This window comes from Lissotriton helveticus, chromosome 1_1 (genome assembly GCF_964261635.1).
Source record: "Lissotriton helveticus chromosome 1_1, aLisHel1.1, whole genome shotgun sequence".
Classification (NCBI taxonomy): domain Eukaryota; kingdom Metazoa; phylum Chordata; class Amphibia; order Caudata; family Salamandridae; genus Lissotriton; species Lissotriton helveticus.
The window spans coordinates 1703612974-1703757152 of record NC_136057.1 but is presented as its reverse complement, the minus strand read 5'-3'; the positions used below and the strand labels follow the sequence as shown (position 1 = coordinate 1703757152).

At 44.8% G+C, this 144179-nt stretch overlaps 1 protein-coding gene across 50 annotated transcripts; it reads left to right on the top strand.

Moving 5' to 3' along the window:
* The first annotated feature begins 44165 nt into the window (after positions 1 to 44165).
* Positions 44166 to 91927, top strand: NACA (nascent polypeptide associated complex subunit alpha). Of its 50 annotated transcripts, none has more exons than XM_078689018.1 (20): positions 44166 to 44293; positions 47341 to 47412; positions 52670 to 53086; positions 59528 to 59590; positions 60170 to 60253; positions 60746 to 60868; positions 61605 to 61688; positions 62158 to 62280; positions 63029 to 63112; positions 63606 to 63728; positions 64481 to 64564; positions 65065 to 65187; positions 68265 to 68372; positions 70834 to 73665; positions 78711 to 78793; positions 79194 to 79271; positions 80600 to 80746; positions 81478 to 81606; positions 82379 to 82501; positions 91810 to 91927. In XM_078689018.1, exons 2-20 carry the CDS (start codon positions 47343 to 47345, stop codon positions 91822 to 91824), a joined length of 4893 nt encoding a protein of 1630 aa, XP_078545144.1. In that variant the 5' UTR covers positions 44166 to 44293; positions 47341 to 47342; the 3' UTR covers positions 91825 to 91927. The 50 variants fall into 50 exon arrangements, with proteins under 50 accessions (XP_078545144.1, XP_078545151.1, XP_078545147.1 ...); XM_078689048.1 differs by having other exon boundaries at positions 44174 to 44293; positions 73273 to 73665; XM_078689019.1 differs by having other exon boundaries at positions 44268 to 44402.
* Positions 91928 to 144179: the final 52252 nt, after the last annotated feature.

Here is a 144179-nt window from a genome sequence, read left to right as displayed (position 1 = left end):
GATATCCTCCCTTTCTTCCCACGCATATTGAATTAAAATGCATAGCATGTTCTTAGAACTGGCCGCCGAATTCTTTGCCCAATCTTCTAACATTTTTGGTTTAGGAGACTCATGGGAAGGGGTAATATAAATTCTTAGACCGCGGGGTACCATCCCTTTTTCCACGTAATCTTGAAGCGACGTTGCTTCCCACCATCGGGAACTCTCCTGTTTTTTTAGTTTTTCGTATTTTCGCAGTTTAGCATTCAGTGGACTCGCTTCCACTTTATCCATGGGTGTGGTTTTAGTATTTTTTCCGGGTGCTCTCGCAAACAGTGTTGCTGCTTCCCTTTTTCTTTCCTCATCATTCTCCATGATTATAGGATTTCTCAAAACCTGATATTGTCCTCTATACCGGCATAGAATCACTGTATTTTCCAACTCGAAGTCTTTGGGAATACTTGCCAGTAAATGTATAACTGTCACTTAGGTGATTTCACAGCATCAGATCTGTCTCCCCGCCCTTTTGGGCAGTTCCCGATGCCACTCAAATAAGACCTCAACGGAATAGCACTAACAGGACGTGGTACAAATTGCAACCTGGTTCCTTAGATTTCGTTATCCCCGGTTGCACATTCTCCTGTTCTCACCCCCCCAGATACGGCTCCGCCCGGTCTCCAAATATCGGCGCTGTCTGTCCTGGTTCCACCCCCGCACTCCTGCACTGGTAGTCCCTTTCTCGACAAACGTCGGCACATGAAATCCCGGGCTTACCGACTGGGTCCGGCTCGCTGTGTGCTCCCAACTGTTAAGTACAATCCAATATTCTGGTGGCCGGCACCTGGTCTCTCTTTAATATCCAAGCAGATTGGGTTCTTCTGAGACCATTACTCCCATCGTCGGGTGGCGTACATCGGCGGCGAACCCCGACCGTTACTTCTTTATTACTTCAAAGTTGCTGGTCAGCAAGTACGCACTCAGAGACAGATACTGATGTAGAGTTTTATTCCCAAATTACGCTACGCGTTTCAACACTATGCAGTGTCTTGATCACACAATGCTTCGAAGTTTACTGGCATTTTTTATAACTAAAACAAACCACAATCAACATAAACAAGGGTGTCCCTTTGCATAAATCACGTGACTTGAACTGTAATGTTGTCGGCCATCATTGAGTGGTGGCATACTGTTACTAAACACAGCCTGCACCCTCCAAACTCAAGTATATATGCACATACAAATAGGCTGCTTCACAAGTCAATCTGTATAGAGATAATTTTTATACACAGGCTTCCAAATTCCAAATTCTTTCTTTGGAATGTACGCCTAGCAGTTTAATCGGTCTAGTGCCATAAAATATAACGTCCCAGGCTTAATGCAGTTGGCGGTTGGCGACTTAACGCCCACACTTATTCTCCGCCCAGATTACTGGTATTATCCTGAATTATTTACCTCATCAAGGCTAAAATATTCGGAATTCATACTAACTGATGCATACGGTCTAGTGCCCTTATTGCTTCCTGTTAATGCATACCAGTCCAGTGCATCTCACCAGATCGACTCACAGTTTATCAAACATTCTTCAGTTTCTATGTGGTATTGCCAATGCCAGCCATATAGCGCAGTCTAGTGCTCAAATAGTGCCACAAATTAAGTGCTTCCAAACTCATTTAAAAGGAGGAGAGAAACAAATTTCGAAACTCAGTATGGTGCCGAAGTAGTGAAGTGAAGTTTCTCTCGTGTCCTAAAAAAATTGTGATAAAAAGTGAAATTAAAATCTTATTGCACTAAAAAGACAAATATATACAGTGAACAAAAGCCGAAAAAGGTCAGTAATCAGGTTAGTTCGATAATTTACATTGCATTGGTTAGCAGTATCTCATGACTTATATTAGCACAATCACGTATATAAATGAGTTGCCAGTTCCTCATCCAGGTTATGGCCCCCAGGAAACCTGGTCTCGAGATCTAAAATCCACCTTGATTCTCGTTTTCTGAGTGCCAACAGCCGATTTCCCCCTCTTTTACCAATATTAACCTGTTCCACTATGTAATATTTCAATAGGTTATTATTGGATTGATGGTATTCAGAGAAATGTCTTGCTATGGGATATTTGCTGTCCTTGTGTGTAATTGCTCTAAGGTGTTCCTGCACTCTTTTTTTGGCCATACAGATTGTGCTCCCCACATATTTTTTGTTTGATCAAGACACTGCATAGTGTTGAAACGCGTAGCGTAATTTGGGAATAAAACTCTACATCAGTATCTGTCTCTGAGTGCGTACTTGCTGACCAGCAACTTTGAAGTAATATATATATATATATATATATATATATATATATATATATGCTCCTATTAAGTTTCTGGTCTGTCAAAAAGAAATCGATTCTAGAGGAGTGAGACTGCTTTTTGTTCTGAAAGGTATACACTCTATCATGTCCTGCTTTCAATCTCCAAATGTCTACCAATGCTAAATTCTTTATCAACTGGTGTACATAGTCCTTCATTTTAGGTGGGTTCACTGCTGGTCTGGTAGTAGATTTATCTAACATTGGGTCCAGCAGTGTATTAAAATCTCCACCCATAATAATGTGGCATTTTGTGTCGAGAAGCTGTTGGTATAATTCTCTAAATGGGGACAAGTCATCAACATTTGGACCGCAGTACCCCACAAATGCATATCCTACATTGTTGATTTTAGTATAACTTATTAGCCATCTACCCCATGAATCTACTGTGAAGCCCTCCACCCTGGTTTGGCCTGAGTTCTTAAATAAGACTGCCACTCCTTCACATTACAAGACTGATTAGTGCATATGAGGTGGGTGATCCATTTATTCAGCTGTAGAACTCCCTGCCATTCTTCCCATTGTAAATGAGTCTCCTGTAGTATTATGATATCGTTGTCAGAGAGTTTGGGACATTCTAGGATCCTTCTTCGTCTATTAACCCTTAGCCCATTTACATTCCAAGAAAGTACCCTCAAAGTACTTGCCATTTTTTCCTTTCACTATTGTGGCATGTGTATGTCCAGCCTCTCTTATCAGTTCTTATCCTTTGTATCAATGAGGACCATATATATATTTTTCCTTAATGCTCCCCACCCAGTGTTCAAATAAAATAAGGAAAAAAGTGTACCCTTCTGTGACTCATCCCTTCTTTCCACCCTTGGTAACCCTCCCTTTAGCCAAGCTAGGTATTTCCTCATACCCCTTTGAGCTTTGCATCTCCGACCTCCTGTTACAGCTTTTATGAGGCCTTATGAGTCTTAATCTGTAAAATAAGATTTTCGACCTCGGGTACCTCGCTTAAAAGTTGTACATTTTGTTTCTCCACCTTACTCTCAGCATTGCCGGAAATTTCAAATGAGCTGTTGCACCTAGAGCCTTCAATTCCTGGATATGTCGTCCTAGCACCCACTGACGGGTTTGAGTTACTTTAGAGATATCTGATCTTATAGTAAAAGACCAATCATGTTTTTGAAACTGCTTTGCCCTGAGGGCAGCTGTAAGGATTAATTCTTTAAATGAATAGGTGCAGAAGTTTATCTGTATCTTCCTTGATTTCCCTTTGTCCAGAATTCTTCTAAAGGGATTGCGATTAAGACTATGTATGTAATTTTCAATGTCTTGTTCTACCACTTCTGGAATGTGTTCCTTGAGTGGATTAACTTCAAAATTTGTTATACTTTCACCCTCTGTGCCCTCTGGAACATTCAGAATCCTTAAGTTGTTCCTCCTGGAATTGTTTTCCAAGACTTCCAGTTTGTCTCTGAGTTCCTTTTCTCCTGAATTTAGTGCTAGAATCTCCTTTTAGTGACTCTTTACTTCCTCTTGCAAGGACCCAAGGGAGCCTTCCATGTTGAAAAGCCTTTCCGTGATATCCACCAACTTTTCCTCGAAACACTCACAAGCGCCTTGAATTTTAGCCTGATTACGCTCTGATACTGCACATTTGTCCTTGATGTTGTTATATAGGGCGAGCAGCATCTGACTGATATCTGAATTCAGATTTTCTCTAAGCCCTGGACTTCCCCTGCACCATCCCATGTACTTTCAGTGTTATTGGAGCTGGCCCCCACTCCACTCTCTGTGGTCGTTGTCGAGTTCTCCTCAGGGGAGTTATTAGGGTGCTCATCATTTGCAATAGCGGAATAACGATTAGAGGTGTGGAGTTCATGCGACATATACAGCATAGGTGTTGACTCCATCTCCTGAGGAAAACGGGGTGTATTAAATGTCTGGGCGCTACCCTGATTGCTACTCTGATCCTCTGTGCCCCTTATTTTAAAGAAGGACCTCAATGAGGGGGTTATTTGAACTCTTCCTCCCACACCAGTAGCAGGCAGTTGTGGGGTTTTCATCCCCCTTTTGGATATCTTTTGGGTGACTGCTTGTAAGGGGGTTGATTATGGGGAGTGTTCAGACTAACCTCCGTGGGGGAGACAATTGTCCCAAGGAGTTTCTGCTTTTCTTACTACTTTGTGTAAAAAGTGCTTCCCCTGCCCCAAAATCTGCATTCCTTAGAGTGTATCTATTTTTACCTTTTTTCGTAGGATAGGCGGAGAGATCAACTGGTATCCCTTATGGAGAGCTGGTTGTCTTCTCCTTACTAGCTGCTGAACTGTTTTCTGCAGGGTCAGCTATTTTGTTGAAAGAAGAAGGCTTTGGCTTCCTGCAGGTACGGGCTTTAATTCTTTTTTGGGGGGGTCATAGATGATGTGGGGAGTTTCCCACTCCTCACGTCTAGCTCTGCTCTGTGCAAAGATACAGGAAACGTTGTGGGGAATGTGCTGCCTCTGCCCCCAGGGACCTGGAAGTGGATGCAGGCTGCTGTTCATAGAACGTGCTGGATCTCCGAGGTGGCGAGAAGGCATTGTAGACCTGTGTCTGCCGCAACTGGTTTCCCCCCTGCTGCTGCCAGAAGAGGCACCAGAATGTGGAAAGATTGTGGCCAAATGGAGCAAAGCGGACTTCGAGTTAAGCCAGGGGGTGAGCCCGAAGTCCTGAGTGGACGTGGTAGGTGCAAGAATAGAGGCAGAGGTGGAGATGAAAATGCTCGCGACTGGCACGCTAGCTAGCCGCCATGTTCCCTGTCCACATTTATTAAACTTAATATAATATTGCATCCAAATGTTTCCCATGGAACGGGAAACCTGCTATAGTAAAAATAGCTTTTAGGGTTATTTCACTGTAAGGACATGTTTAACAATAAACTTTTAAATGTCATATTTTAAAGTACCATGCACCCTATCTTATGGGCAATAAGGCCTACTTAGGGGTGACTTATTAATATTTAAAAGGAAAGTTTAGGCCTGTCAAAAGGGGTTATTTTTACATGACGAATTTGCAGTTAAGTCCTGCACAGCCAGGCTACTGGTGACAGGCATGGAGTCATGTTTACATTGTCATTGTATCTGATGGCACAATGGGAACTGCAGTCCAGTAAAGACATTTAACTTACAGATCCTTAGTACAGCTTGATACCATGTACTAGGGACCTATAGCTAAGTTAAACGTGCCAATGAGGTGTATACCAATGTCGTCTGGTTGAAAGGAGAAGCACTTTACAATTGCCTGGCAGAGATAAAGTGCACAGAGTTCTACAGCCCGCAAAAACAGAATTCAGCAAAAGGCAAAAAAAACTGGGGTGACCCTGCAAAAAGGGCAAAATGTTGAAGGCAAATTTTGTTTTTCTGAGCTCAAACCGAAAGGTAGTTATGGCACAGAGCAGCCAGGCTTAACTTAGGGCAATGTGTAAAGTATTTATGCACTACCAAAACAGTAATAAAGCTGAAAGGCAAAACAATAAAAATCCCAAACTAAATTTGAAAAATACAGTACAAGTTAACAAACAAAATGATATGAAATTCACAAAAAAGAGGGAACCCAGAGATATGAAGTTTTACATTTTAAAGTAAGAATAGTTGAGGGGGCGTGGCTTCGGCGCGTAGCGGAATGGCTGCCTGTTGAGGGAGCTCCGCTCGCTGGCACCTATATCCTACATTTACATCCTGCATCGGCGCCCCTATACGCCGTAAATTTCATGTCAGGTATGCCCAGAGGTATAAGGATGCTGGTGGAGGCGGCAGTGTTGGTGGGGTTACGATCCTCTGGCTGTATCAAGACCCGAAGTTTGCCACGGCGCTGGTGAGAAAAGGGCGGCTCGGAGGAGACAGCGGCTGGGTCCCTGAGGCGGTGTGCTGTGATTAGCCATATTTCTCGGCCATTCACCTGAGACCCGGCAGTTTGGATTTGCGGCAGGAGGCTTGCGGGTCGGCGACGTGAGAACAAGGTCGTTTGTGTTTTTATCGGAGCTGCGGGGCTGAGAGGTGCGATTGAGGCCTACGGTGTGGTGAGGCCTGGTCTGCTCCCGCGAGCGCCTGCCTGCCGACGGCTGTGTGGAGGCCCCGTACTGTTTGCGCCCGGAGCCTGAGACGGAGTGGACACCGGTGGGCGAGCTGGATTGAGTGCAACTCACACCTGGAAGCGACGCTGGAGGCATCTCCGGAGAGGTACGAGGTGCAGCTGGGCGGGCTGGGTCTAGGCCGCTGGGCGGTGCGGCCGACGCTGGGTGCTATTTTGGTGGCGTCTGTTGGGGGTCATGCTAATCTGGTGGTGAGAGGCTCCGGCCTGAGGTGTGCGGTGTTGCGTACTGGAGCAGGGTTGGAGCTGTCTCCCTGGGGCTAGTGGGCTCCCTCAGTGGTCCCTGCGATACCCTTGGGGCCGTTTTTAGCAGCCGTTGGGTCCTGGGGGGCTGCGGGGGGATATCTGGCCGGTGGGGGGGGGGGGCGCTGGCACTGCCCTGGAGTGTGATTTCACCTGCCACATCTGGCTGTACGTGGAGGTACCGAGACCGGCTTTGAGACCTGCAGGGCCCTGTGGTGCTCCTGTGGCTCACACTGGACATAACGCCTGTCTGGAGCCTGAGACAACGTGCGAAGGTGTTGCCTGTGCTTTGTTGTCGCGGACAGGCTACATGTGTGGCCGGGTGCATCAGAGCGCTCGATGTACTGCCGTTTCGCCCAGTGAGTCTCCTGTTCTGTGGCTGTGGTGGTGGCGAAGGAGGAGGACGCTGAGCTTAATTTGAACAGGCGCCCGGCCAGGTGTTTTATTTTTGTCTTCTGCGTCGCCTGTGGTTGCAATGGGGAAATCAGAACCTAAACAGGCAAAGCTGCAGTTTGATGGCAAGCGCACCACTCGCGCTGCGGAAGGACTGGGTAATCAGAGTGACCCGGCTGGTGCCACTGGACTGGATGAGAACGTGGCTGATGACCCTAGGTCTTTCTTGCTGGAACTCAGGGCTGGCATGAAGACGATAGATAGTAAAATCGACGCGCTGGCTACCGGGCTGGACATGGTAAAAAAGAAAGCGGAGAAACATGAGCATAGGCTGGATGTCCTGGAAAACAGGGTCTCGGACACGCATGATGCGCAGGCTGAGTCTAGAACGCAGATATTGCAAATGGAAAAAATCTTGGAGGTCATTAGTGCTAAAAAGGAGGATTTGGAAGCGCTATCAAGGCACAACAACCTGCGTATTTTAGGTCTTTCTGAAACAATGCCCATCTCCAAAATGGAAAACTTTGTGGAGGAGCTCCTGCGCGAACTATTTGGGCATGCACTTTCTGCCGTGCTGATAGTAGAACGCGGGCACCGCTCGCTGGGTCCCAGGCCCAAGCCGGGCGCGCCAGCACGCCCGATCATATCGCGTCTCTTGAACTATGCAGATAGAGATGCAGTGTTGCGAGAGGCAAGAGCTAAAGACCCAGTGGTCTACAAGGGAGATAAATTGTCCTTTTTCCCAGATTATACACCGGGATTTCAGGCAGCGAGGAAAAATTTGTGCCGGTTAAGAAATTATTGAGAGAAGCCTCTGTCCCGTATGCTATGTTTTACCCGGCCAAGTTGAAGATTACACATGAGGAGCAGGCACATTTCTTTACTGATGCGAAATCAGCGCTAAAATTCACCAGCCACATCTGCAAGGGGAGAACGGCGCAGCACATGCAGGCGGGATCGTCTGGTGACTCTGGACTGAACTAAACGGATTGAGTCCACGGGTCGACTATGATGGCGCGTCTCCCATGGTTGGGTTCCGAGGCGGTGGCCACGGCAGACTGAAAGGGGACTTATGGTTGTTTATATGATTGGGTGTGGGGTTGGTCATTACTGTGAATTGATTGCACTTGACGCTGCATGCCTTTGGGAATAGTACTTTTGCTTGTTTCTACACCTTAACACTGTCAGGCGTGTGGGGGACTGCTTGTTGGTGTCCGGCAGCCACATCAAGGTGTGGTTGTTCGCTGCTGGACCGCTCCCCCCAGCGGGTGTTCCCCGACTGTTGAGATTGTAGGATGTTTGGTGTGCCGATTCATGTGACACAATGTTGGTTTCTTGCGTTGCTTTGCGGGGTTGGGGTTGGGATGCTTTCTCTGCCTGATTGGGAGGTTGGAGTGGGAGGGGGGATGTGGGAGGAGTCAAGGGGTGGTATGTATTGTTTTCTTTCTTTTCTTTGTCACATTGGTCTTGGTGTAACCTCTGGAGGATGCCCCTTCTGTGTGCACTTGATATTGTGGTTTGTTGCTCCAGTGGAGCGGTGAGCATGCTGTGTATGTTCTTACTTTCTCTTGGCTGTGGTGGGTGACACTTTCCGAATGCTGACATGGAATGTGAGGGGGCTCAATTCACCTAAGAAGGTGCGGCATGTGTTGGCTTATTCGAACAGGCATTCTATCCACATTTCTTTGCTGCAAGAGACTCACCTCACCAGGCATACGGACCGGGGTGTAGCTGGTCGCTGGGCGGGATTTGTTTTGGCCTCCTCATTCTCCTCATATGCACGTAGTACACTGATTCTTGTTCGGAGAGGGGTGGCTTTCAAGGCGGTTCATACGTATTCAGATGACGAGGGTAGGTGTGTCATGGTTCATGGCAAGTTGGGGGGTTCAGCAGTAACCATAATTAACATGTATGGTCCTATCTAGGATGACCCTTTGTGTTTTCAGCGTATGTTTGGGATCCTGAGGTCTTGGCCTGTCTCCACAATCATATGGGGGGGTGATTTGAACACTTACTTAAATGCCGTGTTGGATAAAGCCGCGACAATGGCGCACCGTACCCCGAAAGTGGCTGACAGTGTTGTGGGGGCCATAGAGGAATTCAGACTGCGGGACGTGTGGAGGATCCGTCACCCCAATGTACGAGAGGGCACGCATGCTACACCCACACATGGGAGCTGGTCCAGACTGAACTATTGGTTGGTGCGGAGGATGTTATGGATTGGGTGCAAGACGTTGAGCACTTCTCGCGTACACTATCGGATCATAACCCAGTACTTTTACAGTTAACCATTCCCACGGCTCTGCGCCGCCCGTTCACCTGGCGATTACGGTCGCAGGCGCTTCTCGACCCGATATATGATGACACAATACGTAAGGCCATCGAGCAATATTTTTATATAAATAAGGGCACAGTCGCTGAGGTCGCCACACTGTGGGAGGCCTTTAAAGTTACGATTCGTGGGGTATGCATTGGGACAGCAGCGGGCATTCTGAGAGATATCAGGACACAGCTACATAATACTGAACTAGCGCTTAGGGAACTGGAGCGTAGTTATTCTACTGATCCCAAGCCCGACATCTTAGCTCGAATACACGACCTGATCCGCTAGTATGACCAACTGGCGGATACGGAACTTAAATATATCTCGAGGCGGTGCGTGGCTCGCCACTATGGAGAGGGTGGCCGCCCGGGGCGCATGCTGGCGGAGAGGATACGGGCTCGGCCCGAACACACGCAGGTAGATTTGATCACGGATGACCAGAGGCAGGTGAACACTCACTCAATGGCCATCACGGATCAATTTTGTGACTTTTATGCTGATCTGTATGCCACCAGGGGCAGTGCGTCTGAGGAAGAGATGCTGAGCTATTTTGATGAGATATCATGCGCCTGGTTATCGGACGTGCACAGAAAATATTTAAGTGAACCTATTGATGTGAGGGATATTAAGATAGCGATTCAAGCTCTATCAAATGGTAAGGCACCTGGGCCGGATGGTCTGACCGTGGAGTTTTATAAAAAATATGCGGACCTCCTTGCCCCTTATTTATTGGAGGTGTACGCTGAGGCGCATGAGAAGGGTAGACTTCCACCAACTATGAGTCAGGCGATGATTATAACTCTCCTCAAAAGAGACAAGCCCCCTGATCGCTGTGATTCATATCGTCCCCTCTCTTTGATTAATATTGATGCAAAAATATTAGCTAAGATCCTAGCGATCAGGTTACAACCTTTGATGACGCTCTTGGTGCTGCTGGATCAGTCTGGTTTTATCCCTGAGAGGTCCACTTCGCACAATTTGCGGACGGTTTTTTCTATGTATCATGTGCTGGAACCGAACTTGTCTGCTGCGGCAGTCCTGCTTGATGCTGTGAAAGCATTAGACTCTGTGGAATGGACATACATGTTTTTTGTGCTGCAACGGATGGGTTTTCCGGCAATATACTTACAGTGGATTGCAGTGCTCTATGCTGCTCCGTCGGCGCAAGCGCGCGTGGGTGGTGTGGCGTCTGAACCTTTTTCCATTGAGAGGGGGACACGTCAGGGATGCCCCTTATCTCCCTTGCTTTTCGCGATTATACTAAAGCCACTGGCGTGTGCTGTCCGACAGCGTCACCGTGAGGCGGCGCTGAATTTTAATTATAGGCCAGTGGCCATATCTTTATACGTGGACGACATGACGTTTTTTGTTCGTGAGCCGTCGCAATTTTTGGCACAGTTACTTAGGGAATATGTTCGCTTTGGGCGTTTGTCTGGTCTCCTTGTTAACTGGGAGAAGTCTGTTATAATTCCCTTGACTGAAACTACCCAGCGCCCGGAGGTGGAGTTTCCCCTGCAGTGGTCCACAGACCCGGTAAAATATTTGGGGGTTTGGATTCATCGAGACCCTGAGGTGGTTGTGCGAGAAAATTACGGGGCTGCATACGCCAAATTGACTCGTCAGGTGGACATCTGGGTTGCACTACCGTTGTATTTGGCGGATCGCATCGCACTGATTAAGATGGTGGTGCTGCCTCGTTTCTTGTATCTATTTAATAATATGCCGATACCTCTTACGCAGTCCTTTTTTCGTACTCTTCGCACGGCCCTGTTGTGCTGGGTGTGGGGTGGGAAGTCCGCGTGTGTGAAATGGTCAACCCTCACTGCGGGCTACGATCGGGGTGGGTTTGCTGCGCCGGATTTCTATGAATATTATCTTAGTGCGCAAGCTCAATACGTGTTTTACTGGATGCATCCCCATGCTTACACACCACACGTGGCGGTGGAGGAGGGAGATGTTGCTCCGGTTCCATTGCACAGTGTGATTACTCATAAGAATCGTGGCACCCCGAAAAATGAGATTAATGCTGTGGATACCACGGTAGCTGCCTTGCACGAGATCGGTTGGCTTGCGCAGAAGTTGCCTCTGTATGCCCCAGCCGTGCGCCTTGAGTGTCATGCTGCGCTCTTGGTTACTCATGAGGCGCCATTCATCCGTTTACTTAGGTAGGCAGGGTTTCAAAGTATGCAAGATTTGTATCATGATGGTTCCTTTCTGACTTCGGAGTCTCTTCAATATATAGATAATCAGTCCTTACTATTTTGGTTTGCCATCCATAGATTGACATGGTCTGGGACTACCGGCCACCCCCCTCCTTAACACACTGACATGGATTACCTAATTCAACCATTCAACACATGGGGTCTTTGGAATTCAGGGGGGTCAAGGGCCCCCCCCATGGCCGTATTTATTAAAATATGAAAACAAATTAAAAAAAATTATAAAATAAACATTTAGACAATTATTAAATGCACATTTCAGAACATTAGATTGACATCCGTTTTGACATGTTATGATGGGCTAACCTTAACAAATATCTAGTACAGCGTGTTTCCTAACCGAATCTAACATCCTGAAAATTAAAAATTGCATTCTAATAATTAAGTCGTACGGCAAGGTCGCTAACCGGTGTCAGATCCTTTTACAGCTGCGCTCTCACGTTCGAGATGCGCATGCGCAACCCAGGGCACGTTTCACCCACGTGCGCTCCCTGAACTCCATTTAACCATAACAGGAGGGCCCTGACACTCGCGCACCTTGATGACGTCATAGTGTCTGTGAGGGGTGGCTACCAGCCTGAGGAAAGCGTAGACTCCCTCCCCCGCACCCTTTTAAATAATGGATATCATATCCTGCCCCTGAAGTTCTGAGAGAGACCAATGGCCCCTCCCGACGGGCGGCCCCTTTCGTGAATGGGCCCGCCCACCCCTAAGGACCTTAAAAATGCTGCTCACCGATTATGACCTTACCGCCAGACCCACATAATAAATACGACATTGCTATACTAAGAGGGAAAAAAGGCCTAAGGAGAAAATTAGTTAAGACACCGCAAAGCACAACACATATACATATGTACATATTCCTGTAAACGGGAAAAAATGCCTAAGGAGAAAATTAGTTAAAGGACCACAGCAAAACACAACACGTCTATATCTGTTCATTCCTCCAGTACACGGGAAAAAAGGCCCAATGAATCAAGCATATTATTCCTATTAACCTGCACATCGTTAGACAGTATACCTACCATTGCCTGTCCCAAAACCGCTAATAAAGGGGATGGAGGGTGGGGAAAATTAAACAGCCCCACGGTGGGGCGAGGAGCGAGCCTGGGAGCGCGGGCACAAAGAGGGCGCTTCCCGCGCTCCCCAGGCTCTTAACCCCTTCGTCATCGCAGCCCCGCCCCCTCGCCCCGGAAGCGCACAACTACTTCCGGGGCGGGGGCGGGGGCAAGCGACCCCGAAGGGAAGCGGGGTATGGGAGGGGCCGGGCCCCGCCATGCCTGCGTGGGGGCCGATTGGCCCCCCCTTTCCTCATGGTCTGGGACTACCGGCCACCCCCCTCCTTAACACACTGACATGGATTACCTAATTCAACCATTCAACACATGGGGTCTTTGGAAGTCAGGGGGGTCAAGGGCCCCCCCCCTGGCCGTATTTATTAAAATATGAAAACAAATAAAAAAAAATAATAAAATAAACATTTAGACAATTATTAAATGCACATTTCAGAACATTAGATTGACATCCGTTTTGACATGTTATGATGGGCTAACCTTAACAGATATCTAGTACAGCGTGTTTCCTAACCGAATCTAACATCCTGAAAATTAAAAATTGCATTCTAATAATTAAGTCGTACGGCAAGGTCGCTAACCGGTGTCAGATCCTTTTACAGCTGCGCTCTCACGTTCGAGATGCGCATGCGCAACCCAGGGCACGTTTCACCCACGTGAGCTCCCTGAACTCCATTTAACCATAACCGGAGGGCCCTGACACTCGCGCACCTTGATGACGTCATAGTGTCTGTGAGGGGTGGCTACCAGCCTGAGGAAAGCGTAGACTCCCTCCCCCGCACCCTTTTAAATAATGGATATCATATCCTGCCCCTGAAGTTCTGAGAGAGACCAATGGCCCCTCCCGACGGGCGGCCCCTTTCGTGAATGGGCCCGCCCCCCCCTAAGGACCTTAAAAATGTTGCTCACCGATTATGACCTTACCGCCACAGGCCAGATAGTTGACCGACTATCTGGCCCCCCCCAAAAAACCCCCTGTAGAAAGGTCATACTCTCCCTGCAAAAACTTCAACCCATGCCAGGATATTTCTTATAAAAAGGGCATTCCCCGCCTCTGTTAAGTGGACCCCGTCCCGCAGGTAGAAGTGCTCACCCCAGATGCAACCGTGAGGAATGGTCTGTAAGACCGGAGTTCTAAATAACTTGTCTAGCTTGTTGTTGACCCTCTTTACCGAGTTATTCAACGCGCTGACTGAGTCCCCCCTTCTCCATTGCATTCTCGGTATCAGCTGTGACCATACAACCACACTCCCCGGTAACCGCTTCGCTAGCCACCCTGCTGCAGATATCATCTCTTCCAGGAGGACCCTTCTACCCAGACCTGTCAGATCATTCCCCCCCAGATGAAGAATCACCGCCGAGGGAGGTGCAGTATGTCTTTTTAATAAGTCCGACATATAGTCCCTGAACTGATTGAGGCGGAGCCCACCCTTGCCATGAAAGGAAACCGTGCACCCCCTGCTCTCCACCCTCTGTTTACCTGATCCTGCAAGAAAAATAGGATTAGCACGCTTAACATACGAGTGCCCGACCACCCAAACTACCACTGTCTTCTGTCTGTCCTCCTGGTTCTTCCGTGATGTTGATGAGTTGCTCTGATGATCCATGGGTAGTTTCCGTCCTGCGTTGCAGGCCCGAGAAACTGTAAATAACCAGAAAAACAGCAGATGTTAGCAATACTCCACATTGCGACAGCTCTCACAACATGTGCAACCGCACATAACGTTTATAGGCACTTGAGGACCATCTCCCAATTCTTTGCACACTAGTTGTGGTCAAACCCCTGGCCGTTGCTTCTGTGGCTGCCCCTATCCGGAAGGAGTGCGTTCCAAACTCCTTGTGGTTATAGCCAGCCCTAGCCATACTCATGGCTAGTACCCTCTGAAACTGAAATCTGGTCAAAGGAGTCCCATCCCCATGCATCAGCAGTGTCCCCCCACACTCCTGCGCCCGCTGTCTTATCAGTTCCTCCACATGTGTCACCGGGCAGCAGGGATTGTTCCTCGCCCGATGCAACGCCAGGCTTTTCCCCCTAGCTTCCTGATCAGTTTTTGATTTCCTTATTATAATCCACATAGTGTCGCCCTTTATGCTGACATCACGCAGCTGAAGGCCGCCTACCCTATCACCTTTGTTGGCCGCCACCAGTTTGCCCACCCTGAAGGCCCCATAAAAGGCTAAGGAAAATGCTGCTTTAAAGAGGCCCACCTCGGACGCAGAGCTACATGTGTCCGGCAGAGCGAGGAGAACTGCCGACAAGCGATCAAAACCTATTGGTTTCCTACAATCTGTGGTAGGTGGCTGCATGTGCCGCCATCCCTTCAACGCCTTCTGAGCTAAGAAACTGTTCGTAGGGTCCCTTACCCCTTTTGCACGTGCGAAAAAGGAGATAGCCACCTTGTGCCTATTGGCTGTCGCCGCCGTGTGCCCTTCTCTGTGTAAGGTGCTCATGTACCCATTGAAGCTAGTTTCCAGCGTCCATCTACTCTCCCAGCCCTGGCCCAGAAAGTGACAGTAAGACCTGAACGCCCCTTCATATGCGGTCCTTGTCTTGGGTGCTAGGCTGGCTGCCACGAGGTCATGTAGCTGGGGGCACCAATCTGCCAGAGAGTTGATGGGAAGTGGGCTGGTGTCGCCTCTGCCTCCGGCAAGTGATCCCTGAAAACCTGCATCTTAAAGCGAGAAAGGGCATCAGCTGCATTGTTTAACACCCCCGGGACATGCTTCGCCCTGAAAAGTATATTCATTGTCATGCAACACAGCACAATCTCCTTCATCAGGCGTAGTATGAATGGACACCTTGCAGCTTGTTGGTTGATGCATTCCACCACTGTCATATTATCTGACCAGAAGATCACAGATCGGTTGGCCAGATCTGCAGGCCACACTTTCAATGCCACCCAGATGGGGAAGAGCTCGAGGAAACCAATGTTCGCCGTCAGCCCACTCTCTTCCCACCAGACGGGCCATTTTTGTGACACCCATTTCCTACCAAGGATTGCACCAAAACCAATACTGCCCGCCGCATCAGTCCACAAACCCAGGTCCTCCGAGGACGACGTGGGTGCACCCCACAGCACTCTGCCATTGAAGTCCTCCAGGAATGCGATCCATATCCGCATGTCCTGACGAACCTCAGCAGATAGCCGTGTCCGGTGATGTTTCTCCTGGAGACCCCTCATGGCCTGTGCAATTGAGCGTGAAAAAGGGCGTGCCATGGGTATTACCCGCAATGCAAAATTTAACTGCCCTACTGTCTGCTGCAACATTTGTAGAGTCACTTTCTTAGCTTGTAGGCATAGTCCTAGGGTATTCTTGAATCTTTGTATCTTTTCCATTGGTAGTCGAAAACAGCCCTCCACTGAGTCCAGTTCAATTCCTAAAAATTCCAGGCATGTTACTGGCCCGACTGTCTTCCCCTGTGCCAGCGGGACCCCGAAAGAGCGCATGAGCACGCAAAATTCCTGCAATGCTGACGCACACTCCCGTGAACCCGCCGGACCTAGAAACAGAAAATCGTCCAGATAGTGCATGACCCACTGGTGACCCGTACCTTGTCTTAGTGCCCATTCCAGGAAAGAGCTGAACTGTTCAAAATATGCACATGAAATTGAACAACCCATGGGCATACACTTATCCATGTAGTACTTCCCTTCAAAGGAGAAACCTAAGAGGTGCTGGTCCTCCGGGTGAACAGGGAGCAATCTAAAGGCTGACTCAATATCCGACTTAGCCATCAGTGTTCCCGCGCCCAAACACCTCAACATGTCCGCTGCCTGATCGAAAGATGCATATTTAACGCTGCAAACTGATTCATCAATAGCATCATTCAAGGATAGTCCCCTAGGTGCAGACAAGTTGTGGATGAGCCTATACTCTCCCTTCTCCTTCTTTGGTACCACACCCAAAGGAGAGCATACAAAATTCTGAGTAGGAATGACATGAAAGGGACCCGCTACCCTACCTAAACGCACCTCCTTCCCTATTTTGGTCGCCACCAGCGAGGGATTGGAAAGAACTGACAGCTGATTTCTGCACTGTGGTGTCCCGACATAACCCCCAGCTGGAATTCGGAAACCATGGGTGAAACCCTCTTGCAACAATCTAGCAGAAGTGTGATTGGGGTACCTATTAAGCCAGGGGATCATAGCCGACAACAGAATGGGTGAATGTGCTATAATGGGATGGATCTTACTATTCAGGTTTCTTCCTCCCCCTATTACTGGACCCATTGCCTTTATTCCGGCATGTTGCCTCTGGATGGGAAGGGTGGCCGCATAGGTTGCACGCGTGCCTGAACTTACAAGTGCCCGGTGCCCTGCTGCATGTCCGTCTGTTAAAATCCCAGCATACCCCCTTCGCCCCTCCATTGCCTCTAGGTTTCTGGCCTGGCTCCCCACCCTGCGCTGATCGAAAGGGCTGCTGGAATGGCTGTTGTGGCCTGGGAGAATAACTTTTGCTCCCGGCAGCGCTAGTGCTTGCGCCCTGCCCCTTCTCAAATTGCGAATGCCAGGAAATCGAATCCACCATGTCCCATGCCAAAGACTTATTAAACTCCCTAGACTTTCTGAAAGCTATGTCATATTCTTTCCACACATCACCCACATGATTCTCATGGTACATTGTGATTCTACTCTGATAGCAGCTCATAACTGATTGCATTCCTGGAAAACGTTCACCAATTACTGCACTGTACACCGCAAAAGCCCTTACCCAATTAATGATGGTTTCTTCCACCCTAAATTTGTACAGTTTTGTTCTCCATTCACTAGGCAACAACATATCTTTCTGTGATTTTGCATATTCCCATTCCCTGTTATCTATTAGTAATGAAAAAATATTCACATATTTGTCCGCCCAAATCATTTCTTTCACGCTTTGTGACACATGTTGCGCTAGGCACTCTCCCCTGGAGGGCATCACGCCCTCGCCCAGCAGTGGCAATACAATTTCCTTACCAGTGCCGTTGAGAGACGTTGCTTCCACGGTCTTGGCTGCCCCTCCATTGTTCACTGGATCTGTTTGGGGAGAAACAGGTGCAAGCGGCGCGCTGCCCCGACCACTAGCTATCAATATCTGGGTGACCAATGTCTGCTGTTCTGCTGTAAGGTTCGTGTTGGCCGGCAGCGCCCCCCCCCCCCCTAACCAAGGCAGGACAGCTGCTATCTGGGCTGCCAGTTCTGTCGGCACGGAACCCGACGCGGGCAGAGGATTAGGGACCGCACTTGGTACCGGGCCCCCCACGGGAACCGGAGTGGGCGGTGGGACCACAGGCGCCACTGGTGCCGCTACTGGAATGGCCGGCACTACTGGCACTGCCACTGGCAGCTGAGGTGGCGGGACTGGTGTAGCTGGGGGTATATTGGGAGTTGGGCTCCGTGAACGACCCCCCACCCTCTTAGTTCTTGCCCGCTTACGTGGTGTCTCAAACACACCCCTCGGTTTGGGCGGTACTATCGTCCGCTTAGGTCTACCAGATGGACCGGCCTGAGCATCTACTTTAGCACCCAATTCCGCTACGGTCTTACCTAGTTTGTCCACCTTGCCCAGTCGTTTATCCATTGCAGACATTCTGCGCATCATCTTTTGAAACATTAAACTCACACTCGCATTCCCATGGCCCCGTCTTGCAGACATAATGCTCTTCCCTTAATGTTCCACAAACTTTTCACTTATGAGCACACCGTGCTCCGTACCTGACCAAATAGCAAGGCACCCGCGCTGAGATCCTCCACACAGAGATCCTTGACTTTGTCCCCCTGGAATAGAAAATACGTTAGATTTCCCAATGTGGCTGTTAATGCATGTGAGACTCTTCCCAGCTATAACTGGCTTATTTACTTGACTGTCCAATCACTATTGAAGTTCAAACAGCAATAATCATCTCCACTGTAATCCGCTATAACATCACCAAATGCCCAGGTATCTTTAAACACTCCCAGGTGTAGAGCCCATGCGTACCCTGGTAGCCTGCAAAGCGGAGCCTCCTATAACATTAAAACATTAGCCTTTTTTAGACAATAGAACCTCTGTTTGTGCAACCACCCATCAACTATACTCCTTGTAGGTATCAGAGCACTTACATAGCACCAATTGCCCTACGTGGAAACACATTCACCTTCTCAATTGCCCCCCACTACCTTGTTGGCGCTAAATCTATTGGACACGCAGAGACCTTCTCTGGTCTCTGCCCCAGTTGCTTTATATTCGACAAACAAAACGATAAAAAGGCTTTAAAACAATTGCGGAAGCCGGTGTAGATCAGGCCTCTATATCTCCTATATGCATTCGGCCACTCGACTTACTTGGGACGTCGTGAAAATTTAAAATTGCCCTCACAGAGGCCCGAACTCAGGACCTTCGTATTAAGAAACTGACGCGCTGCCCACAGCGCTACAACGGACCGCGCACAAGACTCACTTCATACCGCTCACAGCCGTTCGTTGTGGCCCGTTTGTCTGTGCCTCTGCCGAGCCCCCGCCCGCCCCGCAAAATACCTTGAGTCCTCAGCGGCCCGGTTGCGTCCTGACCCTCCGTTCGTTGGCGCGCTCTCCCCGGTCTCGCTGTGTTCACCGATCCGCTTGGCCCGCAACGACACTCGCGTGAAGCCGGCTCCCCCTCTACCACGCACTCGCGTCATCTCCTCAATCCTGCGCCCGATCCCCAGTCGCTGTTCGCCTTCCTAGAACCCGCGTCGTCTCCTCTGTCCTGCACCCGATCCCCGGTCGCTGTTCGCCTCCTAAAAAGAAAGAGAGAGAAAATTAAACAGCCCCACGGTGGGGCGAGGAGCGAGCCTGGGAGCGCGGGCACAAAGAGGGCGCTTCCCGCGCTCCCCAGGCTCTTAACCCCTTCGTCGTCGCGGCCCCGCCCCCTCGCCCCGGAAGCGCACAACTACTTCCGGGGCGGGGGCGGGGGCAAGCGACCCCGAAGGGAAGCGGGGTATGGGAGGGGCCGGGCCCCGCCATGCCTGCGTGGGGGCCGATTGGCCCCCCCTTTCCTGGGGCTCGGTTCGGGAACATTACCTCACGCATCCCCTGGAACCTCCGGCGTTGTTGTCGCTGCAACTTGCCCTCACTGCGCCTACCAACAAGAAACTGGTCTCCAGGCTGTATAAGGCTGTTAAAGAGGAGACTATGTGTCCGCAGGATAGAAGTTGGCAGCGCTGGAATGATTGCCTAGCCGAACCTATTTCAGAGGGGGACTGGAAGTATGTCTGCGGGCTCACAGGGACATTGAGCATGAACGGGAACCTACACATCATACACTTCAAATATTTACATCAGGTTTATTACACTCCTGTGAAGCTGCATGCTTTCGGTGTGCGTGAGACTGATTGCTGTGTGCGGTGCGGCCAAAGGGGTGCAGATTTCATGCATATGGCCTGGGGGTGTGGTGCAGTGAATGCATTCTGGGTGGCGGTGGTAAATTGGCTGCGCACTATGGTATCTGTGGACCTTCAGTGTACTCCCCTGGTGGGACTGCTATGTTGCGTGCCCCATGTACAGGGGGCGAGTGGTAAATTTCTAAGACTGGCTCTGTTGATGGCCGCAAGGAGAGTGTCGATTACATGGGGGGGAGGCGTAGCCTAAAGACGGATCACTGGCTCCAAGATCTCATTTATTGTAAAGAAAACATGGAAGTTTATGCAGAAGAGCTTCCAACGAGTTCGAAGCCGAGAGACATTTGGGCACCCCTGCGCCAGTTCTTATTAACCAGGGGCACAACCGGGGATTGATGAGTTTTGTTGGGTCGGGGGGGGTCTTGCAGTAGGTGCCTGGGAGTAGGGTTTGTCGCCCATTCATGGGTAGTGTCTCATGCTCGGATTGTGCTCAGCCTGTGGGTCTGCATTGGGTGGGTTGAGGAAGGGGGTACCTTCTCGGAAATGTGCTAATGGTATTTTTCATATTTTATGCTGTCTTTCAATGTGACGCTCTTTTTTGTTTCTTTTACTTTTTCTTTCCTTTCTTCTTGAGACTTGTACGATTAGTATTGTGGGGCTTTTGCTTGTTTCTCATGATTTTGTTTCAAAATTATAAAAAATAAAAATAAAAAAGTAAGAATAGTTCTAAGAAACATAAAGTGCCAATGATAGCCAATGGTCACAGTAGATGGAACCTAGGCTAATAGGCCATTGACCAAGATGGAGAGGGGGTCAGATACACCACACATGCCCGTCCTGGTCAAAGATTTTACCTTTTGACTTCAGTTCTTTAAGTATCAATCCAACACAGGAGTACAGTTCTAAAGCTCCCAGGACTTCAGGGGAAGCACTTACAGACTCACAGGGTGTCCGGGAGAGGATAAACTGCAGGGTTCAGTTGCCACTGATCTACTGGGCAGTTGTAGGAAATACCTCTTGTGGCTTGTTGTATCCCTGCAGCTTGTACAGGAAGCCACCCTTATGCCCTTGGATTTCACTGTTGGTCCTGGATACGAGAGATAGCAGGTCCAGTCCTTTAGGGCTCTTCTCAGATCACAGATATCAGGCTCAGTCCTCTTCTGAGCTTCCTCAGGTCCAGAAGTATTCTGGGGTGGGTGCCTGGAGGTGCCACATTTATGGTTGAAACTAGCTAGTAGGTGGGAATGACCCCTGGGCATATCTTAACCAATGGGGGTCAAAATTCTCGGGGAAAACTCATCGAATTGGGCATTTTCAAGATGTTGAATATATTCTGCCACACTAAACTTGGGCTCTGAGTGCTGTGGGTGTGGGGATAGTGTACCACTGTAATCTTAGTGTCCACCCACATCTAGCACTAAAATCCAGTAGGAGCAGCTACAGTAACCACAATAAACCCAGAGTCATATATCTGGTAGAACAAACTTTGGGTTTTCAGCAAACTGTTAGTGGATAGAAAATAACTGTTTTGGCATCCTCTTTACCTGCCTTTCAAGTGCGCCCCCAGTGTTACTTGTAAAATCAGCAGACCTGTCATACAGGGTTTGGCATTGTAATGCCAAAAAATGATGCTCACAGCTCTTTACTACATATTCTGTTAGGTTCAGAGGAGTCAACTCTACCCATTCAGGTCAGCCTATTGTTAAAAAATAGCTGTTTATTTTTCTAGCCAGCCCCATTCCCAAAATACACTGTTTAGATTTTAATCTGTTTTGTGGTCTTGTGCTTAGGGCACCTTGTTTATTTTTCTAGCTAGTCTCATTCCCAAAATACAGTACTAGGATATAGATCTGTACTCTGGTTTTCTACATAGGATAGCTAGGCGTATCACAGTGAAAAATAGCCTATGGTTTGAAGTCACAGTAAGGACATGTTAACATTGAATTTCTACATGCGCTACCTTTAAATACCACACACCCAGCCTTGTGGGCTAAAAGGCCTACATAGGGTCAATTCTTAATATTTGAAATGCAGGTTTTGACCTGTCAAAAGGATTTCTTTTGACAATGTTGAACTGCAATGTTTAAACTTCCACAGTCAAACTACACTGGTAGGCCTGAAGGCATGTTTTACACTTTCACTTCAGTAGGTGGCACTAGAGGTGTTGCATTCCACTGGTGAAATTTAACTTACAGGCCTTGGGCACCATTTGTACCATATACTAGGGACTTATATGCAGGGCCACTGGAATTTTGAAGCAGGGAGCACCAAATTACGCCGCCGGGTTGACTAAGTTATGGGGCAAGAAAAGGAAGATTGTGGGGCATAATGCGACACATATTTTGATAGTATTACTTCATTATTTTGCCATTTTTATACATAGTAATACTGTCTGGGCAAATATATTCCACTGCATTTGTACCCATTTAACAACGAAATGCAGAAATAAGCTGAAAGATGACCAGATAATCTTTGCAAAGGGCCTTTTACTGCACACAAACACGTACCAAAGTTTTTTTTAACTTTTGAGCTAGAAACGCGTTTTTTGCTAAAATCTGCAGATTATACAGCAGATGATGAATTATGTGTCATCATCCTCATCATCAATCATTTTTGGTTCATAAAAACCCATAAAAGGGGACAATATACAATTATACATGAATAAAATACATAAAATCGATTACATATGCATAAGTATAAAAATGATAAAAAGTCATAAAAACAAGCTGCGGCTGTCTCAACACTAATGTATAAAATTGATTTAAACAACACTGGGAGAGACAGTCATCCTTTCTTCGGCATGAATTTTCTCAGGCTCACATACCCTATTGCTGTTAAAAACGTACCAATTGAACAGACAACCAGGCCACTGGTGTATGTTCTACATACTCTCAGCGCTGTGAGGCGGTCCCTGAAACCCATCAATTTACACAGTGGTTTAATCTAACGGTCACGTTGCTTGGTGTAGGCTGTGCAGAAAATAGAACATGCTCAATTGTCTCTAGAGCATCACATTACATTAGGCACATATGTGATCTGTCTATCTCTTACTTCCAAAGGCAAGTAAGTAAAAATGGCTAAAGGTAATGTGCCCAATCGAAACCTGACACAAAATGCCCTTGCAAAAGGTTTTGTAACCATGTCTAAATATATATCAAACTCAAAAGCACATTTGAATGAAAGAAAAGCATCAGTCAAACTACCAGAAGTTGTCTTTGAGATTTAATCTCCCAGCACAAAATTCAAATTCTCCAATTTAAGCTTTTCAATAGTATTGCTGGGTAGATCTGGAGGGTTTGATCAGAAGTACCCTAAACCTAGCTGGTGTAACCAGGTCTTTATATAAGCGCATCAAGGGACCCTATCAGCACACAAACCCTCTAGTAAGCCTCAAAGCTATTCCCTATAGAGCTCTAGCTCTTCAGTTGCCCACACTCTTAGCAAATACTGGATCGGTCTCAAAGCAGCAATATTGGAAATGGATCTTACATTTAGATCCAAGCAGATGGGAAGTGTGGGGGTGCTCAGGGTCATTTTGAACAGTGATATGAGAAAGATATTCCCATTACTCTCCAGGATCTCCACATTGCAAAGACCCCAGATATCAGCCCTATAAAAAGCTGCCTCGCATGTTTGACTTCTGTAGATTTTCAAGGGGGGGAGAAATGGGAAAAGAATGTGCCCTATTTGCAAACATTATAATAGGCCCAGCACATTGTTTTAAGGACAAAGTGCTCTACCTTAGCTGTGCTGCCCACCTATGTAAGCCTTCCAATCGGACGCCCATGTAGTCAAACTCAGAGACCCTCTCAAGGGCCTTCCTATTTAGTAGTATAGTTCTTCTAACTTTGCCCTTGTGGTCTCCGAACACCACATGCTTTATTGTGTTGTTATCAATTTCTAGCCCATAACCTGTACAATATAGGGAGAACTTCTCAAGTAGTAAGGATAAGCCTGAGAGACTTTTGGACAGCAACAGGGTGTTATAAGTAAAAAACAGGCATGGTGTCATCATAGCTTTAATCTTGGGGGGGGAGACATTCTCGCAATTAAAAAGATACAGTAAGCCCCTGATGTATAACAGGAAGATCGTGGGAGTCAGTATGCACCCTTGGTGCATTCCACTTTGGATTGGTATTTCGTCTGTCAGTTCCCCTGCGGGTCCTCCCTTAACCCTGGTGTAATTATCTGTATAAAGTTTTTGGATTAGGGTTAACAGGCCTCTTGGGACCCCTATCCTGCACAAAGTCTCCCATAGTATGGGTCAAACGCAGATTTGTTTTTTTTTAATAACCAACTTTATTGCCATTTTTAAGAATAACAACAACGTAGACACAGCACCATGTTGACATATCAGATATTTCAATATAGTTACAAGTGATCTCCCCATTCTGTTTGCGTGAGGTATCAATCCACCCATGCAACGGACAGTCAAACCACCAGTCCCAACCATTTGCCCCATGTATTCATGATTAGCTGGGCACACCCTTGCTTGGTAGACAGCTTTTTCTTGGGTAGCGTACCAATCTACATCCCAGCGCAATTTAGTTAAGGAGGGAGATGCTGCGTCTTTCAAATGCAGATTTAAGATCCACAAAAGCCACAAATAATCTCCCATTCTCGAGGTCTACAGTCACTTGATGGCTAAAAAGTGTATATTTTAGTTCACTGTACAAATATTTTGCCTAAACCCCGCCTGTAATTGAGATATTACCTTGTTTTGTGCAATCCAGTCCCATAGGCTATTCAGCTAAAAACCTTCTGGATGCTATCAATTAAGCTTATGGGTCTGTAGTTGCTCGGGGTAGCTGTCTCCTTTTTTGTGGATCAGTACTATTATGGCACCTTTCCATGAATCTGAAACCTTGCCTCTTGTCCTCAGGGTGTTGGACTCAGAGTTTATACATGGGCCCAAATCTTCAATCTTGATAGAGGTCGACCAGAATTGTGTCTAAGCCTGGGATATTCCCAGGTTTCTGGGCTGGTATAGCTAGGGTGGTTTCTTTAAGAAAAAATTCCTCATGGTCTTTGTCCCCACAATCAACAGGAGATATTGGTATGTCGACTTCCCTTCCAACTGTTGGGGTAATTGCCTTGTAAAGGCCCACAAAGTGTGAAACCCATTCCTCAGGAAGGATATGACAGTCTGGCCCGTGCTTATCAGTGCACCCATTATGGGATACCAGCTGGCAAAAGTGCTTGCTGTCTTTGGCTCTAGTTGCCGTCAGTACATGTTCCCAAACTCCCTCTTCCCACAAAGTTTGGTACTAGCATACTGCCTCCTGGTCAAAGCAATCCGAGGTCTAGCCTTAATTTTTAAGGCATTAATAAGAGCACCATTGGTGGTCCTGCAGCTATGGTTGAACTACTCATTAGACCTTGCGGGTTTAGGGCCTTTTTTCTCCTTACAGGTTTTTCTTTACAAATAAAAGACCCAGTCTGTTCAAAAAATAGTTTTGGGCAGCCACTATCCGGCCACGGGTAGATTCTTTTTGCGGCAATGCAGTAAGTTCATTCAGTACGGGTTGGTACAAATTGGCTAATAAATCCTCATAGTTGAGGAAGGCCTACCCTTTAACCGCACGTCTGTTACTAGTGACCATCACCCGGGTTAGCCACATCTGGGTCCCCTAAAGCACCTTTTCCCTTGTATACCATCTTGTCTCCAAAGTAATAGGATGGGGAAGTGGTCGCTGTCACATCGATCAGTTACTGCAAGATCAGATATTTCATGCCATATTCTTAGGTCCAGCAAGATATAGTCTATCTGACTACTATAATTCCCTCTAGTGAAAGTGGGCTTTGCGTTACCATCTGAAGGGAATTGCCCCTTCCCCGGTCTTCACCCATTCATGACCATGATATCTATAATCTGTGTAATCCTGCTGTACTTATTTTGGATAATTTGCATGTGGGACTAAGGGATTAAATATCCCATAAGTGGTTGTCTCCCTTGATGAGGTGCAGGTATGGTGCATGGGGCTCAAGGCACGAGTTTAAGTCTCCCACAATAATTACTTGATGGGAGGGGGGCAAGTCTGTCAAAAATGGGTTGAGGGTTTTTAAAGTGTTAAATATTGGTAGTTCTATTATAGATATTTATCACCAAGTAAGTGGGCCTATTCTTAGGCATTAAGCTAAGAGCTACTATGTCAGGGGAGTCGATGTATAGTCTTTTTATGTCACAACCCAGTGAAATTTTTTGCCATATGATAAGCCCCCCCACAGTAGAGTGAATGGATGGTTACTATATGAAATAAATCCTTACCTAAACACATTTGAAGTGGTCCATGTCTCCTGAAATAGGCACAAGTCAAACTTATGTATATACAGCACTCAGTCCACATCCTCTAACTTAGTCCTTAACCCCGCAATGTTCCATGAAATAAGTATCGGGGAGCACGCAGCAGCGTTCCTTGGGATGGGGTCTCTTGAAATCGACAAATCAGGCTGGTGTGGGATTTCTAGTGTATCAAAACCATCTTAGTTGGAGCATACAGAATCCCCCACGTTCAATGTAGTGAGACTAGAAGAAGCATTCATGGGAACCTCTTCAGATAAACTAGTGATTGCAGACCTAAGGTTAACCGCATGCGCGCTAGCGGTTTTCCCGCTGCGCGCTGCGTTTTTAAAAAACCTGCGTTACGTGACGAGCTCAGCTCGTCATCAGCGTAGCGCAGGTTACGCCCATGGCGAGCTGAGCTCGTCATCAGCCCCGAAGGGGTTAATAGCAAAGGAACAGTAATTTAGAAGTTCAGGAAGGCCAAGCAGAAGTACATGAATAGTCGGTGTAGTGTCTTCTGCTGGATTTGGAGTAATATTAGTAGGAATTTTCTTTAGACGGAGAAGAAGGAATTGACTCTCCGCTGTCCTCACTAGTAAGAGCTCGATTTCTGCTAGATGGCAGTGACTGGGTCATCTGTCTATATACAATGGGTGCCTTCTTAAGTCAGTCAATATGTGTCAAATCCATAATTATGTGAAAAAAGCTGCGCCCACAGAATTGAATAATTTCATTGGCCCTGCTTATATGTAAGTTAAACATACCAATTATGAATATATCAATTTGACCATGTGTGAGAAGTTGGCCTGGTATATGATGTCCACTAATTAAAGTGGGCACCTTGCACCAGTCCAAACAACCCTTAAGATGTATGAGGTCAAAGATACCTTTAGAAAGCTATCCTAGGGGTAGCTGTGGAGAGCAGCCTTCGGGCTTAATCTTGAAGGAATGTAAAGCAAGTTGTTTTACCAGAATATCACCTCCTGAACTAATCAAATCAGAGGAGAACCTCACAGTAGTTATATAAAAATATGTATTTATTAATATAACACTCTCTACTATCCTCTACACGAGGATAGCACACAAAGCACACAATGCAAGATCGATCGAACAGTTGTAAGTAGCACAATACACAGTGGGCTCCAGGGGGAGACCAAACCATATACTAAAATAGTGGTATAACAACCACGACTCATGTCAAGACAAGGTCTAGAGCACGTAGAATCGCTGGGACCCCAAGAAACCACCCACAGTGAGTAGATGGGGACCCCAGGGAGGACGGGTGCAGTGTGCTAACACGACCGCAGGCTCCGTACATTTCTATGGGGAAGTCGTGGTTGCAATTTTACAGTTTAAGGACCCTTCTAGGAGGACCTCAAGCAAACCCTTTGGAAATTAAGAGGTTGGAGAGCCACCCCACCTGTGAATACCGTAGTACCCGAGTTACCTATCCCAGAGGAGCCAGGTGCCTAGGTCTGGAGTAGTGTCGGAAACCGCTGTCGTTCTCAAGGGCTGGGAAGAAGTACTGCTGTCGTGAAGGTGAAAAGGGTCCAGTGGAATCCAAGCCTGGATTCTGGAAGGTAGGAACCTGAAAGCGGAGGGACAGAGTCTGCGTCACTTCAGAGTGACCAGAGGCTCGGTAGACGAATGCTCACCGATGTCGGGTGCTTCAGGCGCGAAGAAGGGATGCTTCACTCTGCAGCCATGAGGACCAGGAAACGTCGACGACAACCAGGAGCCAGATGCCAGCTGTCCTAGGAAGGATGTCGGGTGCTGAGGGGTCGTTGTCCGGCCGGAGCACCAACAAGCCTTGGCAAAAGCAACCCACGCAGGAAGGTCAAGCAGGTTACGGTGTGGACCAGCAAGGTACAGGGGACTCACCAAGCAATGGGAAGTCAGGGCTTGTCTGGAGCAACCAGGAAAGCCCAACAGAAGTGAAGATGACCCACAGTAGGACCCACAGGCTGAATGACCAGGAGTCGCGAGGGGACCTCGAACAAGATTGCAAAGTACCAGCCCACGAAGCACTCGGTGCGAGGAGGCCGGAGTTCTTTGGTGCAAATATTCCTCAGAGTCAGAATTACAAGAAGTCCAATGCACAAGCTCTTGAATTGCCAACAAGCATATGCAACTGCAAATGGACGTGTTGCACAGAGGTTCGGGTTATGCAGTTCCCACGGGAGATACTGGCCTCAAACTTGATGAGAGGGCAGATCAACCTCGGGACCTTTGTAACCCACCTCCTGTGTTGCTGAAGTCTTCGGAGTCTGCAGGAGCTCAGGTGCAGCAGACCGGTCAGTTGTGTTGAGGTGCCTGCAAATGCAGGGAAGTGACTCCTTCACCCCAAGGGAGATTCTTCAGTTGCCCTTAGTGCATAACAGGTCCTGCTTGGAGCATGTATGGAGCAAGGGCACAGGCAAAGCTTTGGACTGAGAGGAAGACGAAGTATGGCCCAGTTGAAGTCCAGCGAAGTCCAGAGCATCCAGATGGTTGAAGGTCAGTGGTTTCTTCCTGTAGAATCTTGTCCACGTAAAATCTAAAGTCTTACAGCCAGGTAAGCCTTTTTGTACCCACAGGCGAGGGTTTGACAGATTCAGGGGACCTTCCTAGGGAAGGGGCAGGACAGAGGGGAGGTTACTCCCATGTCCTTTTTCCAGTTTCGCACCAGAGCAGGAGCCAGTGGCTCCCAGAACTTTTTGAGCTGGACTATGCACAGGGACACCAAATGTACCCCAGGTGCAAACTCTCAGGCACTCTCAGAGGGCACCCACCCAGCCCCAATACACTAAATCCTGTCTGGGAGGTGGTCACGCCTCCCCGTGACAGGATGCCTATTGTGCTGCCTTCCTCTGCTCGAGCTTGGCTCAGCAGCAGGAGGGTAGAAATGTGTCTCTGGTTGGCAGCATCCATTTTGTGCTGTCCGGGTCGAGAAGGCTGGCACCGTATAGACCAGTGGCCCCACATAGCTCGCTTCAGAAGAGTGGAATTATACCTCCCACACTAGTTACCGGCGGAGCGGTATGATTCCAAGGTGTTTGATAAAAAACACAATATGTTTTTATGCAGCCGTTTTAGAGATGGCATTTACCGCGAGGTTATAATGCACCTCTACTTATATACCCGGCTGAATCACAGACAACCCGGGAGAATGGTCTCCGAAGGCTGCAGAGAGGCTCTGTTCATGCAGAGGAATCCTCTCACCTAAAACCTGCAACCTGCCTTCAGATTTGATAAGGCCCGTGTTATATCTAAGGTTTTTACCTTACATCTTCCCTGTTTCTCTGCCTCTGCTGTTCAGCCAGTGTGAGTGGAATGTTAGTGTGAATGTGATGTCATTGGAATGTTTGGTATGCTGTGAGTGGACTGTCAGTTAGATCCTGGGCTGAGCAGCAGAGAGGATGCTCCTGGTGGGGCTTTGATTACTTATATACTGGAAAACCTATCTAACCATCTAAGAAGAATAAACTTATCATCTGTAACCTATCCAAGTCTTCTGGAATTCCTTACCAGGATGTAACATAAATTTGGCGACGAGGTGGATCAAAACATAATAAATTTGGCGACGAGGTGGATCAAAACTACGCGTGACGACCTTCCTCAAGCTTCTTAAAGGTACTTTTATTCAGGATTTTACTCAAAACGAACCTACTTAAGGATTTTACGCCCTCCCGCCTCACCAGTGTCCATATTTCACCGGACAGCCCATGGACAAGGCGTGGATTTCCTGTAACCTGCTTCTCTCTGCCTAAAAAAAAATTCTACTACCTGCTTCAAACAGGACATAAGTTTCCTGCTACCTGCTTCTCTCTGCCTAAAAAAAATTCTACTACCTGCTTCAAACAGGACATAAGTTTCCTGCTACCTGCTTCTTTCTGCCTGATTCCTACTGCCATTGACTGAGTATAAACTTTCTAATTTTTACAGCCTGCTTATGACTGGGCGTGTTACTGCTCACCATTTACTGCTACCATACTTCACTGCTGTTTCCTCCTACCTGACTTATTCTGCCTAAGACATATACTGCCTTTATATTGACACTATACTGCTTTTGAAGTGTAGCTTGGCGATATCAACAAAGACTGGCACCACATCTAAGGACCCATTTACTGAGCAAAATTTTTCATCTGAACTACAGTGTGCCAACTGCTTCATCACACAAGTGTTACTATGCAGTGTTCAATGACTGTTTGAATTTGCTGCGGACTCCTTCTGGTTTTCTACTATGTGTCAGGAGTCAAACTAGTAAGTGCATCTTCGTCTCTGCAGCTTTTCAGCATCTCATTATGTAACTGGCAGTAGTTGTCTTACGGTGTTTTCTAACAAACAGGCAGAGTGTTTGAGAGCGACTCTTCGTGCTACTTATGCCATGTCGTTTAGATTGAGACTTAAAACCTTTTCTGTTTTCACGTCTTGCGCATGAAACCTGCTTCTGCTTTTAAAACTGCCTTTAGCATATTGATGAACTCTCATGTTTTATGTGCAACATCACCGTGGATGCATTTTTGGTGTGCTGAGATACAGTGAACCTACCTTTAGTTTTCGTATCTGCGCCATGAATATTGAATAAACCGTCATCTACTTACAACGTCTGTTGGTAGCAGCACGACCTCTTTCAACATCCGTTGGTAGCTGCGCGAACACTGTCTTCTCCTCGCGCAGCGCCCTGCTGCCTCTTTGATGAACTGCCAAGGCGTGCCTGCAGCCACTCAGCATTGCGTCCCCTACGTGACGCCATCTTGCGACGGCTAGCTTACTCTTCAATATCTGTCATTGCCATCCACGCTGCGCATTTGTTAAAGTTCATTCTTATTTTGCATTGGTTTAATTACTTACGGAAAATTGTTAATCGGACAAACTATGGCAGCACAAGAGGTGAACCTTTACCGGCGGCATTTCAATTTTATTTCCTGTAAGTACTTTCAGCGCGGTGACGCGCACACCTTCTTCAAAAATGTAACTTTCAATTTTAATTTCCTTGGAACCAGGTTGTGAAATATTTCGAGGCATTATTATTATACATTTCTACAACCTTATTGCCCTTGGACTAGAGACACTTTTCACTTTTCCTGGTTACTTCACCTTGAGCGTTGATATTCAGGTCATACTGGGTACACTTGCAACCTGTTTATTTTCACTATTTGCATTTTCTTTCCAGTTACATTTGCTTTTTCATTCTTACATTTCTTTAATGTTACAAGTGTTAATGCTCAATTTTACGGTAATATTGCCATTTTTATTCTGATGCATTTATTAATGAATCTTTGCTGGGCATGCCGGTTTTCTACATCTCCTCTTTCCTCTGTTCTGTACATAATTTTATTAATAATGCCCTTATTATATTGTGAGCAAGTTTTGTATGTGGTCTAATTTGAGACGTGTCTGAATCTTCTTTACTGTGTAGTTCAGTTCACGCAGATCGCACTTTTCCTGTAGTAATTTTCTTGTACCTCTGATGTTTTCATGATGATATTTACAATGCATTTTCCATTTAGTGCGCAGGTTTTCATACATGGTCTAACTTGAGGCGTGACTGAATTTCTTTGCAGTGTAGTTCAGGTTACCCAGATCGTATTTTTCCTGCAGTTTCATATGTGGTCTAACTTGAGGCATGAATGAACTTCTTTGATGTGTAGTTCTGTTTACCCAGATCGCATTTTCCTGGAACAATTTTTGTTCCTCTGATTCCTGACTTGAATACTTGATATTTTTTATTATTATGGTGTACGCAGGTTTACTTATGTGGTCTAATTTAAGGTGTTACTGAATTTTCTTTGCTGTCTAGTTCAGTTTCCCAGACCGCACTTTCCCTGCAATTTTCACTTGTGGTCTAATTTGAGGTGTGACTGTACTCTTATCTTTGATGTGGTATAGTTTACGCAGATCGCAGACCTTTTCTACATGTCTTCCTTTTTGGTTGATGTGTTAGGTGTACGTCACCTGTTTTCTTTACTTTAATTTTTCTTTCTTTCCTTCTTCCTGTTTATGTGTTCAGTGGTTCCTTACTTCTCGCTAGCCTGGCCAGTTGGTGTAGTTGTGGTGGTTACACTCGTGCACTACTTCTTGTTAATCTTCGTGGTATTATTACTTTTACTTATGTATTTTCTCAGTTTGCTTTCCGTTCTTTTACTCTTTCCTTCCTTTTGAAACTTCTGTATCTCTGATGATTTGAAACTTCTTGCTTCAATTTTCTGCTGAGGAAGGAGATGTGTGTCTGTTCTATTTTTGTATTACTTTCATGATGTTTTAATTGTCATACTGTTCTCACTTTATACTTTATTACATGTTTTCCTTCATTGCTTACTTTTACGTCACATTTCACCTTGCTTATTTTTAGTATGTTTTTCATAATTATGTGCATTTGCAATCTTTCTACTGCAATTGTTATTGATTAAACTGTGATGTTATTGCAATGTTGCTATTTACATTTGCTTTCTCTTTGTTCATTTTATAAAGAGGGAAGGTGTGTTATATCTAAGGTTTTTACCTTACATCTTCCCTGTTTCTCTGCCTCTGCTGTTCAGCCAGTGTGAGTGGAATGTTAGTGTGAATGTGATGTCATTGGAATGTTTGGTATGCTGTGAGTGGACTGTCAGTTAGATCCTGGGCTGAGCAGCAGAGAGGATGCTCCTGGTGGGGCTTTGATTACTGATATACTGGAAAACCTATCTAACCATCTAGGAAGAACAAACTTATCATCTGTAACCTATCCAAGTCTTCTGGAATTCCTTACCAGGATGTAACAGCCTGCTATAGTGGTGACGTATAAGTTTTAAGTGTAGTGACCAATAGATATAGTGAACCTATATCTAAAGTAAGTGGTGCAAGCATCAGCTTACACAGGTTGCAGTAGCAGGCCTGTAGTTCCATTTTGCATGGCCTCTCTTGGGTGGCATAATACATGCTTCAGCCCATGGGAGGCCTCTGGGGTACCTATGCCCTGGGTAGATGGGTACCATATACTAGGGACTTATAAGGGTACCCCAGTATCCAATCTAGAGTGTACCAAAGTACATAAAATCTAATGGAGAAAGCAGATAAACGGGGGTCCTAATTAGCAGGATTCCAGTCAGACTAGTCAAAAACAGTGCAATATCAAGCAAAAAGTTGGGGTAACCATAAGAAGCAGATCCTACTTACCTACACCATGTTTAAAAGGGGAGCACAGGAATTTTACCTACCACTGATTACAGGGTTAAAGTGCACAGAGTTCTAAAGCCAGCACAAATATAGAGTCCAGAAAAAAGCAAAAAATAAGGGTGATCATGCAGAAAAGGCAGATTTCTTACCTACATTCTGGTGAATCTTAATGTTTTAACCAGCCAACAGTATGTCCAGCAATTATAGATAGTGATTGATAATGACTGGAGATAGATGTTATGGTATGCTGTAACTCACTGAGAAGCCTTCTGATTGTGAGGAAATCATGTGGGTGAGCTTATAATCTGTCAATGGAATGGTGGTTACTTAAAATTATTTGCCAAGGGGCTGAAGGGATCGCATCTCACTAAAGACAGATCCCAGCCCCATCCCTTTTCAAAAGCTAACCGTAAAAGGAAACGTGAGATCTTTATGTTATCTTGGTATCACCAAGAAAGATGACAATCTGTGCAAAACTCTGAGTTACATATCTGGCCTAGGCTGAGCACCACTTTGCTTTCTATTGCTCCACCATGACAGCTCTTAATTAACATCTCATTTCATATGTGACATTCTGCTAGCCCTGCAAAATTACATATCAGTATGTTAAATGTTGGGACTTAATGGTCCGTGTTATATATGTGTACTTCAAAGTAGCAAGTAAAGTGATATTGGCATAAATATCTGAGCGTGTCACATATGAGTCTATGTTTTATTGCATGTAGTTAATAAAAACCATTGCAAAATATGCTTCAGATCACCTTAAGATATAAGGTTAAAAATAAGAACAGAAGTGATATTAAAAACTATAAATGTGTTAGGGAAAATGGTTCTATGGCAATGAGAAACTAGATGTTAATAAACTGCTTATTACAGCACGTTCTTTAAAATAGTGTGTCTTTTAGCTGGAGGTATGTAACAAATTTGACTGGTTCATCTTAAACCTCGTTCATATGTTTGCAGTCTAATGGATTTTTTGCAAACAGATTAGTTAAATTAGCTAATATAGTGGTCAACTTAGATCCCATTCATAGATCAACCAGGAAGAAATCATAATAATCTTTGTAAAATCAGATTAGCACTACCTTATTACATATTCTAATGTTACTTATCCGAAGGATTATACCATTCTGGGTTACAGTAATGACAAGAAATTACAGTTAATCCAATAAATTGCAAAGTATTGGATAGCAGTTTATTGGAAATGTATATCTTAGATCCTGATCATATAACTAGCCAGTATCTATCAACAAGAATCTACAAAATGTCCTAAAAGTGCAAAGTGCTTGTAAGAAAATGCCTCTTTTTGCATGATAACCCCATTTTTGGGGGGACTGATACTGTGGTTTTTTTGGCCTCTGTACACTGGGACCCTGCTCACAAGGCCCCAGTGCATGTTTTCTGATCCCTAGAAATGTGTTAAATTAGCTAAAACCTCTCACTGGTGCATTTAACTTACCTATAAGTCACTAGTATAAGGTACCCTGTGTGCTAAGGGGCTGTAAATGAAATGGTACTGTAGTGAGGTACATCAGGGCCCACTCTGACTCTCCGTTTTTAGTTTCACGTTTAGCTTGGCTTCTTTTTTAGTATTGACTTTTTACATGCTTTACACATACACAATAATGTACTGAGAAGTTATTATACATGCAGTTCATTTGTTAGTAAGTATTATCATGGTATTGGTACACTCCAAGACTAGGCACAGAGCACATGATGCCCTTGCATTTAGATTGTTGAGTTGGAGACAGCTCTAGGCTTCCAGACAAATCATCGCACCAGCTCTGCACCTTTTAAACAGTGCGACTGGGGTCATGCTTTTATTACATAAACAACCTCTATGTATAAGGGGACACAGCAGCTTCATTCGAGCAGGCAGGCGCTGAGGATTGGGAAAGACTACATTTTCCAGCAGCCTCAGCACGACGCCTGACGTCAGACGCCACATCAGTCACCGCCTCACATGTGATGCGGATGCAATGAAATAGCGAGGCAGTGGGGAGAGGCACTGCCGATTATTGCGCTGATTCCTGGATCTTTGCTGGTCGTTACCTTGTTCTTCTGGGTTGGGTAAGGGTGCCGTTGGCACCGCTTGTTCCTTTTCTTCCTCGCTGAAGCCTTGGTTATATCTCTGAAGCCTTTCTCTTCCGCTTTAGATCGCTGAGATTGGAATGTACTGTAGTTTCCTTTTCCCTGCGTTGGAAGAGCTCTTTCCTTACCCTGCCAGAGCTCTTGCGAGGGAATAGGACTCTGCTCACCTTTTGTTTCCTAAGTTACTTTGATAAGGTTTACAGTACTTTTCTCACCTAGTTTCCTAATACTTTGAGGAGATTATTTGGGGACATTGTTGTATATTTCCCTACGTTGGCAAACTCTTCCCTGAATATTCATACAGAGTTCATGCGAGGGAAATACTTTCAAATGCATTACGAATTAGGGGTTGCCCTACCACCAGCTATCTAATGAGGTGCTTCCTCTCGTAAGAGTGACTCTTCATGTTCTAAATTTGTACCAGTTTCTACTGGACATCCTTGGTGCACTTATATTGTTTGACTCAGTGTTCATAGCTGTACTATTGGCCTCTCCTAGTGACTATTACAGCTACTCACACATTTTGCTTTCACTATTTTCTTTTGTGCTCCACAGGGGTGTCATTGACAAAGAGTCATATTGAGCTGCTGTGTTTACCTCGCAATCTCAGGTATAAACCTTGTGCATGAGATATGTATATATATATATCATATGGAAGGATAGGTTTTGCTCAAATGAACCTTTGTGTTTTCCAGCATACTGAATGATGAGGTTACAAGCTCAGCACCCCTGTTAGCTGGCCATCATTATTTTTCTTTACAGGTTAGTGGAAGTATGGGTACCAAGGGACAATAAGAGAGAGAGAGAAATGGTGAAAGATTCCCTTAGTAATTATTTCTCTTCTTTATGTCTTACAGGTCTCCCTCCCTGCTGTCCCCATCCTTCCCTTCCCCCACTTAACCACCCTTTAGTCTGTGTATTATTATTATCCAGACTTGGGGCTGTTGAGAGGAGGACCACTAAGAGCATCAGTTCGATCCTGATGATACGTTCAGGCCTGGGACACTGTGCCACATTCTGCAGAGGAGCACTTCTGTTGGCATTGTCATGGAATGCAATGCACTGTGACTAAGATGCAGACAGGCTTAATCGGATCTCTATCGTGCAAAGGACGGTAGCTCACTCTACATCAGACCGGCTTCCTGGCACATCATACCCAGGTTTGGTGGGCTTAGGCTATCCCAAAGGAACTGGCAGAGGGTAATACCACTATGCTCTCGATAGTATAGGAAGTGTTAGGTAGGAGTATAACCACATAGTAACGTTATCATGGTTGAATTATGTATCTTTTTCACCATTCTTGTAATGCTGGTTACAATGCTTTGTTTCATCTGCCTAATAATTTTGGAGCTCATGCTTTCTATACAAGAATACGATTGTTTCAATAAATGTTTGAAAAGCAATTTTTGTATCTTTTTCCTGTTCACCATGGCCATGCAAAAGTAACAACAAAAGGGTAGATCTGTTTCCACAATTTCCTAGGGGAAGAAGAATGTCCATGTTCGAGGTTGCTGATACCATCTGATACCCTGGTAAGGTTAGGGGATCTGATAGGGCATTGTGAGCGGACTAGGAATTAGGCCAACATTTATTGATGAGACGTGTAAACTGAGTGTTCATATTCTGAAGTTCTTGTTGTCCAGATACACAGTTGTACCTAATTCTTTGGAACTGTGTAACGTGATGCCACCAACATCCAGGGTCAGGTACTTATTTAATGGGTCTCCTGTGTAGTCTTGCATGTGCCCTAGGTCCACTTTTTGCCTTGTGTGGAGGTGACTGTGGTGTTAGATTAATCCCCCTCCAAGACCGACCCATGCAGGTAAGAGAGGTGGGCATGAGGTGGGGGGGTTAGGCAGACACCAAGATAAAATTAAGCAAATAATTCATTTTCCCTTCACCGTCGTCTGTTGAATCCCCCCTCGCCCCACCGCCCCATCGATCTTACCTGCACGGTACATCAAAATATGCATTTCACACATAGAACAAAAGTGCATACAGTTATAAGTGTTCTGTGAGTATTCTGTCAACCACCCAAATGTCATGCATACCTGCTCTAATTAAAACATATAAATAATGAGTTCGCTAATTGCTAAAATTTTAGACCCATCTTATGTATAAACCCATCTGCAAGTAAATATCTGCTTAGACTAAAAATTATATGAGATGATATTTCACATTTCAGTACTCTTAAGGCTTCCTCATATTTCCTAAATGCCAGGTTTTCACAGAGTGGGTGTATTAATTTATTTCTATTCTTCTCATAAGCCGTTCAAAAAAACAAGATATGTGCAATGTTTTCTGTTTGGCCTTAGGTGCACAAAGTGCAAATGTCTTAATCAGACTTGCTACCCAGCTTCCATTTAGAAGTGTATGCTCTAATTTGGAAAATTATCAAAATGATGTGTACAGTATTGTTGCCAGATGGGGTTGAATATTCCTCAGTAGCGGGGCTTGGCTTGATGGTGAGAAATTGTGCCGTCAGTCTGCCTAAGCTTGGGTTGCAGTGTTGGGTATTCATAACATATTCCTAATATATTAACTTTAGGTGTTTCTTGGAGCTATGTGATAGTGTAGGAAGTGACCAGCTCAAGGCCACCCGGGTCACTACAGACCACCTCTCTGCCTTCCATTCTGAATGAAGAGCCAAAGAAACAGTGGAGAATGTACACCAATAATCATTTATCAGTATACGCTAGGCCTGGGTGTAGTTTTGCCACGTGGAACTCTGCGAAGTTACGCAAGTGGTGGAGTACAGGGAGAACTGCCATTCGCACTGGTCTTCCTGCCACTCTGGTAGAAATTCTAACTGAGCAGCGGTTTTCATTCACAAACTTACCATTCGAGAGCACGAGCGTAGAAATAACTCTGCTGTACTATGCGTAGCTGAGTTTTCTGGACTCCGCGGAGCGCAGAAAACTCTGTGAATGAAGCGGAGCTCACCGCCCAGGCCTAGTATACGCTCAGAGCGGGGATCCATCTGCACAGTCTTGTAAGAGTACTACAGAGGGAACTGAGGAATAGTAAGCATAAAGATACATTATGTACATTGCATGGTTAGCTAAGAACACGCCCACAGTGGAATTTTCCAACAGATGTGGCCAGACAGCGTAAGGAAAAAAAAAAGTTTTCTTCTCTCATATCTTGCACAGTTCATGAGACTCTCAAGGCTGTTCCATCCTGCTGCGATCAAACTGCCAGACAGATGCGAGAGGTTCTTTATATAGGGAAAAATATGCACTGGCACAGGCAGTTCTTCATTACAGAAACAAAACTTAGCAAAGGGTATTTCTCGGAACAGAGAAGGATTACTTTCAAACCTCACACAAAATGGAGTCTGAAAAAGAAAACGGCGCTGCGAATCCTAACTTATAAATGGCATTACGAGAGCATCAACGAGCATAAACGAACAAGCCCTCCTTTTAGCATGAGCTAAAGACATTTTCTATTATGAAAAAACAGGGAAAACAGGCACATATTCGGGGTAACTGTAACATCATCAGAAGTGGACGGAGCCTAAAAATCGAAAATGCAATCAAGGTGAAGCTATGGGCACACTGTACAGTCAACATCAGAAATTGGGACAGCAAGGAGGGATGAGACCTCAAATATTCCCTCATCTCTATTCATAAGACCATCGATATCAACTTGGAGCATCATAGCGGCATTCGTAACATGGGCTGATATTTTCTGTTTGGGCATTAAAATAGTGGCACAATAGGAACAACAAAGGGGGAGGCATTGAATGAGAATACAACCGAATAATAATACTGCTCTTAAATAAATTATTTCCTTGAGAATCCAACCCCAATTACCCAAAAGTTACTAACTCCAATTTCCATTTTCCATCTCCTTGACGTTTTCGATGATGTCCATAATGAGTTGTGTTATATTTTTTCCAAATTCTCTATGCCAACAACACACTGGTCGCCAATTATTGAGCATACCCCATCACTCTTTGCCAAGATAAAATCCACTGCATATCTAGTCTGTTCCGAATATGCACGCATGCTTTCTAACTGAGTAGTAATGTCTATCAAGGCTGCCACTGTGTTGTTGGATAGAATCTGCAACTTACATCCAAAATATTCTCTAGCTTTTTCACCCCTGGCCATGGCAGTACCACCCATTGTAAAGATGGAGGAGAGAATGTACGCAAATGTGATACTATTACTATAGCTGTTAACTTCCAAGTCTGTTACCCCTTCACAAAATTATTTTGTTAGTGTTCTTTTTACCTATATTGTTCTAGGTTGAGCATATTTACATGGAACACCCAAAGGCAGTACCATTCCGAGAGCCACATCATCAGTACCATTATAGACATTGAAATAAATCCCACTGGACAGAAAGAAAAACCCCGGATGTGCATAAATCGGCCCTTCATAATTCACTGCAGCATATCTGGAATTCATTCCCGAAGTGCTTGAATATTTATTATTCACTAGAGAAAGGGTGTTTTTATACAGTATTGTCCCTGAGCAATTGATGTACAAAGTATCTGTACTGTTTACTACGGGGCAACAAGCAGGGTAATAACCAGCCTCTCTGGGTACTGTCAACTCCTTGTAATGCCAATCCACTAGTGTTAAATTATGTGCTTCCATATAAAAATGATCACAATATGTATTGTTATCACAACCCGGATAACCCTTACCCTGTGGTTTTTGATGATACAAATTCTTCTTCCTCTGAAAATTCTTAATCAGGACAAAGTCCCCAGGTTGGATGCTCTGGCCAGGTCCTTCTGGTTTAGGAGGTAAGATGTCTCGCACCTGTTGGTAAATAGAACTTAAACTTTCTGTTAATTGTCCAAGATAATCAAGCCCAGACATTTGCTGGGCGTCCAAAAATGACTTTGTAGGGTGATAAGCCAGTTCTAGAATGTTCTGTAGCCCTTTTTGACAAAAGAGCCAATGGAAGTGCATTTGGCCATCTCAACCCTGTCGTCTCTTGAATTTTTGCCAATTTCAGTTTTAATATTCCGTTATACTTCTAAAAAAGACAAGCTGACTGCGGGTGATTGACGGCATGGACCTTCTGCTCAATATGCAAACCTTTACAAATTAGCCTAATCACTTTCCCATTAAAATGAGATCTGTTATCACACCAGATAATTCTGGGCATTCCGAATCGTGGGAAGTACTCTTTAATGAGCACCTCTGCAGTTGTGGTGGCAGTATTATCTTTAGTGGGTTAAGCCTCAACTCATTTACTGAATGTGCATATAACCACTAGGGCATACTTGAGATTGTTACAACGTTCTAGCTCAATGAAGTCCACCTGGAGGACTTCAAGGGGAAATGTAGGTAGTGCAAAGTTACCGGATGGTGTGGGGGTACCTTTTCCTGGATTGTGCCTCAAGTATATCATGCAACTTTTCACTAAATGTGTAGAGATCTTGGAAATATTATCATTACACCAAACCGGGGCCAATAATTTACAAATACCTTTTGCACTGATATGAGCTGGACCATGAGCCATTGTAACCACAGGGAGTACATATGCATCGGGTAACATCCATTTCTGTTCTCCAGACAAATCAATCCAACACCCTTCATCATTTAAACATGCTGTAATCGCTTGCCACACCGCCACTTCTTCTATTGTGGCCTCACTTTGTATCTCATTCACACTCTCAACCGTGTTTTCAAACATGGCGTTCTCAGGAATCCATCTAGCTGGGCCTGCCACCAATATTCTCTTCATCTTACTCTGAGCCGTTTCTTTGGCAGTCTGATCTGTGCACACATTCCCTCTGCCTACGTCATCTGTCACTTTCTTGAGGGCACTACACTTCACAATAGCCATTTTCTTAGGAAGTGTTAGTGCAGATAACAATCATAATATCAGGTGTCCATGTTGCATCTTAGTACCATGGGAGGTAAGGAACCCTCTCCCTGCCCACAGGTGCCCAAAATTTTACGCAACCCCGAATGTATACTGACTGTCTGTGTAAATATTGACAACAAACCCCTCGCTCAATTCACTAGCTTGTATAAGGTCAAAGAGTTCTCCTGCCTGCACGGATTGAGAGGGGACCCGTGATGTGTCGACTACTGTACCCAATGTAGTGATAGCATAAGCTGCAGTGGTGGTGCCATCTGGTAATTTAAAACAAGAGCAATCAACATATAGTTCTCCTTGGAGATCAGACAAGGGAACATCAGTCAAGGCTACCCTTTCGTCTCTTCCTCTGTTCGAAAAATACAGTCATGTTTGTCGATTGCATCGTTCTCTGAAGGGAGGGGTGGTAACGTGGCTGGATGCAGAGTGGCCCATCTTTTAATTGTGGTATGCTTAGCAAACAATGTCAATTCATAGCTGGTAAGACATGCACTGGTGAGGTGCTGTGTCCTTGTTTTATTCAAAAGTATATCCACAGCATGGGGTCCCATAACTGTGAGGTCAGTATCAAGTATGAGTTCATCCGATTGTCTAATTGAAGTGTCCACGGCCGCGACCGCTCGCAGACTGCTCGGAAAGGCCCTTGCGACAGGATCGAGCACAGAAGAGAAATAAGCGCAAGTTCTCTGTCTAACCCCAAATGTTTGGGTCAAGACAGAAAGAGCACAACCAGCCATCTGGTGGACATACAACACAGTTTCCTATAAGCAGGTGTGCCTAGCACTGGAGCAGAGCAAAGTGCAGCTTTTAATTGTTCAAAAGATTGCTGACAATCTGTTGTCCTAAGCAAAGGCTCATGCACTGCTTTAGTTGTTAATGCAAGCAGAGGTTTGATTAGTAAGGAATAGTTAAGGATCCACTGCCGGTGGTGTCCCAGAGTGATGTGGTGGTGTCCCAGAGTGATGGTGGTGTCCCAGAGTGATGTGGTGGTGTCCTAGAGTGATGTGGCGCTGTCCTCGAGTGATGTGGTGGTGATGAGATGAGCGAACAAAAAGGCGGGACGGAAGTGCTGTTTGTGGAGAGAGTGGGTTTTTTTGCATACAAAATGTAAGAAGTAAAGGAAACAATGGACGTGTTCGGGCGCGTACAGTTAAATAAAAAAACATTAAGAAAATAAACATAATAGACGCATTAAAAACTCATAGGCACGAGGTCAAGTAGTCAGTCACACAAAGCTGAAAATCACAAAAAGATGACAGAAAGAAAAGGGGGGACGGAAGTGCTGTTTGTGTAGAGAGTGTTTTTTGTTGCATACTAAATGTAAGAAGGAAAGGAAATAATGAATGTGTTTGGGCGCGTAAAGTTAAATAAAAAAACATTGCAAGTAAAAACAAGAGCTGCGAGCTATCATAAACTGTGACATACAGCTGCGAAAGTGGTAATTGAAATACACGATATCGTAAACATGCAAGAAGGTGGAAAAAAGATGTTAGGTATAAGACTTACGATATCGTAAACATGCAAGACGGTGGAAAAAAGATATTAGGTATAACACTTTTCTAAATCCTTATTTCAAAAGTGCACCGTGAGCTGCGAAGTATACAGTGACACGCTCTAAGTAAAAATGCGAACAAGCTCTCGGCATTGCTGTGGCGGGGGGCGGGGGAGCGGGAGCGCATACCTTTGAAGTCTGATGCAGGGGGAGGGGGAGCGGCAGCCTTTGAAGTCTGATGCTGAAGCACAGACAAATCGTGGGCTGTTGCATAATGTTGAAAACATGTGGATGTGTATTTTGACAAAACATCCGATTCGTTAATCACGGATGCACTGCTCCCAAAAAAACCTGTCTTTTCATGTGTGTTCACAGGAGTGCCTAATAAGTAGCACAAAAGCTCCAGTTTAATTCAAGAATATATTTTTGGGGGTGAATGCATTTAAATAGATGTAAGCAAGTGTCCAAAAGTTTATTTCGAGTAACAGTGAGAAACACAGCGCTTTAGCATACATTTCTGTGATAATATGGACGTGAAAATATTGTTGCCCTATGGTTCCCGTGAGATTTGTTGTTTAGTAACAAAATGAACAGCATTTATAGTTGACAAATATTAATGGGGGACCAAAGTGAAAAGAAAAAAAATTGCATCCCATGTAAGTACAAGCTCTCGGCATTGCTGTGGGGGAGGGGGGAGGGGCGGGAGCAGGAGCGCATTCCTTTGAAGTCTGATGGGGTGGGCAGGAAGCGGAAGCCTTTGAAGTCTGCTGCCAAGGCACAGACAAATAGTGGTGTGTGACATGGCTGGCGTTGTGCACGTGCCTGTCTCACATGAACTGTGTCTAATCCGCCGCTTTGGTAGACTTTTCGGACCGCTTAGTACAAGCTCGCCGGAGCTATGCGCAAGCGCATTGGCTCAGGCGAGACCTAAAAACGACTCGTTGGGAAAATGAGCCTGTGAAAAAAGATGTTTTATATATGATTATTTACGTTAAACCCTTCCACTTAAAACTACATGACAGCACGGATGACTGAAAACATAGACTTAAAATATGTAGTAGCAAATACCTATACATTAAAACGTATATGTCAAGTAACTTGGAAGTGAATTTCTCTGCTCATCTTCCAAACCGTTTACGTCCATGTCGGCTTTGCCTGCCGTCTGATGAGTAAATTAACGCTTTCGTACTTAATTACTCTTTTACACACTCCTAAGCCGGTGGAATGCACGACCCTTCCAAGATGTCCGCTAGTAGTAGTTTCACGTGCGTCGGTTCACTTGTCCGCCCGTCAATTGGCACGTAGTTTGTCCCTTTTCTATTACCATAGGTAAGAAGCTGTCAGGCGGTGACCTGGAAGTAGAATCTTCCTGCCTGTTTCCATTTCCTGGCCGCAGTAGAGCGCAGGCTCCTCTTTCTTCAGCCATCTTGGATCTGAGGTCCTCACACAGTAAGTGTCTCTTGTCACCATCTGTGCCCATCTGCTCACCAGCTGCGTCTGCATCTTACCTGTGGGGTGCCTAGTGGCAGTGCGAGCCGTGGGGACCAGGTGGAGGCCGGTATGGAGCACGTCAGTGGTTCTTACGGGGTAGAAAGTCTTGCTGGAAAGTGGCAGAGGGAGAGGGGCAGCGGGAGATGGGGACCCGGTGAACTGCGAACCACAAGTGCTGTCAAAGGTTGGCTTAGTTTGCAGGCGCGGAGGGCACGTGGAGCGGCTACATTTTGGCGAAGGCACTGGTCTTTTTCTTTCTGGTGGAACTTGTACCAGTCCTTATAGATTTGGAGTACTTGATTCTTGGGGTGGGATTTCTCACACGCTCTGGATTCTGGTACTGGCCCAGTGGTTAGGCGATCTTGTCAACACTTGCCTTTTTTCTGTTAGAAGTTTAATTGCTATAGTGTCTTACGGAGAGATGGCAGTGTCATATATAGGTGTCTTGCCGAGCATTTTGGGTGTTCTGTTGTAGTTTTAATTTAGGTTATCGAGTTTGTGTGATGCTGACGCATTGGGTGTGGTGTGCTTGGCTTTTCACCAATGGGAGTGGTGTGTGTGTGTATAAGTGTTGTCACTGTCTCTTATTGTATTGATAGAAGTGATGGTGTAAGCCAAATGTCTTAATGCCGTGTGTTAGACGCCTGCTTGGGCAGACACATTGGGTGTGGTGTGCTTGGCTTTTCACCAATGGGAGTGGTGTGTGTGTGTATAAGTGTTGTCACTGTCTCTTATTGTATTGATAGAAGCGATGGTGTAAGCCAAATGTCTTAATGCTGTGTGTTAGACGCCTGCTTTGGCAGGCACTTTTTTTATAATTACATCTTTGCTTTGGTGTTGCCTTGGTAAGGGGGTTAGCTCTTCATGCTACTCCGTTACTAGTGGTTGTGTGCCAGAGTGTTGTGTAGCACAAAGCCTGGTGCTTAATCTGTGTCATTGTACATTCGGGGGGAGGGGGGGGTTGCTGGTGTTAAGGGTGTTTGATTTTAGTGAGGGTCTTTGTGTAGTGGTGGGTGTGAGGTTTTGGGAGAAAGTCTTGACAGTGCTTTTAAGCGCACAGTGGGGTCTTTGGGAGAGTGGGACCGGTAGTGTGCATTTGGGACGGTTTCAATCATACTGCCTTTGGAGGGGCACGCAGGGTTCTGCAGTTTCTATACTTATAGAAGGAAGATATGTAGCATGTTTTTCTTGTTCAGGCTATAAGACTGATTTCGCATGAAAAACTGGTAACCAAACAAAAGTTTATCTAGTTTTGTAGTTTGAAAACTGGTATCATGTAATTAAAGATGAGCCTTATTGGTTAGAGACTCTAATGCCCAGTATAAGGTAACCCTCATTTCTCAAGGATCATCTCATTTAACTGGACCCAAAGGGCTCCAAAGTCCTGGATTCAGTTTATCTGAGAAATTCAGGAGTTCAAGAAGACAAGTAAATCCAAGGTATGACATACTGTGATTACACTTTATTGTTTGGAACTCGCTTGTCTGGTAGTAATTGGTAACAAGTAATACTGTATTATGATTAGTTTGCGTCTGAGGTGCAGGTTGTCCTGAAAGCTAGTTGCCCCAGGAATTTGAGTAGCTGAAAATGTACAGACCACCCTGTTCACTCCCAAGCTTTTTTTCCAAACCATTACACAGCTGGTGCTTTATTCATAGATTTGTCCATAGAGGCAAGGTTTGGTTAGGAGCAACCTTCACTTACCCTTGCGGGCAGGCTTGGCGCACGATTTGAGACGTCCACACAACAGTGCATGTTGTTTTTGTGCTTGTATTAGACGTATGCCTGCGTGTTCTTGATCCCTGGCACTAAGGGGCGTATTTGCAAGCCCCTTGCGCTGCCGATGCGTCACTTTTTTCCCATTTTAAAAGTGACTCACCGGCGGTGCAAGTGGCATGTAAATAAGCCCCTAAATCCATATCCTAAATTATCTTAAATGGCTTGTCACTGTTCGCTATGCAAGAAAACATTTTCCTTTGTAAAAAGTTTGCATCTGATTGGATTACCAGTTTTAGTTGGCTTTTATTAATACGGTGTGTAAGCCTAGTTGATTTTGTTAGGCCAAAATGTTTTGTTTGATTTTTCTTTTAGATGAAGAGTATGGGGTTGCCTTTTGTCCTTGCAGCTCATGGTGAGATGTACATGGGCCAACTCGGGGGCCTGTACTTGTGTTAGCAGTGCAATTTTATGATGAACAGTGCGCCTCTGGACTTGGGAAGTAGTTGGATTGTAGTGCACTTCAAAACTCGTATTTCTAATTTTTACGTAGAACTGTATCCGCTCACTCGTTGCAATGAATCGTGCCTTCGATTATACTTTAGACGGCCACCCTTCGGGAAGTTAGTATTCATGCTTCTACCAATGGCTCATTGTTTAGTTATCAGTTACTTGAAGTAAGCAAACATATCTTTGCTTTGACAGTTGCAGCCTAGAACCAGACTCTGCTCGTCTTGATTTCAGAATACCTACTTTTAATGCCAACATATTTTGGTCTGGCGAAAGTGAGCGATTACCTAACCAATAAAACTATATTAAATAAGAATTGCACTCGCAGAAAGGCCACAGACTCATTTCATTACACGGGGCCCTGAAACACCTCATTTCATATAGCGGGAAGTTCTGGAATTTAGCACTTTTTGTTTGTCCGTTTGTGAATCCTGATTTACTGAGCATATGACATGTGAGGAACAGTTCTAAAATACGACAAATCACTATTTGCTGTCTGCCTTCTGTTAATCATATTGGAGATATCTTCTTTTAAAATTATCAGCCAACCCTCTCGGTTTTGTCAGTGGGTTCTTTTCTGTGGAAACAATCCATGATCTACATTTTGGATGCGTTACAATGTTGTCTTCTTTTCTGTGCCCCCTTTACTACCCTCCTTGTGTTGTACGAGAGAGATTCTGCAGTGTATGCTTTTTTTGATTCAACCTTGGATAAGTGTAAACCTGGAGGGGAATCACATTTGACTAATAACCGAGGCCCATTTTTTCTGTTATTCTCAGAAATGCCTGGTGAAGCCACGGAAACCGTACCTGCCACGGAGCAGGAACTGCATCAGCCGCAGGTTGAGACAGGTACACTTGCTATTGTTTCTTCAGGATCTTTTGTGAATCTGCGTTTTCAGAGCATGTGTTGTGGAGCGCTTTGCTGGATTCAAATCTTTCCATTTTTAGGGCGCAGGCTTGCCACCTTGAAACGTTTTACCACCGTCTGCTAAAGACATAGTGCATGTTGGCAGCTGAACATTTTGGGCCTTATTTACAAGGAACTGACGCATCTGCATACATGCGTAAGTTTCCTTGCGCCAGAGCCAAATAAAATGACGCAACTCCAGCACTGCGCTACAACAGATAGGTGAGTCCCTTTCAAAAAGCCCATTCCTTATGCCTGGTCTTAGCAGCCGTGGGGATTTTGACTCAGTGAAGGCGTAGTGACGCAGTGAAATGTTAATTTCACAACGTCAGTTCTATATGGCTTTTTGCGTGGGAACGCTCACCCTGCATACATTATACCTGAAGCAGGTATAATGTGGCGTAGGGCATTACAGCGTGACTTGGGTCCCTAGATGCGTCGCATTGTGGATGGGCTACAACGTGGCACATTGTTTACGTGTCCATTGCAACACAAAAGTGTTGCAAGGTGTTTGTAAATATGCCCCTTTGTTTTATAGCATTACAAATGATAAACAAAATGAAGTTAAACGCAAAAATGCTCGCAGCACTTAAACATCCCTTTTTACAGTCACCATTAGCTGTGGTCTAAGATCTCTTGTCTCGAATACATTAAATGTATACATATAATGGACTTTGAGTCAGCTCTTTGTTCTTGATTAGTTGACTTTCTTATTGTCCTGCTTCTTATTCAATCGCTTTCCTCCGTATTCTTCTTTTCTCTCCTCTGGAACAATTATTCCTTACTATAATCTGTTTGGGTAACTTGTGTCATTACACTGCACTCGGGAAATGACTTTTTTTCCATTTTCTTTTAGCACTGCATGGGTGTAAGTGCATGATTTTCCTTGCTTTCATGTTCCCTCCCCGAAGCTATTCCATTGCTTCCCCCTGCTCATCTTTTTTCTTATCTTTTTTAATGTTAATGTACCCAAGCCTGTAATATTGAAACAGTAAATAAAAATGACATCTGCTGTATGACATATGCGATACATGTGTGATGACTCGTGCACGCCCATGCACCATTGTACCCTTTTTACTCTTGAGCATTGGAAATAGCAAATTTTTTTTTGTCTGTTTTCTTGATGATGATTTTCATAGGGGGGGGTGGAAATGGCGAAGCCAATAGATAGGCATTGGCTAAACCAAAAGACAGGACTAGCTGACATTGCCAAGGCTTACATAAAATCATTTGTTACTTTTTGTCGTTGACATGTAAAAGTTATGTCGGTTCGTGTCCGCTTCTTAAACCGTGTTGCCAATACCTCTTCATTAACGTTCAATAGGCTACCAAACAACTTAAAAACACAAAAATGTCTGTATTCCTTAGTTTGGTTGTCTTCTAAGCGAGTGGAGGGTTTTTGTGATTTTAATGACGGTTGCTTGGTCTCTTTTGGTATCTTAGCTCGCACAATATAAATGACCACTTTGCACTGTTATAACTGCTTACTATTCATATTTCACGCAGCTCACTGCCATTTTTTGTGTAAGTAAATGTGCTGCTGACCAAACTATATTACTGAACTTGTCTGTGCAGTATGCCTTAGTGGTCAGGAGAGCTTTGGATTGGACATTCGGTGATTGTCCCTGGACAATCACCGATTGCCCTTGATGGGAACTGTAGCCATAAAGTTTGAAATGGTGTTGTCTGATTTAGTTCGGAAACAGGCATTCCAAATCACTCGCACATCATAAATCAACCTTGGAAGAATTCTCGCCAAGGACTAATGGTATATGTGACTTTGAATGTGGTTTTAAAAGTAACCAGTTAACTAACCCCAATGAGTGACAAATATGATTCTCAAAATGGGCTGTAAAAATGATTTGATGCTGGCGTATCAGCTGCGAGTGGTCCTTTGAATGCCAATTGAGGCTTCAAACTTTATTTGGCGTCAATCTGCCTTCAGTGTTACTTAGATACTCTCAACCGTATGTCTTTATTTTTTTTTTTTTTTGCAAAGCTTCACTTTTTATCTGTTTTAATACTCTTAGCTCAATGAAGTGTTAATGTGCTTGTTTGGTTAATGTCAGTTTGGCACATGCCTCTGAAATCTGTGCTGTTTGTAACATGAGTGTTATGTGGAAACGCGCAAGCGCTTAACAAATTCTTGGTTCACATGGCTCATCCGTCGTCTTTATTATCCTTGTATTTTTCTTTCCAAGTTGGTTGGAATTGACTTGGCCATATAGAAAGAGAAGTAGCCTATCCGTATAACATATTTTTTTTTAGACTTGGTGTATTTCATGTTGCTTTCCCAACCAGTTTATCTATTTTTCGTGGTTTAACCAGTGCAAATCTTTGGAAATATTTTGGTGCTCTTTCAAGTCCTAACTGCAAAAGAGACGTACTGGCGTGTTTATTTTTACACTGTGGGTAATTTTTGCAATTTCCAACTTTGTGTAGGATGTGATTTTTCTACGTGTCTAAAGCCCGTTTGCGCCCTTACATGGTTTTTAGTTTTGAGGTTTAAAAAAAAAATGTTGGGTTTGGTGGCGACGTGTGCTTTGTAAGTAGAACTGAGGTTGGTATTTTTGGAGATTCTATGGAGCAGCTGTCATGATTATGTTGCAGTAAGTTGTCAACCAGCACCAGGGGGAGGTAGACACGCCGTAGCTGAAGTGACAGTAGCAGTTGCATATTCCCAAGCATTTACAACGGAGAACTCAGTGGTGGCAGACGCAGCTTCCCAGGGTGAGGTTGGGCCATTTTATGACCATGTTGAACCTTTAGGTATGTCAACTGATTATGGTGAGAAGAGTGCGAATATGCTTCTGTGCATCTTTGTGGAAACAGCTTTCTGTATACTTGTCGCCTCCTCTGCCTCTTAGTCACAGGGACCTCCTCGCCAGTTTCCTGCTTACCCTTTCTTGGAAATGGGCAGCGCTTCTACAAGGATGGTACTTTTTCTAAATCATTTTTCTTATCTGTTATGCAATTTTCTTTATAGTGTGCCGGTATTCCTACCTGTCAATTATCTTGAGTGGTGAACAGCGTGTCAGATATTGTCATTGTTAAATTTTTACAAACTGCAAGTTCTTTTGCTAGCTTTGGTACATGGCTGGCTTGTTATACTTTCTGTTAAATGCTGATTTTGAGAAATAATTTTTTGCTCAGCATTGCTGTAAGCTGACTGGAGGAATGTACTAATATGTTTGTAACCTAGTCTACAGTGTTGGGACAAGACAGCATGTTTTTCTACATCTTAGTGGTACCAGATCATTTGTGATACCCGATAATTGCCCTTTCCTCACTTTCCAGCTATTGAATCCAGACCATGCCGGTTCCCAAATGTGGTGACTTGCATTTAAGGCGAATGGTGTGACCATCAATTTAGCACTTAAATTCTCATTCATACAATATTATTTCTCTAGTTTGCCTACTCTGCATGGTTACCACGTCCAGATTATCAAGCTCATGGAAGAATCGCTGTTAATTCAAGTATATAACCAGTTACACTTTCTTATGTGGCAGTAACCTCTGCCTATATATAAGTGCCTCCACTGGTTGCCTTTGAAAGCGAGGCTTAAGTATTTTGTGGTCTTCTTAGCCTAAAAATCGTATATGCTTGTGACACTTCTCACTACTGCTCAGAAAAGATTGACACTTTGCTACTTTTTCAGTTTCAAGTTGTTAGTTGTTTTGATTTTTGAGATCTATATTTTCTTTGTTTAATTCACATACAAAGGAACATAAATATATCCTTTTGTAGATGCAGCTCAGACCTCTTGGCATTTATCCTTAGAAGCAGCGGACTTTGCACGTCTCTGAAGCTGTCTGTTGAGAACCCGACTGAATTGATGGGCAATGCGGTGTATTTTGAACACAGATACACATTTTAGTTTTTTGAAGAAATATGCACAGAGCATTAGAACAGTATACAACATCAATAATTGCGATCACATGACGTTTGCTATATAAAGTAACAGCTAAAATGCAAAGTCATGGCAGAATGTCACTTGTTTCTGAAGTAAGCGGAGTCTGCAAGATGGAGGTTGAAACAAGCACGTGTCGGGCTTTCTGGGATGTTTTAAACATTGTTGCATATATTCTAGCCCGCGTTTGCTGTCTCCAGTACAAACTTCAGTATAATAAAAAGCACCCAGTCTTTCGCTTGCTTTGGTAGCCGTAAGGCCGTGTTAAGCAGAGCAGCGGTCCTTGTCTGTGGCGACTAGCTGCCATGTTTCCCGACGGGCTGCAATTTGAAGAGTTGGATAATAGTGCTACTGTCTGGTGGGTGCGGTCTTGGACCTCTGTAAAGCTATAGTGCGGGTCAGCACACAGTGAACAATAGAAGTGCACACTCTGCTTGGAGAGTCAAGTGACCTGTGCAAATCCTCCTTTGTTCCTGGGTGTCTGGTTTTGTCACTTGTTAAACGGGGACAGCACTACCTCAACTTTTTTAAAATTAAATGATTTTCATTTAGGCACTTGCAGTACTTCGCTTAATTGTGGGATGCATTGTGAAACATCCCTGTATGGTTTTATTTTTTAAGAAATTATGGGTTTTGTGTTGTAATACGTCTATAACGTATTACAACACTGCTTGCCTTTCTACTTGACTTATGCACAACTGGACTCATGTAATTGAATTTAGCTCCTTGTGGTTACCCAGCAGCAGTATAGTTCATAGTGAAAACTTTGCAAGGCATATAGAATTCTGGGTTATAAGAAAGTTCGGTATGTGACCGAACAGACTGCTTAGCTGTGCATGAAGTGACATATAGTTGAGTCCCAGCAGACTGATGAAGCTGTTGATTCTTCCTAATACAAATAAGCTTGTCCTAAACTGACAATAGTTTTTAAGAGGGAATTGAACATTTTTTGTCCACTTTGTTGCATTACATGTTTACTGCAATAACGCATTTGATTGGGAACGGTTTAATAAACTAGTGCACATGGGCTACAAAATCTAATGGAATGCAGATTTAGCAATGTTCCACCGGCAGCTCGGAGAACGGTGTACCTATTTTGAATAGACTAAAAAGACCATACTTGCTCCATGCCAACAATTGTTGGTGATAAAATGGTTACAGCCCCAGACGCTTTGCATTCATGGTCGGTGTCTATTAATTCTGTCCCTGCACTGGTGTTTCACAAGTGCCCATCTGTGTGTATGTGTCCAGTTGTTTTACAGGATGTCTTACTTTACTTTTCCTTTAGCATCTGCGACCGCTTCCTCACCAGCTGAGTTGCCTGCTGCTGAGCTCTCTGCTGCGGCACCTGTGGTGCCTGTGGCTGCCGCAGTGTCTCCGCTGTCTCCTGCAGCACTTGATGTGCCTGTGGCACCTGCTGCACCTGCACTCCAGGCTCCTGAACTTCCTGCTGCAGCCCCTGAACTTCCTGCTGCATCTCCTGAACTTCCTGCTGCAGCTTCCGAACTTCCTGCTGCAACTGCTGATGTTTCTAAACTCCCAATTTCTGCTCCCTTGGCATCTGCAAACTCTGACTCTGCACCTGAACCCTCTGCTTCTATGCAGCCTGACTCTGAAACAGCTACTCTCTCTGATACTTCAGCAGCCGCACTATCTTTTGCAGAATCTGCAGCCCCTGTGCCAGCTTCTCCAGTGAAAGTTCCAGGTACCTTCCTCGCACTAACCCTACTCTTGCAATTGTGCGTGGCACCACTTACGGAATAAAAAAACCTGTGATTCGTGGTCATGGGTCCCTGCTTGACAGCATGGGGTCTTTTCACTGGTAAGCTTTGGGGAGCCAAGAAGGATTTCCTCAAGATTGGTTAAATCAGGGTTCGAGGCATATGGGCTGCAGATGGTACATTTATGAATAGATCGCCATCTGGTGTTGGGCTCGGATGATTGCACTTTGTTTTTCTTCTGGAGAAGTCTTTGTCGTCATAGGTGACTCCTCCTCTCGGTGTTAGTGCGCATGGGCATCGGCTCCATCCTTAGATTGTTTTTTTCCGCCATCGGGTTCGGATGAGGATCGAAGCGCTCCGGACCGACATCAACAAAGAAGGTTATAACCGGCGCGTATTCCTTTCCAAATCGACGGTATCGTTATCGAACGCGACTTCACTCCATACCGACGCGATTCGAAGGACGACGACTACGGGAAACTCGACGTAGTCCAGCCCGTGGTCCATGGAAAGGACTCCATTCAAAAAATGTCCAACGTGTGGTGCTAAGTTCCCACACAAGGACCTACACGAAGTGTGCAACCTCTGCTTGTCCCCTGAACACGAATCCAGGGACTGTGAGGCCTGTGCAGCGTTCTCGTCAAAGTCGACGATTAGAAACCGTCGAGCCCGAAGACACGAGGTATCGAGAATGCAGTCACAAGCAATCCCGGAGCTGTTCGAGGACCAGCAACCAGAAGAGGAGGAAGAAGAGGCCGACGAGGCGGGGTCAGAAGCGGACGAGTCCGACGTCGAGGAAATCGACGTCCAACAAACCGTGAGTGACGACGTCCCTTTACCGAAAAACAGACCCCGCACGGTGTCGACCCCGCCCTCGAGCCCGGTCAGACAACCGAAAAAAGTTTCCAACGCCCCGCCTTCGAGCCCGGCAACGAAACAGAAACCGAAACACTCGGTCCCCCATCATAGTGGTTCCGATAAACCAACCACATCGACACCGAAGCACCAAGTCAAGGAAAGTCGAAGCAGTCCATGTCGACACCGAAGCACGCTTCGGCGCCGAAAACACCCTCGACACCGGGGACATCTTCGATACCGAAGAAGTCGGATCCGAACAAAACTTCGGCACCGAAAATACAAATGGACATTTCAAAGAAAAGACACCTTTCGGAACCGAAAACTGCGGTACCGACACAGGAACACGGAACGGATCCTAAACAAAAGACTTTGTTTATTGACCCAAAGACTGGCAAGGTAGTCACAGAGCTACCTAAAAAGAGGAAACATGAACATTTGGACGACAAGGCTCATCCAAAGAAGAGAACAATGGGGACGAATACAACTCCTCCCCCTTCTCCCAAACCTCACACACCATCTCCGCCTATTCCTCACAATAGGCCAGATATTCCTCCCACACGTCCATCTACACCTACAACAGATGGAGAAAGTGACACAGGGGAGGGGGGACACCCTGGGGATGATGAGGACACAATCCCAGAGGAGGCAGACCCATGGGAGGAGTATAATGTGGGATCAGGTAATGATACCGACCTTGAGTCATATCCCTCAAAACCTTCACCTCCTGATGACAATACTGGGTTTGCACAACTCATTACTAGAGCAGCAACATTTCATAAGGTAGACCTACATACAGAACCTCTAGTACAGGACTTCTTATTAGAGACACTACCTACTGCACAAAGAACATCAGGAACACTACCAATGCTAAAAGGCCTTCTCAGTCATACATCAGAGATATTCAAAGACCCAGTGAGGGCTAGGGTATTGAACCCAAGAATTGATAAAAAATATAGGGCAGCTCCAAAAGACCCAATATACATTGAAGGACAAATTCCTCTAGACTCACTAGTGGTCACAAACGCTCGCAAGAGAGCAAACTCTTTATCTACGGGAGAAGCGCCACCTCCTGACAAGGAGTCTAAACTAATAGATGCCTCTGGCAAGAGAGTAGCATCTCAAGCGGCAAACAGTTGGCGCATAGCTAATACGCAAGCACTACTTGCAAGGTATGACAGAGCGCATTATGATGAGTTAGAAACACTCATCAAACATCTCCCTAAAGAACATCAAAAGAGAGCTGATCAACTTATACAAGAAGGGAAGTTAATTACTAACACTTCAATAAAGTGCGCCCTAGACGCGGCAGAAACTGCGGCAAGGTCGACAAATACAAGCATCATGCTAAGGAGACATGCATGGCTCAGAGTGTCAGGATTCAAACAAGAGGTACAAACCTCGTTACTTAATCAACCTTTTGATGGGAAAACACTTTTTGGCACAGGGACAGATGAGGCCCTAGAAAAAATGAAAAAGGATACAGAAACGGCTAAATCAATGGGAGCATTGCAGCAGCCGACACAAAGAGGTTCCTTTCGTAGATCCACCTATAGAGGAGGATCCAAAAGTACAGGTACAAACCAACAGCAAACCTCTTTTACACCTACATCACCCAGAGGTAATTCTAGAGGTGGATACAGGGGTAACAACAACAAGGGTAGAGGTCGCGGAAACAACAACAACCGCAACTCTCCAACCCCAAAACAGTGACTTCATAGAGCTTCCCCCAGACCATATAACACCGGTAGGGGGACGCCTATCACAGTTCCTACCTGTCTGGGAAAACATCACATCAGACAAGTGGGTAAGACAAATTATCCAACATGGTTATTGCCTAGAACTCACAGCTACCCCACCAAACATCCCCCCCAAACAGCGTCCAATGAAACAAGATCACCTGACACTGTTAAAACAGGAAGTAATATCACTGCTAGAAAAGCATGCCATAGAGAAGGTTCCACAGCACCAACAGGGAACAGGAGTATACTCACTATACTTCCTAATCCCCAAAAAGGACGGGTCTCTAAGGCCAATACTGGACCTAAGACCTCTCAACGCATACATAAATTCGGAACATTTCCACATGGTCACGCTCCAACAAGTACTTCCTTTACTGAAGAAAGGGGACTTTCTTTCTACACTGGATCTAAAAGACGCTTACTTTCATATCCCTATTCACAAAGCCCACAGGAAATACCTCCGGTTTGTGGTAGAAGGACAACATTATCAGTTCAAAGTCCTCCCATTTGGTGTCACGACGGCACCAAGAGTGTTCACAAAATGCCTGGCAGTGGTAGCAGCTCACCTAAGAAGACAACAAATTCATGTCTTCCCATACTTGGACGACTGGCTAATAAAAGCCAGGTCGCAAGAGGAGTGTCTGCAACACACACAAAAGACAATTCAGCTACTACACCAGCTAGGGTTCACGGTGAACTACACAAAGTCACACCTACAACCAAACAAAGTTCAACAATATCTGGGGGCTACCATAGACACAGAAAAAGCCAAAGTGTACCCCAACCCAATAAGAGTCCAAGCAATGCTTACAATCATTCAGAGATTTCAGCCACAACACTCACTAACAGCAAGAGTGTTCATGCAGCTACTAGGCATGATGTCATCCTGCATACTGCTAATACCATATGCAAAACTACAAATGCGTCCGCTACAAGAATGCTTAGCGACACAGTGGAATCAGGCTCAAGGACAGATTACGGATCTGGTGTTGGTAGACGACCGCACACACCGCTCTCTGAAGTGGTGGAACAGAACAAACATTACCAAGGGGCGGTCGTTCCTAGAGCCAATTCCACAGGTGACAATAACAGCAGACGCATCGCTCACCGGATGGGGAGCACATATGGACAAATACACAGTACAAGGAAGGTGGAGTGTGCAGGAAAAAACACTGCACATCAACTATCTAGAACTACTGGCAGTGTTTCTAGCATTGAAAGCCTTTCAGATACATGTTATCCACAAAGCAGTCCTGATCAGAACAGACAACATGACAGCAATGTATTATATTCAAAAACAGGGGGGGGCGCACTCTCTCCAATTATCCAGACTAGCACAGGAGATTTGGAGATGGGCCATTCCTCAAAACATCTATCTGTTAGCCGAACACCTACCAGGAGTTCAAAACCAGATAGCAGACATCTTAAGCAGACAGTCGGAACAAATACACGAATGGGAACTGCACCAACAAATACTGCAGCCATTCTTCCAAAGATGGGGACAACCAGAGATAGACCTATTTGCCACTCATCAGAACGCAAAATGCCAAAGCTTCGCGTCCAGGTACCCACATCGCCTGTCGCAGGGCAATGCGTTATGGATAAATTGGTCCAACAAATTTGCATACGCTTTTCCCCCTCTCCCACTAATCCCATTAGTGGTCAGGAAACTGCAACAACATTCAATGACCATGATACTAGTAGCACCCACGTGGGCAAGACAGCCGTGGTTCACCACGCTCCTGCAACTCTCACAAGTGCCACATCAAAAGCTACGAATTCTACCCATGCACCTTACACAGAACCATGGAGAGATAATGCACCCAGATCCAACTCAATTGAACTTAGCGATCTGGCTCCTGAAATCCTAGAATTTGGGTACTTAGATCTCCCCCCAAATTGCATGGAAATAATTAAACAAGCGAGACGTCCAACCACCAGAGCATGCTATGCAGCTAAGTGGAAGAGGTTTGCTATACACTGCACTGATAACAATATCAACCCTCTAGACGTATCAACAAGGGAGATTATTTGCTACTTGTTACACTTACAGCAATGTAATCTAGCGTACACATCTATCAGAGTACATCTAGCAGCTATAGCAGCATACCTACAAAACAGGCAGCGCATATCACTGTTCAGAGTACCAGCGATAAAAGCATTTATGGAAGGTCTTAAAAGAGTCATTCCACCAAGATTACCACCTGCCCCAGTCTGGAACCTCAACGTAGTACTCACCAGACTAATGGGGCCACCCTTCGAACCTATGCATAGGTGCGAAATACAATTCCTTACATGGAAGGTGGCATTCCTTATAGCCATTACCTCACTCAGAAGAGTAAGCGAGTTACAGGCATTAACAATACAAGAACCATTCCTACAGATACACCAGAATAAAGTGGTTCTTAGAACAAACCCAAAGTTCTTGCCTAAAGTAATTTCAGCATTCCACATCAATCAGCCAGTGGAATTACCAGTCTTCTTTCCAAAGCCACAGACGGTGGCAGAAAGGGCTCTACATACACTAGATGTTAAAAGAGCCATTTCATACTACATAGAAAGAACACAAGGCTTCAGGAAAACTAAACAACTGTTTGTAGCATTTTCCCCAACACATAAGGGCAATCCTATCTCTAAAGCAGGCATCGCAAGATGGATTGTAAGATGCATACAAATATGTTACATTAAAGCAAAGAGAACATTAACTGTTCCTCCTAGAGCTCATTCCACAAGAAAACTAGGAGCATCTATGGCATTCTTAGGGAACATTCCCCTAGATGACATATGTAGAGCAGCAACTTGGTCTACACCACATACATTCACAAAGCACTACTGTGTTGATGTACAGGCTGCACAACAAGCCAGAGTGGGCCAAGCTGTATTAAAAACTCTATTTCAGACAGTTGCGACAGACACTGGTGACCACCGCTAGGGAGGTAACTGCTGTACAATCTATTCATAAATGTACCATCTGCAGCCCATATGCCTCGAACGGAATATGCTACTTACCAGTATGCATCTGTTCTTGGCATAGAGGGCTGCAGAGTGGTACATGCCCTCCCTGCCTCCCCGGAAACCTGTGTCTGTCCCAACATTATCTTATTTAGATACATTTACATGGGCATATCTTTATGTACTACACTACACTACTCCATCTAACCCTACTATGGCAAAACAATCTAAGGATGGAGCCGATGCCCATGCGCACTAACACCGAGAGGAGGAGTCACCTATGACGACAAAGACTTCTCCAGAAGAAAAACAAAGTGCAATCATCCGAGCCCAACACCAGATGGCGATCTATTCATAAATGTACCACTCTGCAGCCCTCTATGCCAAGAACAGATGCATACTGGTAAGTAGCATATTCCTTTTTTCCTTAGGGTTAATAACTTTTATGGAACTTTGGGTGCATGTGTGGAAATCTTTTTAATAAATACTAAACGTGTCCCCTGTTTGTTGAAACAGTTCTGTGGCTTCCACTACGTAGTTTGGTTGTGGTTTTTCCATTCTTCTGTCGCGTTTTGTGTGGTTTTTCTGGCTTTTGATATTACCGCAATGAGGTTAGACTACTTGATTTGGGTCGTAAGCACAGATGGCTTTCTCTTGCACTGCACTCGTAGGACTTGTATATATTTTTTTAGAATCCCTCTCAGTAGATTACAGGCCTTAAACTTGTCTCCAGCCTTTTTATATGTAACTGGGCTCACTTTCATAATATTCCCCTTTTTACCCAAGCTGTTTGAGCACAGTAGAGCAAAGGAATTGTTAACCTGACCACTGTCTCTGTTCAAACTTGAGTGTAACTACCTCGTGCTCTTTCCATAGTGACTGTTCCAGCTGATGCCTCGGTAGCTCCTGATTTGACAGACTCTGCTCCTCCGGCCACAGGTATCCTAAATGTGAACGAGTATTTCCTTCACACACCCTTATCCCTTGTTGGTGTAACAAACTTATGGTGTATTGCCTTTCCCTTTTGCTGTTTAAAGGACAATCCTTTAAAAGCATTTGTTTTTTCCTCTTCTTTTGCTTGTTCGCACAGTGGTGCTTGGGGCATTAACAAACAGACTCCATCTTGTTCTCAATAAGCCACAATGTTTGTTTAAAGGAAAACGCCATTCTTGGTGGTGGTGTTTTTTTTTTTGGGGGGGCCGCGGAAAGCATACTAGTAGTGGACTTATCTTATGAACGGATCGACCTGGTGTATGTGTTCGGAGCTTTGTCTTTAACACACACACTCTGAACACCTTCCTGTTGGTTCTATTGGATGGCATTTGCACGCCTTCAGTGCATCCACAGCAAATGTTCACCAGCATTGCAACTTCTTCGGTCTGCATTGTAGCGACTTCGTGGGAGTTGGATTGCACATAGGCCTACTCACTGAGGAGGTTGTCCAACTCTTTAAAAAGCTCATTATTGCTATAACTGCTTCTTCATTACTTCCGCTTGCTTTTTCTTTTGTCCTTGCAGTAACGTCCCCTCCTGCTGGTGCTCCCGCAGCACCCCATGTCCCTGATGTTGCAGCACCTGAACCTGTTCCTGCAGTATCTTCAGGTATCCTGTCTGACTAACATTCTCCTCACCCTGGTGTTGCTTTATTGGGGTTGTGTGCGGTGCTCCTAATGGAATTAAGTAGCTTGTCTATACATGGCACATTTTGTCCATGATCACAAGGTCTTTTGCACCAGAAATCAGTATATGAACTTGCCAGAGTTAATGTGCTGTTTTTAACCTGCATGGTCACTTGAGGTTTTCAATATTTAATATAACCTGGGAGAAGGTTTTTTCATGGCGTGCGGCATGTACACTGTTATTAATCTCACACCACACTTTCTCTTCCATTTAAAGCTGTTGCTTATATCTAGGTTTCCCTAATTGAAAAGGGTTTCCCAAGTGAGAGGCAATGTTTACATCACATAGCTAACCTTCCTGTAATGCCTTGCTCATTCAGTGCTCTACATATACTTGGTAGATGCACATACTCACTTGGCGAGTTTCTTTACTCTTATCTTTGTTTCGGTAAATGATTTTCTTCCTTGGCTCCAGCACCTCCTTCCCCACCTGCTAGTGCTCCTGTAGCAGCTTCTGTCCCTGCCTCTCAACCAGCAGCCGCGACTTTTGCTGCAGTGGCGGCAGCGCCAGCAAAAACTTCTCCAGCTAAATCTACAGGTATTTAGTTTGCACTAACTTACTTTGATGCCAAGTGATTTGTATTTCTCTTTAATATGTTCTTACATGATCCCTTACGCTAACCAAGGATGTTTGATACTGCAGTGAGTGAACACCTGCATGAAAGGACTTTTCTGCTCTAAGCCTTTGGTTCTAGCTCCCTGGTGTTCATTGATATTTTTGGTTGTCATAAGTCTGATCACAGGGACTCTTACATGTTCATTCAACATGCACACTAGTTTCCTATTGGCGTTAATATGAATCCAGGCATATTTGAATGTATTAGGTGTACATGCACCAACTTAGGCTGAACTTCATGTTTTTAACGGTATGGAGATCTTGAGCTCGAGAAGCAATTTCATTTACAGACTGTGTGTACGTTTTGTTTGTTATTAAATCCTACGGAGACTTCGAAAAATAACTCCTTCATGCAACTGTTAAAGGACTACTTTCTTTTGGGTATGTCAGTTGCTTTTCCCAGAACCTCTCTCTAACACTACACTTTGTACGCACCTTCCTGTTGGTTCTATTGGATGGCATTTGCACGCCTTCAGTTCATCCACAGCAAATGTTCGCCAGCATTGCGACTTCCTCAGTCTGCATTGTAGCGACTTCGTGGGTGTTAGATTGCACATGGGCCTACTCACTGAGGAGGTTGTCCAACTCTTCCAAAAGCTCATGACTGATAGAACTGCTTCTTCATTACTTCCACTTGCTTTTTCTTTTGTCCCTGCAGTACCTTCCCCTCCTGCTGGTTCTCCCGCAGCACCCCCTGTCCCTGATGTTGCAGCACCTGAACCTGTTCCTGCAGTATCTTCAGGTATCCTGTCTGACTAACATCCTCCTCACCCTGGTGTTGCTTTATTGGGGTTGTGTGCGGTGCAGCTGGTTTTATATATGACATTTTTTGTCCTTGATCACAAGGTCTTATGCACCAGCATTCAGTATATGAACTAGCCAAAGCTGTGTTACCCTGCATGGTCACTTGAGGTTTTCGATATTTAATATAACCTGGGAGAAGGTTTTTTCATGGCGTGCAGCATGTACACTGTTATTGATCACACACCACACTTTCTCTTCCATTTGAAGCTGTTGCTTATCGCTAGGTTCCCCTTATTGAAATGGTCTTCCCAAGTGAGAGGCAATGTTTACATCACATAGCTAACCTTTCTGTAATGCCTTGCTCATTCAGTGCTCTACATATACTTGGTAGATGCACATATTCACTTGGCGGGTTTCTTTACTCTTATCTCTTCGTTTCGGTAAATGATTTTCTTCCTTGGCTCCAGCACCTCCTTCCCCACCTGCTAGTGCTCCTGTAGCAGCTTCTGTCCCTGCCTCTCAACCAGCAGCCGCAACTTTTGCTGCAGTGGCAGCAGCGCCAGCTAAAGCTTCTCCGGCTAAATCCACAGGTATTAGGTTTGCACTAACTTACTTTGATGCCAAGTGATTTGTAGTTCTCCTTAATATGTTCTTACATGATCCCTTACGTTAACCAAGGATGTTTGACACTGAAGTGAGTGAACACCTGCATGAAAGGACTTTTCTGCCCTATGCCTTTGGTTCTAGCTCCCTGGTGTTCATTGATATTTTTGTTTGACGTAAGTCTGATCACAGGGCCTCTTGCATGTTCATTCAACATGCACACTAGTTTCCTACTGACGTTAATATGAATCCAGACGTATTTGAATGTATTAGGTGTTCATGCACCAACTTGGGCTGAATTTAATTTTTTTAACGTTATGGAGATCTTGAGCTCGAGAAGCAATTTCATTGACAGTGTGTGTTTTGTTTCTTATTAAATCCTACGGAGATTTCGAAAATGAACTCTCCTTCATGCAACTGTTAAATGACTACTTTTTTTTATTTTTTAGTTTTTTTAGTATGTCAGTAGCTTTTTCCAGGACCTCCCTGTCTTTAACACCACACTTTCTACGCACCTTCCTGTTGGTTCTATTGGATGGCATTTGCACGCCATCAGTGCATCTACAGCAAATGTTCACCAGCATTGCCACCTCTTCGGTCTGCATTGAAGCGACTTCTTGGAAGTTGGATTGCATATGGACTTATTCACTGAGGATATTGTCCAACTTTTCCAAAAGCTCATTATTGCTAGAACTGCTTAATTACTTCCACTTGCTTTTTCATTTTTCCCTGCAGTACCTTCCCCTCCTGCTGGTTCTCCTGTAGCAACCCCCGTCCCTGATGTTTCAGCATCTGAACCTGTTCCTGCAGTATCTTCAGGTATCCTGTCTGACTAACATCCTCCTCACCCTGGTGTTGCTTTATTGGGGTTGTGTGCGGTGCTCCTAATGGAATTAAGTAGCCTGTCTATACATGGCACATTTTGTCCATGATCACAAGGTCTTTTGCACCAGCATTCAGTATATGAACTAGCCAAAGTTAATATGCTGTTTTACCCTGCATGGTCACTTGAGGTTTTCGATATTTAATATGACCTGGGAGAAGGTTTTTTCATGGCGTGCAGCATGTACACTGTTATTAATCTCACACCATACTTTCTCTTCCATTTGAAGCTGTTGCTTATCGCTAGGTTCCCCTTATTGAAAAGGGGTTCCCAAGTGAGAGGCAATGTTTACATCACATAGCTAACCTTTCTGTAATGCCTTGCTCATTCAGTGCTCTACATATATTTGGTAGATGCACATACTCACTTGGCGGGTTTCTTTACTCTTATCTCTTCGTTTCGGTAAATGATTTTCTTCCTTGGCTCCAGCACCTCCTTCCCCACCTGCTAGTGCTCCTGTAGCAGCTTCTGTCCCTGCCTCTCAACCAGCAGCCGCAACTTTTGCTGCAGTGGCAGCAGCGCCAGCTAAAACTTCTCCGGCTAAATCCACAGGTATTTCGTTTGCACTAACTTACTTTGATGCCAAGTGATTTGTATTTCTCCTTAATATGTTTTTACATGATCCCTTACGTTAACCAAGGATGTTTTACACTGCAGTGAGTGAACACCTGCATGAAAGGACTTTTCTGCTCTATGCCTTTGATTCTAGCTCCCTGGTGTTCATTGATATTTTTGGTTGTCATAAGTCTGATCACAGGGACTCTTGCATGTTCATTCAACATGCACACTAGTTTCCTATTGGCGTTAATATGAATCCAGGCATATTTGAATGTATTAGGTGTTCATGCACCAACTTAGGCTGAATTTCATTTTTTTAACGTTATGGAGATTTTGAGCTCGAGAAGCAATTTCATTGACAGTGTGTAAGTTTTGTTTCTTATTAAATCCTACGGAGATTTCGAAAATAAACTCTCCTTCATGCAACTGTTAAAGGACTACTTTTTTTTAGTTTTATTGGGTATGTCAGTAGCTTTTTCCAGGACTTCCCTGTCTTTAACACTACACTCTGTACGCACCTTCCTGTTGGTTCTATTGGATGGCATTGCATTTGCACGACATCAATACATCCACAGCAAATGTTCACCAGCATTGCCACCTGTTCGGTCTGCATTAAAGCGACTTCGTGGCAGTTGGATTGCATATGGACTTATTCATTGAGGATATTGTCCAACTTTTCCAAAAGCTCATTATTGCTAGAACTGCTTCTTCATTACTTCCACTTGTTTTTTCATTTGTCCCTGTAGTACCTTCCCCTCATGCTGGTTCTCCTGTAGCACCCCATGTCCGTGATGTTGCAGCACCTGAATCTGTTCCTGCAGTATCTTCAGGTATCCAGTCTGACTAACATCCTCCTCCTCACCCTGGTGTTTTATTGGGGTTGTGTGCGGTGCTCCTAATGGAATTAAGTAGCTTGTTTATACATGGCACATTTTGTCCATGATCACAAGGTCTTTTGCACTAGAAATCAGTACATGAACTAGCCAAAGTTAATATGCTGTTTTAACCTGCATGGTCACTTGAGGTTTTCAATATTTAATATAACCTGGGAGAAGGTTTTTTTTCATGGCGTGCGGCATGGTATGTACACTGTTATTAATCTCGCACCATACTTTCTCTTCCATTTGAAGCTGTTGCTTATCGCTAGGTTCCCCTTATTGAAATGGGTTTCCCAAGTGAGAGGCAATGTTTACATCACATAGCTAACCTTCCTTTAATGCCTTGCTCATTCAGTGCTCTGCATATACTTGGTAGATGCACATACTCACTTGGCGGGTTTCTTTACTCTTATCTCTTTGTTTTGGTAAATGATTTTCTTCCTTGGCTCCAGCACCTCCTTCCCTACCTGCTAGTGCTCCTGTAGCAGCTTCAGTCCCTGCCTGTAAACCAGCAGCCGCAACTTTTGCTGCAGTGGCGGCAGCGCCAGCTAAAACTTCTCCGGCTAAATCCACAGGTATTTAGTTTGTACTAACTTCCTTTGATGCCAACTGATTTGAATTTCTCCCTAATATGTTCTTACATGATCCCTCATTTTAACCAAGGATGTTGTTCACTGCAGTGAGTGAACACCTGCATGAAAGGACTTCTCTGCTTTATGCCTTTTGGTTCTAGCTCCCTGGTGTTTATTGATATTTTTTTTGCATTAAGTCTGATCACCGGGTCTCTTGCATGTTCATTCAACATGTACACTAGTTTCCTATTGATGTTACTATGAATCCAGACATATTTGAATGTACTAGGTGGTTATGCACCAACTGAGGCAGAACTTAATTTTTTTACGTTGTTATGGAGATCTTGAGAAGCAATTTCATTGACCTACTCGGTCTACTTTTTGTTTCTTATTAAAAACTACGGGGATTTGGAAAATGAACTCACCTTCTTATAACTCTGATATAATACTTTTTCTTGTATTTTCGTATGTCCGAATAGCTTCTTTAGAAGCCAGTTTCAGGACCTCCCTGATGAAGTGTGTTATCTAAGGGGATACATTGTTTTGGATACCAGCTGCTCCTTACACGGAGTTGTTTGACTGTCTTGCAAAGTGACGCCCATTCGTGCGTCTGGAGATCATTCCCCTCTTTTAGGCAGTTAGGAAGTCTGCCTATCGTTAGTGGAGAAAGAACTTGCATGCACATGAACTTGGAACTCCTAATCTGGACATGAACGCCATTAAATTCCCTCTACAGGCTCAAAGAAACACATCTATTCCAAAACTTTGCTCATGCACCACACAATTGGGCAGACTGGGTGGCATACAATTGGCCATTCATCTATTCAATCTGTGAAATGCGCTCCTTGGCAGGAACTGCTTTCCTGGTGCCAAGATGTGTAATAATTGAGAGAACCCGGTGGTGCTTAAGCTCTGCATTGCATCTACTATAATAATAAATAATAATCCACATTTGTAAAGCGCACAATCACCCGTAAGGGTCTCTAGGCGCTGGGGGCCGTCGGGAAGATTAAGCGAGCTATTGCCCAGAGTCACATGGTGCTGGGCTAACCTGCCGCCGGAGCCGGGGATCGAACCCTGATCCCCAGATTCCGGAGTCAGTCGCCCTGGCCACGGCGCCACACCTCTCCACTATGATCAACGCTTAATGTATGATGCTTCGAGGGACACCAAACCATGCAGGAAGTGATGCAGTGGCTTATTTTCTTTGGTTTAGTGACTGGTAATATGGCACACAGTGCTTTAGACCGTCATTAAATACCGGTAACGGGGCAACAAAGTGAGCATGAGTAAGTTGGAAGAATTACAACCATACATTGGTGTTCAACTGGTGGTCATTTGCAATGAAACACATTGTCAAAATACTAGACGCCCTCCTTGCGACGTAAATCTTTTTTTTTTTTTTTTCATTCGTGATTTTGGGGGGAGGGGAGTCCTTGATTTCAAGTAACATTCGTTTTTAATGAATTTTTTCCCACTTTGGGAGATAGCCAGTAAAGTCTCCTCATGCGAATTAGTTCAGATGCTTGGTCAGCCTGCTTCAATTGGTTGGGCTATATTAACTATACCTGCTCAGCTAATGCTGGGGGAAAGCTCTGTGTAAATGCATTCCACATTAAACTGTACAAAAGCAGCACCTTTATTAAAATAAAATGTACATGCAAAATAGGTCTAGGCATTTAAAGAACCTTGCAGTCAGTTCTGTGCATGTGCACACATTTGCACTGGGAGGATCATACACTATCTCACTGTTCTTAATGTGAGTTTGTACTCTAGGGCTGAAAAATTAGGGATTCTTCATTGCCGCAGATACCTTCCTCATGCTCTGGTTGTTCATGCTGGTGCTTCTGCAGCACCAGAATTACTAGACACTACTTCCAGTTTCAGAGATTGTAACCATGTGACTACCTTGTATCGTCACTGCTCTTGGTTTGTCTGATTAACCTCATTGAATTGTGTTGCGTATTGAGTGGTGAAATAGCAAAACGTGCTATGGTTAATAAAAACTAAATGTGAAACTGCACACCGCCTCCCAAACCACAGAAAACTGTTCAATGGTTTCTATAAGGTAGGAGTATATTCCTGCCCCCTACATCTACCCTTCGATTCGTGCCAGAACTGTCCTATAAGAATATTGCTGCAGGGGTTACAAAAACAGCACTTGATTTTTCATTGTTCAAGATTACGTGCATTAATATGTTTAATTCACATTTTTGAGATTCGGACTAAATTTGTTAGAATGATCTTTCTCAAAAAGGGTTTGCCTGGCAGTTGACTTCATCTTATTTACCATTCTGGAAACTGCTCGAAGTCCCCTGCGGGGGATTGAGAGAAGGATGCTTACTGATAAGGAGGCTTGAAAATATCAATGCCCTGGATTGCTGCAACTGCAACCACCACCTGTTTACACATTGAGGTTAAGAACCGAAGAGGACAACAAGGTTCCTAATGGAGATGGGACCTACACCCTCCCTGTTTGCCATACCCCATGATTGAGCAGGAATTGTCCAGAGTGACTTGACCATGGTTTTCATGTGATTTCATCTGTTGGATGTTCATGCTGATGGCGTTAAAAACAAACACCAGGGGAACCGGTACTTGGTTGATGGGTTTGAAGTATCTGGGTAGGGGAATTGTAGTTACCTTTTTGTAGTTGTGTAGCAGTAGATACTTGCTGTGACGTTTTCTTTTAACACGCTCGTCGTTGGTGGCAAGCTTGTCCAGTTTTTGCAGATTTTATGAAGCTGAGGTGCTTTTTTTTGTGGGTGGAATGGGGCGAGGAGTAGAGTTTTCTGGCTAAACTCAGCATTGGCAGTTTGTGTGCATCAGTGATATTGCAGAGCTAGCAATGGTTGCCTTCCCTGCCGTTCTACTTTAGGAGGTGGGAGTTGTCTGGAGTTCTGTGGCAAAGCTCAGACCTTGGGTCGGCCTCTTCACTATCTGGGATTAAGCCAGAGCTGCCAACCAGTTGGGACATGGGTTAGCTCTTTAAAAAATTGTTTTATTTCCTTAACGTTGATACTTTGATTTTGAAAGACTGCATCTTAATCTCGCTCTTGCTCTTCCTTCATCGCCTGCAGTTTCTTCCCCACCTGCTAGTGCTCCTGCAGTCCCTTCTGCTGCAGCACCTGCTTCTACTCCTGCAAAACCTGCCAGCCCCATCTCTGCTGCTCCAGCTTCATCTTCAGGTATCTTGTGTGCGCTATTGCCTCATCCACCCCCATAGTATGGCTTGAGCAGTGTTCAACTGTGTGCGCTACTTGTAATGGAATACAGTGGTGGGTGTTATGGTTTTTCCTTTTGACTGCATCTTTGCATTCAAGGTTTTTCTAGTGCAAACTGCAGTCCTAGCGCTATTTTTCAGACTCTGGCCACTATGTGCCAAACCACATTGCCACCGACTTGCATTTGGCACCGTTTCTGGTAATACTGGATGCCAGAAAAACAATTGCTGTTTGACTGAATGCTTGTGATTTTTCATCGCTAGGGCATATGGTATTTCTGGTGAAACGTGTCTGCAAACTGAAGGAGAGCGACCATCTAAAGGTTGCAGATTGCTACTTGATGGTCCCTTAGTTTCATATTTCGTGCTGGATACGTAAAAGCTGTTTTTTTATGCTTTTGTGAGATGCATTGTTAACCATTACCATATCTGTCGTTATCTTCTCTTAATTTTTCCTTTCTTCTCATGTCTCATCCAACCATCCCCAAGTGTCACCTACTTAATTTTTCTGTTTTTTTGTACCTGGCTCATATCTGTCCTTGCATTGGGGGTTTTCTTGGTTTGTGTATTCTTGTGTTTGGCGTCGCATCTGGTGACATTTTGCATATCGTGCTTGGTGATGGGTCTTGATGGTGCCGGAAGTAGCTCACATAGTGGCTTTTGTTCTGCGAAGGGAAATGTAACTCTTTGAAATTTCTGCACAGTGCCTTACTATTTTTAACCCTTGTATTTAGTTCTATCAGTGGTGGTTGCCCTCAACAAGCGGGTGTCGAACCTCAGAAGTTAGATCTAAAGTTGTTGGTTGGAGGGACTTTGTAGTTGCTATGGATGGCAGTACAGTAGTAACTCGTGGAAGAGTTTTACTTGTACCACAAGGATGGAACTGTCCAATAAAGTGTTCCCAAAGCATGCCTTGATTGTGCCACTCTTTACAATTGTCTTTTGGGTGGGTGCACTTCAGAATCGCTGAGGTGCATGTTGTTGTAGACACAAGTTCAGTTTGTCATTGTGACTTTTTCTGGTTCTTCCTCTCAAATATTTTCTCTTTTTTATTTGAGGCCAAAAGTGTCATTTGTGTGTGTGCAATTTTATATCAAAGGGGGTGTATTCTGATTTGTCTAGTGTTAGGCCACCCACGCTTATTTTGTGTTCGTCTTCTGAAATTTGATTCTCTAGCCATATGCGTAGGCTTGTTAAGTTCTCACTTGGTTGTGAGAATACAACTCCCCAAATGTAATCTAGGTAGATGTTCATATTAAAATCCAGGATGTAGAGCTCACCAAATGTAGGACTGTCGAAGCATTGTGTTTTCTCAATATAGTTTTTTTAATGCATGCAATAATCCATACGTTTTCATTGGTCTTAAGAAATGACACTAGTATGGATGATTTGTTTTCATGTTGAGGGCTCCTTTTCCACATGGTAAATTATTATGGGTAGAAGATCAAAAGTATACTCCTATTTAAATGTCGCAGTTAGTAGCAGTCTTTGTTTGTTTGCTTGGTAGGTAGTGACTGCATAAAGGTGGAAGTAGTGAATTTTGGCACCCTATTTTCTAGTTTGTAACCAATTTGAATGCCGCAATGCTAAAATATGAACTGTTTTTTGTGAATTTCGTTGATTTTTATCTTTCTAAACTTTTTATATTTGGTGGTCCTTAAGAAGGTGAAAACGTATATCTTATTAATGTTTCGTCGTGGGAAGACCTTGTTTTTAAAGCGAGACGACATTGGAATGAATCCAGCAGTATGTAAAAGGACATTTTGAATTCACTGGCCACTCTCATATAGCCATATCGCTTTACACCTAATAGCAGTGTTTTTAAAAAAAAAAAATAATAATTTTGTTTTTACTTTCGTTTGTATCCCAATGATAAGTGGTGTTTTTGCACTTTTTCCAGTACCAGTTGTCTTTTTGGTGCTACTTTTAAGTACTTGATTTCGCAGCTGTTGGTATATTTTAATGTAGTCTGACAGCGTTGAACTCTCTTAACTCATTGTTCATGCTGGAGGCAATAGTGAAATATGTTCCTATGATTCCAAATATGTACGATTTGCACAGTACTGATTTTGAAATGTCAAATGGTCCCTAAGGTATTTGGCCACAAAATAAACAAGCAGTTTCTTTAAAACATAGATATGCGTTTGCAAGTGTGCATCATCCTGTATTTTATGTAATTTTTGTGTGTGTAAAAGAGCTATTTGGGCACCAGTTTCACAAGTTACTTTTATTTTCCGTGAGTTTTAGGTAAGACAATTAATGCACGTTAACTATCTTTAGTGTATTTAATGGATTACACTATATTCCTTGAGTGAATAGCATGTATCTGATTTCATTTTGCTCGCTTTCTTCTGTTTCCCCCTTTTATCAATCCTTTTTGAAAAATATTGTTTCTCCTTGCCCTACCTTTTCTTGGGGTTTCAAAGCTGTTGTAGAATCTGGTAGCTGTCCTGAAAGACAAGAATTGGCAGCCATTCAAGCTCCTGCACTATCTGCATTGCTTGCTTTTAACCCCATTTCCGAGTCCCTATCCCAGGGCTCCACCTGCGTTGCACCTAACCATGCTGCTCAGCCAAGCTACTGTCTGCCAAATGAGGCCCTTTTGGCAGCGATGCCAGCATTGGCAGCTGTAGATGTGGTTGCTGCTTTCCCTGTCTTCCCGGTGGCTTGCATCACTGACTCTCCAAATCATGAGGACCTGAGTCACCCTACATGTAGTCTGGGATCTTCAGACTTACTTGACTGCTCCTGTGATCTGGATACTCTTCTTGCCTCGTCAGGTGTTGCCTCTGTCCTAGAGCAGAAAAGTTCAACAGATGAGACTATACAGGATAGAATCCAAGATGCTTCTGGTGTAATAACCACTCCAAGCAAAGGGGATCTTCCCAATTTGAATGATGTCCAGAAGGTAGCTATGGCCGAGACTCCCTCAGAAGAAATTTGGAACACTTCCTTATGTGATGCATTAGTCTCAGAGGTTGCATCCACTCCACAGCAGGGCCTTTCAGATCTTTCCGAATCTGTGCTTATAAATGCTTTAACACTTGAAGCAGACCTAAATGTGCTTTATTTGGAGGGCAGTGCTTCTTTGAAAGATGTCTCTATTCCAGAGAATGATTCTTCAATGACCGATGCTACAGATGGCACACCAACTGATGCATCTGCTCAGAATGCAAAAGCTTATGGTAGCAGTGCAGATTTTTCAGACACCACCATGACAGAGGTCCTTGCACTTTGCCAGCACGATTCCTCCACCCAAGCAGGAACATTGCAGTTGAACCCCAAAGGCATGCCTGTCACTTCAGAAGTTATCCCTTCTTTGAAACTGGTTCTGCAAACTGCAATGCCAATAAATGCAAATACTTTTAGTGTAACGGAGAACCCAGTGCCTGAGATTCCAACTGAGACGTCCTCTGAAGAGGCCATTGCTCTTAAACTTGCTTCCATAGGAGCTAATGCACAGAGAACCGTAGAAGTTGCTGCAAACAATTTAAACGCACCCTCCTTAAAAGGGGTTGCTGATCCGACTCGGCTGGTGGAATCTCCAGTAACCCCACATTCACTAGTTCAAAACATAGCATCACTGGAGGTTCCAGCCTCTGACGTACATGACTCGATCACCGAACAGGGTTCCCTAGATCGTGATGTTTTAGTTTCCCTTGTACACACTTCAGAAGAAAAGGCTGCTCAGATAGTCTCAGAGCATCCTGATGCAGATTACAAGCATGAACATGGTTGTGTTGCACCAAATGACATCTTGCACATTTCTGGGTTAGTGGACGTTTTACCAGCCACTTTAGTTAAAGTCTCCAACCGTGCTGTAGTAGGCACCCAGGAGCAAAAGCAACCTGTTTCTTCAAGTGATTCTTCAGAGTTGATGGGCACACAGAGAACAAGTGAAGTTTTAACAGACCTAGACGCATCGGCAGAGGCCCCAGTTCGAAAAGAGACATCCATAGGGAGTTTAGTGCCAACCAAAGCCATGGCTTTTGCCCATCCTACATTGAATTCTAGGTCAGGCGTGGTTGCAACTCCTGCAATGACAGAAAGTGGTGTTTCAGTGCCAGAAAATGGTTTTAAACCAAAGGAAATTCCTGAAGTTTTCTTAATGTCGAAGAAAGGTTTGGAAGTACATACCCCTCTATTGCTAAAGGCTAGCACCATCCAACATCTAGACTCTGTTAATGCCCTGCTAGTACAAACCAAAACTGACCCTACTCTAGAAGATTCAGTGTGCCCCCCAAATCCAGATGTTTATTACAGGGAAATGCCGGTCACTCCCTCAGTAGTGCATGCTACGAATGCCAGCAACCCCACTAACAATTTTTCTGCCATATTGCAAGTCCAAGATCAGACTATGTTGAAAGATTCTGTATCCCATGTACCAGATGCATGTACCCCAGCTCCTGTCACTGATGCCAGTTTGCTTGCTGCTTCTATGGAGCCCTGTGATACCAAGCCTAGCTCCTCTGCTTCTCCACTGGGTATGCTGGATTCTCTAGCAGACACTGTTGCTGTCACTGTGCTTCAGGCTCCGTTACATCTTGCACCAGTAGCACACAACTCTACTGCAGATGCAGCTGATATGGAGTTGACCCTTAAGATGACACCATGCACCCCAGACTCTTCAAAGCCCATGAGTCAAATTCTGCATGTCTCCACAGATTCGCCATCTCTGACGTTGTGTGCTGAGCAGCTCGCTCCTAACTTACCTGCTACGCCTCATGATGTTGGGCACCCCTGCACCTCTGCCCCCATCATTAACAATGACTGTTATAGTCCCAATCTGCTTCAGAGTGATTTGCTTTCTGATAAAATCTCTTCACCTTTTGATCCGCCTAACATTTCTTCTCCAATTCTTCCAGCTAATACTGCTATGCCTATTTCTCCTGAACCTACTCTTCATCCTCTCCCAACTCCTACACTGATACCTACTGATCCTTCATCAGCTAAACCGCTAATTCCTCCTCCTGCTTCAGCAACTTCTCTCCCTGTGCTTCTTAAACCATCTCCACCTTCATCTGAAGTGGCACCCTCCACTCCATCCAAGCCTTCTGCCCTCGGACCTAAACTGCCACCTCCTGATGCTGTTCCTGCAGAAGATGATGATCTACCACCTCTGATCCCACCAGAGGTACCCACTGAAGAGTCTCCTTTCCAGCCAATCCTGGTGGATATTGCTTCTCCCAAATCGGCAGTGCCTTCTCCCAAGGCCCCTGCACCGCTGGCCAAAGAAGCCGTGCTGAAGAACGACAAGGGTATTTTGCCTCACGATTGCAGTGTGCATGGAGTTTAAGCCACACTGAGGCTGACTGCAGAGTACTAACTCTTTAGTCCTGGCAGAGCATGAGTTATTTTACTTTGTTTATCCAATTTCTAGATTGATCAGATGTACCTGTGACACACTAACGAACGTAGAACAAAACCAGTTCTGTGTGGTTTCCAAAGCATTGCAGCACATGGAGTTGTCAGTACACTTGGCATATAGGGTTAGAAAACGAAGTAATGTTGCTCATTGATATTTATTTTCTTTGCTCGTGTCCCTTCTATTGTGCATTATTTGAAAATACTGCTAACCTCCTTACTGTATCAGAATCTGTATGAGTTATACATTCGACCAAAGATTCATACCTGAACAGCGCCTAGTTCCTTGGCCACATTCCCTGCCCTACTACTTGGGATCCCTTGATTTGGAAAAGGAATGACTTGGGCTTAATCTTCAGGAGCAGTTGAAGGTTTTTAGTGTCTGAACAGCCTCTCCATTCCAACTTGGTAGGCATATCATGTATACGATTCTTCTATTGTTGAAGGATTGGCCTGCAGTGGGCTGACATAGTGAAAATATTATCTGGAAGGTGTGAGCCTGTTTATTTTCCCCACACAAAATAGACTGGACTGGCTCTTCCCTTCAGTGTAGGTGTGGTTGCTGATTCCAGTACCTCGCCTTCATTGTAAAATATTCTAGTTCGGTTCACAAGTCAGTCAAACATGCGGCGACCCAGCAAATGTAATCTTGGAACATCTATTTTGGTAGCTACCACATCACCTAGGAGAGTGACCAGGTTGTCACCAGTCTTTTGCAATCAACAATTCACTGTCACAGCTGCATACTGTTTCATGGAGACCAAAATGTTTCATTGTTGATTACTAAAGTGCTGTCAGACTTCATATTGGTTACCTTATCTTCCTGTTTTTTTTAGTCTAGAATTGATTTATCAGGGCAGAAGACTCTTCATTACAAAACTTCAAAAAAGTATCTGAAATTGTACCAGGGTAGAGCACCTGTTTCTCAGGCGTTTGTCGTCTGTTAGGTAAACTTTTGCATCCCAAAGTAGTGCTCCCAGAAATCGTACCTCCATAATACTCGTACATAGCCATTTTTTTTCAGCTGAAACAGCTTTTAAATCTGTGGTTTTCACATAAGCCTGTGTATTTGGAAGCCCATGGGCCATCCAGTGTGAGCCCTTGAAGTGCTGCACCATGTAAGCCAAACGCGGGCAGAGGAGTTTAAATGGTCTTTTAGAACGGGTTTGCCTAATTCATGGCCTGCTCCACTGGCCATCCATGTTTCTCTTCTTATTGTCTACACAAGAGGCTAGACACAAGTCATATTATGCTCTTAGCCCTTGACGCTTCAATTCTCAGCAGCCCTACCCCAGAACCCTGACCTACTCCATTATCGGTCTAAGGGCCGCTAGTTAGTTAACCGGGATGTGTAGCAAGGTATTTGTAGTTTGCAGGGTGATTGGCGATTGCACATGCGTTTGTGACTTTGGTGCATATTTCTGCCACAGTTTCTGGTACATTAACAATGTATCAGTATACTCATGTTGTGAATGTAGAGGACTGGGAACACTTGATGAAGGCAGAGTTCTTTATTTTAATTTTAAGTGACTTTCTCGCACATCAGTGTTCCAACTGGTAATTGTGCAGTAAAGTGGTAGATACATTCTCTATTGTAGTGTAATTGCATTTATATAGTGCATACTACCTCTGACGAGGCGTCAAAGCTCTTTTTCGGCGAGTAGCACACTACTCCGGGACCCCTAAAGGATTAGTATAGTGAAATATGAAAAGTAAATTGAGTGGTGGGTAGTTTAGCCAGTTATTTGGGTTGAAAGGATAGCGGAGGGATAGAAGAGGGAAAAGGTTTGCATTTATATAGCGCTTGTTATCCCTGAAGGGGTGTTGAAGCGTTTTTTTGGCGAGTAGCACTTTGGACCCGATAAAGGATTAGTGTTGAATTAGTATAGTGAAATATGAAAGTAATTTGAGTGGTGGATATGTCAGTCAGTTATTTGAATTGAGAAGGGGAGGGATCGAAGAGGGAAAATGTTTGCATTTATATACCACTTGTTACCCCAGATGGGGTGTTAAAGCGCTTTTCCGGCAAGTAGCCCGCCACTCCGGAACCCATAAAGGATTAGTGTTGAATTAGTATAGTGAAATATGAAAGTAAATTGAGTGTGGGTTATGTTATTCAGTTCTTTGGTAGTGGAGGGATAGAATAGGGAAAAAGGTTTGCAGTTAAATAGTGCCTGCCATCCATGACGAGGTGCCGAATCCCTTCCCGTCGAGCAGCACGCCACTCCGGAACCTACAAAGGACTAGCGGCGAACTAGTACAGTGAAACACGAAACACAAGATGCTGTCTGTAAACCTTGGAATTTGGTTTATCTGCTATTTGAATAGCTTTAACATTTCTACAACCAGAGCATTTTGTAGTCTGGCAGTCTCTCAGTAGGGCATGTTTGTCCTCTTCAGTTAGGTTTGCCAGGCTTTATCACTTCCTGAGCCCCAGTAGGTGTGGGTGTTGTCTGTGAATAAGACCAAGCTGGAACTCGGTCCATGTGCTGCTTTGGAAACAAAATTACCCAGGTAGTAGCGTGCTGTGGATCACTAACAGCCTTTCTGTAGCAGCCTATAGAATCCAGAGTCGGCATGGCACCATCATCAGAGTATGTTTTTGCCTCGCCCCACAATTCCTCTTTTTTAATTTGTGTTACGTGTTTTGATGTTGTATGTTGTTCATCTTGGCTTCTTCAGTTTAGCAGTAAATGGGGAGTATCAAAGGGAAAATGTCAGAAAGCAACTAAATCGGTCTATTGGATGCATGTGAGCGCTTCTAAGATAAAGACTAAATGTCTGATTCTTGATGTGGAGCGGCTGGTATTATTTGTTCTATTGTTGCTATTTTTGGTGGCCCCCTAGAATGTCAGTTGTGCATTAAATGGAAATTTATACAGGTTGTAATTTAATTTATATAGTTGTTACTTTCCCTGACGTAGCGTTTTATGACGAGTAGCACGCTACTCTGGAATTCCAGGTTGGTGGTTAATCTGGTGATTATTGTTGGTTAAGATTAGTATTGTGCTCTCAAGAAAAAATTGTATGCATTTATTCCATTAACTTTGTGATAGATTACATATTACCTGTTAGATGTGATTATTAGTCAGGAGCTATGTGGATTCAGTTGAATGGTTGGTGAGCTAGATGAGCTGGCAGAGATTAGGTAATGTTAGGCTCCCAGGATAGGGTTTTGAAAGAGGAGAGCTTGTGATCTACTAAATAAGGTATCCGCCAATTACAGAATTATAATAAGGATTGAGGCAGGTGTGCGACTGCGAGGAGGCTATACTCTCAAATAGTGTGGACCGTAACACAATAGCGTAATTCTGCCCATTCTAAAGAGTCCCTTTTCTTAAACAAGGGTGGGTCATATACTAATGTATTGGGTTAGGTTGCCTTTTTTTTGGGTGGCTTTCGATGAGTAGTAGTGTGGCCGTGAATGTCACGTTTTGCTGCCAGATTGGTGGAACTCTTATCAGCTGCACTGAATTTCAAGGGACGCTCAGTGTAATATTACCCCTGGAATTTTAAATGCTAATCCTCCCTACATACAGTTTTAGTGTTGCATAATACTTACCTATTCCGGAGTTGCTGAAGTGATGCACGCTAGAGACACCAATAGAAACATGCTAGTATATGAAACTATCGGGTACTGCTGTGGGTCCTCTTATTACCTTAAATTATGCCTTCCCAAAAACAGTACTTGAAGTTGATACTTCCCTGATAAGTGTCTTTAAACTGGCTGTGCCACATGCCTCCTAAAGGATGACTGGCAGATCTGGTAATAGTTCTGGCCAAAGCCAGCAATATTATTATTATTACTTTTTTCCTGTTGTGTGTGCAATGAAGGAGAGTGAACGTATTTTTAAATAGGTGCTCAAACATTCTACGTTGACTAATTGGGATGATGGGATCTAGCCAGTCCACAACCAGAACAGTACACCTGTATATAGTATTTAAACTTTTGCTGGTGGATAACTTTTCAAAGTTCTTGGTGTTGAAAAGTGGGAGTACTTTTCTTGCTAATGTCTATTTTCTATTTGGAAAGGGTTGTGACATTTTTGTTTGTGAATGGTGAGAGGTGTGGTTTTCAGAGGAGCCTTCCTTTGGTAGAGTAGTGGTGCTTTCCCTCACTAGGTGTGATGTTCGCCCCCACAAGCCACAAGTGTTTTTTGGAGGGGGTATGATTCTGCTCGTTCAAATATGCATGGACAGTATTTATCGATCACCCCTGGCACTATACCTGCATCCGCCTTGAGCACAGCCACTTTTGTATGATGACTTCTGTGTAGATGAGTTAGTTTCACAGATCCTATCCCTACATTCTTCAGTGTAAGCTTGGTAACCTCTGGGCAGGTATGTACAAATTAGAGGTTGTCTGGCACAGCTCCCAATCCGAAACCAAATACTCCTTTGTTTAAAAATAAAGGATTATCTGAAACTCAGTTTCCGACTTCAGTGTCCATCTTTGATATTTTTACATCATTTTTCACAATTCATGAGGCATGTTCAGGGTTTTCTTACTGATGCGGTCTTTAAATAATACAGAATAGTTGTTTGGACCAGTCTTACTCGTGTGGGAGTATTCAGTTTTGGGAGGTGGGGGTTGGTTGTCACAACTATAATTTTCCTATCATTGTAGGCGATTTGCTTTGACCATTGTTACTATGTTTTGGTGTTTATGTTCTGCGATGTACGTATAGTAGCTCATTGTTGCATTCAAGGATTGTTCTTGTCTAGGGTAACACCGATTGTCGGCCATTGTGCTGCAGGGTTGTATTAGTCTTTTAAAGGTAGATGGTTGGAAAATGCAACCTTATCCATTCGATCTGAGGTCAAGAGGGGGCTCTCGCAGCTAGTTGGACCCTCTCTGCCGTAAGGGGGAGGGAACTGTGCAGCAGCTCCCAACAAGGGTGGAGAGACCAGCTGTGTGAAGCTTTCTTGTCTTTGACAGGGTCAGGGACAGAATCGGACAGCGATGAATCTGTACCAGAGCTTGAAGAGCAAGATTCAACCACAGCAACGCAGCAAGCCCAAGTAGGTGCTTTCATTTCTTTCTGTTTTCTTGCGCAAATTCGAAATTCCATTTTTCTCTGGGGCTTAATGCAAAAGATGCTAACCACCCGATGTTCGTTTAAAGGCAGAGCCATTGGAAAGAGGTTATTTTATTTGGTGCCATTCCTAAAATGTTAGATGCTCTTTTATAATGACCAACCTTTAAAGACACCTGATATTCCTGGCGAATAGCCGCAGGCCTTTCAGATTTAGGAACTAGTAGGCTAGCAGTGCTGTGCACCATCTTGATGGTTCTTAAATATAGAAGTGATCTTTCTGTCATAAGAATTGAAGCACCTTTAGTTTGAAGTTTTTTTAAAAACCCAAGTATCCATAGATTGGACTAAAATGTGCTTTCCTCACCAATATCCCCTCTGAGCAGCTTGCAGCAGCAGCCGAAATAGATGAAGAACCAGTCAGCAAAGCAAAACAGAGCAGGAGCGAAAAGAAAGCGAGGAAGGTGAGTAACCATATATGGAGTGGTATGTGGAAGTTGGCCTTCATTATCTATTCCTTGAAGGAGCCATGGCTTGAAGTTGGACTTTCGGACATAATGACCATCTCTGCTGAAGATGGTCTGTCATTGAGACTCAAGAACTTCGCATGTATTATGATCCTTTTGCAAGAGTGTTTCAGTTTCGACTCCAATCTGAAGAGAAGGTCATGGGCGAAAGCATCTAGTCAGGAGGAGGATTGTGTGTAAGCAGTTGAGCTATAGGCAAGTTCAGCTAAGATGAAAATCGCAGAGTATTAGAGGCAGGTCTGGGAGATTTCATACGATTGTGGAGAGGGACACTGCAGACTGACAGGTAGTAGATGGGGCAAGGACATGTCTTATTTTTCACCCCCTTGTGAGCATTGGTTTCAACCTGTCTGTTCCGACTGTTAATATAGACCTCATCTGAATTAAGTAACTATAGTAGTGAACCTAGATTTGGGCTTAGTGCAGATGAAAACATTATGTGGTGTTCTGAGCCAGAAACTATGAAGCAGTTGAATTCTGGATGTGCATTTTGGGAAGAACTCGTACCTATATATTGTCATTTCTCCCCCCCCCCCCCCCCCCTGTTTTGGGGCTCATGCTCAATCGTACAAACCAATCTATTAACCTTTTCACATGTTAAACACTTAAATCTCTTCCATACCCCAGAATGGACGTTAACTTGGTTAGCATTTACAGCATGTGTTTTCACTGTCCCCACCTAATAAGATGTTCTGTCTTATTATTATTTTTTGGGGGGAAAGGTGATAGTTTTGTGTGTTGAGAGGAAAGCTGCACAAAACTATTTAGCTTTTAAAAAAAAAAACATTTAATTTAGCTAACTGATAATTGTACATGCACCCTGTGAGACAGACACCATACCAATATAGCATAAAGCTGGGATGTGGTGATTTCCTGTTACAAGTATGACGCATCAGACTGGTTGCGGTGCATGGAATATAGATTCAGGCTAGGCCGTCATTGCAAATCCACTTAAGATTCTCTTTCGTCACCCTAAAGTCATAGAGCGAGTACCGAGGGCTGAGGTTAAACGGTAGGGTTTTTTTTATCCATCTTGACTAAAATTGCCTGGTAAACCGTTTTTTCCTCCCACATTGGATCCTCTTGGAGTCTTATGACTTTGGTTGTCGGTTGGCCTGTGTGTAAGAGTTTGTTTGCTTTGAAAGAATTTGAAGCTCATCAGTAAATTGTCTTTGTTTATGGCAAAAGTAGAAAAGTGTCTGAATCTGACTGAGGGGCTTTATTGCAGGAAATAGTCTATAATTTCCTTGCATTTTATCTTGCAGGCCATGTCCAAACTGGGGCTTCGCCAGGTAACAGGAGTAACCAGAGTCACCATCAGAAAATCAAAGAACATCCTTTTCGTCATCACAAAACCAGATGTGTACAAGAGTCCGGCATCTGACACATACATAGTATTTGGGGAAGCCAAAGTGAGTATGTCACAGCCTAATGCAAGAGAAGAGCCTCCTTAGCACTAGTTACCACCTATATTTTTTATTATGAATTTAGAAATTGCAAACTGCTACCCAAAGGTTGCCTGGGGAGAGGAGTTGGCCTAACGGCTAGGACGGCCAACCTCGAATCTGGGGAACCGGGTTAGAGTCTCTGCAATGACGCTGAACATCCTGTGATTCTGGGCAAATCACTTAATCTCCCCGTGCCTAACAAAAATGAATGTGTCCTCATGTAATGCAACTGGTGTTATGTAAAGCGCTCTGATACCAGATTCGGGTCAAGTTTGTGCTATATAAAACTGTTTAAATAAAAAAAAGAGTAAATGCAACACAGAACGTAAAATTCTGAGAAATGGGATATAGGAAATTGTTCACTTCTCGTCTAGAGGCTAAGTGTTTGTAAATGGCCCTGTTAAGAGGAATTTAGTTCCACAGCTTGGGAACCAAATGGAAAGAGTGGCCACCGAAGCGTGCCTTCTTCCCATATGCACCTCCGTCTTGTGTGGTGCATTGAGGCAGTAGCCCTGTCCACTTGTGGTGTGGCCCCCCCCGCCAGTTAGTCTGAAGTTTATTTCTTAAAATGTTTAACATCTCTGAAGATGGGCATGTCCTACTGTTAGTCTAGAACGAAGTTGTGCTGTTAGAAACCTTTTGAATGCCTGTTGGTTCCATCATGTTGACTTTGCTTCCTGTATGTGTCTACACAGATTGAAGATCTGTCACAACAGGCACAGCTTGCAGCTGCAGAGAAATTCAAGGTGCAAGGAGAAGCTGTCTCGAACATTCAGGAAAACACGCAGACACCGACGGTACAGGAAGAAAGCGAAGAAGAGGAGGTAAGGCAGTTGGCCAGTGAGCATGGGCATCTATTTTCATTCATATAGTTAACCGTATATAATAGACCTATGTATTGGCTGAACTCTTCTAATAAGATATCTGTATTGCACAATTCAGGTTTGTGCAGAAACTTGGTGATACAGCGGTTTTGTGGATGTGGGTGGGCATTACTAATTAATGGTGGTTACATAATTTCTTTGGTTTTGATGTACTAGTGTAATTAAGGTCTATATTAACCCATAATTGCTATGATTCCCATTTGCATCTGGAAAATATGCTGTAGCTAAAATCGGGTATAAGTACAACAGCTTGTTTGCCAATGAATAAAATTCAAATGTAGGAAAATGTACTTTGGCAGTCACATTACCTGAGTTAGGAAATACCATTTACTTTTAGAAAAAGTTACTTTCTAGATTTGTCTAATCCAATCTGGGTCTTAGCCAAGCCTACATACACCTTTGTTTGTCCCTTGACTAGTATTTGAGGGATTAAAATAAAGTTTCCATATTTTTATTGAAGTTGCATTTCCGTTTTCCATTTGAAGATTAGTACATCGCAAAGTGTAATAGTAACTGCTGACTTTTCCCTTTATTGGGCTGTGGTATTGATGAAGGGCTGCTGGTTCCTCAATGGCCAAAATGTATCTGTGTTTATTGGGGATGGTCGAATCTGCCAAGAAAACCTTGCATTCATTCGGTTATGAAGTGCAAGCAAGCTGATCTAGGGTGATACCATGTACATTCCTGCTCACGTTATTTGTGTCTTCTGTAGGTCGATGAGGCTGGCGTGGAGGTTAAAGACATTGAACTAGTGATGTCCCAAGCGAATGTCTCGAGGGCGAAGGCCGTCCGTGCACTTAAGAATAACAGTAACGACATAGTGAATGCCATTATGGTGAGTTATATATGGGTGGTAAAAAAGTTCTAATGGAAAGTATGCAAGTCCTTGGGTCGTTTTCTATGTAAATGAGGATCGTTAGTTGGCCTTGCTAACCAGTACATATACTAGAGATTTTTTGCTCTTGTATTTCTAAAGGAAAGGTTACTAGCCTCTATTCCTAATTTTGTATCATGGGCATGTCTCTGGATCTATAAACAGATTAGCTATAAGTGCCCCTAGGATGCCCAGACCCGTCTTTTCGTTTGAAAAATACATTAATGTTTAAAAAAAAAATAATAAAAGTACATATTCTTTCCTATTTGACAGGGGAAGTTTGGGGGGGGTTGCAGGTTATCCAAGCTAGTTTTCATGTACATAGAAAGTAAAAAATTGGGTAAAAAGTTAAAACGAGCTCTGACTTGGAGGTGTGGGTAAAAGTAACATTGCAAGCTTGACCCAACAGGGTACCGGCTTAGACTTGGAATCACAGTAGTGTTAAGGAAGGGGATGAACTCTCCTCTAATCTGCAGCACTGCACTTTGTTTGGTATTGGGAATGCTCTAATTCGTGCAGCAGTAAAAGTTTTGTTCCGATCGAAATTACTGCTAGCCAAGCAAAGATCAGCTCATTTTGGACTCAATTTTATAATACTTAATACTACCCGTTATGCTATGGTTACTTTTGTGGAACCGTCAACCGTGCAAAGCTCCCATACTTCAAAAACACCAGTATGTGCCTCAAATTGTTTGTGCGCAGAGCCTTAACTGCAGACGAGTGAGGGTCTAGGGAAGGTGCTGAATTGGATATCTTCTAGTTTAGGGGGAAATCAGTTAACGAAGCAAGCTGGGTGAGTTCTTAAGGATTTCACTAAATAATGAAAAAAGTATTAGGGCAGAGAGCTTCTAGCTGAAGTAATGGGTACCAGAAACAAACACTTACCAGGGTAAATCTTGGGGATAACTATGTATACATTTGCTCAAAAAGTGTCTTAATTTAGATAGAACGATGTTAAACTCAAAAATGAGTGGGCCTTCAGAAAGGCATGAAGACTTTCTTGCAACCCTCTGGGAAATGTTTCATTCAATGGTGTAGAGGAAAACATGGCTGAGATGAAAACCAGGCCTGGGCGTAGTTTGCGTAGTTTTGCTACGCGAAACTCTGCAAAGTTGCAAAAAAACTCAGCGAAGTTCCGCGAGTGGTGGGGTGCAGTGGGAACTGCAGTTTGTGCTGGTATTCCCGCCGCTCCGGTAGATATTCTACCCGAGCGGCAGCTCTCAATCGCGAACATACCGTTTGCGAGCGGGGGAAAAACTCTGCTGCACATGGCAAAGCGGAGTTTTCTGCACTTGCGAACTCCGAGGAGTGCGAAGTGCAGGAAACTCTAAACTCCGCGAACGGAGTGAAGTTCACCGCCCAGGCCTAGTGTCTAGGTTGAGACTGGCGTAGTGAAGATGGACTGTAATGCGGGCTCAGTAATTACCCTTGGCCGTGAAACTTTTAAGCACTCCAGCCATCACAATGTAGTACAGTACTGTTTATTGAAGGTTCTCATGTGCGCCTGCTGCTTTAGACACCAAATGCAGAAACTCTTGCAGCTATTTAAGGACCTAGTTGAAGGATGTTTGGGTTCTCGGGATCTGGCAGATTTTTGTGGCCCTGTTGCAGGCATACAGTCAAGCTCAGCAAGGGCAGGCTGCACTTAAGAATCGTGCTCAACGGGTGAGGCAGGTCCACCTACAGCCACTGCAGTGGCCAATCCATAAGCAGTTTTAATCATTGCTTGAATTGTGTTTTTTTTTGTTTTTTTGTTGTACAATCCCCTTTGTCAATCCATAGACAAATGCCTTCAACCAGTAGATCAATTATCCCTGACAAAAGGAGTTTGGAAGATCATGGTTAATTTGAAAACTTCCTTTCATTTTCCCATCATTGTGGTGCAGGACATGTTCCATGTACTTCCTTTTCAAAAATGTATTCTACTCAAATCTTTGCGACAGATGCATCAAAGATGGGAAGGGAAGCCCGTATGGGTGAGCTCTTACTTAGAAAACGGTCTTTATGAAAGCATCATTTATACATCAATATGCTGAAACCGGGAACAATGCACTTAAGATCCTTCCATCGATCTTTCCTTCTCTATAACATCATACTTCATACAGACCAAACTACAGTAGTGTTACCTTAACAAGGATGGGGAACCAGACTTAAAGTCCTAATTAATGAAGTACATCTAAACTGCCAGCTGTCTGATAAGGGACATGTACCTAACTTTGGAACTTTTTGAGACTCCTGACTATTTGTAATACTTGCTTATCAGATTGACTATTTGTATTATTGTTTACTGATTGTTTATGCTCCCTCTTTTATCTACCTTATTTTTACTACCCATTTACTACCTCAACTATGTCGCTCAAAAGCCTGTTAACTGCTCTCTTGTTTTTACTACCCCCTTGTTGTAAAGCGCTCTGATATCTGCAAAGATCTTGTTCGCGCTATATAAAACTCTCTAAATAAATAAATAAGGGTGGCGCCTGTTCCAGGCCTAAGAAACTGAAATCTCAAGCTCATAACACACAAAGAAAATACACACAAGACTGCTGAATCACAACTATATTGGATGTCTTTGAAGCCCAGATTGATGGCATAGAATTACTGAAGAGATCTGCCCCAACCTGCTAATCAATGGAGTTCTCTAATTTCCTCCACCTTAAAGTCCAACTAGCGACATACTTCGTCTTCTTCTTCTTCGCATCGCATAAGGACAGTCAGATTTGTGATATTAACAAAGCATATACCAGCAGATTTCTTCATATCTCCCTTTTAACCTATGCCTAAGTGGACTATGAACACACGGTGCTCTAAGCTAAAGTGTGCATCTCTTGCACTTCTCCATCCTTCACACTGCTGAGCCCCATCAAACGATAACTCCACCTCGGTGGTCTTCACACACGTTTAAACACTTCCCACGCAGGTTAAAAAAAAAGACAGCTCACTTCCAAATACCCTACATGGGGAAGAGGAGGGATGGGAGCACATTGCTTCACCTCCCAGCACAGTTCACCCCTTAGCATTATGGGAAATGCTATTCACTTTAAATGCTTACTTGAATTTTTTCTGAAGTGTTTTATCAAAGTTAGTGCTGTGAATCTCTAGACACATGTATTTCTGGATATTATCCTTCATCAATAGAGAGAGACTGCTACCCATGTTGGCAAGTGCTTCAGCGCCCCACATAGGTTTAGTGAGCACTATATAAATGTCGCAGTACAATAAATTGCCTTGCTGATACTGTAAGGTCATTGTGCTGGGCAGTATTGCAGTTGTAGAAGCCCCTCTTGAGATTCCATGGCTAAAATGATTACTAGGAGAGTACTTTTTTTAAATGTTTCTTCCTTGCCTTCTCATTGAATTTTGAAACCTCAAATGGATCTTGGGTACAACACTGTTTCACATCTACGCTGCTTAGTTACATACTGGAGAGATGCAGCATAGTCTACTGGTTGAATGGAAATTTTACACTGCTTTTGAACCTACAGGGTGAATGTATCTGATGATGGTTAATTATTGCAATAATGCGTAACTGTTCATGGTATTTTATTGCTGTTTAATTGAAAAATGAATATTCTCCGGTCTTATCATAAATGTATTTACCTAAATGTTCACTTGGCAATGCCCATGTTCAGATATAACCACTTTTAACATAAATCGGATATGGGAGAGCTTTTGGGGGTGGGGGAGGGAGGGGGATGGAGGGTTGTGTTTGCAGTCTATCTAAAGATTGAGCATAAATATCTCTAGCAGGGGTTTAACTTGTATGGTCTCAGGCATACTTTCACACACACGAGGAGCTACTACTTTTTCCTGGGGAGTAACCCCAACCGCAAATATAGTCAATTCAGGGTAGTTTTGGTGTTGCTGTGGAGGCCTTCAACTGCCTGATCAAAGTGACACACTCAAAACAATCTTGTGGCTTTTCATGGTTTCGAGCTAGGAAGAGGAATGGTGGCACATGCTAACTGTGCTTCTAGGAGACTCTGTACTCCTTTTCACTAAGTATTGTCAGTGTGCTTTCTCTTCTGACATGACATTGTGCGCGGATGGAGACTTGGTAGAGCTGCCTAAGCCATAATGGACTGGGATCTGGTGTTTACAGTACAAACGTTATTCTGACACTTTAATGTGTTCTTTTTCGGCTTCTTTCTTTCCTTCATCTCATCATTTCTTACTTTTTTCTTGCTTTCCTTTTTTTCCTTGCTTCTTTAGGTCTCTCCTACACAGCACATGCACTTTGTTCAAGTCCTATTGTTTACAATTCAGTGGGCTTAGAACCAGCCCTCCAGCATACCATTCGTTTTTTGCGTTGTCCCTTTTGTTTGCAATTTTAAGATTACTTGACTCCCGTAGGCTTCCCTTCCTTTCTTTCGCTGGGGCATGGGCCAAGTACATATGTTATTCCTCGTGATTTTGCAAATCACTAGTTTTTTATTTTATAAGCATTTCAGTATTATTCCTGAATGTGCAATCTGCTTTCGTACTTTTAACACCAGATTACAGCTTCTTATTTCTGTTGTTTTTATAAGTCTCTTGACGCTTTAGTTACTTAACACTGACAACTATATTACTCCATGTCACTGTACGCCACAATATTCCACACCACTGACATTTAGCCAAGTTGCTATACAGCATTGCTAAAACACATTTGCAAAGCCAATAGCTCTCACATAGGCGAGACCGATTGGCTTTGCCAAATACTAGCTACTTTCCATTTGCTTACATTTTTCTCTTATCCTTTTACTTTGCCTCTTATTTCCCCCTTGTTCTTTTTGGGTTTCGCCTGCCGAAGGCTGCGCTCTGCGCAGCTCTTCAGCGCAGGTGAAATCCTATGTCGTCAATAAGGACTCCTGGAACGTCCCCCGGCTCTCATTGGTTGGCTCCATAAATGGAGGCTAGCCATTGAGTGCCGGATCTGTCCATCAAGGCTGGACCAGATTCGGGGGCGTTCCGGAGATTTTTTCCCAGGGCGGAGTTACGTTTTTTCCGTTCCCTCCCCTTTCACTGAAAGTGAATTCAGATGCGCTGTCCATTCCCGCCCCCTCCGTGTGCCTTTCCGCCCCCCTTGCTGTCCTGTGCACGTTTCCCGCCGTCCGTGTCCTCTCCCGCCCCCTCCCGCCGTCCGTGTCCTCTCCCGCCCCCCTCCCGCCGTTCGTGTCCTCTCCCGCCCCCTCCCGCCGTCCGTGTCCTCTCACGCCCCCAGCGAGTGCCCACCTCGCGATTTCTGCCCGCCTGCTTGCCTAGCGAGGGCCGCCGCGCTGCCCGCGGCGACCCGGAAGTACCTGGCCGGCCACCCAATCCCTTCGCGGCCGGCCGGAAGTCCCGCACCCGCAGCCCGGGGGAGGGAAAGGGAAGCCTTGCTGTTTGCCGCTTCCCCCTGCCTGGGGGAAGCCTTTGCCGGTGTTGCCGGTCTCCCATGCCTGGAGGGAGACCGGAGAGGAGCCTGACGAGGGTGGAGCGGAGGGGGCGCGGGGCACATTGTGGTGCCCGCCCCCACCGCAAATCCGTACCGGCAGCAAGGAGGAGGGCAGCAGCGATCAGGTAAGGATCAGCGGAAGACGATCTCACCACCCACGGAGCACGGCTCTCCTCGCGGAGGCTCCCTTCCCCCACCGCCTGGGCCTGCCTTTAGTCACGGCGCTCACCACACGCTCGGCCGGCTGCAGCCCCTGCACTGCTGGTGCCCCCCTGGGGCCGAGGTCTGACACACCTCCCTGAGTCGGAGCCCCGGACCCTCAAAAACTTCCCTGGGCTGGATTACTTAACCTAATCTCAGTGCCACACAACTGGATTCCTGGAGAGTCGCACTGCTGGACCCTACACCCAGTCTGGATTCCACATCTGGGTTCCCGGGGCAGCTTTAGAACAGCCAGAGCTGGACCCTTGAGTCTCGACCTAGCGCCCTGACTGGTTTTTTTTGTTGTGTCGACTGGAGTTCTCTGCCTTTTTTGGGTGTGTGTTGCAAATGGTGTCTACAGGCCACACTGAATGACAATTTGAGGGTGAATTTCTATTCTATAGTTGAAGGACCTACCCTCAATTGAGTTTAGCTGAGTTGTGTGTATGTACATTTGGAGAGATGATACTTTTCTCCTCCACTTTAGCCATACGTACGACATAAACTCTCCATGTAACTCGTTTACTTTTACCTAAATAAATGACATAATCTGCTCCAATTAATTACTATTCCCCATCCCTGGCTACCCATCACAATATTTGCCTCGGATTACAATTTTGTGCCGTGTAAAATCTCTTCCAACACTGGCTCGTTGTTGGTAAAGTGGTCGTGCATGGCGTGATTATGTAAACTAACGAGGACGGCTTGCAAGTTACTAATGAATGCAATGTCTTGGTGTCCATTTTATTTTTTTCTGAGTACATATACATGCAGCCCACGTATGCCACATAAAAGTACGGGCAGAGAAGGAAATATCTGAGCTGTCCCTACGCCCGCGGATAGCCCGAAAATGATTACCAATTTACACTTTTCAGTTGATTGAGAAAATGCAGTTTTCAGAAGTGACTACCAGTATGAGTTCAGATTCCTATAAAAAGTGTAATGTACATTTGATGCGGCTTGGCTCCATGCAATATAATCACCTGCAAGTTCCTATGTGGGTGTCGTAGTCCTGAAATATGGAAGGACTAACCAAAATTAAATGGCTCTGTAGTGGTGAAAAATAAAACGTGGTGTATGGTGCTACAAAGGCATCCACACCAGAGTGGGTATGTTTAATGGTCCATTTAACTGTGGTTGGTTTTCAGTGGTGCCTGTATTTACAATTGGAAGTACTATTCCGTATGTTTCACGGAGTGAACAAAGATGTAGCAACTGACTTAAGGTTCTTGTGAGATGTATATAAAAAAAAGTGCCTTATTTTATGTTTGGGGGTTGAGGGGTCAGTTTGATTTAAGTGAGAATATAATTGTCCAATTCATGTTTGAAGTTGAGTAGTGTAACAGACTAAATGCAAATTTTTCGTATAAGCGACCATCTCCAAGTTAGGATTATGGCAATTCATATAAGTTCGAGATCTTTATTATCCATTAATGATGGCTGAGATTTTCTCCAGTCTAGCCTCGTTGATCAGGATGTTCCATATCATTTCACTTTTTTATTGCAATCGTTGCTCTCAACTACTAATCGGATCATGGTGTTTGAGATGCCACCAGGGCTTTGGCAAGGCAAAAGAAGGCTCTTGTATTAAAAAAATGAATGCAATCCATTTTTATTTTGGGAGCCTGGCAAGTGTGATGGGTCTCTGCCTAGACCAAGAATGTTACAGATGGACCCAGGAGGGCTGAAACAAAGTTGGATTTAAAGGATGGCGATATGTAAAAGAGCTCTGTTTAGAATTGTATGCAAAGTTATATTGTGAGGATAGTCTAAAAAAATGCAGCATGGGTTGGGTTTGGCTCGTATGGCCCTATTTTTAGCACCTTCGATTCATAAGTTGTCCAGCTGGAATTTATTGCTACTTAAATCGACACCAAGTGGCAGCAGAGTTTATTGGGTACAGATTAATACTGATTTAAACCACACAGGGCTGTTGCCCAGGAACAATGATACTTGAAGTCCTGTGCTTTAGCTACTGCCTTTTAGATTGTGCGCCTCCATATTCAGCTGTACAAATGCAAAGAGTAAATTCTCACACGTTCCAGGATTTACTAATCAGTGTGCATTGAAAGAAGCCACCTTTTTTTAGGCAAACTGAAGGCTGGCTATCTTGAAAATATAATTCATTCATTTGTTGTCTCCTGCTTGGTGACAACTATATCCCAATTATCAGTGTTTTAAAGTTAATTCCATGCCCTTAAAAAAGCTACAATGCCTTAGATTATTCTATACAATCCATCTGGTGGGCAGTAGACAATAACAAAACCATTCCCAGATAATGATTTGACAGCCTCCTCAGTAACCGATGCAGCATAGGAGAGAGATGGTGCCTGGTAATTGCATTTAAGAAAACTCGCCCAATGGAAGTTGAAAGTTCTAGGCAACAGTTTAAAGCATGTACATCTGCCTTTCTTAACCCTATTTAAAGTAGTAAAAATGCACTTCCTTAAATGCTGATCCGAATGTCAAGTTCTGAGTTGAATGTTTACTCATGCAGTTCAGTCATGCGAGTGTCAGTCTGTAAAAGCTAGGAAGTTACATCAGAGGAAGCGCTGCTGGTAGTGTGTGGTGCTAGTCTGTGAGGGGTGTGACTGCTACTCTCGGAGGGTTGTTAGCGCTGCTGGTAGTGTGTGGTGCTTGTCTGTGAGTGCTTGTGATATTGTGACTGCTACTCTGTTAGACTTTTAGTAGAGATGGGTTGCTGGTCTTTGAGAGGTGGGAAAGTGCTATTGGTAGAGTAGAGAGAGTGCAGAGTAGAGAGAGTGCAGAGTAGAGAGAGTGCAGAGTAGAGAGAGTGCAGAGTAGAGAGAGTGCAGAGTAGAGAGAGTGCAGAGTAGAGAGAGTGCAGAGTAGAGAGAGTGCAAGGGAGTGCAGAGTGACTAGGGAGTGCTAGGGACTGCAGAGTGACTAGGGAGTGCTAGGGAGTGCAGAGTGACTAGGGAGTGCTAGGGAGTGCAGAGTGACTAGGGAGTGCTAGGGAGTGCAGAGTGACTAGGGAGTGCTAGGGAGTGCAGAGTGACTGCAAAGTGACTGCTAGAGATTAAGCTAATGGCAATGTAAATGACAATGCCATTTATTTATCTGTTTTCAAAACCAACACATAAATACAAATTTTGTCATTTACAATGCCAATAGCTCTAACTTTTCCAAAGGCGAAACCATTGCATTGTAAATGCTTGTTTTTTTTTTTCATTATTCCCAGTATCCTGTTAAATTTTACTTGCATTAGGCTGACTTTAATAATTACCTCAGCAAAGAGGATGGCCAGTGAGGGCTGGGCTTTGGGTTGGCTTTGGATGATGTTGACCAGCAAGTTCATTTTCTTATGAAAATGAACCAAAAAAGATATGGAATACTTAATTAAAATCCACATTTGTCTATCAAATGTATGGTCAGCCAAATGAGTTGGTGAGCGAACAGTAATGTTGGCGCTAAAGCAGCCATGCTACATAACCAGCTGGTCTGCTTATGTTTTAAGATTCGTTCTTCTAGTGTAGCTGTTGTAAGTCCTCCAAGGCAGAGTTCGGTTACAGTTACCAGTCCATTTGACAGCCAGCAACTCGGTCACATCCTGACCATAGTGAAATATTATCTAGGAATGTTTAGTTTTCATTTAAACCATAAAGTTAATGCCATTTTCTTTTTGTCTTTGCAGGAATTGACAATGTAAAACAGAGTGATATATTTTTTTTGAGCTGCTGGAGCGTGGATGAAGCTGAATTTGTACTATTTCTATGGATTTAATAAAGTTGTGGCTTATTGTTGGTGACGAACAGCTGTATTGTGCCTCCTTTTTTTAAAACTGTATTTTATTTTTATTACTTTGTTACAAGGGTTGCTTTTTGTTGGACTGGCTCAAGATCGTAGTGATAGTTTTTAATTGGGGATTAAATATTTATGGTCCTCGTTAAACCTTTTCGAATTAGAGCCGCCATTCTTGTCAATACCATCTAAAATCTGAGGTTTCCCTCCCAATCTTGCTCACAATCTAATTGCTGTTCATTGAAAACTGTTCTTTCATAACTACTTGGTTGGTTTCACTGCCCTTATACTACAATAGCAATTGATTTTCTTGAAATTCCATTCCTTTTTCCCAGGCGAGTATCCAACTAACCTTCCTGGTCTCCCGACATCCAGGCAATGCTAATATGTTCCATGTCTTCAAAACACATTTTAAAATGCACTACCGGAACTATCCATAGCTACAGAATTAAAGACGAGTTACATTGATATTCCTTTATCAAGAAGGATGCCCATCTTGGTATGCTCCTAATGTCGATCTTAATCATTAATTCTCTTAGTGAATTTTACACCATGTTTGGTTGGGCAGTCCTGTATTTCTCTTTTCATAAGTTTGATTAGCGCAGTAATAAATATAGGGATAGGAAAGTCTTAAAAGGTCCCAGAACCTATACACTGGAGAAGTGTGGCTCACTGGTTAGAAGCGGCAGACCCTGAAGCAGTGGTCAGGCCTGGGACCAGGGTTCAATTCCCGACGCGGCAGGGTCTTGGGCTCAATGTCCGCGGACTTTATCATTCTCGCCTCCTTGCCTACTCTAATCATGGGTCCCACTCTGCAACTCTGGGCAATAGCTTGCTTAATCTCCACAACGGCCCCAACAGCGCTGGGATGCCTGGCTTCACCTTGGGGGTGCCCTGGAGGGGGCATCTCACAGGGAAAGCCAGGATGGGTTCCACAGCGGTATACAGCGCCAGGATGCCCCGAGATGGGGTGGCAGTGCGCTTTACAAGTATATTTACATAACATTTACTAAGGTTTTCAGGCAGTTTCCACTTTGAAGAGCTGTGGGAATACAATATGAGCAACCTCTTATCTGGCCTATCTAGTTTCAAAAATGGTAATTAGTCAAAATAGACATTTCCCCATGAAACAAAGTCTCAGCACAGAAGCTACTTACTCTCTAGTTTTATTTATCAAAAACATTTATTTCTATATTTTTATGTACTCTTTTTAATATATATTAAACTCATGCTCGTAAAAACATTTACAAAAAGACATTCATATCAGCATTTCAATGGAAAGAAAAACAAAAATTAGGTACTGTCAGTTTTGATACAGGTTTTAGTAACCCCCAAATGACACCATCATTCTTCCATTCTCACCTTTCATTCTGATCACGCATGCCATCAATCATACCACACAAAAATGACAAAAACACATCTTTGATGGAGTCCTGCTCACTGTTCCTATCCGTCAGTTATCAAAAACAGGTTTAGGCATTCATAAGTCCATCAAACTTATTTCTGGTTGATTCTTCTTTAGTTTGGTTCTTAGGTAGGACTCGAGGTGTGTGATCACTGGTCTACGCACGTTTCGGGGAAAACAACAATTTTATATCACCTTCAGGACCAAGTGAAAAATACTTTGCATCTGTATAGTGGTCTGTTTTTTTTTTTCCTGCAATTATACAATAATAATTTACATGAGGCAGGGGATTGTCATATACTGCAGAGCTTATGAAGAGCAATAAGAATACTTTCAAATAATCTTCTAAAGCTCCATGAGAGCAAAAATTATATACTAGCGTCCTCTCATTGCTCCTGAACCACCTCTTCACCCACGCCTTCAATGCTGCCGTCGGCCATTGGCCGACGGCAGCACTACCTCCCCAGTGCTGCCGTCGGCCAATGGCCGACGCGGTCCGCCCGTTTTGCGGAAGTGCCGCACTTCTGCAAAATCGGGGCCGCAGCAAACGGGTTAAGGAAATTGTGATGAAATATAGCTCGGAGAAATTTGAGGATCCCCACAGTGCTCTATAGAGTGAAGGGAGTGAAGTAAATTCCTCTTAGTGGTAAAAGTAAACAGGTGAGATGTGAAGAATGTAAAGTAACTACACCAAAGTAGCAAAAAGAGAAGAAGTTTAATTGAGAGCTATAGGAATATTCTGTAGTTAAACGTGTCTACAGTGGATAAGGAGGACAGCCCATTGGTCTTTGCCCCAACGGATATTAAGTGTAGGGAAATAGAAGAACTAGTCAGTTGCCATGAGTCTTTCTTTTTTCTTTTTTTTTTAAAAATGTCTTATTGATTTTGCAAGAAGCAACATAATTACGCATTAGAATGCGGCACGAAAAGAAACTTAAGCAGTACTGAACATACATGGTACCTCATTAGTGTAGTAGATAGCAGCTTATATACTACAGATACATGCAATATATTGACTGTGCAATTTTTTTTTTATTTTTTTTTTGTAGAGTTTTATATAGCGCGAACTAGACCCGAACCGAATCAGGTATCGGAGCGCTTTACATAGCACAAGTTACGTTTTTTTGTTTTTGTTTTCATGAGGACACACACACTTTCATTTTTAGGCACGGGGAGATTAAGTGATTTGCCCAGAATCACAGGAGTTTATGGCGTCGTTACCGAGACTCGAACCCAGATCCCCAGGTCCGAGGTCGAGCGCCTTAGCCGTTAGGCCAACTCCTCTCCCTAAATCAATTTAACAGGAATTTATCCAACCCCTTCGATGCGAACTCCCCATCAAACAGGCCAACCAACCAATGGGACAAATATGAGCACTGAACTTTCCAGACTGGCTATATCCCACTTCCATCATATCAAACTGTTCAGGAGGCTTGTATGCGCAGAGTTCCTTGCAAATGCAGAACTCCCCATATACCTTCTCCTGTCAACGGGAGAACCAGGATCAGACGAGCTAGGTTTTACCAGCAAAGTAACTGGTATAAGCCCTAGAAATGTTGGGGCCTACTCTCGGGAGGAAGCAACTTGCTATATAACTCTGTTTGTTGCAGAACAGCATATCTCTAGGCCAGTGTGTGATGATAGGGGGAGGACAACGGGCCCAGCGCATAGCTTCCCCGCTTAGCAAGCAATAAGCCTATATCTACTAATCTACGGATATCTCTCCTCGCTTGTTTAGAGTAACCCAGAAGGGCTAGCATAGGGTCAGGAGCCGAGTGTACTCCTATGATATCGGTTAGATTTTGAAAAATAAGTGCCCATTATTTAGCAATATCCGGGCACAACCAGGCCAAATGTATGAATCCTGCCTGGTCCGTATTACATCTCTCGCACCTTGCAGGCTCTCTGAGGCCAGATCGATGTAAGCGAGCTGGAGTAAAATATACCCTGTTCAGGAAATTAAAGTGAATCCATATCGATGTAAGCGAGCTGGAGTAAAATATACCCTGTTCAGGAAATTAAAGTGAATAAGTCTGTGACGACCATTCAGTGATCTCCTTGTGGCATGGTACCAGTGAAAGAGGACCCTCCTCTGGAGGTTCTAACATGTCTTCCCCAAGCATATCTCGAAGCGCATGTCTGACTCTAAATATGGAACAATCACAAGTGGAGTTATAGCTTGTTGATTATCCACAATTTATTCCCAGCTACGTCCCCTACCATCCTCTAATAGTTCTCCTATTTTTGAAATACCCAGTTGCCCTAGGGCGCGTAATACCCCCGGTTCCTTAAGGATTGGCAACCACTGGCAAAGTTCTATTGCAGCGAGCGGGGAGTACAAAATTGAGGCGACCTGTCTTTTAACTAAGTTCTGCCAAGCATCACATGTAGCATTGATAGTCTAAAAGACCTGTGCAACGAGATGGGGCCTGATGCAGCTCGTCCAACAGAGGGGAGGGTGCAGCAGGGACCCTTTCAATGTGCAAATGTGGAGGAGGAGATTGCTGATGCAACCACTAAAAGACATGGGTGCACTGCACCACTCTGTAGTAAAGTTCCAGGTCTGGTGCGCGAGGCCCCTAATCGAGTAAGGTAATGTTCGTATTTATTCAGTTTATAAAGCGTGACCGCTACCCAGGTAGGGTTTCCCGGTGCTAACGGAGACAAGAGCCACAGACCAATGAATCATAGGTTATTTGTTAAACAACCAGGTTTTAACTGCTTTTCGGAAACGGCCATAGCAACTCTCGGCGCGAATGGCCAATGGGAGGGAGTTCGAGAGCCTGGGACCCAAAAAGGCGAAGAACCTTCCGCCCATTCTAGCGAGTTTGACCTTGGGCACACAAGAGTTCTTGGGTGGACGACCGCAGTGTGCATTTTGGGGAGTATGTCTTAACCAGTGATTTCAAATATTTTGGAGCCGTGCCTGCTTTAATTTTATGCAAATAGCTTAGAGCTTTGAACTTCTCCCGGCTCTCCACTCTGAGCCAGTGAAGTTCCCTAAGACGTCCTGAAATAGGTTAGTTTCTCTTACAGCCGCACAGTAATCGCGCCGCGGCGTTCTGGACCATTTTGAGGCGTCTGGTGATCGCCTTGGTAGCCCCCAGGTAGAGTACATTGCCGTAATCCAACCGGGAGGTCACCAAGGCGTTGACCACCGACCTCTGGGTATCGGCTTCCTCAGCCAGCGCAAGATGGCAAAACAAGTGGCCACCACTTTCATCACTTGTTTCTGCATTGTAAGCCCCTGATCTATGGTCACCCCCAGGTTGGCGGACGTGCGTAGATGCGGATGGAATGGGGCCCATTAGTCGGCCAATGCTTGGAGCACCACAGACCATGCTTGTTCCCAAGGATAAGAATCTCCATTTTCCCCCCATTTAACTTGAGCAAATTTTGGTTCATCCATGTGGCTATTTCACTAAGTCCCGACTGAAGGAGGGAGGTGGATGACCGATCCAATTGTGAAAGGGAAAAGACAATCTGCGAATCGTCCGCGTAAGTAAACGGCGTGAGCCCTGCATGCTCCGTGATATAAGCCAGCGGGGTAACATATAGATTAAAAAGAAGAGGCTAAGGATTGAACCCTGTGGCACTCCAAAGGGGGAGGCATGGATCTTAGATGTCGAGGACTGGGAAAAGACTTGGAAGGTCCTATCAGTCAGGAAAGATTCCAGCCATTTCAGGGCTTTTCCACCAATGCCTAGGGAGTCCAATGCTCTGAGTAAGATGGCGTGGGAGATGGTATCAAAGGGCGCACTGAGATCTAATAGAATCAGTGCGGCAGTGTCCCCTCTGTCGAGCATGAGGCGAAGATTCTCCGTGACTCCCAAAAGTGTAGTCTCCGTTGAGAATCCTGGGCGAAACCCTGACTGGGAGTAATGTAACAGATTGTTTGTTGTAACTAACTGGGCTAAATGCTGATAGATGTCGTTCCATTACATTGGAAAATACAGGTAGTAATGAAATCGGCCTAAAGTTAGCAGGGATTTTAGGATCTGCCATAGGTTTCTTCAACAAAGGAGAAATCATGGCGCGTTTCCAACACGCAAGGAACATTGGCCAGATGTAGCGAGACATTGAGCTTAGAGCAAATGCTGGCGAGCTGAGGCTTATCCAGGAGTTTGAGGACAGAAACAGGGAGAGGGTCATTCGGTGAGCCTGATTTAACCTTAGCCAGATGTGCTGATAGAGCTGACAGATTAAGGTCTGGCCATTCGTCCAGGGGGGCATATGTGACTGGCGGGATACTCATAGAGCTAGGGCTGACCGCTGTGATCGGGGACATATTTCCCTCGTTCTGCTCAGATATGTCTTGGTAAATTTTCTCGATCTTAGTAGTGAAAAACTGGGCCAGCTCTTCACACTGGGTACTGTCCAGGGGCGGTGGTCCCACCACTGTGCCAGATCCGGCTAGGTCCTTGACTAGCCCGAAAAGCACTTTGGATTTGTTTACAGTGTCGTTTATGGTTTTAGCGACGTAGGTGGCTCTGGCTTGGCCACACGCTTTATGATAGAGCTTCAGTTCCTTTTTGTAGGTCTGCTCTGCTGTGGGAGAGTAGTCTTTTCTCCATATTCTTTCTAATTTTTTGCAGCACGATTTTTGTTCATTAAACCACGGGGCCGGTGGTTTGTGAGTGACTAATTATTTGTGGATTGGTGTCCGGCAGCTGCTGGTTGGCTTCAGTAAGCCAGGAATTTGTACTAGCTGCTACTGTATCACCGTCGTCCCTTTTAGTTTGATCATCTAATAGGTGGGAGTTTAGGTGCTGTTTGAGGACGGCCACGTCTAGCTTTTTCCACTCCCTCCTAACGGTAGCCGTAGGAAATTTGGGCTGGACCGAAATGTCCCTGAGGGAAAGGTTGAAACGGATCAACGGGTGATCTGACAAGTGAATTAGAAGTGCTGGGTGGCATTGTATGTGGACCAAGTTTGAAAAAAATGGAGTCTAGCAAATTGCCCCCTTTATGTGTGGGACTGTGATTGTGTAGTACCATATTCAAGGCTGCAAGATCAGAAATTAAATTAGTGCTCACGCTGCACACGTAGGGTCATCCAAATGGATGTTAAGGTCACCTAAAACCATAAAATTGCTCGAGTGCAGTAATGCGGCAGCTACATAATCTGATAGCTGTGGGGCCCAAGTGTTCGCTGGGCCAGGAGGGCGATAGACTAACAGGCCTGAGAGGGTGTACTTGGGATGAAGTGCAAGCTTGAAGTAGGTTGCCTCGCAGTCTGAGGTTTGCCGGTTCGAGCAAGCATTGCACATTGCTCTTGATTACGATCGCGATGCCTCCTCCCATTCTATCAGCTCTGTCTTGTCTGAGAATGGTGTAGTTCGCTGGCAGTGCTTTGGCAATATCCGGCCCTGAGCTGTCATGCAGCCATGTTTCAGTAAGAAACAGCGCATCTGGTAGTTCGTCCAGGAGGAGATCGAAAATCTCACGCTTGTTTAGCTAGGGATCTGCAATTAAGGCTGTAGAACGTGAACACAGTGTCACATAAAGGTCTGATGCGGGGCGCGCAGCTTCAACAAGGGTGTGCGGCGTCCAAACCAAACTAGCAATTTCTGCATGCCCTAGGGATCTTGTCACTCGGACAAAAGACGGTGCAGTCCGACTTCCTGGATGGTCTGAGGGACTCCAGTTGGGCCCTCGAGTAATTAGTCCTATGGCCACAATTTCGGGCAGGGGAGCTGGCCCCGGGTCCCGTGTGGGCGCGGACGGGCGCCATGCGACTCAGGGTGTTTTCCGGCCCAGGCCAAACGTATCAATAAGGATCTTACACATTTAAAAAAATAAGCTGGTAGAACCATGGGGATATTTAAGAATAAAATCTGAAATCTGGGGAGCACCACCATCTTCATTAAGGAGATGCGGCCCAAAGGTGATAATGGCAGGTGCACCCATCTAACAATATCCTCCTCCAATTTAGTAATTGCTTTACCGAAATTGTCCCTGGATACTATTTTGGAATTAGAATAAACCTGGATGCCTAAATAGCGCACAGAATCAGCCGACCAGGTCAATGTAAAGTCTAGGTCAATCTGCTCCATGGCCGAGGTGAGGGGGGAAAGGATGGACTTAGCCCAGTTAATTTTGAGGTTGCTGTGAGTCTTTCTTCTGATCCAAGGAAATTGATATTGCTTGGGGGTCCTTATGGACAGAGAGGCCACTTGCAATGTTATTAACCTTGTACTTAGTAAGAAACCTATCTTTGATGGGCAGGATAAATCTGAGCTCATCCGCTCAGTATTCGCCACCAGACTGCGAGTTAAATTGTGCTCATGAACAAACTGATTTACTTTGGTTTGATGCAATAGCTGTACCTCTTCGCAGTGATTGTGGGTGTAACTTGACTGAACAGTTCCAGTCTGATCATGGACTGGAGGACTTGTACCATCTTCTTGCAGACCATTATCAGTCTCCCTACTACGCCATCATGTTACCCTCACAACTGGTTCCTCCTGTTTTATGGTAGTGAAGAAAAGAGGAGTAGCAGTTAATCAGTCCTACATCCCGAACTGTTTAGTCTGTGAGGCTGAGTTTGATGCTTTAAAAAAAAAAACATTCTCTACCACTTCTCCTTTAATTAGAGGGTGGTAATCCTTCTGGGCACCCTAGTGTCAACATGCATGCATTTGCCGAGAAACTACGACTTTCTTTTAAAACTGCAGTAAAGGAAACTTTGCTAAACGTTTGTTGTTTGCTTTGTAACTTTCCAGAATTCTTGACATCCCTGAAGGATGAGACTGAATTTAGTGTGGATTAGCAACAACTTCACAGCATCTCCATTAAAAAGCTCCAACCCATGCAAGTTCTCATCAAACAAACTGGCAGTTTTGCTTTGAGGGTCTTTTGTTCCCATGTCTTGTGGAAGATGATGGAGCTACTACTCCTTGATTTGCATGTATCCATAAATGAGCTGTTTTCATGACATGACAAAGCAGTGTGTACGCAGCGGTCTGGACATCATCAACTCTATTGTGTGCAGTAAACTCTGGATGCATTTGACAAGATCCTGTGAAATACACAAGCAAGGCTGGTGGACAGTCCCTTTGATTTAGGTAGAGAAGTGGATGTTCGTTCACTGGAAAATGTTAAATCCTCAGAAAACTGCATCTTCCTCCCAAGATTCTAGGTGCTTCGTTCTGCAAAATAAGGGTCTGTAAGATCAGTAAGTGTTTATTTGACAGTACCCTGTTGGAGTTTGGTATTGTAGCCTTTCTATAAAACCGCGTACCCTTGACAAGGTCTCTGTGCTTTTGATTGAACGAGTAAGAGGCACCTCCAGTAGGTGTGGTTGGTGTCATGCATCAAGGGGTGTTCTAGACTTGTTGCGGTATGCTTGGAGTGAAGCGAAAAGTTGTAATTTGCCTATACATTTCGTAGGAAGGAATTGGGCGGTACAAAAACAATCGCATGAACAATAATATACTGTTAAAAATCTGCAGTAATCTTATTTACTATATGTAAGAAATGGGGTTGCTGGTTGACGTGTGTTAGCCCCGGTCCAGCCAGAGCCACAATCCTTGTCAGGATAAAGCCCAAAGCATGACGTCAACCCTAGGGTAGCTTCGCACAGAGCAATCCGTCTTAACTCTGTGGCAATGTGTGAAGTATTTGTGTAACATTTGAAACCGTAATACAGTAAAAAGACACCACAAAATGATTCCACACCAGAGATATGCAGGCTTAAAAAGTTTAGTAAAAAGAGCGCTAAAACACACAAAGTGCCAACTGTGGCTATCTGGTCACGCCAGACTGGGACAAAGTCACAAGTTCAGGTCGACTGCAATGGAGGGCTAGCTGGCTATAGGAACCTGGGTTAGGCCTGCGATCTACTCAGTAGCAGCAATGCTTTGGATCTGCTTGGGGTTGTGCCGCAGAGCAATGGAAATGCGTCTGTACCACTGGATCGTCCGAGGCTGGCAGAGCCCCTTGGGCCCACTTCATGCGTCCAGGACTGGCGTGGAATAACTTGGCAGGGTATGCTCCGATACAGAGTCCAGGTGCTGGGTTCAAGGTTGTTGGAGCCTTCTGTCCCTGATGCTCTGGTCAGGAGGCAATCCAATTAACCGATGGAGTCACTTCAAGGTCCTGGGTTCAACAGATGCAAGTCTAGTCCTCACCCAGGAAAGAGGGCAGCAGTGCAACAGACAGCCAGTCCTTGCAGCAGCAGCACAGTAGTCTATCTTCCTGGCAGAGTAGCCACAGGTCCAGAAGTGTACTGAAAAAGTGGTGTTGAAGGTTCAATATTTATACCGGATGCCCTTCCTCTGGAAGATGGGAGACGCTTCTAGAGTTTTTCCTTTGAAGTACCCAGGCATCCTGCTTTCATGGCTCCAGATTAACTAGAGGGGGTATGCAGCCCTTCGTGTGGAGGCAGGATACAACCTATTCAAGTTTAAGTAGGGCTGTGCCCAGCTCTGCCATTTCATCATGCCAGTGATGGCCCATCTAGGCACACCTAAGCTCTCGTGTGTGGCTGCCTAGGAGGAATAAAGCCCAATGGTCAACTACACTTATTTGTGACCCAGGAACAGGTTATAGGCACTAAATAGTGAAGGCAGGTAAATGACCACTTTCTGAAAGTGCCATTTTCAAAATTGTATTCAGACTTTACCATAAAAGGATTTTTAATTAAAATCCCATTTGGAGATTACAGCTTATTAAAGGTAATAAGGTAACTCCAGTGTTATCCTATGGGAGAGGTAGGCATTTCAGTAGTGAAAAACAAATGTAAGAATTTTCACTACCAGGACATGTAAAACATAAAATTACGTGTCCTACTTTTTAAATAAATCGGAACTTTGGATGGACGCAGGGAGGCCGTAATTTACAAAAAAGGCACTCTCGAGATGACCTATTAAGAACGGATAAGCAGGCATATATACAAAGACCGACCGAAGGCAAAGACAAAGAAACCTTGATCAGGTCGCTAATAACTGCACTAACTGAGGTATGTCGATTTGTTGGAGGCATCTAACCGCGACTGTCCATTAGACTCCAACAGGCTTCTGGAGCGTAAACTGTAATCTAAGATTGCATCCAAATAATATTTGTTGTACTCTGGAGACGGTGGCTACATCCAAAGTCCCCAACTAGAAAGATTACTATAAACTGATACCTAGTGTGAGTGATTCCACCATTGAAAAGGAGTTCCACACAGATATGCTGTAAAAAGATAATTTGTTGCACTACAGCTAGAAAACTGTCCTGAAGGTGATCTATCAATCAAATTTCACCGAAACGCCGCGTCGACTTCTGTTTTCTGTAATCAATTGTATTTTAATTGTTTGTCATTTTTTACACTGTTTTTAAGGGTATTGTTTTTTAATATGTATCTGAACAAATAAATACCAAGAAAATTCTTGTATATACTTAACTTGACTTGGAATACGTGGTTATTATTGTAGTGTTGGCTGACACAATGAATATGGTTTTGTTTTAAATGTTGGGCTTTTTTACTTATATGTCTTGCTGTCTAACTATACACACATAACCCTATGGTAATAGTGGGACACTCCTCGTTGCTCGTCTACTTTTAAAATACACTGCACCCTGCCCTATGGGCTGTCCAGGACATACCCTCTGGGTGACTTGTATGTATTAAAAAAAGGATGGTTTGGACCTGGCAAAATGTTTATTTTGCCAGGTCGAAAAGACCAGTAAAAGAATGCACACCGTCTGCAATGGCGGGTCTGAGACTTGTTTATAGGGGCTACTTGAGTGGGTGGCACAATCACTGCTGCAGGCCCACTAACAGCATTTTAATTTACACCCCCTGGGTGCATGCAATACCACTTTACAAGGGACTTATAAGTAAATAGGCCAGTTGGGGATAAGCCAATGTTGCCATGTTTTGAGATAGCACTTTACTCTGTTTGTGGAAGTGTGGTCGAGCAGTAAGGCTATTTCAGAGAACAGTGTTAAGGATTTGTTGTACCCACTCAGTCATCAAATGAGTTCACACCCTCAAAGACTGAACTTCAGACCAATTTTTTTTGTATAAAAATATTATTCGTTGTTTTATTTTGAAGAACCAAGCAAGCATGGCACAGGTAAGCCATACATACTTTACAAACTTCATTACTACTGTAAATAGTTTGAATTGCAATTTGATTAGATTACAGTAGTGTTACTGATAATACAATGTTTTTTCAGAATACAGTACATACACTTGTGTAGTGAATTGGGTTCTGGCACAATTTGGAACTCCTACTACTCACTAAGCTATCCCAAGCCACTAGTTCCCACAACCCTCCTCAGGACTCATAAAAACACCCCACATAGACACAAAAAATACCAACCTGAGAAAGGAATAATACAAATAACCACACACATACAACTAAAAGTACTGAAGATCTGGAGCCATAGTCTCGGGGGATATGTACAACAATGCAAACAACTCGCCACGGCAAGAAACATCGCCTCCCGGCGACAATCAATCAATCAATCAATCAAGGACCTTTATAGAGCGCACTACCTACCCGGAGGGTCTCAAGGCGCTTGGGGGGGGGGGGGGTGCTGCTACTGCTCGAACAGCCAGGTCTTGAGCTTCTTCCTGAAGGAGAGGTGGTCTTGGGTCAGGCGCAGGTCGGTTGGGAGGGAGTTCCAGGTCTTGGCGGCCAGGTGGGAGAAGGACCTTCTGTAGTAGGGGATCTCTGTGTATAAAGAGGAACAACAAATTAGGAAGGGTCAAGGGGATTAATATTTATAGACCCTCCAAATTCAAACACCCCTACTTAGACTAAGAACTAACACGAAAAATTGGAGGGTCTATGAGACAAGAGGCTGAGTCTGTGAGGTCCCTATTGAAATACCACACTGTTGGATTGCACAAGACCAGTCCAAGTGGTCACATGACACTAGCTGTGTAGTCGATATCCTATCCGACCACCCACTTGGCGGAGCCTCGTCATATAGGACAACTAGAACCAGGGTAGTGCGTCAAGGCCCAGATGAATTGGCCACACAATCCACAATTCTGGTTCAAACGGTGAAAGTGTCCATGCCACTACATGGTACTGGTCGTGTGCAGTGCAAACAAAAAAGTGAATAAGTGATGTTTAAAATGGCGTTCCAGGCAAAAAAAATTCTTTATTGATATTCACCAGGACGTCAGGTTAAAAACAGGTGTAGAACAGTGTGAAAAAAATCACTGTTTGCTAAGCTATGTTGTAAAAGCGGCCAACATGTTTCTGCCAACTGGTGTAACTACACCGGCATTCTTCAGGGCCATATAGATAAGCTGTTGCTACTGCATGGAAACATGCTAATGTTTTCCTATAAAGTGGAGAAGACAGACCTAGAATCCTCAAAGACTGTCAAACTACTGGTGTGGTCACATTGACCATCCTACCGTATCCCCTTGTGCAAATATCTTGATGGAGGATACACTCCTGTAAAAGAAACAGAAAAGGAGAAAACTATTTTGTGTTCATTAAACAATGTAAGCTAAAAAATATCATAAGGACCAAAAATAGGCTCAGCAAAGCTAGTCCCTATTAGAACAGCCAATAAATATTATTTAGGTTGCAAGCAAAGTAAACCATAGACACTGCTAAATGTAGTTTAACAAAAAGTAAAGTAAACACGACTTACCCAGCAATGTGTGGGAGTCAAACCTCACCTCACCCGGCAACGGCTCGGAGAATGAGGCCCCGCTCTAAGCACAAAAAACATATATAAACATGTAATCCTAAGTGACTCAGAGGGCTTAAATAGTGTCCTGAGTCAAAACTATGTTTTAAAGAGTTTGTGCGTATAGAAAACTGGTTGTTAGATTGCCCACAATGATCCTACGTCCCATGGAGAGTAAAGGAAGGCTGGTTGATTGAAACTAATATAACAAAACTAGACTGACTGAAAAGATCCTCTGTGAAAACATATTCTTCACTAGTGACAATTGTCACATGGAAATGTACCGTGGTTTATCTAATTCACAATACAGTTTAAGGTTTTAGGCTGTGAAAAACAAACATAGCCAATGTCTGCATCTAAGGCTTAATTGCAATATTAGGCACATTATAAGTCCTTGCTCAATTGTAAATTATTGTTCTTACAGAAGCAGGAAAAACTATTCAAGGCTAAGTAATTAACCAAAGCTCCTACAACAGTTTGGGCACAGCGCGACGCTCCTACTTACCTCTCCGTCGGTACCTCTCGGCTGAATGCGAAGCCGAAGGGGAGGCGACGAAGAGAGGCGAGGCGCGTGGTTTTATACCCGCTCTGATTGGAGCAATTGTCCGTAATGTCAGACAACTGCTATTCAATTGGCAATGACACTCTGCGAGCGTCTGATACAGCGCGCATGCGCACCACGATGCGGTCAGTACCTTGGGCATGCGCAGAAGGATAGAGGCGTGCCCTCGGTTGTGTAAACAAGCACCGCTCAGTCGCGCATGCCCCGCTGTATGTTCCAACAGTTTTTAACAGGAGAAGTGGCTCGCAAGTAGAGCGTGGTCGCTCGTCGTGCTAAATATAATTAAAAAACACCCCGCAGAGCATACGATGGAGACAAGGAAACGCTCTAGCTGTAACAGTGTGATCTCCATAGTCTGGAGACTTGATGGAGGCACTGTATAAGTACAAAAGGAAAAGGAAAATAACATCGCCTCATGTTTCTGGCAAATGTTAAAAACGTCTCTTGATGTAAAGGACGTTATGAAGTTTATGACGCGCCCAGGTTAAATAAGTTGCTTAGAAACACCACAGGGCTAACTTCAAGGTGTAGAGACCGTGTAAGGGTATAAGGTGAGAACTCCCCTAACACTGATGTTGGTCGTGTGGCTAAGTGTGAGCCGCTAGGGATACAATCTGACCACTATCCTTGATAAACAGGGCGAACACATCATGGGGGACTAGAAGAATAGAGCCACCCGCGAAGTACATGCTACCCCCCAGACAGATGCCAATGGGATGAAAGTCATTTATTCCCAATGTCTGTGGAATATGGTTTTGGTCAATGGAGGGGTATGGTGAAAGAACTCTTGTATTATGATTCAGAATGTACAGAATTGACAAATCCTAAGGGATATGTTTCCATGGAAAATCAAGGACGGTCATATGGACACCCAAGGGATGTTGTCGTTCAACCCTGATATATCAGTCTTCAATTTGAAGATCCAGCGTTGTTCCTTAATAAATAGAAATCGTGAGACATCTGTTACGTGTGCTGGGATGAAGGGTTGTTCTAATACCACCCACCTCAGGTCATCTGCTTTGTGCTTTTTTGTTAGAAAGTGGTTCGTCAGGCAGGTGGACTGTTTGTTGCACCTTATCGTGCTCTTGTGCTCGCCGATACGCAGCTTCACTTTTCTAGTGGTATGTCCGATGTAAGCCAGACCACACGGGCACGTGATCATATAGATCAATCGCTCAGAGTTGCAGTTCGTGTGGTTAATCAATTTCCATGGCCTAGATGTACCGATGTCTATGGAAAGGGTCTTACGGGTCTGCGGGCAAGCCGTACAGCTACCGCATGGGTAGTGCCCCTGTACCGGAGTAGTATTCCAGATGGTGTCCAGAGTGGTAGTAGTCTCTCTCCTCTGTGTCCTTGGTCTCGTGTGAACCAGACTGTCTCTGATACTGGGTCCACGTTTAAAGGCAAACAAAGGCCTGGATATCGCACCAGAAGCAGTGTTGAGCATTTTCCAGTGCTTCAGTACTATTTTCTTCACTGTGTTAGATCGAGTACTGAAGGTGTGTACCATTGTAATCCTATCAGTCGGTGTTCTGTTTTGTTGATGTTCCATTAATGCCTCTCGGTTGTTATTGAAGGCTCTTTTGTGTGCCTTACGTATCAGATGATTAGGATAATGCCGTTCCTTCAGGTTCCGTGATAACTCTTTTGCGTGTTGTTCGTACAGGCGATTGGAGGAACAGTTTCGCCGAATCCTCAGAAATTGACCCACCGGCAGGTTATCACGTAATGATTGTGGATGGAAACTCCGGTATGACAGTAAGGAGTTTCGAGCCATGGGTTTCTTGTATAATCGACTCTGCAGGCCGTTCTCTTCCGGAAAAATGAGAAGATCCAAAAATGGAAGTTGCTCCTTGCTGTACTCAACTGTAAATCGGAGATATTGATTTCTTGAATTCAACCACATATGGAAGTCATTAACCTCCGGAATAGTGCCTCTCCATATGACAATGATATCGTCTATATATCTGCGCCACAGCAACACCTTATGAAGGTAAGGGTTGCTGTGGTTTAGGATATGGTGTTGCTCGAATTGATGCATATACAGATTTGCCAAACTGGGGGCAAAGACACTCCCCATTGAGGTCCCGGAGACTTGGAGATAGAGGTCATCTTGATATTGAAAATAATTCTCCATCATAGCCAGTCTGGCGCACTCCATGATGAAAGGTATTGGAGTGATAGTGTCCGGAGGTTTAGATTCAAGTAATTGCCTGATACAGTCCAGAGTTTCTTGCTGAGGGATACACGTATAGAGGGATTCGACGTCGAAACTCACCAGTAAGTCGGTCTCGACGTTGAACTCGGTCTCTGCAAGTAGTCGTAGAACGTCACCAGTGTCCTGCAGGTACGTGGGTGTCTCTCTCACTAGTGGTTTTAGAAAAACATCTACGAAGGTGGATAGTGGCTCAAGTAGAGACCCGATCCCCGATATGATTGGACGACCCGGAGGGGGTCTCTTCTCCTTATGTATTTTGGGGAGGCAGTAAAAGTAAGGGACCACCGGATGTGTCGTGGTCAGATACCTAGCCTCCTGAGGTGTAATCCAGCCCTCGCAAGATGCTTCCTCGATAAGACTTCTTATTTCATTGGAGATTCTCGTAGTAGGGTCCTCCGTTAGTCGACGGTAGGATTTGGAATCGTTCAATTGACGTACGCATTCCCTGTGGTAAGTGTCAGTGTCCTGGATGACAATAGCACCGCCCTTATCGGCGGGCTTAATTGTAATGTTGGTGTCTTTGGACAAGGTAGTGAGTGCCAGCCTTTCTATTCTGGTCATGTTGGAGAAAGATTTTTTGTTCGCTTGGTCCATATTCATGATATCATGAGTGACTGCCTGCTCGAAAGCAATGACCCTCGCTGGCACTTGATGGTTGAGAGGCGTATATGTAGATTTCGGTCTGAGGCCAGTGTTCCGATCAGAAAGGTCCTCCAAATCTATGTTTTCATTGGCTGATTTGAAGAAAAAATGTAAACGGACCTTCCTGAAAAAAGATTCCAATTCGCATCTCAAATTAAAGGGATCTCCTTCATTAGTTGGAACAAATCCTAGTCCTTTATTAAGGACTTGAATTTCGGTGGATGTAAATGTTCGGTTGCTCAGGTTTACCACTAGATCACTAGTCTCTTCTAGGATTGTGCTCCTCTGTTGTTCGCAGTCTCTGGGGCCCAATTCACTGACTGTTGGCCTCTTCTTTTCCCGCGGCTTCTGCCTCGGCCCTGCCACAAAAAAGACTGGTCATAGTGGAAGTTTGGGTTGGGTGGGTAGTTAGACATTTGCTGGCCCATAGGGGGTCCCATAGGTGGTTGAGGATAACCCCAGGGTGCGGGCGGCCACCAGGGCCCTGGATTAGGGTAGTATTGAACCCCTCGCCCTCTGTTGGATCTTCTCTGGGGACCCCTCCCTCTCCCTCGATTAGGTGTACCTCTGTTTGAATCACCTTGGTCACTTGACCCTGAATCTGAACCGGTGGAAGAGTAATTAGACCCGTATCTCTTTCCTCTCGAGTTATGTACGGGGGCTACATAGGAGTCACTGATGTAGGGGTATGTGGTTTCCATTGAGAAACGTGCTAGATCTTTTTTAAATTTTTGGACTTTGGTCAAGAGGATGTTGTCATAGTATTCTTTATTAGTTTTATTGGTCTCGTCCAAGTTCTTTTTGAATGGTACTGACCGAATTGCTGCATTAATTTGGCCCTCAAGAACCTGGATTTCAACCAGCAAAGCATCGGCTGTCTTCTTAGCAGTTTTGATAATCAAGATAAGCCAATCGCGTGTGCAGCGCCACGCGATGAGCACCCAATCCCTTAAGAACCCCTTATCTGTTAGAAAGAGGCGTGGTGTGTTGGTAACTATCAGGCCTGATGGTGCACACTTGCCATGCAAGTATTCGTTCATAATTACTCCATGTATTGTGGTGCGGGAATGATTTTTCTTCATGTTTAATAGTCACCCAATCATCCTCAGTTGTGGTGGTGGTAGTGGCAGATGTTGCAGCCAAACCATCTAGGATGCTAGGGTTGTCAGTCAGGAGTGTGTTGAGATCCTCGTCATCAAACGCCAACCCTCCAAAGTCAGCCATGGTAAAGATCAAAATGAGGCAAAACAATCAACCAGTGAGCAGAAAAAGACAACAAAAATGGCGTGTTGTCAAAAAAATATAGACCCGCAGCGGAAGCTGCTCAATACTGAGGAACAACAAATTAGGAAGGGTCAAGGGGATTAATATTTATAGACCCTCCAAATTCAAACACCCCTACTTAGACTAAGAACTAACACGAAAAATTGGAGGGTCTATGAGACAAGAGGCTGAGTCTGTGAGGTCCCTATTGAAATACCACACTGTTAGATTGCACAAGACCAGTCCAAGTGGTCACATGACACTAGCTGTGTAGTCGATATCCTATCCGACCACCCACTTGGCGGAGCCTCGTCATATAGGACAACTAGAACCAGGGTAGTGCGTCAAGGCCCAGATGAATTGGCCACACAATCCACAATTCTGGTTCAAACGGTGAAAGTGTCCATGCCACTACATGGTACTGGTCGTGTGCAGTGCAAACAAAAAAGTGAATAAGTGATGTTTAAAATGGCGTTCCAGGCAAAAAAAATTCTTTATTGATATTCACCAGGACGTCAGGTTAAAAACAGGTGTAGAACAGTGTGAAAAAAATCACTGTTTGCTTAGCTATGTTGTAAAAGCGGCCAACATGTTTCTGCCAACTGGTGTAACTACACCGGCATTCTTCAGGGCCATATAGATAAGCTGTTGCTACTGCATGGAAACATGCTAATGTTTTCCTATAAAGTGGAGAAGACAGACCTAGAATCCTCAAAGACTGTCAAACTACTGGTGTGGTCACATTGACCATCCTACCGTATCCCCTTGTGCAAATATCTTGATGGAGGATACACTCCTGTAAAAGAAACAGAAAAGGAGAAAACTATTTTGTGTTCATTAAACAATGTAAGCTAAAAAATATCATAAGGACCAAAAATAGGCTCAGCAAAGCTAGTCCCTATTAGAACAGCCAATAAATATTATTTAGGTTGCAAGCAAAGTAAACCATAGACACTGCTAAATGTAGTTTAACAAAAAGTAAAGTAAACACGACTTACCCAGCAATGTGTGGGAGTCAAACCTCACCTCACCCGGCAACGGCTCGGAGAATGAGGCCCCGCTCTAAGCACAAAAAACATATATAAACATGTAATCCTAAGTGACTCAGAGGGCTTAAATAGTGTCCTGAGTCAAAACTATGTTTTAAAGAGTTTGTGCGTATAGAAAACTGGTTGTTAGATTGCCCACAATGATCCTACGTCCCATGGAGAGTAAAGGAAGGCTGGTTGATTGAAACTAATATAACAAAACTAGACTGACTTTTCAGTCAGTCTAGTTTTGTTATATTAGTTTCAATCCTAGATGGTTTGGCTGCAACATCTGCCACTACCACCACCACAACTGAGGATGATTGGGTGACTCTATTAAACATGAAGAAAAATCATTCCCGCACCACAATACATGGAGTAATTATGAACGAATACTTGCATGGCAAGTGTGCACCATCAGGCCTGATAGTTACCAACACACCACGCCTCTTTCTAACAGATAAGGGGTTCTTAAGGGATTGGGCGCTCATCGCGTGGCGCTGCACACGCGATTGGCTTATCTTGATTATCAAAACTGCTAAGAAGACAGCCGATGCTTTGCTGGTTGAAATCCAGGTTCTTGAGGGCCAAATTAATGCAGCAATTCGGTCAGTACCATTCAAAAAGAACTTGGACGAGACCAATAAAACTAATAAAGAATACTATGACAACATCCTCTTGACCAAAGTCCAAAAATTTAAAAAAGATCTAGCACGTTTCTCAATGGAAACCACATACCCCTACATCAGTGACTCCTATGTAGCCCCCGTACATAACTCGAGAGGAAAGAGATATGGGTCTAATTACTCTTCCACCGGTTCAGATTCAGGGTCAAGTGACCAAGGTGATTCAAACAGAGGTACACCTAATCGAGGGAGAGGGAGGGGTCCCCAGAGAAGATCCAACAGAGGGCGAGGGGTTCAATACTACCCTAATCCAGGGCCCTGGTGGCCGCCCGCACCCTGGGGTTATCCTCAACCACCTATGGGACCCCCTATGGGCCAGCAAATGTCTAACTACCCACCCAACCCAAACTTCCACTATGACCAGTCTTTTTTGTGGCAGGGCCGAGGCAGAAGCCGCGGGAAAAGAAGAGGCCAACAGTCAGTGAATTGGGCCCCAGAGACTGCGAACAACAGAGGAGCACAATCCTAGAAGAGACTAGTGATCTAGTGGTAAACCTGAGCAACCGAACATTTACATCCACCGAAATTCAAGTCCTTAATAAAGGACTAGGATTTGTTCCAACTAATGAAGGAGATCCCTTTAATTTGAGATGCGAATTGGAATCTTTTTTCAGGAAGGTCCGTTTACATTTTTTCTTCAAATCAGCCAATGAAAACATAGATTTGGAGGACCTTTCTGATCGGAACACTGGCCTCAGACCGAAATCTACATATACGCCTCTCAACCATCAAGTGCCAGCGAGGGTCATTGCTTTCGAGCAGGCAGTCACTCACGATATCATGAATATGGACCAAGCGAACAAAAAATCTTTCTCCAACATGACCAGAATAGAAAGGCTGGCACTCACTACCTTGTCCAAAGACACCAACATTACAATTAAGCCCGCCGATAAGGGCGGTGCTATTGTCATCCAGGACACTGACACTTACCACAGGGAATGCGTACGTCAATTGAACGATTCCAAATCCTACCGTCGACTAACGGAGGACCCTACTACGAGAATCTCCAATGAAATAAGAAGTCTTATCGAGGAAGCATCTTGCGAGGGCTGGATTACACCTCAGGAGGCTAGGTATCTGACCACGACACATCCGGTGGTCCCTTACTTTTACTGCCTCCCCAAAATACATAAGGAGAAGAGACCCCCTCCGGGTCGTCCAATCATATCGGGATCGGGTCTCTACTTGAGCCACTATCCACCTTCGTAGATGTTTTTCTAAAACCACTAGTGAGAGAGACACCCACGTACCTGCAGGACACTGGTGACGTTCTACGACTACTTGCAGAGACCGAGTTCAACGTCGAGACCGACCTACTGGTGAGTTTCGACGTCGAATCCCTCTATACGTGTATCCCTCAGCAAGAAACTCTGGACTGTATCAGGCAATTACTTGAATCTAAACCTCCGGACACTATCACTCCAATACCTTTCATCATGGAGTGCGCCAGACTGGCTATGATGGAGAATTATTTTCAATATCAAGATGACCTCTATCTCCAAGTCTCCGGGACCTCAATGGGGAGTGTCTTTGCCCCCAGTTTGGCAAATCTGTATATGCATCAATTCGAGCAACACCATATCCTAAACCACAGCAACCCTTACCTTCATAAGGTGTTGCTGTGGCGCAGATATATAGACGATATCATTGTCATATGGAGAGGCACTATTCCGGAGGTTAATGACTTCCATATGTGGTTGAATTCAAGAAATCAATATCTCCGATTTACAGTTGAGTACAGCAAGGAGCAACTTCCATTTTTGGATCTTCTCATTTTTCCGGAAGAGAACGGCCTGCAGAGTCGATTATACAAGAAACCCATGGCTCGAAACTCCTTACTGTCATACCGGAGTTTCCATCCACAATCATTACGTGATAACCTGCCGGTGGGTCAATTTCTGAGGATTCGGCGAAACTGTTCCTCCAATCGCCTGTACGAACAACACGCAAAAGAGTTATCACGGAACCTGAAGGAATGGCATTATCCTAATCATCTGATACGTAAGGCACACAAAAGAGCCTTCAATAACAACCGAGAGGCATTAATGGAACATCAACAAAACAGAACACCGACTGATAGGATTACAATGGTACACACCTTCAGTACTCGATCTAACACAGTGAAGAAAATAGTACTGAAGCACTGGAAAATGCTCAACACTGCTTCTGGTGCGATATCCAGGCCTTTGTTTGCCTTTAAACGTGGACCCAGTATCAGAGACAGTCTGGTTCACACGAGACCAAGGACACAGAGGAGAGAGACTACTACCACTCTGGACACCATCTGGAATACTACTCCGGTACAGGGGCACTACCCATGCGGTAGCTGTACGGCTTGCCCGCAGACCCGTAAGACCCTTTCCATAGACATCGGTACATCTAGGCCATGGAAATTGATTAACCACACGAACTGCAACTCTGAGCGATTGATCTATATGATCACGTGCCCGTGTGGTCTGGCTTACATCGGACATACCACTAGAAAAGTGAAGCTGCGTATCGGCGAGCACAAGAGCACGATAAGGTGCAACAAACAGTCCACCTGCCTGACGAACCACTTTCTAACAAAAAAGCACAAAGCAGATGACCTGAGGTGGGTGGTATTAGAACAACCCTTCATCCCAGCACACGTAACAGATGTCTCACGATTTCTATTTATTAAGGAACAACGCTGGATCTTCAAATTGAAGACTGATATATCAGGGTTGAACGACAACATCCCTTGGGTGTCCATATGACCGTCCTTGATTTTCCATGGAAACATATCCCTTAGGATTTGTCAATTCTGTACATTCTGAATCATAATACAAGAGTTCTTTCACCATACCCCTCCATTGACCAAAACCATATTCCACAGACATTGGGAATAAATGACTTTCATCCCATTGGCATCTGTCTGGGGGGTAGCATGTACTTCGCGGGTGGCTCTATTCTTCTAGTCCCCCATGATGTGTTCGCCCTGTTTATCAAGGATAGTGGTCAGATTGTATCCCTAGCGGCTCACACTTAGCCACACGACCAACATCAGTGTTAGGGGAGTTCTCACCTTATACCCTTACACGGTCTCTACACCTTGAAGTTAGCCCTGTGGTGTTTCTAAGCAACTTATTTAACCTGGGCGCGTCATAAACTTCATAACGTCCTTTACATCAAGAGACGTTTTTAACATTTGCCAGAAACATGAGGCGATGTTATTTTCCTTTTCCTTTTGTACTTATACAGTGCCTCCATCAAGTCTCCAGACTATGGAGATCACACTGTTACAGCTAGAGCGTTTCCTTGTCTCCATCGTATGCTCTGCGGGGTGTTTTTTAATTATATTTAGCACGACGAGCGACCACGCTCTACTTGCGAGCCACTTCTCCTGTTAAAAACTGTTGGAACATACAGCGGGGCATGCGCGACTGAGCGGTGCTTGTTTACACAACCGAGGGCACGCCTCTATCCTTCTGCGCATGCCCCAGGTACTGACCGCATCGTGGTGCGCATGCGCGCTGTATCAGACGCTCGCAGAGTGTCATTGCCAATTGAATAGCAGTTGTCTGACATTACGGACAATTGCTCCAATCAGAGCGGGTATAAAACCACGCGCCTCGCCTCTCTTCGTCGCCTCCCCTTCGGCTTCGCATTCAGCCGAGAGGTACCGACGGAGAGGTAAGTAGGAGCGTCGCGCTGTGCCCAAACTGTTGTAGGAGCTTTGGTTAATTACTTAGCCTTGAATAGTTTTTCCTGCTTCTGTAAGAACAATAATTTACAATTGAGCAAGGACTTATAATGTGCCTAATATTGCAATTAAGCCTTAGATGCAGACATTGGCTATGTTTGTTTTTCACAGCCTAAAACCTTAAACTGTATTGTGAATTAGATAAACCACGGTACATTTCCATGTGACAATTGTCACTAGTGAAGAATATGTTTTCACAGAGGATCTTTTCAGTCAGTCTAGTTTTGTTATATTAGTTTCAATCAACCAGCCTTCCTTTACTCTCCATGGGACGTAGGATCATTGTGGGCAATCTAACAACCAGTTTTCTATACGCACAAACTCTTTAAAACATAGTTTTGACTCAGGACACTATTTAAGCCCTCTGAGTCACTTAGGATTACATGTTTATATATGTTTTTTGTGCTTAGAGCGGGGCCTCATTCTCCGAGCCGTTGCCGGGTGAGGTGAGGTTTGACTCCCACACATTGCTGGGTAAGTCGTGTTTACTTTACTTTTTGTTAAACTACATTTAGCAGTGTCTATGGTTTACTTTGCTTGCAACCTAAATAATATTTATTGGCTGTTCTAATAGGGACTAGCTTTGCTGAGCCTATTTTTGGTCCTTATGATATTTTTTAGCTTACATTGTTTAATGAACACAAAATAGTTTTCTCCTTTTCTGTTTCTTTTACAGGAGTGTATCCTCCATCAAGATATTTGCACAAGGGGATACGGTAGGATGGTCAATGTGACCACACCAGTAGTTTGACAGTCTTTGAGGATTCTAGGTCTGTCTTCTCCACTTTATAGGAAAACATTAGCATGTTTCCATGCAGTAGCAACAGCTTATCTATATGGCCCTGAAGAATGCCGGTGTAGTTACACCAGTTGGCAGAAACATGTTGGCCGCTTTTACAACATAGCTAAGCAAACAGTGATTTTTTTCACACTGTTCTACACCTGTTTTTAACCTGACGTCCTGGTGAATATCAATAAAGAATTTTTTTTGCCTGGAACGCCATTTTAAACATCACTTATTCACTTTTTTGTTTGCACTGCACACGACCAGTACCATGTAGTGGCATGGACACTTTCACCGTTTGAACCAGAATTGTGGATTGTGTGGCCAATTCATCTGGGCCTTGACGCACTACCCTGGTTCTAGTTGTCCTATATGACGAGGCTCCGCCAAGTGGGTGGTCGGATAGGATATCGACTACACAGCTAGTGTCATGTGACCACTTGGACTGGTCTTGTGCAATCCAACAGTGTGGTATTTCAATAGGGACCTCACAGACTCAGCCTCTTGTCTCATAGACCCTCCAATTTTTCGTGTTAGTTCTTGATCTCTGTGTATAGTCATAATCTAGTGAATAGTCCCGCCCATGTGCGTGGACCCCGGAGCAATCAAAAATAATCTCTTACAGTGTCAGAAAATGCAGAAAATGCATAGACACTTAAGAGAGAATTTAAAGACAGATAATGCAGCCAAAAAAGGCTACACTGTCCAGTACTTCAACTAGAAATTCCACCACAAAACAGCAAAGCCTGTACAGATTTCCCTTGCTTAACAGCAAAATCCCTCAGGAATGATAGAGAGAAGAACCTGGACAGACAAGCCCCATAGGCTGCCATTATGTGGCTTAATTAGGATACTGTGCCTTTAAGGAACCTTCCAGAACCTTCTCCCAGTATCCCAGAATGCATAGCAGGTCCAACTTAGTTTCAGTTCTTTTTTCCGGCTCCTGCAAGCAGGACCCTGGAGCATTGAGCTCTCCCTTTTCAAGGGTTTTTGTTAGTGTTTTACACTAATTTCGATTTTTGGTGCTTTTAAAGTACTTTGGTGACTTTCTTTCTGTGTTGCTGCACTCTTTTTTTGTCCATAATGCCTGCATTATTCGACAAATGCCCTGAGTGCTCAAGGAAGAAGGCCAAGTCAGACTCCCATGAGGTCTGTATTCTCTGCCTTCCCTCTTCCCACATTCCTGAGGACTGTGTGATCTGCAGAGGCTTCTCTGGAAGGACCCTGAAGGAGAGGAAGAAGATCAGGCTTCAGGGACTTGAAGAGAGAAGGTTGAAGGCACGAGGTGGGTCAGGAGGGGCTCCTTCTACCCATGCTGAGGCCTCTGGGGGGCTCCCCAGGGGCAGGAAGACCAGCCCTCGCCCAAGATCTCCGTCTGGGTCAGTTGCGCTGACCACGACGTCGAGGGAGCGGTCAACGGCCAGTTCCAGGTCTCCCCAGGGCTCTGGGTCGAGAAAACGTCGCCCGTCGACGTCGAGGAACGTGTTCCGGCCGCCGTCGAAGCCGGTGTCGATCTCCTCGGTGTCGGCGTCGAGTGGTCGACATCGGAGGGCCCGGCGTCGGCGCTCGCCGTCGAGGCGACACCGCCGTTCGCCGTCGAGGACATCGTCGTCGAGGGGATCCTCGTCGTCGAAGGCGTCTCCGGCGCCGAAGAGGTCGACGTCGAAGCACTCTAAAAGACCGACGTCGAGACGGTCAAGGGGATCGACGTCGAGAAGGTCCGAGAGGTCGCCGTCGAAGGTCCGAGAGGTCGCCGTCGAAGGTCCGAGAGGTCGCCGTCGAGAAGATCCAAAGGGTCGACGTCGAGACGATCCAAGAGGTCGACGTCGAGGCCGGCGAAGAGGTCGAGGTCGCCGTCGAGGCACCATCGCCCGTCGTTGAGGTTTCGTGGCTCGTCGATCTGGTCGGGGTCGACGTCGAGACGGAGACACGGTTCGACGTCGAGAAGTGTGAATCGGTCGACGCCGAAGGACCGTTCGATGTCGAGGGGACATCGGTCGTCGTCTGGGCACCGATCTTCAGCGTCTGGAGGTCCTAAGGACAGGCCCAGGACTGTGGGGGGCTCCCCACGCTCCGGAAGAGATGGTGGCTCGCCGGGAACGGCGCATTCCGGGGTGGATACTCCGATGAAGCCTTCTACACCTCCTTCGCGGCCTGCTGTGCCGAAGGGTCCGCCTCCGAAGGCCCCGACCCCACCTCCGAAGCCGGCTCCGCAGACCCCGCGTCCGGTTACTCCTCCACCCCCGGTCGCTCCGAGGGCGGTGTCGATGCCTAAGTTTCCGACGCCTCCGAAGAAGACTCCTAAGAAGCCTAGGACTCCTGACCCTGGGAGGCCGAAGGAGCGTCCGAGGCCCAAGAGGTCGAGGTCTCGCTCGGGGAGACGGGACAGATCGAGGAGTGGGCATGGATCTTCCTCACGATCCAGGCATCACCACAAGAGACGTCGGTCCAGGTCACGTTCTCCCTCTGGGACCCGTTCCTACTCGCCCACGCTGTCCGATTCGCCGGAGACTAGGGTGTCTCCGATAGACGATATAAGCACATTTCAGGAGGTTCTCCTGCGTGGAGCGGCGAAGTTGGGCATCAAGGTTGAAGCGCCTACGACTTCTACCTCGGTGATATTTGAGACATTACACAAAAGGCACTTGTCTCGCCCCCTGTTGCCTCTGGTGCCGGGGCTCCTTGAGCCCGCCGAACAGCTATTCCTGCCGCCGGCAGCGGTGAAGTCTGCACCTTCCAGGATCCTAAAAAAGTACAGGGCTCCGGACTCAGACCCAGCCTTCTTGAGGAAGGACCCGGTACCGGATTCAGTCATCGTGACTGCTGCACGAAAGCTTCATGCCACCTCCCCTGCGTCCACGGTGCCTCCGGACAAGGAGAGCCGCTGGATCGATTCTGCTGGTCGTAAGGCGTGTGGGACATCCGCCTCGTCGATGAAGGCCGCCAGTGACTCGGCTTTGCTGGGGCGTTACGACCGGTCCCTGTGGGACTCGATGGAGCAGTTCGCAGACCTTGTCCCTCGAGACCGCAAGGAGGACTTCATGGAGATCGTCCAGGAGGGGATGCTGGTCTCTAACCAGGCCATCGGCGCCGCAGCGGACATATCCTTGCTGTCCGCGCACGGGTATTGCCACGGGATTCACCAGAGACGCCATGCTTGGCTCAGGTTGACGTCATTGAAACCGGAAGCACAGCAACGCGTGGCGAATCTCCCGTTTTCCGGAGATACCCTCTTCGGGAAACACGCGGATGACGAGATGGCCAGGATGAAGGCCGAGGCGGAGACCCTGACGGCAGTGGGCTTGGAGAAGCCCAAGGAAAAGAAACCCTTCCGACAGTACCAACGTCGGTTTGGGTCGCAGGGTCGTGGAAGGGGTCAGTCTGCTGGACAACATCAACAGCAGCAACAGTACAGGCGGCCCTTCCAGAAACGCCAAGGTGGTAGAGGTCGTCAACAGTCCTCTACCGCGACCAAGGGCCCGGCCGGGTCCCGTCCCTGAGCTGTTACTTCCCCCTCGTCCGTTACCCGCTCCGGTGGGGGGAAGCGTTCAATTTTTTCTGGCAGAGTGGAGAAAAATTACTCAGGACAAGTGGGTGCTGAATATTGTTTGCAATGGATACAGTCTACGTTTAACCAGCCCTCCTCCATCGATTCCTCCCGTCAGCTCGCAGTATCAACTGCGCGAGCTTCAAGCGGAGGCGGACATTCTGCTAAGGAAGAGGGCGATCGAAGGCGTACCTCTGTCTCAAAGAGGAAGAGGTCTTTACTCTCGGTTCTTTCTTGTCCGCAAGAAGGACAAAAACGAGTTCAGGCCCATTCTGGATTTGCGACAGGCAAACAAGTGGATTCGCAGAGAAAAGTTTCGCATGCTGTCGTTGCATCAGATCTACCCTCAGCTGCAACGAGGAGACTGGATGTGTGCCATAGATCTACAGGACGCATACTTCCACGTGCCCATTGCATGCAAACACAGGAAGTTTCTGCGATTTCAAGTCGGCGCCAATCACTATCAGTACACGGTGCTACCCTTCGGGCTGAAGTCTGCACCCAGGACATTCTCGAAATGTATGGCAGTGGTAGCAGCACACCTGCGGAAGAACAAGGTGTTTGTCTACCCGTACCTGGACGATTGGTTGATCAAGGCCTCCTCCTTCTCGGAAGCTCAAGCACACTTCCAGAAGACGTGCGTTCTCTTGAACAAGCTGGGGTTGCACATCAACATGTCCAAGTCGGTCCCGATTCCGGTCCAGTGCATCCAGTACTTGGGAGCCTCCATCAATACGCTGTCGGCAAGCGTGTCTCCTTCGGAAGAGCGATGTTTATCGATTGGAGGAAACTATGTCCTTCCGGGAGTGGCTGTACGACTCTCGCAGACCTCTACCCGAACGACTCCTTTGTGACATTTGAAGGTGCCAGGGAGTCGTTTGGATTGTCTGGGGGACAATACCTTCATTACGGTAGCCTCCAGGAGGTGGCCAGGATAACGTGGCCCCAATTCCCGGAAGCACCCTCGCTCACCAATACCCTTGACGTCATTATGTCCTGTGGGAGAGGTAAACGCCTGATTTCCCTCCTCTACTCGGCCATGCGCCGGGATTCGGCTCCCCCGGTAGCCCCGGCATGGGGGGCATGGGAGGCGGACCTGGGGGTGGGGCTGGAGCCAGAACAGAGGACGCGTATTGGTCTCCTGTAATGCTCGGTTTAAACTTATTCACTTTAATTTCGTCCATCGTACATACATGACACCAGTCTCCCTTCATCGCATATCGTCGGATAGAAGCCACAATTGTCCTAGATGTGGACTGGGGAGGGCGGGCTTCTTGCATTTAGCATGGGAGTGTCCTCTTGTGCAGGATTTCTGGCGACAGGTGGTGCGGTATATCGTTCGGGCTACGCACCTTAGACTCCTACTGGACCCACTCCAATGCCTCCTTGCCTTGGTGCCCAGACCTAGGAAAAAGAAACTATCGTATAAGTTCCTGCAACTCCTACTGGTCTTAGCAAGGAGACGAGTGGCTATCACTTGGATGGGTCAGAGGGCGCCTGATATTCTAATGTGGTTGAGGGATGCAAGAGAGTGGGCATTGGCGGAGGAGACTCACATGCAGCGCACCCGCAAGGACGACAAATTGCATGATGATTTACTTGCCTGGAGGACGCTGTGTTTGGAGGGCCTGGCGGAGGATGATTCTGATGCCACCAGTGCGGAGTTGTTTTCATCTGATGCCTCGGAGTCTGACTGTGGAGGGGAGGGTGATGGAGAGGAGGGCTGTGAGACGGTGTAGGTGTCCCACGTTGCCACGCTAAGAGATCTTGATATGTTTGTATGTATATTGATCTGATCCCCATAGGTAGATACCGCCGTCCGTTGCATGGACCATACCTGGCCCTCACACAAATATCCTACTCTATTGAATTAGTACTAGCGATGCCATTAGAGGGGTTAATAGTTGTTATTGAACTGTTTGGGTTTATGATTATGTGTGATGACAAAAAAGTGCAAAGTCACTATTGGGTTCTGTATTAGTGGAGCACGACCGCAAAACCCCCTGCTTATGACTATGAGTTGACCTGTCGCCGCCCAGCCTCCGGGATGTGGGCCGTATATGGCTGTGTAGTGCCGTTGGGGTTGCATATGTCTTATTGATCGTTCATTGCTGATACTAATGCCGTTATGCTCTGTGCTGCTTTTCTCTGTGCCTTCGCTATAATAAAAAGATGTTTTAAAAAAAATATATTGTGCTGGGCACAATATTCTTGTACCAATCTTCCTTTAAAATGTGAAGCATTGTCAGATTGGATTTGTAACTGGGTACCATAATACAATGTAAGCAAATCAAGAGTTTTGATGGTATTCATTTGTGTAGCACGTTTATAAGGGGAAGCAATCAAATAACCTGAAAAAGTATCCACAACAGTACATGCATATTGGCAATTTTTACTCATCGGTAAGGGACCTATGTAATCAATCTGCCAAATCTGTGCAGGAGATTTACCTCGGTGTAACTGACCTTTAACTATCTGGGTTACCTCTCGCTGTCGAGAGTGCTGACCCACGGGCCATTGTAATATAACAGTTTGTTTCAAATCTAGGGTTAGATTTATTCCTCTATCCATGGCCCTCCTGCTAGTAATTCTTTCTCCAAAGTGACCTGCTTTTTGGTGAGCCCACCTCGCCAATCCAGCCATGTCAGAGTCTTGCATATCCAGCCCAGCCTCAGAAATTTTAGATTTTTCATCTGCAACATCATTAAATAATTTGTCAATGGAATCAATGGACGTATGGGCATCAACATGAAAGACTGTGACACTACTCTGAGGTAACAAATCTCTGCCCACCATTCTTTTCTCCATAATTCTTTTTAATGAATTTTCCAGTCATTTTTATGCCACGTAGGAAGCCAAACTGCCAAACCATTAGCAGTCGACCAAGAATCTGTGTAAATGTGGCAGGTTCCTGGCAATTCTTGTTTCAAAGCCTGATAAACAGCGTATAATTCTGCAAACTGACTACTCTTTCCTTCACTAGTAGTACTCAACAATTTCTGTGTAGTAGGGTTGTATGAAACTGCCTTCCACTGTCTCTTTGCTCCCATATACCTTGCTGAACCATCCCTAAACCATACATGCACTCTATCCTCCGTGGACAGATCACTGAACGGCTTACCCCATCAAACAGGGGATTCCTGTACTATAGGTATATTGTAATTTGTATCTGCTTCTTCTAACGGCACCTGCGCCACCTGCTCATGCAATATCGCAATCCCCTTCGGACCTACACGAGCCCTGTCTTGTATGTACCATTTCCATTTAATTATGCTAGCTTCTTGTGCATAACCAATTCATAATAGGAATTTCAGGTCTCAAGATGACATTATGTCCTATCGTCAATTGTTCAGTATCCACTAGAGCCCAATAACATGCAAGTAATTGTTTTTCAAAAGGGGTATAAAGCTCACCAGCATCAGGCATCTTTTTAGTCCAAAATCCTAAAGGCACTTTTGCTTTGTTTTTGCCACAAACTCCAATTTGCATACGGACCTTGTACGGACACATTTAAATCAACATCACCATCGCGTACCGGCCACAAATCCAAAGCATGCTGAATCGCCTCTTTAGCCAATTCAAATGCATTTTGCTGTTGTTCACCCCACTCAAACACATTCTTTTTATGCGTGACTGTACAAAAGAGCTAATATTTGACTCAAATAAGGAATGTGTTGTCTCCAAAATCCAAAACAAACCAATGAATCTCTGAGCCTCTTTTCTATTTCGGGGAACTGCAAATTCTTAAATTTTCTGTCTCACTTGAGGAATCCCTTCTCGATTTCCTTCATGCCATTGAATGCCTAAAAATGTTACACTTTGTGCTGGACCTTGTAACTTATCAGGATTAATTTCCCATCCCCTGCTTTGTAAATGAGTTACAATCTGATCTAATTGAGTCTGAACTTGTTCTTGCGTTTCACCCTGAATCAATATGTCATCGATATAATGACAAATCTGTATTCCTGAACTCAACGGTACTTCATCTAGGTGCTCTGCCACCAGCCCGTGACAGATCGTCGGACTATGTAAATAGCCCTGGGGCAAACTTCTGAACGTCATTTGTCGACCATTCCATGTAAAACTGAATTGTTCCTGACATTCGGGAGCAATAGGAATAGAAAAGAAAGCATTAGCAATATCAATAGTCGCGTACCATGTTCTAGGATGTTTCTGGATCCATTCTATCAATGTAACAGTGTCTGGTACAGCAACAGTCCAAGAAAGTGTATGTTTATTCAGTTAGCGATAATCAACGGTCATGCGCAAAGAATTATCACTCTTGCACACTGGCAACACGGGATTATTCCAAGCAGAAGTAATTGGAATTACAACTCATGCGTCCATTAAATCTTGAATAGTAGCACTGATCTCATCATGTCCACCTGGGATTCTATACTGTTTCATCGAAATTACTTTAGTTGCCTGAGCTACTTTTACAGGGGGAATTTTCAAGCGTCCTACTCTCACGGGTTTAGTTGAAATATAATTCTTTATTCCAAACTGATAACATCTGTCATCTAAATGTAATGTCCTTTCTTTTAAAATGTCAATTGCAATTATGTATTCTGAAAGGGGCACCACTAACACACTATATTCTCTTTTTGGTATCCTCCCTATTCTTAATTGAAGGTTTGTTTGCACTGCTGGGGTCTCTTTACCGCCTAATCCTGTGATAGTAAAATACTGCCCAATTTGGTACTAGAGCTTGACCTATTTCCTTATCACCTTTACTCTTGTTTGTTGCTCAAGACAAATCAGGATACAGACTCTCATATCGTTTAGGCAGTACATTCTCTCCCCATAAAATGGATTTCGGTTATTTGTAACAGATTGTGATCTTCGATCAGGAGATTTATCTCATCGGTCTCTCATTCTCAATTCCGGAGACCTGCCTCAGTCATCCCTGCTCCTACGGTCAATATATTTTTCCCTATCCCTTTCTCTCTCAAACTGCGTTCGGTACTTAGGAGACTCTTCTCTCTCTCTCTCACTTCGCCTATACAGCGATCCATCTCTTCTCTCCCTGTGGTAACGTCACCACTTCCATCAGAATATGTACGCTCATGATCTTGTTTGTTAACCTTTCTGCTCCCTTCCTTCCTGTCCAGTCCTCATTTTCGAAACGTGCACCATAATTTTGAAGTGGGTTCACCATCGATCTCCTCCCTACTTACCCCGTCTTTAAGCAAGGCAAAAAACAAATCTCGGCTGGATAATTTGTTATTGTCTGTGCGAGACTCCGGTCTGGAAGGTCTTTCGACCTTTATCCATTCTCCTAGCTCGCCCAATACACGGACAGCTTCAATCACATTAGCTAATGTATTCCCTGTCTGATTTATCAACAGTGTCATCATCACCTGCTTATAGCAGAAGGAGCAGTACAAATGATTTTATTTCTCACAGAAGTGTTAAGCAATCAGTCCATTAATCTGTCGGCTGTACCTAGAATTTTTTTTCTCTCATCACTTCTTCCTTTAATCTCTGCGATGCATCTCGCAGTCAGGGGCGTAACACAGGCCCCCGCAGCCCCCTGCGTTGGGGGGGGGGGTCAACTCTCCAGGGGGCCCCTCACTCATTGGAGCCAGCCAGCAAGCCTCTTTAAGGCTTCGAATCAGGCCAGGCGGCCTCTTCATTAAGTAAAGGCATTTTTGGTGCGTACGTCCAGGCCCCTCTGAGGCTCTTCCGCGTGTAATGTGAGTATATTAAACTCCGGACACCTCGAGGTGAGCCCAGAAGAAGGAGGAGTCAGTCAATGCTAGGAGATCTTTGGGAGGGGGCGAAGCGCCTGCGGCCTCTGCTTCCAATCTCCCTCCGGCCTCCGGCGAAAAGCAGCACCCACTCATCCCATCAGAGTAGGTACTGTGGTGGCAGAGGGCATGAGCTTGTAGCCTCGTCAGGTGGCAGGGCCGGCTCTAGGGCGGTGCGACCAGTGCCACCGCACCGGGTGCTGGCTTGCTGGAGCACCCTGTATGCAGTTTGTATTGTTTTTATAGCACCTGCGGCCGCTTTCCTTTCCTCCGGCAATTACCGGGCCTAACAAAACTGCCAAGTTAACTCTTGTAACTAATGTTCTACCTACCTGGAGAGAGATAGCGGTGTCCCGATTCAGCATGCAAGGCAGGGAGTCCCCGAGACGGCAGGATTTACAGAGTAGGACACATGCAGCCTGGGCCTCCACCCACGGTGAGTGCTGGTCTGGTACTTTACGCTGCCCTTGCACACTGAGCTGTGCCGTGCACGCCCTGGGAGGGACGCTCCTGGTGCCATTGTTCTTGGTGTCGATGGGAAGGCGGCACCCACTGCAGACACTGTTTATTGTGCCTAGCCTGTTTACTGGAAGCCACACTGTTTACGACGCTCTCAATGCGCATGCAGTCCCAAACATCGGAGTGCTTAAGTCAAACATTTTTCTTTGTTCGACTTGCTGAATGGGAGTGTGCTTGTCAAACCGTTTCCCCCTTGGATTTGTCACCCCTGCCTTTTAAATTTTTACCGTTGTGTGGTTGCCTGTCAAACTTTCCTGTCGAAAATGCACGTAATCTAACCCTGTGAAACATCCCTTATCTGGGTTTTCAAAGATGCCTCCTACGTCGAACAGGCCTGCTTAGCTAAACTACCCTTCTGTGCTTTCACTTCAGAGCTGCCTGCAGTCGGTGGCTGGGTGCTGCTTGTGTCGCAGAACGGATTGTAGTAATGGCCTGGCAGTGATCTGTTGCGTCCAAGAGCAAACTAGTGGATTTCAGCCGTGAAGGGAGTATCAAGGAAACGTGGGTGGACGATAATGTCAGTGTTTTTCTTAATTTGAAAAGTCGACATTCAATTTATGAATCTTACTTTGTTTTATACGTTATTTTCTGCCTTGTTCCCAGAGTGAATTAATTGGTGCCCTTCCCTGTGCTAGAAGGCTTAATTGTATATTATGACTATTTTGCACAATTTGTTTCCCCTTTTCATAATTTGTTTTACAAACTATGCAGCTTTTTGTCTGCTCACGTGTTTATATGGCTTTTAACATGTCAGTTATTTGTACTTCAGCGGTACTAGCTTCTGGAGATTACCACGCCCTCCCCCTGACGACCCCCCCTTCCCGAATTTAAGTGTCTCCTATGCCCGCAAAGACAGACAGCAGGACATGCAGCCACCTAAACCGATTGCGAATGGACTCAAAAGCAGGGAATCTGCATCTTGTTTGTTGCACTCTGCTCTGACGGACATCCAGCAGGTGCTTAGAAGCGCGCCCTCCTGTACAGCGCTACAAAAACCTACTCAAACAAGGACATGTACATACCATGCCGTGTCCTAAGAGACTTGCGTGCACGAGGAAGGGCTTTGTTGTGCAAGGTGTCAGCCTGAAAGAGTTCTGTAAACTGGAAGATAGTTCTGCTGTCCAATAACGATGTTGTTATCCCTCTACAACCTATGGGGTAACCCTGCTGTACTGGTGCGAGTTAGTGGGATCTAGCAATCTGTTGTCTCAGGCGCAGTGAAACCTGGTGCACCAGTTTGTTGCAGTCCTGCCAAGTACCACTCATCAGGCGATTTGCATGGCAAACTCTAATGCTTGCACTTATGCAAAAAACGACCTAAAAGTGTTAGACTAAGGATGCGTAGCACTTGTCAGGGCTGATACCCTGAAACTGTTGGACAAAGATGACCCATACACTGGCATTTCAGAGCTCCCAGGTACAACAACTTATGCCCAGTGAACCACATACAGAGTGTAAATGGGAGCCTTCCCTATTGCATTTCATTCTGCTAAGTGTTGTCACAAACAGGACCAGAGCACAAGGAAGCTGAGAGCAGCTGGGCTTGACATCACACCTGGCTAGAGGGGCAGTCTGAGGAAAACCGGACAACCTATGGTGAAAAAATATCACCAGTGGATTGTCTTGTATATTTCGCACTTCCCCAGGAATTTATGAATACTTGATTGCAGCCTACCTCTAAACCAGGCCCCTAAGCTGCTGCCGAAAGTGTACTAAGACAGTATCCATCCTTCTATTGTAGTTACAAGTCAGGAAACTCTTGATACCTTCTCTCGCTCCATCATTCCCTTTGTCCCGTTATCTCCTTCCTCTTCAGTTTTAATTCCCATCCTCCTCTTCTCATTATCACCCCATCCTCCTACCTTCACTCTCACTTTCCCTTTTTCTCGTTTTCCCTCTTCCTTCATCTCCTTCTCTTGATCCTTCCTACCTTCGATCTTCTTCCTCTTGTCTCTCCTGCCTTTCTTCTTTTCTCCCAGTCACTTTGATCACTTTGCTTTAGTACCTGCCATTTCCTGCTTCTTGTCTCACATTTCTTACTTCTTTTTGTCTGTCTTCCTCTCGTTACCCTATTCCATCTATCTTCTAACCTCTTTTCTGTCTCAGTTCTTTTGTCTTTCTCAAAGCCTCTTCATCCGCCTTTTCTTCCTCCCTATCACAAATCCTCCTTTTTCCTCTATTCCTACCTACCTGCCACACCCTCTCCTGGTTACTCCCTCTTTTACCCTTTCATTTCTTTCCTCCAATCTCACCTACGCCCCTTCTTTTTCCTGTCTCTTTCCCTTTCTCACATCTCTCCTCCTTTTGTCTACTTCTTCCCCTCTCACCACTCTCCCTACTCCCATTGTCTCCCTCCTTCTCTCTCTCCTCTCCCTGCTCCTGTTGTTTCTCTTCTTCCTCATCCTTGACAGTCTGTGCGCTGTGAAGTCAGCTGAGACTGTGGGTCACTAAGGCAGCTGAGATGCCTCAGTGTGTAACTTGTTCATGTTAGGCTCTCACAGATCCTTCCTGTTGGGCCGGGTCCCATGTGGACAGATAGACCATTTCTGGTGCTTTTTAGCAGTTTTAAGATCTTCTTGGAGTTTCTCGATGCGGATCACCACACTGAAATGTGTTAGTCTAACTCCCGAAGCATGGTACTTGGCAGAGCTGGAGATTGGAGTTTTGTATAGTTGATGTTTTGACTTATGTCAAGGTAGTGCAGAGGGTTAACATGCCTGCTGCAAAAAACGTGTACAATGTACATTACAGAGTGCATATAATGTAAATAGATCAACAGGTTACAGCTTTTAGAAGCGACATCCTTTTGCTCTTTGCGATTGATAACTTAAAGTCCTAATATAGAACAATGAGGTAATAACTCATCATAGAGCTGCATACACACTGCAAAGTATACATTAGAACATAGATTAATGTTACAGAAAGGGTTATTTTTATTAAAGAAAACTCCCAACTATGCTGTTTCTTTTTCGAATCTGAGTATGTGCTTCTCCACACCAAGCACTCCTAAACTATACGGCCTACCAGTATGGATGACACGAGACTCCAACACTTTTAGTCCTTTGGCTTATGCAACATTTCCTATAAGCTGGTTTACAAACCTATGTTTGATTGTCTCTGTGTAATGTGTGTGATGCTAAAAGCTCTGACATCCTTTACTGGTATGAGTGGCGCTGTATAACTAATTCAGTGCATCTGAGAGAGAGTAGTTAGGGAGACTTGGTCACTGTTAAAGGGTGCTAGTGAGAGATACCCATGGTGGAGGTGGTCATTGGGGGGGGGGTGCTAACTTACATTGCTGTACTGGGAGCCACCAGTGGTCTGGAGGAAACCTTGCGCCTCTGGGAGGTGAAAACCGCCGCTGTGAAAGCCTGGATCCGTCGCTGCCTCGCTCCCCCTGACTGAAGCTGTCACAGAGCTGGGCATGTCCGTGCACATCTGTAGGCCCCTAACACCAGCAGAAGACTGAAAAGCAGAAGAGAATAGTCAAGTCCTCTGCCAGATCATCGGTAAATTTGGTTCCTCTGGACTGGCCCCCTGGATCAGCAGCCATGGCCCCCAGGCAGAAATCTCTGCTGCTTGGGCAGGCCCACGTTTAACAACTCATCTGCCCTCCACGTGTGTTTGGAGGGCAGCGGGGGCACAGGCTTGTGTCTGGGGATTAAAAGACATAGCTAACAAGTTTAACAAACTCAGCTCACCATTGACTGCAGCACCATCTGAGCCACCCCCTCAGTCCAGAGAAAAAGGCTTGGAACCTGCCTACCTGTGTGACGCCAGCAGGGCCAAAGAGTCAAGCACTGTGCAACATTTGAGACACATGCAGTGTAGCATCCAACATTTCCCATCAGTGGGTAAGTAGCCAGGCCAAAAGGGCCATCTAACTGGTTAGAGTGATGTCTCTTTGGAGAAGTGTAATTTGGTATTTACCTATGAGAAGGAAGAGTTTGGATGTAATTGTCAGCCCTATGGTAAAGTGTATAGAGTCAAACATGGCCAGGCATTGTGATGTATCCATAGTAGTGCAAGCAGGTGCAGTGGAGCAGGTGTAACATTTAGGATGTGTAGAGATTGTGTAAGTGTATAGAGGCCTTTTCGAGGAGAGTCTATTAGTGACATTCCATTCCAGCAGTTTCAAGATCTCTTTAAAGCTTCTCATTGCTCAAGTGTCATTTCTAATATTTCTTTCCATACACTTGTTGCTTTATTTTGCTTGCTAAAAATGTCACTCGTACTCGTTGAATGTCACTCATATTTACACAGAAAGTATGAAAATGTCACACATGGCGATCTGAAACCTTGGCCGCTATGAAGGCTATTCATCTCGGCCGCTGGCTACGTCGGTGCTGGGCATGTAGCGGCGTGCCAACTGGGCCGTGGCCCACTTGCTTCAGGGTAATAGTTTTTTGGGGCCTCACACATCCTGTTAGGGTGGCCTAGTCGTGAAGGGCACTACGTTAATGCCCTTCCATTTCGAGCGCTGTGCAGCAGCTAAGTTAAGAGTTTCTCATTGCTCAGATGGGTGTCATTTCTGCTATTTGTGTTTTCCTCGTCTTCATCCCCTGATTTTACTTGTGAAAAAGTGTCACTCATATTTGTGGAAATATCACTCATAATTACACTGAAGATATGAAAATGTCACACATAGCAATCTAAAATCTTCGCAGCTATGCCCCCAGCAGCCCCCATTTTCCAGCCTCCACGGGCCCCAACAGCGCTGTAGTACACACAGGCAGCACTACACTATCTCGCCGGCGTTGGTTGTACCAGTGAGTTGCCTCATAACAGTCCTACCTCATAAATTAAATGGTGCGTGCTGCATGCTGTGGGTGCAGTTGACCTGTGCTTCCAGGCCCAGAAACAAGGGTTATTGAAGGCAACTGCCTCGAGGCCAGAGACCATTTGCATATTTACATACCTTTGTAAACTGGTTACAGAGGCTTAGGTTTTTTTCTGTTCCAGTACCCCCTGGTCCCCCACTCTGCATATTCCTTGTATTTGAAATGTACATTTACTGCTGTAGTGTGAGAATGCTTTTCATGAAAAGGAATATAAAGTATGGTTGGCAAAAGAAAAATGCCAGCCATGTGTTTAAAGAGCCTGGAAAGACCTCATCTTGACACTAAATAGGGTTATAAATAAAAAAGTATGTATTAATTTGTAATGTGACTTTTCTGTCTTTGTTCCCTTTAATTATCAGTCATGGATCTCATCATTGAGGCAGCCCTAGAACACAAATAAAATGCATTCTCTTTATATTTTCTGTTCGAAGTATGCACAGAAAAGTGCTGATTATACAGCTTTAGGTGACTGCTTATTTTTGTCGGTGGGGCAAAGTGGTAGGTGGTGAGCCGAGCCGCTGGGGGGGGGGGGCCTCATTGTGCTTTGCAGGGGGGCCCCCTCAAGTTTTGTTACGCCACTGCTCGCAGTGTGTACCAGGGTTTCTCATTTACGGGCCAATCTGATTCAGTTGGGTATTTATGATTACAGCCGTCCACAGCCAATTTCAACAAACTAGTCTGGGCATTATTTACCTAACTTCTGAAATGTTCCTGTACAGTCGGGTCAGTACTTAACGTACAAAATTTCACTGCTTCTCCATGGTCAAACATTATTCCTGCAGCACCTAACTCGAAAATTCAAACCATCCATGATAACAAACTCTAACCAGGTTTCTGCCGAAATCGGTCTAAAATATCATTGACCTCTTGTTGCGTAAAGTCCTCTAAGCTGTCTAGAGCTATCCCTTGGGGTTTGTTAGGACCACCCTGCAACCTTCTTCGATGTATTGGTTGCGCACACACTTCTCTGCGCTATTCTGATTTAATCTCATTGCTAGTTTGAACAGACAACGTTTTGTTACTATGCTCTTCACCTGAACTTGAAAACTCTGACGAGTCCCAGATATTTCCATCCCACTTTTCAGGATCCCAGTCAAGCCCTGCTTTCGCAATGACTAAGCGTACTTTCCTCCTGTTAACTCTACCTCGTCTATTTCTGTATTTGTACTTGGCAATATGCACTGCAGCTCTTTCTGCAACCGTCTGGTAAGTTTCCAATTTATCTGCCAATAATTTATTTTGACATCTCAACAGCGTATTAGCGTTTTTAACCTCCACAAACTGTTCTTCAAACTCTTTACATTCACGTTGTAACTTCACACATTTTTCATGCACTAATCTGTAAGCATTTAGCAAAATCCATCCCCTTCGTCCTAATATGGGAAGCTCTTCACCGGCACTTTCTGCAAACATGACACCACCTGGGCCGGTTCAGCCCCTAATAAACACGAATTCCAGTTTTCACTTAAACCAGTAGAATTCGCCCATTCGTGAGCCAGAGCTCCATACGGAGTCGATTCCCATCCAGGGATCTCCAAAGGTAATTGAAATTCAGTCTTTGTTTTCCTAGAAAACATAATGTATCTTTTCTTCACGGCAGTTTACTCAACTTCAACACTATGAATGTCACGACGCCAAGATATAAACAATTTCTCTACGCAACTCCTCTGTTCAATCCTGTAAGCCTATACATCAAAATGTAATTGATTTCCCTTACACAACTTCACTTGTTAGATCCTGTGAGTCGACGCCAAGATGTAGTGAATTAGGTTCTGGCACAATTTGGAACTCCTACTACTCACTAAGCTATCCCAAGCCACTACTTACCACAGCCCTCCTCAGGACTCATAAAAACACCACACATATACACATAAAATACCAACCTGAGAAAGGAATAATACAAATTTCCACACACATACAACTAAAAGTACTGAAGATCTGGAGCCATAGTCTCGGGGGATACGTACAACAATGCAAACAGCTCGCCACTGCACGGCAAGAAACCGCCTCCCGGCGACAACAACGCGCACTCAGCACGAAAACAACGCAATTCTGCGACACAAAGTCTTCCGACGAATCAACGCCTCCCGGTGACACAACGCGCACTCGGCACAACAACGCAATTCTGCGAGGGCGCAACACCTATAATTTGGACATGCCTGTTGGGAGCCGATTTCCCTTACATGGACAAGGGGCCGGACCTTCCCTGACAGAATGTATAAGATAAAGATTGCACTTGTAGTTATTCCCTGATTAGAAGCAGCACACCTTCCAGTCATCAGTTGCCTATGAGAAGGGAATTTCACCATCCTTCTGTACGACAGCACCTGGCTAAGAAGAGTTTGCCCACCCCCTTTCGAAGGAAAACAGACAAATGATACTAATGCACATTGTGGTCTCTTTATTACATGATAATAGGATGACAAGAAAAGAAGTAACTAAACATTATCACAATCGCCAAAACATTCACACACATAAAAGCTGAAAAATAAGCATATGGTTAGATACAATAGGCTAACTTGGAACACCTCACCATAATCCTAGTCATCTCGTCAGCTGGATAAAGACTAGTTCCTCTCTTTCCCTCTGGTCCGGTCAGGACTCTCTGTTCCACAGTCGTAGGTACACGTCTGCACCACGCTGCTTCACCAGACCGCCATGACTTCAGAAAGTCAGCGTCAGAATAACAGACCAGTAAAAATCTCTCCCTTCACTAATATAGAACGCAGTTTCTCATCGAAGCTTCTAGCAAACTCCTCCTGTGGTTCCCACTGAATTCCTGTGCCACCTGGTACCAAGGCCACTCCTCAGGGTAGCTAAGCCTTTGTTCTGACCTCGGCGCGAAGTGCGCACATTCCTTCGATAAGAACCGGTCCTCTCTGGTTCATAGCCAGCGAATAACACATTGAAACTAAAACATGGTATTTCACCTAAAAGCGATTCAGAAAGATCAGTGTCAGAAAAGAAGATGGCGCCTCTCGTGCATAGGCCTCTAGGCCCGAAAAAGAGCAAAGACCATAGAAAGAAGGCATAAGATCATGCCAAAGCAAATAGGTAAGCTCTGCCAATAGGTGAGGTAAAGTCGGAAATAAAGTAAGCATCACACATATGCAAACAATAGCAAAGTATTACTGAGGTGGTGGTGGGCAATGGTCAAAACCACGCCAGTGAGTGCAAATATCTCTATCACTACATCTTGTTATAGGGTTTTTAGTAAAATAACCAGTAGATTACTTTGCAGATTACTTTTCTTACACAGAAACAGGCGAGTAAAAGTGTTTTTGTTATTTAGTACAATTTTAAATCCTAAAAGGATTTCTTAGATTTTCCAACTCCACACTTAGAAACTTTTCATAGAAAAACAGTCAGTTATCCTATGGAGGAAAATAGTGTTATCGGTTAACAGGTAAATACTTTGTTGTGGGAGTTGGTACTCTGGGTTAAGACTCCATGGTCCCCCAGGGTCAAGGATGCACTCTTGTTACACCCTCAGTGGTACTAGGGTGGCCGGGTGCAGAGTGCTGAGGCCCAATGTTATCCAATGGGGGATAGGGGTCCTCAGGTTGGTGGCTGCTGATGAGCAGGCCACTTTGTTGTGGGAGCAAAGCTCCTGGACTTAAACTCGGGGCAAATGGAGGTTTAGGCCAGCAAAAAAAATGCACCCTCAGCAGTACTGTGGCAGCCGGGTGGAGTGCTGTTATGGTGACTGGTGCCCTGTAGCTTTCAATGGGATAGTCTCCGGTTTGCAAACACATTGCAGGCTCGGGGTGCACGGGTGCCTTTTTGGGTCAAATCCTCTTACCAGCTCCTGGTCGCGGTTGTGGGGACCTTCCAGTTTGAGGCTGCAGGCATCTGCTTGAGGCAGGTCAGGGATCACTGGGTCTTGGGTCAGGCTCACCAGGGGGACCTCCTCGTGGTGTTGGGCTACTCAAACTTGTGCCGTGGGTGTCTGGTGCAGAGTGGAGCAGACCCGCAGATGCTTATGGAGCTGGAATGTGTTAAACAAATCCGGTGTTCACGGGAGACAGAGTCTTAGGGATGGAAGGCAGGCAGGTCCTCCGGGTTTCTGGCTGCAGGACACAATGGGATTTCGCTGGATCATGTGCAAGGTGGGGACAGGCCGGTAGGGCTGGGACCAAGTCACTGGACCTCCTCCTCTTGTTAGCTTCAGCACGGCTGTTCGATCCTTCTTCTTTTCTTCTTCTGGTTTCTTGCCTGAGCAAGCACGGTTCAGGGATGCCCCTAAATACTAGATTTAGGGGCGTTACACGTATTCAAAAGGTGGGGACCAATGAGTACCTTACCTGGTGCGTGTACACCCCCTATTATGCCACACTCCAGTTAGAGGGGGCATAAGCCTTTCCCTGGTTGGCTGTGTGCCCCCATCTGCAAGATGGCGGGTTCTGGGAGTTGTGCTTCACCTCTCCTCCCCCACCTGAGGAGTGGTGTTGGCACCTTTGCTTCACTTTTTTCCCCCGCTGGTTCTCCCTCCCAAAGTGGGGGTTGGAACCAGTGGGGACCAGTTGCTGAAAGAAGCAAGTGGCCTGGGGAAGCTGACAAAGGCAGCAAGCCTTTGAAGCTTTCGCTTTGTGGACTCTGCCCATCCTGGGGGAGGAGGCTTGGCACCTCGTCCCAGTATGTGCATTGTTTCAGGCCACCGAATACCGCAGGCTCTCGAGGGTGGCAGCTGAAAGCAGCAACTCAGCCTTGACACTGGTAGGTCATTTTTCAGGGGGCATCTCTAAGATGCCCTCTGTGTGTATTTTTCATTAAATCCCACACTGGCATCAGTGTGGGTTTAATGTGCTGAGAAATTTGATACCAAACCTCTCAGTTTTCAATGTAGCCATTATGGGAATGTGGAGTTCATGATGACAGACTCTTGGCACCATATACTCTTAATGGCAGCACTGCACTTACAATGTCTAAGGATGCGCTTAGACATTGTAGGGTTACAGGGCTAATGCACCCGTACCCTCACCACTGGTATAGTGCCCCCAGCTAGAGGGGTGACTGATCTATGCCTGGGCAGTGGGCTGTAGGCATGACACACAGGGATGCCATGTCGACTCTTAACTTTGTTCTGCACCAAAAAACGCAGACTGCAAAGGCAGTGTGTGAGTGTAAAGGTACAGGGCCTCTAAGGGTGGCACAATAAGTGCTGCAGCCTTTAGAGGCCGTCCCTGGTCACAGTGCCCTGGGTACCTGTGGTACCATTTACCAGGGGATGACCTGTGGCCAGATATGCCAATTGGGTTTTGTTATCAATGCAGTCTTAGGGAAAGAACATAGGCCCTAGGTAACTGATTGGCAGGAGCCCATGGCACACTCAGTCAAAGCACATCAGCAGTTCAGCAAAAAGTGGAGACAACCATGCAGACGGAGGGCACTTTCTCACACCTCCCTGTTGGCAAATCGAAGGCATAGCAGGAGGATGTCCCACTTACACCTTGTGGGCTCAGGTGGGCCCATTATGTCTTTGAGGGTCTTTTTTAATCTCTACTCAAGTCTGTATGTTTGGTGGTGATAGGATATGGAGAACGTATGTCACTCCACACTCATTCCACATAGACTCCATGTACGCTGACATGAAATCAGTGCCTGTGTCAGAGATTGCCTCTTTGGGGAACCTCTTATGGGTAAAAAGCTCCATCAGGGCCCTAGCCACTGCAGGTGCAGGCACTGACCTTAAAGAGATGGCCTCTGGGTAGCGAGTGGCGTAGTCCACCAAGACCAGGATCAACCTGTTGCCTAAGGCTGTCTCGAGGTCCAAGGTTCCAACAGTGTTGATACCCACCCTCTAAAAGGAAGTGCCAATGGGTCAGGGGAGCCTTTAATTGTTTCCCCTGACATCCCACTTGCCTGGCAGGTGGGACAGGACCTACAGAATACATCTGAGGCAAAAAGCCTAGCGAAGGTCTTGTCTTGCCCCAGATGTGCTGCCAGGGATTATCATGAGCTAACCCCAGTAGAGTAGGAAAGCCCAGTAATACTGCGGGACACCAGCAGACTGGCTGCCCCAGGTCCAGGAACCTTAGGCTCACTATATAGGAGGTTGTTCACCCACTAGATAAGGTCATCTCCAGAGGTGTTACTTGCTACCTTGGCCTCAGCTTGCTGCCTCAAACCCCCCGGTGCCTTGAGACCCTCATGGGTGAGTAGCGTGCTTACAATTCCCCAAATAAATTGATTAATTAGAGTATGGCATTTTGTCTGCGCCCTGCATAATTCCTCTCTGGTGGGTCTACCCTTCACTTGCTATCAAGCCAGCTCAGGCAGGTAACTCAGGGCTGCAATGTCCTCTCTGGTAGGCTCAGGGGCATCATCTACAGGTACTCCGTCAACCTGAACGCAGGAACTACAGGTGCTGGTTTCCTGCACCCCTTGTCCTTACCCTTCTTGGCAGCTGCTTGGGCTATTGTTCTAGGCTTCTGCTGCCCTTTACACTTCTCCTGGGCAGCCATGGATCTTGTGGCCATGCATTCCCATTCAGGCACTCCCAACATCTCAAAAGTGTGATCTGAGCTCTACCTCCTTCCATACAGTGTGCTGCATGTCATTGCCCAGCAGACCATCTACAGGCATGGCTGGGCTCGCAGCTATTTTATAGAGACTGAGACAACCCCCCTCCTCCTCAAAGGGAACCAGAACCACCAGTATATGACTCTCACGTTTGTCTGTGACTATCACTTGGTGGAATGTTAGGTGGGACCGGCTCTGAGAACACCACCTGACACCTTACAATAATCCTGATTGTTCTTGTGTCCTACTGAGCCTCCACCTGTGACCCACTGATGGTGACCCGTTGCCTATACTTTGAAGTATTAGCAGACATTTGGGCTTTTGGTACCCTCTACTTATCTCCCAGGAACTATGGTAACCTCTATCTGCTCTCCAAAGCTAACTGGGACCCTGAGGTCAGCACCAGAGAGCATCCTGGGGTCAGTCAGCTTGCTGTCCACTAGGAGCTGGTGCAGCTCTGTAAAACAAGTATTGAGTATTGAGCATGCCTGTCTGAGAATAAAGTTGTTCAGCCCATTTTAATCATCAACTTTGCTGCCACTCACTCAGCCAATCAATGCTTTGTTATAGTAGTCATGGAAGTCTACTGAAGTCGGATTAGGGAGTTTGTGGCTGTCCTTCTGGAGATACTTTTCAGATGTCAACCCAAATTTTGTTAGAAGGATGGCTTTCATGGGTACCTGGTTTGGTCCTATATTTATAGGGCCAGAGGAGTGTCCCTCCCACTGTGGACATATGCTTCCACAGCACCCCCCCACCACCTGCCAGTGCTCTGCTGGGATATTGTTTACTCAGGATCACCTTGTAAGCTGCAAACTATTTATCAAAGTCCTCACCCATCACATAACTGGGTGCCAGGTCTTTGGAGATCCAGACCGTCTTGTCTCCTTCAGATACTGAGGGGATGCTGATACCAATGCTGCTGTAATCTGCCGGCTTTGCTTTCATTTCCAGCTCCTTACGGCTTCTCATGAACCAATTTTTTTAAATCTTTTCCAGAGCCAACTGCCACTCCTCTATTTTGAGTCGCTAGCCTGAATTCCCTCTCTGCCTTCCTGTCTACCAGCTCCTCTGGTGACAGGCTATGTGAAAAGACCCTGCTTCCTGCTCTGGCTCTGGCAGGGTGTTGTAACTCAGGAGCTGGGTCCTCCTCCACTGAAGGCTGTTTCAGGACCGATATGCAGGTCCTGATTGTGCTCCTCTGCAGCAGTCATCAACTGTGGACCTCTGTCCAGGCCCACAGAGCTTTCTGCAGCTCCAACATTTTGCTGGCTGCCTTCATTTGTAGTCCTGTTTCCTTGCAGAACTGTTTAAGCTCTGGCGCAGTGTAACATTCCACGTTTGCCAGCTCAAACTCCATTACTACAAGTAGGAATGAGGGTAAAAAAATAAAACACACACCACACACACCACACACCCACCTCCCAGATTGCAGAGTCTAGATGCTGGGTTCAAGGTTATTGGAGTCTTTTCCTCCTGAGGCTGTGGTCAGGAGGCCTGCCAACTAGCGTTTGGAATCGCTGTGGGGTTTGGGTTCAACGGATGCAGGTCTAGTCCTCCGTTAAGAAAAGCAGGGCAGCAGTTCTTCAGAATAGCAGTTCAGCAGAGTTGGCAGCAACACAGCTGTCCTTCCTGGCTGAGTATCTGCAGGTACAGAGGTGTACTAAAGATGTGGTGTCTGAGGTCCAATATTTATACCTTGTGCCCTTCCTTTGAAAGGTGGGAGAAACTTCTAGAGGTTTCCCTTTTAAGTCTCCGGGCTTCGTGCCTTCTCTGTACTGGCTTTAGACTCAGACTAATTACAAGGGGTATGTAGTCCTGTGAATGTAGGCAGGACACAGAATATTCAATTGTAAGTACCGTTGTACCCAACTCCGCACTCCCATCCTACCAGTGATGGCCCTTGCAGGGGCACCTATGCTCTCTATTGTGTGTGGTTGTCTAGGAGGAATACGCAAAGCCCAACTGTCAACTGCACCCAATCGTGACCCAGGAACAGACTACAGGTTCTAAATAGCCATCACAGGAAAATGCCAACTTTCTAAAAGCCCAATTTTCATAATTGTAATTTAAAATCGGAGTTTGCCATGGAGAATTTTTCATTACAATTCCAAAGACACCATACATGAACTGGTTGCCTATTCCCATTTGGAAATTACACCTTATTCAATGTTATCCTATGGGAGAAGTAGGCCTTGCAGTAGCAAAAAACGAATTGAAGACTTTTTCAATTCCAGGACATTGCTTGGTTTAATCCAACTGATTATATTTTAAACTGTCATTTTACAGAATATTAAGGTTTGGCCTACAAAATTATAAATTTAACTATATGCTTTCATGTACTGTTTGCTTGCTTAGTCCCTTATTTGTGTGTAATGATTTTAATTAATCGCGCATAACAATAAAACAAACTATTATGGTAAACTCAACGTGTAAAAAAGTTCCCATTCAGTTTATTACTTAAAAAAGAAAACCGCTGGCTCCAATATAAAGAGAGGGGAAGAAGCAAGTTGCCATAATATGTTGCCAATCACCTACCCCCTTTTTGCTGCCATCTAAAGCACTGATTGGGAGTGGAAAGGTAAAACTTATTTAACACCTTTGGGGGCATAGTAAAACTGCCATGTAGCCTAAAACTCAATTGTTCTAAAATTCTCAGCTCTAAACCATCTATAACTATATTGCAACATTTCACTCCATTGTGAGATCTTTTTAAACCCAGTTTTTTCTCCACGCTTATCACAATGTTTGTACAGAAAGCGGATTGTATGTTGTAACTCAAATATTGATACCAGCAGCCAAACCCCCCAGATTGATGCTTAAACATCATATTCAAAATCATACCTGCCTTCTCATGAATTGAAGCTGAATACTGTTGCAGCTCACTTTTGATCTTCATATAGCTAAACCATAGAGCCTTCTCTTCAGCAACGTCAGACACACCTAGCTGCTCCCAAGTTTCCAAACTGAACTGTTTTTAAAATCTGCCACTGACTGGAACGCTAAACTCTTCCATCTAGAAATCACTTTGTACACATTTAACACCACTTTCTGATAATCACTCCATGTCTGTAAATCACGGCAGTCAGGAATGTTCTGTTCTTTAAAAATGTCATTCTTCCACAAACCCAAGTCAATAATTGATTTGTATCTTGTGCACTTAGGAAGGTAAAATATTTTCACAAAAAGAGGGGATGGAATTCTGAATCTTTAATCGTACTATCAAACATATAGTCGATAATGAGGCTAGAGAGTTATTTAAATGGACAATCATATCTCAGATGTGGCAACGTTAATCCACTATGTTCCTTAAATGTATGCAGTTGAGTTTAAAATGGGCAAGCTGATTGTTCCAACTAAAGTTGTGAAACACAAAATCCACTGCTGTTAAGTACTTCTGGCTAATTTGGTAGGAACATTTGCAAACAAAAATATAAATAATGGCAAAAGAGACATTTTAATCAAAGCTACTCTACCAATAATCGGAGGTTAGGTCTTTCATTTAGTAAGTATATATTTTTTGCTGTACTTTCACTAAGGTGGACCTATATTTCAGTTTTAAATGATCTGCATATTCGGAAGAAACAACAATTCCTAGATACCTAAGAGGGACGGTTCTACCTAAAGCACAAACCCGACGGTAGATCTTTATTTGAAGTGTTATATAATATTTATAACATTTGTTAATTAGATTTATTCCCTTGCCAATTTCAGTAAAAACCTAAATTTTAATCAGCAAAGTTTGTATATTTGACTACTTTGCTTGCGAGTACAGAATCAAGCCATCTGAATGGAGTTTGTTTGGCTATCCCAGGGATGAAGGACTGAATGTTATTGAATTCCTGAAATTATTTGCCTAAGGTTGAATGAATAAAACAAAATTGGGGACATTGGGCATCCCTGATTAGTCCTTTGTAAAATTAATCTTACTGGAGTTTACCACGATTGAAGCTGTTGATCCAACCTAAGTTGTTTTTTTAAATTACTATGAATTGTTCCAGAAATTAAAAGTCTTCTAAAAGACAAAATAGAGCATCTCAGTTTACCAGATCATATATTGTTTCCGCATCCATCATTAATGTTCTAGATCTAAGATTCTTTTGCGAGAAATATTTGGCTTGAATCTGAAAATGCATGTTAGCTGCAATCGATCTGTTACATGAAACACATTTTGGTCCTGGTGAATCAAACTAGAAGCTGTTTTTCTAATTATTTGGCAAGAATTTTCATTTGAAACGTATAATCGGCATTTAGTAAACTGATAGGATAGTAAGCAGTAGGTTTCCGGCTGGTCAGTATGGTAACGGCTTCTAAAACAGAAGCTGGGTCTGTCTTCCCTCACAGGATTGAATGAAATAGCTTCTCCAGAACCTTATGCAGATTTGGGAAAAAGTTCTATAAAACTTTATAGGTATCTCATCAAACCCAATAGCCTTACCATTGGCAAGACCACCAAACATGTATTTAAATTGTCCATCCAAAAAGGTGTGAGTGAGAGCCGAACTCTAGATAGAAGAACATTTTAAAAAATAGATTCTCCCAAAAACATATGTACTCCAATTTCGATCGATAATTAATCAAAGTTGTAAATTTCTTTATAATGGTTGATGAAGGCCAACCAAATGGAGGTTTGGTCTGAGACTAAATTCTTAGATTCAGGGATAGTAGTTTTCCTTATGAACTTTTTATTTGACCTGCTTTTTGTTGACCAAGCTAACCGCTTCCTTACATGTTAATTTTCTTCATAAGATCTGATTCATATTTTCTCAGTTAAGATTGATCTTAAAAATAAAATAGGCCCATTTTTTATTGCTTTACCTGTGCTGGATTTAAAAGCTACTCCTCAGCATTGCCAAGGAGAAAGACAGAGAATCACACCTTTCCTTTCTCTAACTTTGAAGGTGTCCCAAACAGTCCCCGGTGGAGCAGATCACATATTAAGGTAAAAAAATCAGTGATAAAAAAACGAGTGGAAGATACCCACTCTTCCTCAAGAAACAAGGATAGGTTAAAAAACAATCTGGTTTTTAAGGCAGATCCTACATTAAACTTGATTTCTATTGAAATGAGGGAATGATCAGAAACGCTATTCCAATCCAATCCAAAAATTCTTTATTTCGGCCACATGGGCCATAAAAGAAGCAATAAAATACAATACAGATAAAAGACAATATGTACAATAAAAACCCAACTGAACCTGCAGTTTTTTTTTGGGAAGCGTGATAGAGGAGATTTAACCAGACATTTTCTTCCTTATTATCCATGCTGCCATTAAGAATTTGGAGACCGCAAACACAATGTGGCCCTGGGTATTAGTTTTCAGCACCCTGTAGGCTTGTAGGTAGTTGTTGAAGCCCAAGTTCCGAAACGCTATTCACTATTGTCAATTCTTTACTGAATAAGGGTCTGAGAACTAAAAAATAAAATAAAAAGTCCAACTTTAATGTGGAGCTAAATCTCTCTGAAAAAGTCTCCCAAAGGGAAATTCTGCTCTCAATGGGTCCATAAGGCCAAAGTATGACTTACAACCGAGAATAAGGCTACAGTCTTTGGAAGGGGGGAAAGGTGAAGGGGAGGGGCAGCTGGAAGTGTGCATTCAAAACATGCATTGGCAAAGCCAATAGCTCTCCTCTGAGATACTGACTGGCAATTCTTTTTAGCCATGGTGTTCAACAGCATAGCTAAAAATTATTTTCAAAAAGTGCTATGACGCAGCCAGCGTTAATGAGTTTTTAATTTTTTTTAAAAATGTGTGTTTGGGGACAAGAAAACAGAGAATGACGTGGGTGGGTGGGGGGGGGCAGGACACGAGAGACCATGCGGGATCTCACAGAAGGAGGGTGAGCAGGAGGGTAGAGAGAGGCCGAAGGAAAATGTCAGGTGGGCGTAAGGGTCTGGGGATGCAAATGGACAGCAGAGGGTGGGCGTAAGGAGCTGGGACAGCAGGATGACTACAAAGGGTGGGAAGGGGAGGATGGGTAAGCAAGTTGCAATGAAGTGTGGGTGGGAGGGGCAGGTGAAGCAAGTTGACAATGAAAGGACTTGGGGAGTGGGGGGTATTCATTTTTAAATACAGTTTGATATTAATGCACCGGTGCCCCTTCTCTTAAGTTTCCAAACTTGGCAGCGTGCTGTCCTACACAATCAAGTGTGTGAATTTGGTGCTTAAGTGCGCAACATGTGTATTTTAAATGTGCCTCTGTTGTCCTAAATTTCCAGGTTTGTTCTTTTGGTAACTGGTGAACTCGTACTTTTCTGTGCATTTTTGTCTCATTTTTCCTTGCTAATCTTAGATTTTTCTAAGTATGAAATTTCATTGCTTGCCACATGGGTAGGGTGCACTGTACACATCTGTCCTTTTCTGTGTTTTAAGAATTGCCGAAAGTATCTGTTTATAAGGTATCATTTTTACATCCTTTGTTAATTTTGTGTCTGTTGCTCGGTTTCATAATAGAATGCAGTTCAACATTTTGTAATCATTTAGTTGTAATCATAATAGATTTTTCATGATCTGGCCTGGTGTGTTCAGTTAGACACAAGTGGAAGGTTACAGACATCAAACAAGGAAGGGGGTGGGACAGAATAAGCAGCAATGCCACCGAGGGGGGCAGTGTACAGCAAGCCGACGAACAGTGGGAGCGGAATGGGACAATCAACAGTAAGGGGTGGTTTGTAAATAAACATTCTGTCTGTGTGTGGAATCTGTATAAAACCAAAATCCTCCCACTGACAAATGAAAAACAAAGAAATGATCCGCTGTCTCAGGCGACACCTAAAAAGGGTTTGGGCACAAAGAGAAGGAGGGGTGGCAAATGAACTTGTGTAGTGGACTGAAGATTAAGAGGGGTCTGTAAATAGTAACAAGAGATATGTTGTGAAGTGCAACTGTGAATGCGTTTCGAAACAGTACAGAGAGAGTGGTGTATTATATGTCGTGCTTGTGCAACCTCACAGTGTAATACTCAGGATGCCAAAAAGGTTCCACTTGGGCTCAGTTGTTAATCCTTAGATCAACCGTGGGTAGCTGTGGCTTTGAGCAATCAGGCTTAAAGAAAAGAACTAGTGTAAAGCATTTAGATGCACCAAAACAAGTGAATAAGGGAGGCACAACACAGAAGAAATCAGG

Coding starts and splice junctions, on each gene's coding strand:
- NACA (XM_078689018.1), top strand. CDS start 47,343: ATGCCTGGTGAAGCCACGGAAACCGTACCTGCCACGGAGCAGGAACTG. Junction 78,794..79,193: donor CAGCAACGCAGCAAGCCCAA/GTAGGTGCTTTC, acceptor CCCTCTGAGCAG/CTTGCAGCAGCAGCCGAAAT. Junction 79,272..80,599: donor GCGAAAAGAAAGCGAGGAAG/GTGAGTAACCAT, acceptor TTTATCTTGCAG/GCCATGTCCAAACTGGGGCT.